Below are 144,179 nucleotides of genomic sequence, written 5' to 3' on the forward strand. Positions count from 1 at the left end.
CCTAAAGAAGGAAGTGAAGAGAAAAGCCATGATGATATAAGCTACAATATGGTGAGCACGTGTGATGACTTCATAGATTCTGATTTTGAGGAACCTCAAAATGATGTTACCAATCAGAGAATTGCTTATCATTTACATCATCAGCAAGTGCTTATAGATGATGAAGGTTATGATATAGATAAGGTATGTGTTACATCTTCTGATGTAGGTCACACAAGCTTAAGAATGCCCTCCAAAGAGGAGATTGATAGAATCAAGTCCATAGTAACTACAATTTGAGAAATAGAATAGTGAATAATGATGCAGGAAAGCAGTCTAGTGTATTCATCAAAGATATCACCCATAAGATGAATGATCAAAATAAGAAAGTAAATGTAGATGTGCCTAAGATCAATGAAAACAAGGTAAGAAGTGGGAACCAAAAAAGAAGGTTCAATTTCAAATAAATGAAACAACAAAAGCAGTTGTACAACCAAAGAAATCAGAACCTGATACTATCAAGCAAACAGTGGGGTTTGTTGTTCAAAAGACTTCAACTCTAGGTACTCTTGTTGAACCTATTGATATGATATCTATGTTGTCCCAAATAACTATAAAAGTACCTTTGTCTAAACTTCTTAGAATTAAAGAACATAAGAGCAAGGCTTTATCATGGTTGGGAGGGATAGGAAACAATAATATTGTTGTAGAACAAACTATTGCCCAACAAACCCCATTAGTAGTAGAGGAAAGTGGTATCATATCCCAAATTCCCCAAATTTTTTTAGATGATTCCTTAGTGTCATTTATAGAAGATATTGACCCTTTTTTCCTCAGTCTAATCATAAAAGGGAAAACCCTAAAAAATTGTATAATAGACTCAGGGGCTTCTAACACCATAATTCCTTTCAAAGTGATGGAAGCTTTAGGATTAAAAGTTGACACCAAGCAGGGAAGATGCAGAGGAATGGATGCTAGGGAAGTCCTAGTCATAGGCACCATAAATGCTTTACCATTCAAGTTAGTTTCATATCTTGAAGTTGAGTTAACCATGTTTGTCCTTGTAGTGGATATACCTCGACATTATGGAATGTTACTCTCCAGAAAATGGAGTGTTGCCATGGGGGGAAGCTTGCAATGTGATTTGACCTATGTTACTTTCCACATAGGGGATAAAGTAGTCAAGGTAAATAGAGAGCCTAGGGTCAGTCACACTTTAGGGGAAGAAATTGATAGAGACTCCACTTATTTCTTAGATACTGTGTAAATGCCTTTAGAGCTAAATTGATTATTCAAGACGTAGAAAATTTGCCTACTATCATTGAACGTGAAGTTGAATGTTGCACAAATTCACTAGTATTATGGACAATGGATTTTGATGGGGAAAGTTCAAAAGAAGGTTCCAAGGTAGGGGTAGTTTTTGTCTCCCCTATGAAAAATACTTTCAGATATTCATTCACTTTGAAGTTTTCTTGCACAAATAATATTGCAGAATATGAGGCATTGTTGCTAGGATTGAAAGTTACCATACATCATGGAATTAAGAAACTACATGTCATAGGGGATTTTAAATTAGTTATCTCCTAGATAAAATAAACTTATGCATCCAAGAATACGAGATTAAAGAAGTATAGATATGCAATTTGGGATCAGATAGAATCTTTTAATGGATTTGGTAACTCATGGAGAGATAGGACTCAAAATAAGATGAGTAATTTGTTAGCGAATGTAGCAATCAAGCCTAAGGAGATATCATTTGTAGGGATATCTCAAATTGAGGTACACAATAGACCTTCCATACCTGATAACATTGGAAATTGGCAAGTCTTTGAAGATGACAAAGACATTATAATTTTTTTTTTAAATAAAGACAAGTACCATGGTCAGGAAATGGATTGCAGTGATTTAATTGAAACCATAGATGGTAAGGGAACCAATTTTGGCTAGGAGATTATGCAATTGAAAACCAATAAGGTGCCTAAGGGGTTAGTTGTTTTGGAAAGTGTTTTTGATAACCAAGATAGAGTAAAACCAGGAGTTAAGGACCCTAAGCCTCAGTAATTAGAAGAGATAAACTTGGGTACTATTGAAGCTCTCAAAAAAGTTTATATTGGCCAAAACCTACATACTAAAATTAGAAAAACATTGATTGACTTGCTTAGGAAGCATAAACATGTTGTTGCATGGTCATATGATGACCTTAAGGCTTACAATGAAGATTTTTTCCAGCATGTCATACCATTAAAAGATAATGTAAAACCTTTCAAAAAAAAGTAAAGACCAGTAAACCCTACCCTAGCTCCCAAAATGCAAGAAGAGTTGATGAAACTAAGAGATGGGGGATAATCAATCCAATTAGGCATTCCATCTGGGTTTCAAATTTGGTACCTGTCAGAAAGAAGAATGCAGATATAAGATTATGTGTGGATTTTAGGAATTTCAACATTGCATCTTTGAAGGACAATTATGGATTACCCAATATGGAAGCCATGTTGCAACAAGTGACTGGGTCTGAGCTAATGTCAATGATGGACAATTTCTCTGGATACAATCAAGTTTTGGTAAAGGAAAGTGAACAATTTATGATAACCTTCACTACCCCATGGGGAACATATGTATATGTAAGGATGCCATTTGGCCTGATTAATGCAGGAGCTACTTTCCAAAGAGCCATGGATGTGGCATTCATGATTATATTGACAAATTTATGGTTATATACTAGGATGATCTTACATCATATTCTAAGAAGGCTAAGGATCACTGCAAGCATTTGGAGAAAATCTTTATCAAAGCTCTAAAATATGGAGTATCCTTGAACCCAAAGAAATGCACATTTGGGGTGATAGAAGGAAAATTAATCAAACATATAGTGTCCAAAGATGGGGTGAAAATAGACCTTGAGAGAGTAGCAACTATTGATAAAGTCCCCTAGCCAAAGAATGTAAAAGGAATTCAATCCTTCTTTGGCCAAGTTAATTTTCTTACAAGGTTTGTTACCAATTTTGCTAAAATCAGTAGACCTATCTCAAAGATGCTCAAGAAGGGAGATACTATAGATTGGAATGGTGACCTTCACAAGCATTTTAGGATATTAAAATTGCAATAAAAAATGCTCCAGTACTAAGAACTCTAGATTATTCAAAGCCTATGCATATTTTTTGTTTTGCATCCTTTCACACTGTAGCTACAGTCTTGTTGCAGAAAAATGAAGAAGAATATGAATAGCCCATTGCCTTTTTTAGTAAGTCACTGAAGCCTGTTGAATTCAAATATGAGATAAATGAAAAATAGGCATATGCTTTAGTGAAGGCTATAAAGGCTTTTAAATGCTACCTAGTAGGTGCTACTATCATTGCCTTTGTACCTAGTGCTACAATGAAAGATATATTTTCTCAATAGGAAGTATCAGGTAGAAGGTGTAGATGGATCAATAGAATCCAAGAATTTAATATTGAAATGACGATAACTAAATTGGTAAGAGGTCAAGTTTTGGCTAAACTCATGGTTGAATCTAATTTAGATACCAATTAGATAAATGTGGTAGTTGATGACCTCAGAACTGACTTATGTGACATGGATCATTGTGATTGGTACACCAATGTCATATATTACCTACAACACATGGAAGCTCCTCCCCATTTTCCTAAAATGAAAACAGGAGTACTAAATTACAAGTCATTAGATACATAATTGTCCAAGGCAGTTTGTGGTGGAGGAATTTTGAGGGATTGTTGCTGAAATGTATTGATCAAGAAAAGGCAAGAGAAGTCTTAAATGAAATGCATGCTGGAGTATGTGGAGGACACTATGGAAAAGACCACTACACATAAAGTGATGAGGGCTAGATTTTGGTGGCCTTCCCTTTTCAATGATGCCTAAAATATGATTAGGAAATGTGACCTTTGTCAGAGATTTGCTGGAAAACTGAAGTTTTGAGATAATACTCCATTGAAGCTAGTAGAGGTTCAAGCACCCTTTCAACAATGGGGTATGGATTTCATAGGAGAGATTTCCCCCAAGTCTAGCACTGGCTATTCTTGGATTCTAGTGGCTATTGACTACTTTACAAAGTGGGTAGAGGCTATTCCCACAAGAAATGCAACAAGTGAAGTTGTCAATAATTTTCTACTAAATAATATTATATCTAGATTTGGCTGCCCTCAGAAAATTGTAACAAACAATGCAATGTGCTTTAGGTATGACGAATTCATTAAATTTTGTGATAAATATGGAATAACAAGGTGATCATCTTCTCCTTATCATCCAAAAGGAAATGGACAAGCTGAATCCACAAATAAAAGCCTATTAAAGGTTATTAAGAGGACCTTGGATGATAACAAGAAAGCATGGGATTCCAAGTTATAGTTAGCAATATGGGCTGACAGGGTAACTATGAAGAAAGCCATTGGTATAGCTCCATTTGACATGGTGCATGGAATCCAAACAAGAATGCCTCAAAAAAACTTGGTGGGCTTGTACAATTACATTCAAATGTATGACGAGGATATCATTGATGATATGCATGAAAGATTGGATGAATTGGTAGGAATGACAGAAACCAGAAGAGAATCATCTCTTAAAAACCAAAACTTACAACTGCAAGTTAAGACACTCTATGATAGAAAAATGGTAACCTGAAAGTTTGAAGATGGAGATCTAGTCTTAATGTGGAATGCTAGAATTGAGGATAAAGGAAAACATGGAAAATTTGATCCTATCTGGTTAGGCCCTTATTTGATTGAAACTAATTGGGGTGAGGATTCTTATGTACTCAAAGATCTATCAAACAATATTCTTGAATTGCCAGTTCATGGACAATTCTTGAAGAGGTATTTTTCTTAAAAAGTACTTATTTTCTCCATGAATAGTAGTTTAGAGTTTTCTTGTACATATTTGTAAATCCTTTTGTCTGTGTGTAGTTTTTTGTGCATAGTTTTCATGTGTGTGTTGTTCTCTTAGTAAGTGGTTGATCTATTGGGAGTTTGTGTATGGTCTACTTCTCCTAGAAATTTTGAGCCCTCATTTGAATCTAGAGAATTCAATGTCCCTAAATAGAGCCACTATTGCTCTAAATTTTCTTATGATAAAAGTTCTTTGTCCAAGAATAGAAATTTTAGATTGTGTCCATAAATGGATAATAGGGTTTCTAGCTAGGTCATCCTTTTGTTAGCCTTTGAAAAATTTTGGGAGAACCCTACGTTTTTGTCCATTCATAAGTTTTCAAGCATGAAATGTTTGAATTTTCAAATTGGGAAAATGTTCTATTCCCTTTATATCTTCCACACCTCAAGCTACTTTTCTTCTCAAATTCCCCAACTGTTCGATCTAATTAGATCAACCATTGTCATTTCCTCACTATGAAAACATGGGCACTCTTTATGTATAGGGAGGTAGCGAGTGCCAGAAAGTTATAAAATAGGACCACAAAATGAAGACACAACAGTCAAATAATTGTTTTCTAGCTGATTATTCAGTCACATACACCTTGCAAGTACTATTAGTACCGAAAAAGGGACCTAGTGAAAAAAGTCACAAGTTGGCACCAAAATGATGGTTTTCTTGATGTCTCGCTACCTCGCTATCAAAAAAAGTTTACATCTCACCATTAGCCAAGTAGTGAGGTGTCACAAAATTAAAAGCACAATGCCCTTGAAATTTATCGGTAACCATGATTTGTCTAGGTGGAATGATCAGTAATAACTTCTGTTGTTAGAAGTAGTTGGTAGGAGCAATAACAATTTGATGGGTCCTTGTATTTCATGACACCAAGATTTATTAAGGTTTTTGGAGCTCGCTACCTCACTATCAAAAAAATTTGACATCTCACCATTAACGAAGTAGCAACGTGCCATGAAAAAAACATCTAGTGGGACTTCAAGTGACGTGGATGGTGACTAAGATTAAAGTAAAGACTTTGTTGGGTGCCAGCAGTGCAGAATCTCCTATGTCTTCAATACTCTGGACCCATGCCCCATTGATCAAGTGTACAAGAGATCTTGATCGTTAGAACAAAGTAGAATCAATAGTCCTCACTATCTCACTTTGGAAAGTTGCAAGTTGTTTAAGCTATGCAACATAGCAAGTATGGGGCCCACCACCTTTATGGAAACTTCGTATAGTTTCTCCACCTTTGATTTGATCTCAAATCAATGGCTGTCACTATCTCACCCTAAAGAGTTGTCTAAATGATATGTATAGTGAGGTAGCAAATGAGGGCCCACCACTATCTTTCTAAGCACTACAGTAACATATCATCTGCAAGATCAAAGATCAAATCGATGGCTGTCGCTACTTTGCTATGGCAAGGTGCTCATTCTTTATGTATAGTGAAGTAGTGACCTATTGACATGTGTCATCAGTCACTAGTGGGTCCAGATAGAAGTGCCATCAAGGAAAGAGTTGTGTATGCGGGAAATTTTCATTGGATCAATTGACCAACTTGTCAAGTGCAATGCCTAGTTGTCTTTCTCCATATCAAATGATTGTAGAATTTTTTAAGATCGACAATGTAGATTTAAATGTAGAATATGGTGCCACTCTGTGTATTAATTAGACATGAAAGCTTCGCATGTGATGAAAAAATAGAGTATAATACAAAAGATTTTATCAATTTCACCTTATGCAAGCAAGGATTTTAAGTTATTCCTGAGCAGAAGCAATTATTGAAGAAAATCGTGCTGAAGTTTGCCAAGCTTGTGAAGCAATTTGTTCGTGGAAAAAAAATTTGCACGAATACAAAGGAAAACAAGGACAAAATTCAAGTCAGTAAATCTATTGTAATCTTTATAGGTGTTTCATTTCTATAAAGCATAATCAAAGATGCCTCCAAAGAAGGGATTTTTAGGTCAAGTAAATTATTTGGATAGAAATGTATATGATGACTTGCTGGAGTTGTTGCCTAAGTCTACTGTAGAAATAGTGAAATTAAATGGTTGACCTCATTAAACTCTAGGTTCAAAATAGCTGATGGATTGTATGACAACAGTAACTGGGTCTAGGATGCTCAAACCTCACAAATTGGTTTGAATTTGTTCAAGAAATGGTTTGCAAAAAGGAAATTGTATGCCCCACATGCCAATATATGGAATTTCAACTTGGGAAAGCTAGTTGTTCCCAGTGTGTTTATGGATTATGACCTCCTTGAGGCCGTGGCGAAGAGTTATGATCAAGCCACTAGGGTAGTGAGAAGAGTAGATGGCGAAGTTTTAATCACCATCAGTTTAGAAGAGATTAGGGAAGTTTTTCATTTGGGATCTCTCACTAGGTATCATGTGCTAATTCATTTGATAGAATTAGAAAAAGAATATATGTCAAAGAAGGATGTAGTTAGACAAAGTGCACTTAAGGCCCACATTGGCAGAATTAGAACCCTACCAGCAATAACATCATCCTCTAAAGAACCTTTGAAGAAATCATGCTTCAATTCCAGGGCAGTAGAAATATATAGGACCATGTGTAGAGTTTTTGGAGAGGATGAAGAAGACTTTATCCCTATGAGTTTTATGTATATAATCACTCAAATCTCCTCATTTGGTGTAGAAATATTTTTTTATTTTGCTTCCCACCTAGCTAATGAGATTCACAGTGGATTGGTGGAGATTGCAAAGGGCAAGGTGGAGAAGGTTTGGGGCCAATACTCCCTGTTAATGCATATGTTCTTGTTTAAGGGTGTTACATACTTTTGTAAAGAAATGGTTCTAAATAGAGAACAAGAGGGAGAAGCACTGCCATCTCAATTATGGAGTGCAGATATGACTGGGGAGGCAAAAAATGCTAGTTTTGTTAGATTTGATAGGCACTTTGCCTCCAAACTAAGATGCCTCATACTGAGTTACAATCCCAAAATTCCTAAGGCACTAATTCACCTTGTTAGGCCTATGGACAAACCCCATAGTCTGAAGGTTTCACATAATTGGGGAGATATCATCCCATATTCAGTTTCAACTATCATTAGTGTTTATGGATTCAAAGGGACACCCCATGTACTAACTTACCAAGAGCCCTTAAAGGTAGGGGCAGCTGAATTTTTGTGGCAGTTGGGAAGAGTGGAAGAAGCCTTTTTACACAAAAGGTGAACATGATCAAATTTTCCCACTTGCACAGTAGCCCACCAATTTGTGATAACCAAGGAAGGGTGGGTCTTCCTCTAGAAATTTTTGGATCAGTATAAAATGGTAGTATCTCACTCTCATTTTTGTGATGCAGAAGATTTCTTTAATTCTGCTCTTAGGCATAGAATCAAGCTTCGTCTAGTTCAACATGAATTTTACTTACTTGAAGATGTAATAAGGAATGAGTACTCTCTGCAGGAGCAAGAAACAAAGAAAACAAAATGGAGAGTCTATTCAAAAGTTTTGGATTTCATTAATTGTTTTGATAAAGATTACAACCCTCTTAGTAATGTTGTGACTATTGTAGATAGGATAAATAAGCTTATGAGTAAATTCCTCGAAATAATGGAGGTAATGAATGAGAAGAAGCAACATTTCATTGATTCTTTTCTAGATAAAGCCAAGGAAATGATGAGAAGATTGGGTTTCACTCCCAATATAGGGGCAAGCCCACTGGTTGTGCAAAGGAGGATAGGAGATACTATCATTTAGGATCAAAGGCCCATTATGAATAAAAGAAAATAGATAGTTGAATTTACTAGTTTTGTTTTTGAATAAAGGCCACTTGAATCCTCTCCTAAGAGAAAAAAGATAATAAGGGAAGAGAAACCACATGATGAAAGTTACTCACCTTCCCAAAGCCCTATGAGAATTGAGGAGGACCAGCTGACTGATGAGAAAATTGAACAAATTGGATCACAAGGGGGAGTCTTTGTCACCCAGGCAGAGATTGGTGAAGGGAACCTCTAGGAGCCTACTATGCCATGTTTTGAGTTAACTATAGTAGATTTCAGGGGAAGGGAATTAGACCCTATTTTAGAAAAAGCCAGTGATCAATTATTGTCTGATGATAGTTTTGTAAAATCTACGGCTTTCCATCAGTTTGCTTGGAGGGAAAACATGCACAATTTTGAGGAAAGATGTAAAAATATGAAAGTAGGACATCTAGAAATGGATGAAGCCTCCATTTAGGATCAAATAAAGGAACAAATGATACAAGAGTTCTAGAATATAACCCGTAAAGAGGGGAGACAAATGGTAAAGGCTGCAAATATTTTATTATAGCCCAATTGGGACATTGCAGATGCCTTAATTTTTAATTCTGTGTTAAATAATTTGAGATTGCAAGATCCAGATAAAAGAGAGTTCTTGGGAACTATAGCTACTCTTGTTATGTGGTCATTAAGAAGAGGATCCTAGGCTACTCCATCATAGCCTGATGATTCAGGACTAATAGGGAGTATCATTGTGAGGAGAGTTGTTGATACTTCACATGTATAGGCAACTCACGTGAATGTGGATTATTCTCAATTTGCCTTGGCTACTGCAGAAAGGGAAGAAAAAGAAATGATTGAGCTATAGAGCAAGCATGAAATTGTGGTGGATGCCTACAATAAAGAGGTAAAAAAGAGAATTGAGCTTGAGAACAAGCTATTTGGAAGATCCACTAGGTTAAGAATAACATAGCCTCACCCCCAGTTTAACCCTTCAAATCCACCCCCCCTCATAGAAATACCAGATACACCCCAAAAAGCCACAATACTACATTGCTAAGTATTTTCAAGAAGAAAAAGTCAAACTCTGGGCCTTACATGTAGAATTGGAATCCAAATATGAAGATAAACTAAGAAAATATTTCACATATTTGGGGGAAAAAGTTGAATGGCCGCTAATTTATGATCAGTTGGCTAGGGTGATCAGTATCTGGGAGGATTTGAAAGCCAAGGATGAGGCTGTAATGCCTATTTGTGAATAAATGGGTAAGAAGGGAGAAAGAAATAACATTTTTATGTTTCTCTGTTATAGATGATTCTTTTGATCAAATTGAAAAAACATTTGATATTGTTTCTGATCTTGCTGATTTTGGTAATAAAAGGATTCATTTACAAAAAATAGTAGTAGGCTACTTGAACAAGTACAAGAGCCAGAAATTTAGTTTGTTTCCTCATGCCCTAGATAAAAAGAATAATTTGAAAAGAAAAGATGAATGGGCAAAGGAACTTGCTGATTTATTCTATTTAAGAATGAATCAAGTCATTAATGAATCAGGGCATGCATGGTGGGCTATCACAATAGAAGAAATGGTGAAGGCCCAAATATTCTTTGATTCTTTAAAACAAGAATTTGTTGCCATTAATAATGAAGCTAAATACATGCTGGAAATATAGAGGGATATTTTACAATTCAATTGGCCAGATGATACATTATTTGACAAGTGGATGGTAGAAATGGCTCCTAGTGAACAATTTAATGAAGATGAAACTGACAGTAATGAGGTGCAAGGTGAAGAAATCCAAATCATTGACACTGTCACTACACAAGCCCAACTAGAAGAAGAAAACAAAAATAAACAGTCACCTTCAGTTGCAGGCCCGAGCCCACAGGATGCTAATACGACTAAAAAAGAGAAAAAGGTAGACATCACTTCCACCATACAAGATCAAGGTGATGAAGACCCATAGATGGAGGTTAATTTTCCATTATTAGAACCAACTTCATCATTGACTAATCTCACACTATCTAAGTGAGATTCTAGGGCTAGAGCAAGGGTCTGAATTCTATTTTTCTAAGTGATACTTAGTATGTTTTTGGTCCATTTTTGGTCCATTTTTGTTTTGAGTAAGTTTGTGATGTATTTTATCTATTAGATCTTGAGAATACATGAATATAGAATGATCTGTGTTTCTTCTGAAGGTCATTCTGAGTCTATTGTAAATCGTATACAATTTTCAAAGAAAAGTGAATACAAATTATGAACTATCCCCATATCAGTTCTTTCTAAACTTTGTCTCCTTTTGATTACTTGGTTATCTTGATGTTATATAAGTAAAGGCTTATGTAATTGAATGCAATCCAGTTAGGTTGTATATCTGTTTACCACTGCACTTAATTCAATGGACTAAGTAAAAGCTTTGATGAATGTGATAAGGTTGTTGTAGTAGTGGAAAGAATTTTGAATGATGAATTCTAATAAGAATTTTTGATAAAATTTGTTGTAAGGCAACAAATTAGATCTAAGAATTTGCTGTGGACTCTGAACCCCAATGGATTAGGGATTGATCAGATTTGATCCAGCTAAAAGAGAAATGTGTCACAAATGGTTGTCAAAAATGTTGAATTATAATCAATTTTACTTTTATTTCTTGAATATTTTCAAAGTTGGCCTATACTTATCTGCATGCAATGTTTTAGCCTTAGTTAGCCACTATTCCTGAGAACATCTGCAAAACTATAGAAGATTTTTGGCCATATCTATTATATGGGATGTGTTTATCAAATTATCAAGAATTGTACACTTATTTAAGGATTTGAGATGGGAATCAAAATGAAACTAAAATAATCCTCAGACAGTGTCTCCCAGTCTTGAATCATCCCTGGATATACCCACCATAGTTTTGTAGAGCTAGAAGAGTAGAAAACCACCCTTTGTTTTGTTGAAGTTGGGCCCAAGAACATACAATTTTTAGTAGGAATTGGTTATTCTTTAGGTTGTGTGAGTAATGTCATTTTGGTATTAAGCATTTTGTTGTTGAGCAGTTTTAAAAACTCCAACACATAGTATTATGGAGAGTCCTTCTCGATCATTGATCTTGTGCAAATCAACAATTAGGGCTTTCCCGCAATATGGAAGTGCAAGAAAATTAAACATTGCGAGGAAGCACCTAAACGACACTTGTCCTAGTGGGCCTGGTGGAGGCAGTAATAGTTAGAAGTGCTAGCAATTAATGTGACCATTGCAATTAGAGTTTGAGGAGTTGGCGCAGTTAGTAAAGAAGGACATGGTCAAACTCAGGAAGACTCTACTGAGTGGAAAAAGGAAAAGAGATCATTAGTCCACGTGGCTCATCTTGATGCCAAAATCTAGTTGACTATTTGACCTTGCTGATTCACAAGCCAGAAATAGGGGAAATCAATTTTTTTTGCACAATCTGATCCTTGTGATGATTTCCAACCACCCTCGAATGAATGTTGAATATAGGAAAACACTCCACCACCTCTGATCCTATCTATCTACCTAATCAAAACTATTTAATAGCACAATTTATGTCTTCTCAGGGCCCTGTTTCAACCAGTATCAGATATCATTGCATCTGGATCTGTACCTAGATAAAATTTTCTCCATGATTGTTCCCTGTAGGGCTTCAATGCAGTGGTTGTAGAGTAATTATAGTTAGAGGACATCTTATTCATGCTTGAACTATAAAGGCAATTTTTGTAAATTTTCAAAGGATCAAACCTTCTCTAATTTCTTTGATATTGTTTTGAAAATCTTCAGTGTAAAATTCCCTTTGCTGCAGAACTGAATGACATCTCTCTTATCTCCTTCAGCCATTGGTGTGAAAGTGCCAGAATTCCTTTTCCTTTCATTGATGTTTTTTAGAAATCTATGATCTATATGATTGTATCTCTTTGACCTATGAATGATATATAAGTGAATCTCTCTTTCCTTATGTTATTCATTCTAGTTTTTTGATCTGCATGTGGATGCTAGGTTAAAACTAGTCTAAATGTGTATATCTTTGGTGTCATGATGGTTCAATAGTGCATATATGGGTAGATATTGGTTTGAACACTCTATTTTGGTGCATTAACTCCTTAGATTAGAATAGGTAGTTTTTCTTCCATGCTCTCCTTCTCCCTTTTCCTCTCAAAGAATAGTTCGATGTGCCCTGATAGTACGAGGAAGTAAGAGGAAGCGAGACTTCTCCAGAGATTCAACCTCATAGTTCAAGTCCCACAGTTTGGAGGTTGTTTCCATGTTTCACAAGGTTTCCTTAGGTAAGACTTTGGACAAGGGTGCAAACCTCTATGACAACAGATATACTTAGATTGAGTGATATAGATACCATTTATGTTCTACTATATCCACAATCCAACAAAGAATTTTATTTCACCAAACATGGATATTTCAAATTCTTTACTCATTTGTTCTAAAAATGCTTTTCATACGTCATCAGTTCTTGTGAATAGAGCATCATCCTCAACTATTTCTACTAACACAATCTTCCTATTTGGTCCTTCCTTGATGTAAAAACTACTGTTATCATTTGTTCTTTGAAAACCAATATGTATCAAATAGTTATGTTGTCTTTCATACCAAGTTTTATGAGCTTGTTTTAGACCATGTCCCTTTTGTCTAGATCAATAAAAACTTTTGGCTATTCAATGTAGACTTCCTCATCAAGAATTTCATTTAAGAATGTAGATTTAACATCCATTTGATATATTTTGAATCCTCTATGAGCTGCATAAGCTAGTTAAATCCTAGCACCTTCTAATCTTGCAATAGGGGCAAAAGTTTCACTGTAGAATATCCTTTACATAACAACCTTTCTTTGTTTCTTGACACTTTTCCATCTTCATTCAGCTTATTTCTAAATACCCATTTTTTACCAGTCACATTTTTATCTTTGGGCATAGGTACAAGAGTCAACATTTTATTCTTTTCTATTTTTTCTATTTCTTCATTCATATCATTAATCCAACTTTCATTTTCTAGTGCATCTTTAACACTTCTAGGTTCAAATTTAGCAAGTAAACATGTACCTTTTAGTTTGCTTCTTGTTATTATTCCATTTGATTTGTCTCCAATGATCTGATTAGGTGCATGATGCCTTCTAACATATTTAGCCATTATAGGTTCTTTGATTTTTGAATGAATTGTACTATCTTCATTCTAAATCTCAACTTTAGGCTTGGGTCCTTCTATCTATGGCTTGGGTTCTATAGACTCAATATGCACTAACTCGGTAGCCTTTGAATGTGACTTGGGTCCCTGTGACTCAGTTTGCACTTCCTTCAAATCAGTAACTGATCAAGACTTCGAGAGCTTAGGAGATGAAGTCTCCTTTTATTCAAATTTGTTTGGAAATGTATCAAGTTCATAGTAGACAAATATTTGGTAATCTTCTGGTTCCTTTTTTCTTTCTTTACTCTTTTTTGCAAACTCCTCCATTCTCACATGTGCACTTTCTATTATTTTGTGAGTGGACAAATTCATACATTTGTATGCTTTACTTCTATAAGAATATCCTAGAGATATATCTTCATCACCTTTTACATCAAATTTTTAATTTCTAGATTCTTTAAAGATATAACATTTATTGCTAAATACTTTCATGTAACTTACATTAGGTTTGTAGCCATACCATAGTTCATAGGGAGTTTTGTTCGAGTCCTTCTTTAACTAAACCCAATTTAGAGTATGAACTATAGTGATGATAGCTTCCTTTTAGTATTTGATAGCAACATTCTTCTCAATCATTAATGTCCCTGCATAATCCATGATGGATCTATTTCTTCTTTCAGCTATTCCATTTTTCTCAAGAGTACTAGGGGCTAATACTTGTCTTTCAATTCCTCTTTGAATGTAGAAACTATTGAATTCATTTGAGATGAATTCACCATCTCTATCTAATCTTAAGCATTTCAATCTTTTTCTAGTTTCTTTTTCTACTGTAGCTAGATACCATTTGAATTTCTCAAAAGTTTCTAATGTTTCTTTCAAATACATAACAATCATCATTCTAGAATAATCATCAACAAAAGGAAGGGAAAAAATTTCTCCACTATAAGTTTCTACACCAATGGGTCCACATAAATTAGTATGCAGAATTTCCAAGACATCTTCTGACTGATAGTTTTTTCTCTTAAAACTACTCTTTCTCATTTTTCCAATTTGGCAATTTTTGCATAATCCAACATCAAGTTTCTTTGAACTAGGAAGACCTCTTACTCTTATGAGTTTTCTTATCTTGACCATATTATCAAAGTTTACATGTCATAGTCTTTTGTACCATAGCCAACTTTCTTCTACTTGAGCAATAAAGCATGAACAATCACTAAGATCAAGATAAACTAGGTTACTTTTTGTTTGCCTACCTGATCCAATCAAATTTCCTTGGTTATTTAGTAATCTTGCCTTGTCATTCATAAATTCTACCTTGAATCCAATGTTGTTCAACTATGCCACACTTAGTATTAAATTATGTTGTAGTCCTTCAACCCAATAGGCATTGTCACATACAAGTTCATTGGTTAATGAGATATGACCTTTTCATTTTATGCAACAAGTTTCATTGTTTCCAAACCTTACACTACATCCATCATAGTATTCAAAATGTTCAAAGTTAGTTTTGTCTCTAGTCATATGGTGAGAACATACACTATATATGACCCATGTATCATTTTTGCTAACATGAGAGACAAGTGCCATCTTATCTTCTTCTTCATCATATTCATCTTTTACAATAATATACAATATTTCATCTTCATTGTTATCAAAATCTTTAGCCATAAAATAAGTGTTCTTACCTTTGTTCTTGTAGGATTTGTGACCTTTGTACTTGTGGCTTTTCTTCTCTTCCTTGCTATCTTTGTTTGGAAACTTAGCAACAATTTGACCAATTTTTTCACAAGAAAAATAGATTAGAGAGATTTTACCTTTGTACTTTTCTCTACTCCTAGAATATTTCTTTGCAAGTAGAGCTTCAACAATTTTAAGATCACTATGAGGACTCTCTTCAGTTTCTTCCTCACTTTTTGATTGATTATCTTTTCTTTTCTTTCCCTTTTATTTGAGTGAGATTTTATCTTCAAATGCAAACTCGATATTTTTTGAAGCATAAACATAGTTGTCAAAGTTGTATAGTTCAAAAGCTATCAATCTTCCTACTAGGGCATCCAAGACTAGCTTGTTATTTGGATCACATCTCTTTTCTTAAATAGCTGATACTCTAATTGCATAGATGGGAAGAAATTTTTTGAATATTTTAATCACAATAATTTCTTCTTTAATTTCTCCTCCAAATGATTTGATTGCACTAACACTGGCCTTGATTCTTTACACATATTTTGCAACATTTTTATCTTCTCTCATTCTCATTTGATCAAATTGTCCTCTAAGGCTTTCTACTTTGGCTCTTCTTACATTTTCATCTCCTCCATAGATTTCTCTCTATTTTTTCCACATATCAAAAGCAATTTTATAGTCTTTGACCTCATCAAATTCATCATAACTAAGAGCATATGCAATATCAATCATCATGATCTAATAGTTCTTCTTCTCAGAAATATCTTCAACTAATAATTTTCCAGTGGGATTTTTATGTTCTTCATCGATATATTTGCATCTTGAATCACTAATGGTAGCTAGATGAAGCATCATAAGTCTGTTCCATGCTACAAAGTTGTCTCTATTTAGCTTTAGAATCTCTCTCTCTTGTAAGACATTCTAATCTATAGCTTACATCCTTAAAACCTTCCCTGTAAGCACCAAAAGATCTAATAAGAATTGTTGGAAATATAAGAGGAGGAAATGGGAGAGGAGGGGTGAATCAGTTACTACTAAAATAAATCATAGATCCCTTGGATGTCAAATAAAATTCATACTAATAAAGTTGATTACTAGATTACTATTGATACTCAATAAGAATACAAAAATTGTTGTAACTTGGTATATGCAAAGTGTGTATTACTTTAGTAGATCTCAAAACATTTTTAGTAATTACTTGCAAGTGTGAAAGAAATAACTTGAACACATAAGACACTAGGATTTAACATGGAAACTCAATTTGAGAAAAACCATCAAATGTAACTAGTTAATATTTTTCACTCTTCTAAAGTGTGTTTGAAATATGATTTAAAAGATCATTGTTGAAGATCAAAGAGGGAGATTGTTGTTAAAAGAATGTTTTTAATCATTGTTTTGTCATTGATGTCAAACCTTCTATTTGTAGGAATGAAAATTTCTTATAAGATCTAAGTACTATAACTTAGTTGATTAATGAAGAGGATTTGATCAACAAGATGTAACAAAAGCACCTAAGGGAAAGGTTGAGTTATGGTTTTGTAATGAAGTACAAGGAATAGTTAAGACAATGGTTAAATGATGTATTGGTAACATATTCAAAGACACTGAGGTGGGCCACACTTAGAAATATTAGAAGTATAAGTTGTAACAAGGTTGACTACAAAGCTTAAACTAAGTTCATTAGTGGGTGCTAAGCAAGCTACTTGAAGCCAAGCGAATTCTCAGTTGGAGCTGAGTAGATGCAAAATCTAGTGTGTGTGGAGTGAAGTTCAAGTGTCAAAAAAAAGTAATAGGTGCCAACCATCAAAAAATATTAGTAGGTGCCAAGTGAACTTCAAGTGTCACATCAGTAAAACATAGTTGGTGTTGAGTAACACAGTGTGTGCCAAGCACCAAAATTTCAATATTGCCAAGTTACTGCATTATTGGAAATGATAAAGATTTTCCAAATTTGAGCTGACAAATTTGTTACCTTGAATCTTGTGAACCAATTGGAATATAAGGATGATGATCTGGTGGTACATATTTTTATGTAAATTGTTTTTGAGTGAATTCAAGAGGATTCTTTATGATGTTTCTAGAAGAACCATAATATGGGTTAGATTCAATGAATCCTACCTAATCCATATGAATTAAAATTAAAAGAGGGAAGAATTGAGTAAAAAAGGAACTCCAAGACTTTTATTTAAGGAGTTATAGACCAAGAAGCAAGAGTTGTTGGTGTGCCAAATTGCAAAGTGGTTAGAAGGGTGTTAAGGAGAAGGCATCTAGGAGGGTACACTAAGCATGAAGACTCATGAAGACTAAGATTGAAAGGAGCGCAAGTTGTCAAGAGTTGTAGAGATTAAAAGCTAGGCAATGATATGACCTAAGAAGTGATCTAAGATCTACAAGTTGAGTTGTATTTTGTAATCAAGTCTAAATCCCTTATTATTGCTCTCTAGAAATTGTATTAGTTAGGGTAGAAGAAAATCCTATGAACTTTGGTCTAAGAGCCATTTGTAAATCCTTTAACAAGGTGGCATTTCAAGTGAATATTGTAAAGTCCTCTAACTAGGCCCACTTCTAATAGGGTGGTTAAATCCTTTAACTAGGTCACATTTAATAGTGTGTTGTAAGACTTTAACAGGGAAAGCCTTTCATAGGGCATCCCTTTAGAAGAGTGAAAATTGAGTAGCATGTTACTAGTGGTTTTTACCAAATTGTGTTTCCACATAAATCACTGTGTTATGTGTTGATTTTCTTATGTGTTATGCTTGCATATTGATTTACAGTAACTTGCCAAGTAGGAAAGTTAAAGCTTGGATGAATAAATAGTTCAATGGGTACACTTGATGAAAAGTTTGAACTGGACATGTTGGACCTTGAATAACTGATTCACCCCCCCCCCCCCCCCCCCCGCTCTCAATTATTCTAAAACATTTCTAATAATTGGTATCAAAGCTAGCTGCTGATACAGTTTCAAGGTACTAGAAGTAGGAAGATCAAGATGTCAAAGAGAGAAGTTCCCAAGCTCAACAAAGACAACTTTGTTGCATGGCAGAGTCTAATGAGTCTATTGATTATGAAAAAACTTAAATTAGAATAGAACATGTAGACCTAGTTGGACCTCTTACTATACATGATTTGAACAAAAGTTAGGAGCATAATTAGGCAATGTTGGAGATTGCCTCTACACTCAATTATGCTAAATTTGATGATATCAAAGAATGTAACACTGCATTCAAGATGTGGAAAGCCCTATTAGATATCTATGGAGGAGATTAGAATGTTCAGAGAGAAAAGAGAGAAAGTCTTAGAGGAAAGTTTGCTGACATGAAAATGGAGGAAGGTGAAAATGTTAATCAATATGGATCCAAAATGAAAGAAGTGGTATGTGTAATAAGAAGTCTAGGAGGTCAATTAGAAGAAGAGACTGTCAATAGAAAATACTTGAGAACCCTGATCCCTATCTATGCTATTAGAGTTTCAGCCATCCAAGAGCTAAGGTGTGTACATGGAAACATACTAACCTTTGAAGGAATTGTAGGAAGACTTTCTACATTTGAATTGTCAAACTTTCACAACTACAAACTAGAGAACCTTGAATTTTCTTTCAAGGCCAAGCTAACATTAAAAGACACTAAGGAGGTGACATCAAATAAGAAGAGAAGGAAAGGAAAACATGCATCCAATGATAGGAGCACAGATGAGGAAGATGGGGAATAGTTGGAAGCCCTACTAGCTAGAAGATTCTATAGAGGCAAAGGTAAATTCAAGGGTAAGTTGTCTATCATTTGTTTTAATTCCAATGAGGTAGGTCATATTGTTGCAAGATGTACACAGAAGAAGAGTTACAAAGAAGGAAATAAGTACAAGAATAAGAGAGAAGTTGATAGTAGATATTACAAGGAAAAAGTCAAAAGATGCTACATTATTGAAGAAGATTCTAATTATAATGATGATGAAGTAGTCTATGTGGCCATGTAAGATGAATCAGATGAAGATGAGGCTATAGAACTAGTGACTTGTGTGAACAAGAATGACAAGTGGATCATAGACAATGGATGTTCACATCACATGATAGGAGACAAAAGTAAGTTCATTACCTTTACTCAATATGATAGAAATAGTGTTAGATTTGGTAATGATGCTCCATGTCAAATCAAAGGAAAAGGCTCAATTAAACTTACAGAGAAAATTTCATGCGATAATGCATATTATGTTGAAGGACTAAACTACAATTTGTTGAGTGTATCATAGTTAGCCAATGTAGGTTGCAAAGCAGATTTTGGAAACAAAACTACCAAAATCTATGACACTGATGGAAATCTCATAGGAAAAGGTGAACAAACTAGGAGTAATCTATTTTATCTAGATCTAGAGGATGTAACTTGTCTTTTTGTTAGGCCCGATGATGTGTGGTTATGGCATAAAAGGGTGTGTCATGTTAACTTTGACAATCTGATTAGCATTAGAGAAAGGAAGAAAGTCAAAGGTCTTCCTAAACTTAAGACGCTTGAAAACATAATGTGAAAACAATGTCAACTAGGGAAGATGACTAAATCTACTTTCAAAAGGAAAGCATACACTTCCAAAGAAGTACTAGAGCTAGTTCATATAGACTTATGTGGTCCAATAGAAGTGCAAAGTTAGCTAGGAGATATATACATAATGCTATTTGTAGATGAAAATTCCAAGATGATGATTGCTATGTTCTTGAAGCAAAAATCTGATGCATTTCAAATGTTCAAGTTGTATTTGGCTAGATCTGAGAAAGAAACAGGTAAGAGTTTGAAATGCCTAAGATTGGATAGATGAGAGTTTTCATCAAAAGAATTTGAGACATTCTGCAATGACAAAGGTGTCAAAAGACAAACATTAGCACCAAGAACTCCAACTTAGAATGGTATTTTTGAAAGAAGGAATAGATCAATAATAGACTGTGCTAGAACCTTGATGATGGAGAAAAATGTTGCTCTAAGGTATTGGAGAGAAGCTATAAGCACTGTTGTTTATGCCCCAAATAGAGTTCAAGTCAAGAAAGGTACAAATGCAACACCTTTTGAAGTATGTTATAGACATGCACCAAATGTAAAACATTTTAAAGTCTTTGGTTGTAAATGTTATATTCTTAAAGATACTAGAAATGGAAAGTTTGATGCAAAAAGTGATAAAGGCATATTCCTTGGATACTCCACTAGAAGAAAAGCATATAAGTGTTTGAATACTAACACTAACAAGATTGTGGAGAGTGCAAATGTGAATTTTGATGAGCATGCAAATGTCTTTGTTGATGAGTCCAAGAAATCAAAGGATTGTAGATCCTTTGTATACTTCTATGAAGGAATGACTATTGAAAATAATAGTGCCAATCAAGTTGGGAATCAACAACAAATTTTAGTATCAATTGAATCAGCCAATGAATACCAAGTTGTATTCAGAAACTGAGTTGTAGAATGAAGAAAATGCACATTCTAACTCTAAAAATAGTATACATGAAAGAAATGATGAAGAACTAGATGAAAAAGAAAAAAATGACTCTAAAGCTAGAGGATCAAATGTAGAAATAAGGATAGAACAAAGATTAGCCAAGTATGTAAGAAGACATCACCCTACAGATCAAATCATTGGTGACAAGGATGCAAGACCAATGATAAGGAATAGAATAAGAAATGAATCATGTCTACTAAGCAAGGTTGAGCCCAAAATAGTGAAAGATGCACTACAAAATAATGACTGGTATAAAGCTATGGAAGAAGAGATATATTAGATTGAGAAGAACAAAACCTAGACCCTAGTTCCTAGACTGGCTAAGAAGAATGTGATTGCTACCAAATAGGTGTTTAGGAACAAACTTTATGAGAATTATTAGATAACAAGAAATAAAGCCAGACTAGTTTTCAAAGGCTATGCACAAGAAGGACTAGATTATGGGGAAACTTTTGCCCCTATTGCAAGAATGGAAGGAGTAAGAATATTACTTGCATATGCCACTTACAAAGGTTTCAAATTCTACCAAATGCATGTAAATTTTACTTTTTTGAATGGTATAGTAGAAGAGGAAATTTACATTGAATAGCCTGAGGGATTTTTTGATGACAACAACAAGGATATGGTTTACAAAATACATAAGGAACTTTATTGTTTAATGCAAACAACTAGAGCATGGTATGAGAGGCTACAAAAATATCTTGTATAGATAGGATTTGAGAGAATAGTTGACAATAATAACTTGATACATCAAAGAAAAAAAAGGTAAAGATATTTTAATATTTGAAATCTTTGTTGATGATATAATATTTGGGGGAAAAATGTTCTATGCAAAGATTTTGCTGATCAAATGAAGCATGAGTTTGAAATGTCAATGTGGAGAAATAAAATTCTTTATTGGATTGCAAGTACATCAATTGAAGCATGGCATATCAAGGAGATACTCAAAACATTTAGATTGGAAGACTCAAAACAAGTTAGCACACCAATGGCAACAGGACATAAGTTACCAAAGAATGATGAATTGGCTAAACTGAATCAAACAATGTATAGATCAATGATTGGAAAGTTGCACTATGTTGTACATAGTAGACCAGACATTGCATTAGCTATTGAAATAGTGGCAAGATTTTCTACAAATCCAAGAGAAAATCATATGATGGTAGTATAGAGAATACTAAGGTACCTAAAAAAAACTAATGACCTTGGTTTGTAGTACAAAAGAAGTGAAAAGTTTGAACTAAGAGCCTACATTGATGCAGATTGGGGAGGTAATATTGATGATACAAAAAGCACCAATGGAGGAACACTTTTCTTGGGAAAAAGATTGATTATGTGGACTAGAAAAAAGAATAGTTGTACCTCATAGTCCACTGTAAAAGCTAAATATGTTGTAGCTGCTATCAATTGCGCCAATATTGTATCGATCAAACATTTTTTGCAAGGCATGAAGGAAGAAGTGAATAAGCCTGTGATACTTTATTTTGAAAATACAAGTGCTATCAATATATCAAAGAACCTTATAATGCATGCTAAGACCAAGCATATTGCAATCAAGTATGACTATGTAAGAGAATAGGTGGAAGACAAACAAGTGAAGATGGAATATGTTAGCTCAAAGGAACAGATTGTTAATATTTTCACAAAATCATTACCTAAAGATGCTTTTGAGTATCTTAGAGGTAAGTTAGGGGAGATACCCCTAGCCAAGGCTACTTAAGATAAAGCAAGATTGCCCTGCATCAAATGAACTAATTGTTGAAATATTACACATTGATGCAGAGGATATTTACTTTAGGACTCATGCCTAAAGTAATTGAAGTGATAGAATTCCAAATCAGTCACAAGCTAGGTGACAGAGGGAGAAAGTGAAAGAACCTACAAAAGCTACACTTACAAATTAAGATGCTGAAATAGTTTGTCTTTGGCATTATTGTCAAAGAGGGAGAAATAGTAGAAAACTTATTAACAAGTGATTAGAAGATAAAGAATGAAGAAAGAGGGAGAAAATGCATAAACTGATCAAATGAAATATTGAGGGAGAAATGTCAAGAAACTAATCAACAACATTTGATCAATAGTATGAGGGAGAAGTAGATAGAAGCTGATCAGAACCAAGAAATAAGTAGAAGATGAGTGAATGCAAGAAGGAAGAAAGGAAAGAGAAAGGATATAGTAGCTAAGATGGAGAAGCAAAAATGAAGCAATCAGGATAATAGATCAAGAGAGGAAGAAATTTTGTATTCCAATTTTCTTTCTAGCATTTGACTTACTGTTCTAACCTAGTTAGAATGTTGATAACTTGGTTAAATATTTTAGTGTGATGGTTGATGAGTTTTGTTTGCCATCAATGCCAAAGAGGGAGATTGTTGGAAATCTAATTGAAAAGATCATTTTTGAAGATCAAAGAGGGAGATTTTTGTTAAAAGAATGTTTTCAATCATTGTTTTTTCATTGATGTCAAACCTTTTATTTTTAGGAATGAAAATTGCTTATAAGATCCAAGTACTATCACTTAGTTGATTGATGAAGAGGATTTGATCAACAAGATGTAACAAAGGCACCTAACGAGAAGGTTGAGTTATGGTTTTTTAATGAAGTGCAAGGATCAGTTAAGACAATGGTTAAATGATGTATTGGTAACATATTCGAAGACACTGAGGTTGGCCACACTTAGAAACATTAGAAGTATAAGTTGTAACAAGATTGACTGCAAAGCTTAAACTAAGTTGATCAGTGAGTGCCAAGCAAGCTAGTTGAAGCTAAGAAAATTCTCAATTGGAGATGAGCAAGTGCAAAATCTAGTGTGTGTCGAGTGAAGTTCAAGTGTTGAGAAAAGTAACAAGTGCCAAGCACCAGAAAATTTTAGTAGTTCCCAAGTGAACTTTAGGTGCTGAGCATCAGTAAAACATAGTTAGTGTTGAGTAACACAGTATGTGTCGAGCACTAGAATTCCAATAGTGTTGAGATATTGCATTATTGGAAATGACAAAGATTCACCAAATTTGAGCCAACAAAGTTGTTACCTTGAATTTTGTGAACAAGTTGGAGGATAAGGATGATGAGCTAGTGGCACAAAATTTTACATAAACTATTTTTGAGTGAATTCAAGAGGATTCTTCATGATGTTTCTAGAAGAAACATAATATGGGTTAGATTCAATGAATCCTACCTAATCTATATGAATTAAAATTAAGAGGGAAGAATCGAGTGGGAAAAGAACTCCAAGACTTCTATTTAAGGATTCATAGACCAAGAAGCAAGAGTTGCTGGTGTGTCAAATTGCAAAGTGGTTAGAAGGGTGTTAAGGAGAACGCATCTAGGAGAAGTAAGAACAGAGTACAGAGACTCTGCTTCGACAAGTGGTTAGAGAGAGATGATTGCATTGGTACATTGAGCATGAAGACTCATGAAGACTAAGCTTGAAAGGAGGGATAGTTGTCAAGAGTTGTAGACTAAAAGCCAGGAAATGATATGAGCTGAAAAGAGATCTAAGATCTGCAAGTTGAGTTGTATTCAGTAATTAGGTCTAAATCTCTTATTGTTACTCTTTAGCAATTGTATCAGTTAAGGTAGAAGAAAATCCTATGGACTTACATTGGTTTCATAGCCATTTGTAAATATTTTAATAGGTTGGCATTCCAAGTGAATGTTTTAAAGTCCTCTAACCAGACCCACTTCTAATAGGGTGGTTAAATGCTTTACCCAAATCACATTTAATAGTGTGTTGTAAGCCTTTAATAGGGTAGGATTTTTAGAAGGCATCACTTCAGAAGAGTGAGAATTGAGTAGCATGTTACTAGTGGTTTTTCCCAAATTGGGTTTCCATGTAAATCACTGTGGTATGTGTTGATTTGTGTATATGTTATGCTTGCATGTTTATTTATAGTAACTTACTAAATAGGAAAGGTAAAGCTTGGATGAATGAATAGTTTGATGGGCACACTTTACTTGATGAAAAGTTTGAATTGGACATGTTGGACCTTGAATAACTGATTCCTACCCCCCTGCCCCCCACCCCCCACCCCCCACTCAGTTATTCTAAAATATTTCTAACAAAGTGAGCCCTATTAGGAGCTAGCGTTGTTAAAGGTTACAAAACACACTATTAGGTGTGACCCTATTAAAGGATTTAATCACCCTATTAGGAGTGGCCTTGCAAGAGGTCTTGAAACAATTCAATGGAATTGCCACCTTGTTAGAGAATTTACAAATAGTTTTTAAACCAACTCTATTAAGAGATTTTAGTTCATTGATATAATCATTAGAGAGTAATAATGAAATGACCTAATTGTGATGCAACTAAATTGCTAATTACATATCTCTATTCTAGTTCATACTTGATCCTTCCTCATCGAATAACACTTTTCTGCTCCACAAGGATACCTGCTAATCCTTCAAGTTTGCTTTTGCTCTTCTTATCACTTTCAACTCATTTAACTTACATATCACACTCTTTAAAAATCACAACTTGACCTTTTACTTATATGTTCCAGATTATCAAGTCGACTCAAATACAAATTAGGATAACCAATATTCATTACCATAGTTGGCTAGAATCAATAGGTAAAATAATTAAACTTTACATGTCAAAATAAGAAAATCCTTTGATAGCTAATCCAGCTTGGTAGAAATTGATTCTTAAGTGATTTCCTATGTTAGCCAATAGAAGCTTCGTTAACATTGTGAACATACAAAATCCCTTTGGTAATCAAGTGTACTTGGTTAATACTAGCCATTTTCAACTTTCTCTTTATTAATTGAGTGAGCTCTATTAACACTCTTTTCTGCATAACTTCCTTCAATGCCCAAGTGAGCTTGGTAGATACTACCTTCTATATAGAGTAAACTTAGGGGCACATAGACTAGGAAAACTGCCTTCACTGACAAAGTGAGATTGGCATGTACAGACTATCAAACTGATATGACATTTGTGTAACGTCAAAGACAACACATAATTAATCAATTGTATCTAACAGGTGACAACATCCCTACTAGTGCTCAATCCTTGATAGAATATGACAAGGTTAGAAGTTTGCAAAAAGGATTTAATAATGATGAACACAAAATTTAGGAATAATTATGATTTGGGTAGGAATGGGGAGTTGTGGACTATGATTAGTTTTGAAGGGACTATTCATTCATTTCCACATAGATTGTAAGTCTTTATGCATAACAAAAATCTTTGTTTTGATATCGACATTGAGTTTTCCTTATTGTCTATTTATATTACAACTGAGAGAATTTGTTGCCATATGATGAAAAAGGGAGGTAGGAGAAGGAGGGTTGAGCTAATAAGCTACAAGTAATGGAAGAGGAAGATAAATATTTGAGATATTTTTGAATAGGGTCATTTTACAGGCTTCATGGAGAAGTTAAATGGTAGAGATCCTTCCATTACTCGCCAATTTATTAAGACCTAGAAGGATGGTAGTATTCTAGTGGAAAGCCAAAGAATGGATGTCACTAAGGAAATGATAGTTGAAGCTATTGGTCTAAATACGAAGGGTATCAACTTATATAGGGATAGGAAGCTATTAGATTGTGTTGTTGGAGAGTTCATGGAGATGACTATGGAGCATAACAAGTTAGTTAGAATTTCCAATCTCTATTTTATCCCTAGCTCCATTTCTTGTCCTTGAGGGTTTATCATGTTCATGGTGATTGAAAACCTAACCCTAAATAGTCACTTTACTAAGGTTTTTGGGCATTATTTTATGTTGGTTCACCATTTTAGGCATAGTTATAAACTTAATCTCCCCTTATACCTTAGGTTGTCATTAGGTAACATGATTTTGGCTATACAAAACAATCTAGAGGTTGACCACACTTGACATGAAGGCTTGATGGTTCTGATTATGAATCTTCTTAAAGAAAAGAAAGTGGAAAAGCCCCATTTTAGTAAGATAAATTTGGACCATGAAACTAAGATGAGTGAATAGGATGAAGATACGAAGGAGAAAGATAATGAAATTTGAGATGAAGGTTAAGAAGAGGGAAACTCTTGCTATTGGGAGATCATCTATGAAGAAAAGGAAGATCACTAAGGAGGTGGATTCTGAGATGGACACGGAATCTAAAGAGGAGCAAGAGGAGGGTATAGGTAAGAAAAACACTATTAATTCTTATATTGGTACTAGAAATAAGGGGAAGAAAACTGGTAGGGTTTTAAAAATTCCCTCTAATGATGAACCTCTGATCAAGAGGATGGAGTAGAAAGCTAGGAAAATTCTTTCTCAAGGGAGGTGTTGGTCTGATTTTTCACATTGCAAAAATTATGAAAAATTTAGTGAAAAAAAATGAGTCTTTAAATATTGCAGATTAGGGTTTTGTTCCTTGTATTTTTAAAACCCTTAGATTACCTTAGTTTTGGAAAGTCCTCAAAGTATTTTTAGAAAAATATTTTTAATGATATACCATTTAACCTAAGGAAGGGCTTATGCAAGCATGAGTTCATTTAATTTTGTTTAAACCTTACGTGGTCATGCTTGGTTTGAAAATTGCTTAATCATTCTATTAGGAAATACCTTTGATGACACAAAGTCTTTATAATCATTGATCTTGCTCAGATCAATGGGTATCGCATTCCGACATTTTTGAGATGCAAGGTTTTTAAATAATGTAGGCATGTGACTTGGTGACACATGGCCCTTACTTTTCTAAATTCCAATGAGCCATAAAAGGAGTCATAAGTTGTTAGAAACTTTTTGCAAGTTTGTTAGTACTTTTGTGCATGTTCTAGATTTCTTGCGATATCATTGGTTGAGTTACAACCAGAAGATATGCCTTTACCACCAAGAAGCATCAAACATTGATTTCATTTGAATCAAGGGCTGGCACTTTCCCACAAGAAGGAGATTCTCATTAGATAAATAATGTGCTGAAGTGAAAATTGGACAAGTGGCAAGGTCTGACAAGATGGGCCCACCATTATCAAGAATGGATGTCATCCGTGGAAAGTGTTTGAAAAGTTGGAATGGTTGCAAATTTTTATTTGTCACTTTGGCCAATGTGATGATAAGGATACCCGATTCTATAACCGTTGCTCTGTCAAGGATCAAAGGCCAACATATGCCCACAATTTGAAAATGCATGAGAGATCAATAATGTGGGCAAGTGATTTTTTGACATGTGGCAAGGTGGGGTAAGATAGTTTTAATTGTATGCTGCAGTATGCCACATTGTAAAATGATTGCTAACGTTTACTACTAGATGTGCCATTGAAGAAGTTTGACTGGTGATGGAAGTGAAATCTTATCAGCCATAGATCTTTCAAAGATCTATGGTTAATGCAATCCCGCATTATGAAGCTGCAAGTCAGATAAGAAAAGCAGGTATGTGCCTTTGTGATGCATGTCACAGTGGGGCCAAATTATTAAAGAATGTTGAGTCACGCCATGTGGCTTGCCACTTATGCTTAGCTCGAAATACTTATGATGTGGGTGCAGAAAATGTTAGAAATTAATGCAATAGTCAGATGAGTCACAACACGTGGATTGAAAGCAATCATTTCATTGGCCCAAGTGGATGATGTGAGTGTAGGATGCAGACTTGTTTCTAACTTTTTATCTTATCCTGATCAACGAAAGGTGCTTGCCCACAATTTAAACTTTAGTGAAGTTTAAACAAAGCAAGAATGCACCATGCAAACATGTGTCTATGGTGACATCTAAAGTTTTAACTCAAAAGCATTGCAGGGTAAAATTAGTATCACCGTCGATCTTTTGAAGATCGACAACTAGCACAAGCTCGCAATTTAAAAATGTTGGTTAGATAAAAAAAAGCAAGAATGCACTAGCATGACATGTGGACTGAATGATGTCAAGTACCTGCTCACTCAAAAGAAGAAATGGGATTTGCTAGCATGGAATGTTGTGAGAAGGCGTGAACTCATATGGAGGTTTCCTATTGGTCAGTATAGTTGACTGGATTTTATTAGAATGTGAATTAACTTTATCATTGATCTTGTCTTGATCAACAAATTGTGCTTCCCTGCAATTCTAAGGTGCAAGGAATACAAATAATGCAGGTGAGCACTATTGTGACATGTAGCCTTGTTTTTAAAAGCCATAAAGTTTGTTTCTTTTTAAATTAGTGCCATTTGATCTGGTGAAAATTGACGGATAGTATTCAAATTTGATTGCAATTTGGACTTAACGGTTACTAAGAGTAAATATGATTAAGATTTCATGCGTACAATTTTAATGTATGAAAAGAACCCATAATCTCACCATTAATGAATCACCAAAGCATAGAATGAACATCAAGGCATACAAAATTTTTAGAGCCAGGGCATAGAAATTGTTAGCTAGCACTCTAGTAATTTGAAGAAAAATTGAGGAAAGGTATCATGTATTTAATAGACAGGATAGAATGGCCCACATTTTTTGATCAATTATCAAAGATTTCAGCAATCAGGGATGAATTGAAGCAAAATGAAGCTATATTCAAACCCATTGTACAGAAGTGGACAGAGAGAAGTTCAGATATCATTTCTCTGTGTATATCTATTATTCATCTAAAATATCATCAGATAGAAGGAATTTTTGAATTACTAAATAAGTTGCAAGGTTTTGATGATAAGCAAGATTCCTTCTATAGAAGATTAACTAATTGTTTTTCCAAGTATTTTGCCAAAAATTTTGATTTATTCCCTCGTGATCTAAAGTTAGTTGATAAAATAAAGGAAAAATAAGAATGGAAGAGGGAGCTAGATGAAGCCTCCTGTGAGAGAATAAATAAGGTTATAAATGTAGTGGACCACCTATTGTGGGCAATGACAAATGAGGAGTTGGTAAAAGTACAATTATTCTATAATATCATCAAAAAAGATTTTGTTGATTTAGAGGAAAATTCAAATTCTTTAGTAACTGTACAAAGAGAAATTCTAAATTTTGATTGGCCAGAGGACACTATTTACAGTAAATGGAAGGAAGAATTTATGTCTACAAAATAGACAGAAGGAGATGATGAGGTGGAAGATGATAACAAAGAAGAGGATACAAGAGTAGAAGCCACCTCTATTACTAATGATAAAGACAAGGAGGACCCTTAGGTAGTAGGAGGTGACTCATCATTGTCACATTTGATGGCCACCTATCCCAAGGAACCAGAACACTAAAGGAATCTGATCAAAGAATTCTTGCCTTTCCAAAGGAAATAATAGAAGTAGACTCACAAAGGAAAGTTTGATGTATCAAATTTTTTGTTATTCACATTTTTGTCCTTTTGTTACAGATGTATGTAAAAATCTTTCTAAAGGACACGTCTCGGTCACATTTTCCCTTTGCTTGTTGCAAATCATGCCTATATAAATGAGTTTTCAAGGTAATGTGATGGTCCAAAACTTGTAGAATTTTTGTGTTTCTCAAAAAAAAAAATTTTGTCAGTCCAATAGTATGCAGGTGTTTTGAGTTTACCTCCAATTTTAATCTCTGATAATGTACTCAAATGGTAGAAAAGGAAATCATTTATGGGTTTTCAATTGGTTTCTATTGGTCATTGTATTAGTCATCTGAAAGGATAATACAAAGGGGTATTTACAGTATATTTGTGTCATCAATTTCCATCTCCTTTTTATGGGTTTGTCTACTTTGAAGTCATTTTAAATAAGGTTTAATTTGGCTGAGTGTAATTTGGAGGGGTTGTATACTGATATCACAATTGCTTTTAATTCAAGGAATTATATAAATTCTTCAATGAGTCAGTAGGGTTTTTGATCTCATAAGAATGGAAATGGGTGATTACAACTAATGAATTCAGTTACAAGTTATTTGAATTAGATCTCCCATTGATAGTCAATTTTTTGCCCAATGGATAAGGCATTGGTCATATAAGTCAAAAGTGAACAAGGATAAATTCTGTTGCTACATATCAAAACAATTTTAAAATCAAAATCATTTTTCATTCAATTTTGTTCAAAGTTATAAATGATGGTCAATAGTTATTTATATCTATTCTCTGAATCTTAGGTAGCTACTATTATCAGGAATATTTTTAAATTCAAGTAGAAAGACGGCCAGATTTGCTAATAAGGGATGCATACAAGTTTGAGAACATTAAAAGAAGTGAAGTAAACTACTCATGTGTTAGTGGGTAATAGATGAGAATCATAATGAAACTAAAAGAATCTTTACAAAGCAATTTACATTAGAATCATCCCTAGGTATACCCACCTTGGTTCTACAAAGAATAAAGAGTAGGAAACCACCAATGGTTTTGTTGAAGATTGGGTCCAAATGGCTTACTTATGTAGCTAATAATAGGAATTAGCTGATCCTTAGGTTATATGAGTGTTATCATTCTGGTATTGAACATTTTGTTGTTCAGTACTTTGAAACACCAACAAAATAGTGACTCTGCTGGGGAGTTTACACTTAGTGTTTTCATAAATAATGAATTATTAGAGATCTATGTCCCCTTGGGTAGAGTTGTAGATTTTTATGCTGAAGTTTCCTGTGGATTTGGAATTTGTATACATTTTTCCCAAGATTGTCACTAAAGGATTTATTAGTTGTTTAGTTCTTTTCCCATTCTGATAGAGTGGGTGGCGACTCAAAAGGTCAAAATTAAGAAAATTGTTGTCCCCAATTATGGAAAATAAGAGAAACACATGAGAAAATGTGAGGAAAAATCTAGCCATCAAACTACAAACTGATCTCCCTCCTAGAGGAAGACAGAATTCAGCTATGAAGGGAAACCAGATGCAGAAAGGAAGCTATTCATAGGACCAAGTAGTAGGTAAAGATAATGCACACCATTCTAATGTTGAAAAAGTGCCTTTTTCCAAAGGTCTGAGATCTCATCCAGTTTTTTCTGCTGACAATTTCTATAATACCCCAGAAATAATATACCAGGAGAAGATTGTGCAACCACATGTTTTTAGTCTTGAGGGTAGGACTAGTAACAATCTTTTCTAGCATAGCACAAACCCTTTCATGTTAGATTATTCCCCTAAAGAGGTTAGACCTAGACACTTAGAACCTAAAAGTTTTAATGATGAGAAAATGTTTGGGTCTAAGTTCAGTATCCCTAATCCTGATGGGAATGAAATTTTGAAAGCACAACTTGCTGAGCAAGAGGCTATTAATAGGAGATTTCAAAAGGAAAGGGAAGAAGTGATTACAAAGAACTATGAATAAAAACAAGAATTACTAAGATAAATTGATGCTCTAAAGAAGAAAAATGAGATAGTAGCTAGTGCATGGCAGCCTAAGATTGTGGGACAAGTTGAACAACTTAGGAGGCAAGAGAAAAAGTTGTGGAAAACTCAGAAAATGAATCTAGAGAGACCTATGATACAACAAGTTAAAACCTATACTATTCTAGAAGTTGATAACAATAGAGTAAAGAATGTGGAAACTATTGTATGGGCTAAGGAAAAAGGAAAACAAAACGAGATTGGTGTTAGGATCAATGAGCCAGTAAAGATAGTTTAGATCCATGATTCTATATCACTTTTCAATATTGAATTGGAAAAAAGAAGGAAAGAAAGGATGCTTTGGCCAAGAAATTGAAAATTGCAGAAAATGAGGCTTCTATAGTTGAAATAAACAATGAGATCAAATTCTTGGAAAATACCAAGAAGTAGTCTACAGCTCTACCTAAAGATAATGAAGGATTTAATGATGCAAATTAGAATATTACTAAGGTGCCTTTTTCTTTCTTATCTTCATCTTCACGGAAAGTAGATCTCAACAAATCTATTGGTGATGCTAGCACTAGTAACACTATGAGTAATAATAAGAAAGATAGTGCTAATTAGCTTAAGATTGATGTACAAAGGAGACCTGTCCACTTTGAAGGTTATAGGAAAATATGTTATGATGGGATCCCTAGTTTTCCTAATCCTATACCACAAGAAATGAAGAAAACATTTCCTAAATTTGATGGAAATAATGATATCTCTTATGAGGACCACTTGAGGATTTTTCTTGACATGATGAGTGATTATGAGTTTGAAGTTGAAGATTTCATTATGAAGTTGTTTGTTCAGTCACTAACTGAAGATGCTAGAGAATGGTTCAAGAGACTCCCTAAATTATCTATTATTGATTGGAAGGATATTAAATATTGTTTCAAAGAGCAATATGGTGACAAGAAAAATCAGAGTTATATTTTGAGTGAATTCAATAATATTAAGAGGTTGCCTAATGAATCTGTCACTGAATTTAATACTAGATTCCAGAAAGGATGTACAAGCTAATGCAAGCCATGTGAATTGATGATAAGGTATGTCTGATTACTTATCTAAATGCTTTTGATGTTAAAATGGCATACCAGCTTAGGGATAAGGAGCCTAGGACTTTAAGAGATACTTTCAGGATTGCTATCAATATAGAAAATAACTTAAGGATTCTAGGAAGGTTATAAAGAAAAAGAGATGATCCTAGGTTATTTGGGAATAAGGGAAATAAAAGGGAAGAACAAAAAGCTACTAGAGGGAAAAACCAAGAGTCTAATGAAATAAGTCAAATTCTAAATGCTATAAAAGGTTTGAATCTTCCTTAGGTAAAGAATGATAGGAACCCCACTGAAAGTAGGGTCCCTTACCAATCAAATTTCAATAGACAAAATAGATTGCAAAATTTCCCTTATAACACTACTTGGAAGGATGGTTAGCCTAATGTTCCTCCCCCCAAAAACACCAATAAAAAAGTGACCCCTGATCCTTTATCCAAAAACTCTGTAAATTTGGTAGATGGTCCTAAATTCACTGCTAAACCTACATGGTGTTCTGCTTGTCAATTACCTCATGCTCCTGAATATTGTGCGGTAGCCTTGTCATTTCTTAGAAATCAAAATATAGTGGAAAAATGTTAGGAACAAGAGGAAACCAATGATGATGTAGGATGTAACATGATTGATTCACATTTTTCTGATAATGAAGGTTGTGACAGAGATGTAAATGATCAAAGATATTTTCATGGTGTCAATCAGCAACAAGTATTTTTTGATGAAAGTGATGTTGAGGATAATGGATGTCACATGGTAGGTTAAAAGGAAGAAGTGACCCTAAGACAACCCTCTAGAGAAGAAATTGACCAAATTACTGCTAATATGGTGGCTCAAGTTCAATCTAGAAGTATGGCTCAAGGAAATGAGGGGAATAAGGTGGCTAGTATTTTTATAAAGGGAACCAACCATAATAAAGGGGAAATTGTAAAACCTAAAGAGTCCCCTACTATAAAGGGTAAATTTGCAAATAAAAAATGGGAACAAAGGAAAGAGGGAAACATTGAGGATATAGAGTGCTCAGATAATATCTCCAAGAAAAGAGATGGGATGATATTACAGAATGTCACTGAGCAAGATAAGAGTCATCATAATCCCTTAAACACTTTGAGTAAGCATGATAAGAAAGGGATTGTGAGTAATGATAGCCTTTCTGATTCTTCTATTGATATGTTTGTTGTTTTGTCTCAGATTAATATTAAGGTTCCTCTATCTGAGTTTTTAAGAATTCCAGAGCACCAAGATAAAGCCATAGCATGGTTGGGGAATACTAATGTAAAGAAAAGTCAAGAATGTAATGAAAATCATGTTCCCAAAAGAGTGAAAAATGAAAAGGTGAAGGAGCAGGATACTGAAGTGGTTGTATCTCAGATTCCTCAAATTTTTTTTGATACCTCTATCAATGAATGTTTTGGAAATGTTGAACCATTTTTCTTAAGCGTCTTAGTGAATGGTAAGACATTAAAGAACTGTATGATTGATTTTGGTGCTTCTATTACTATTATGCCTTTTGAGATAATGAAAGAATTATGTCTAAAGGTTGAGACTACTCAAGGAAGATGTTGTGCCATGGATAAGAGGGAAGTTATAGTCATAGGCACTATTAGTGCCTTGCCCTATATATTGATAGCCTATCCAAATAAGGGACTCACTATGAGCGTACTGGTTGTTGACATACCACCTCAATATGGCATGTTATTATCTAGAAAATGGAGTGCTACCATGGGAGGAAGTTTAGAATGTGACCTATCATTTGCTACTTTTAATTATTGATGGAAATTTTGTAAAGATCAATAGAGAACCAAAAAGTATATATATGATAGTAGAGGAAGTTGAGGATGATATGACAAATTTTTTGGATATAGATGTTAATGCATTCAGAGCTGAGGTCCTAACTCTGAAGAAAAGAAAACAAAAATCTCAAATAGAAATGGAAGTCAATAAAAAGTAAGATAAAGGTGACTTATGGGCCATGTTCTTTGAAGGTGCTTATTGCAAAGATGGAGTAGGTGCAGGTATTTTACTAATTTCTCCTGCTAGGGTAACTTACAAGTTTTCTTTCACATTGAATTTCCCCTATACTAATAACATAGCAGAATATGAGGCCCTATTGTTAGGACTTAAACTAGCTCATAAGCATAGGATAAAATGTATACATGTAATAGAGGATTCTAAGTTAATTATATCCCAGGTGAGAAATGTTTATGTGTCAAAGAATAAAAGGTTAAAATAGTATAGATATGCAATATGGGACATGATTGAGTGCTTTGATGCATTTGGGATAATTTGGAAGGATAGATCTAACAACAAGATGGCTGATTTGCTAGCAAATATAGTAATAAAGCTTGAGGACATTACATTTGCTAGTATATCTAAAGTGGAAATCCAAGCTAGACCCTCTATTCTTGACAATGTCCAAAATTGGCAAGTATTTGAGGATGATAAAGATATTTTAAGGTTTTTGAATTGTGAGTATATGTTATCAGGACAAGAAATTGATTGTGTAGCATATGTAGAAAACATAGATGGAAAATATACTATTTTTGGGCAAGAAGTTGTGCAATTGAAAACAAACAAGATACCAAAAGGTTTAGTTGTCTTGGAAAATATTTTTGACAATCATGATAGATCTCAACTAGATACTAGTGAATATATTGCTAAGGATTTGGAGGAGATAAATTTGAGAATTAAAGAAACCCCTAAGAAGGTGTATATTGGTAAAAAATTGTCTCCTAAGATAAGATAGGGTTTTATAGGTCTGCTAAGGAAATATAGACATGTGTTTACATGGTCGTATGGTAATCTAAAGGCTTATAGGGAAGATCTATTTCAACATGAAATCCCTTTGAAACAAGATGCTTAGCCTTTCAGAGAAAAACAAAGGCCAATAAATCCAACCTTGGCTCCCAAAATGCAAGAAGAGTTGATCAAGTTAAGAGATGTTGGGATTATAAAGCCTATTAGACATTGTTCTTGGGTATCCAATCAAGTACCAATAAGAAAGAAAAATGGAGATATAAGGTTATGTGTTGATTTCAGGAATCTCAACATATCTTCATTAAAAGATAATTATGGTTTACCCAATATGGAAGCCATGTTGCAAAGGGTCACTGGTTCAGAATTGATGTCCATGATGGATGGGTTTTCAGGATATAATCAAGTGGTTGTTAAAGAATTAGAATAGTTTAAGACTGCTTTCACCACTCCATGGGGTGCATATGTTTATGTCAGGATGCCTTTTGGGCTTACTAATGCTGGAGCTACTTTCCAAAGGGCCATGGATGTGGCTTTTGTTGATATTATTAACAAATTTTTGGCTATGTATTAGGATGACCTTACTGCTTACTCCAAATATGAAAATGATCATTGCGTCGACTTAGAAAAGATATTTACTAGAGCCCTTAAATATAGAATATCTTTAAATCGAAGGAAATGTAACTTTGGTGTCACTGAAGGAAAATTGTTATGACATCTAGTTGGCAAGCATGGAGTGAGGATTGACCCTGAAAGGGTAGAAGCAATAGATAAGATTCAGAAACCCAAGAGTGTCAAAGGCATCCAGTCAGTCATTTTTTGGACAAATCAATTTTCTTAGGAGGTTTGTGACAAATTTTGTAGAAATTAATAGGCCAATATCAAGAATGTTGAAGAAATGATCTAAGATAAAGTGGGATGGTGAACCTAGTATTGCATTTCAAAAAATTAAGAAAGCTATTAAAGATGCTCGTGTTCTTAGAGCTCCTAATTATGATAAGCCAATGCACATATTTTCTTTTCCTTCATTTCACACTGTTGCTGTAGTATTGTTACAAAAAAATGAAGAAGGTTATGAACAACCAATTGCATTCTTTAGCAAGTCTTTGCACGTAGCAGAGCTTAAGTATGACATAAATGAAAAATAGGCATATGCACTAGTAAAAGGGGTGAAAGATTTTAGGTGTTACTTGATGGGAGCTTTAGGTATTGCTTTTGTCCCTACTACTACTGTGAAAGACATCTTCTCACAACAAGAGGTTTCTGGCAGGGGGTGTAGGTGGATCAATAGAATACAAGAATTCAATATTGACATCTAGATTACTAAATTGGTCAGAGATCAAGTTTTGGGAAAGTTGATGATAGAAGAAAATCTAGAGGCAAACCAAATTAATCAATTGGATGATAATTTCAAAGAAGACCTCTGTGATATGGACAACTCTAATTGGTACAAGGATGTGATTTATTATTTGCAGAATATGGAGTCCCCACCAGAATTAACAGATAATCAAAAAAGATCCTTAAAGTTGTGGGCTATAAGGTATATTATAGTGCAAGAACAGTTATGGTGGAGAGACATGGAAGGAGTACTTTTGAAATGTGTAGGTGAGACTGAGGTTGTGAAAATTTTAAAAGATATGCATGAATGTGTGTGTGGAGGTCACTACATGGCTAAAACCATAGCCCACAAAGTCCTTAGATCTAGTTTTTGGTGGCCAACACTTTTCAAGGATGCTTATGAAATGGTTAAGACCTGTGATACTTGTCAAAGATTCAATGGAAAGTTGAAATTTTTTGGGAATTTACCATTAAGACTTGTAGAAGTACAAGCACCATTTCAGTAGTGGGGAATTGATTTCATAGGTGAAATCTCAAACAAATCTAGTGGTGGACATTCTTGGATTCTGGTGGCAATTGATTACTTCACTAAATGGGTTGAAGCTATCCCTACAAAGAATGCTATGAGCAAAGTGGTGATCAATTTTATCTTAAACAATATTATAACTAGATTTGGTTGCCCATAGAAGATAATAATTGAAAATGCCATGTGTTTTAGATCTAATGAATATAAAGAGTTTTGCAAAAAATATGGCATTACAGAATATACATCTTCACCTTATCATCCTCAAGGGAATGGTCAGGTAGAATCTAGCAATAAGAGTACACTAAAGATTATTAAGAGGATTTTGGGGGAAAATTAGAAGGCATGGGATCCAAAATTTCCATCATCCCTATGGGTTGACAGGGTTACTATAAAAAAGGCCATTGGTTGTGCCCCATTTGACTTGGTTATGTTATACAAGCTAGACTTCCCCAGAATAATCTAAGGGAGATGTATAAATTCATTCAATTATATGAAGATGATATTATGGATGAGATGCAACTCAGAATGGATGAAATTAAATGGCTAAAAGAGACAAGAAGATATTCCTCTATTCTAAATGCTAAGCTCCAATCACAGATGAAGCACTTATATGATAAAAAGACCATTGAGAGAAAGTTTGAAATAGGAGACATGGTACTGATGTGGAATGCTAGATTGGAAGATAAAGGAAAGCATGGTAAATTTGACCCAATTTGGCGTGGTCCATATAAAATTTGTGATAGAAATAGAGAAGATTCATATTTTCTAAAGGATTTAACTAGAGGTATTCTTGAATTGCCAGTTCATGGACAATTCTTGAAGAGGTACTTTTTTGAAGTATCTATTTTCCATGAACAATAGTTTTAGGGTTTTTGGTATTTTTTGTATATTCTATATATTTTGTAAATCCTTGTAAATAGTCTCTCTGTATAGTGTGGTTTCTCATTTCTTGTTTCTATGCATTGCTTTGTGCTGTCTGAAAAAGTTGTCATCCCTATACCAAGTATGTCGTCTGCTCTCCCAAAAATTCAGAATTCTTGCATAGACTCAGGTAGTCTATCATCCCCAGACAGAGCCACTATTGGTCTAATTTTTCACATTGTAGAAATTATAAAAAATTTAGTGAAAAATCATAAGAGTCTTTAAATATTGTAGATTAGGGTTTTGTTCCTTGTATTTTTCAAATCGTTAGATTACCCTAGTTTTGGAAAGCCCTCAAAGTATCTTCAGAAAAATGTTTTTAATGATATACCATTTAACCTAAGCAAGGGCTTGTGCAAGCATGAGTTCATTTTAATTTTTTTTAAACCTTACATGGCCATGCTTGGCTTGCAAATTGCTTAATCATTATGTTAGGCAATAACTCTAATGGCACAAAGTCTTTATAATCATTGATCTTGTTCAGGTCAATGAGTATCGCATTCCCACATTTTCAAGATGCAAGGTTTCTAAATAATGCAGGCGTGTGACTTGGTGACATGTGGTCCTTAATTTTCTAAATTCTAGTGAACCATAAAAGGAGTCATAAGTTGTGAGAAACTTTTGCAGGTTTGTCAGTACTTTTTTGCATGTTCTGGATTTCTCGTGATATCATTGGTTGAGTTAGCAACAGAAGATATGCCTTTATCACCAAGAAGCATCAACCATTGATTTCATTTCAATTAAGGGCTAGTGCTTGCTCACAAGAAGGAGATGCTCATCAGATAAATAATGTAGGGAAGCAAAAATTGGACAAGTGGCAAGGTCTAACAAGATGGGCCCACCATTCTCAAGGATGGATGTCTTTCATGGCAAGTGTCAGACAAGTTGGAATGGTTGCATATTTTTATTCATCACTTTGGCCAACGTGGTGATAAGGATACCTATTTCTATAACTGTTGATCTATCAAGGATCAAAGGCCAACACATGCTTGCAATTTGAAGTTGCACGAGAGATAAATAATTTGGGCAAGCGATTTTTTGACATGTGGCAAGGTGGGGTCAAATAGTTTTAATTGTATGCTATAGTGTGCCACACTATAAAATGATTGCTAACATGTATTGCTAGATGTGCCATTGAAGAAGTTTGACTATTGAATGGAAGTGAAGTCTTATCAGCCATAGATCTTTTAAAGATCTATGGTTAATGCAATCTTGCATTATGAAGCTGCAAGTCAGATAAGAAAAGTGGGTATGCACCTTTGTGATGCATGTCACATTGGGGCAAAATTATGGAAGAATGCTAAGTCACACCATGTGGTTTTCCACTTGTGCTTACCTAGAAATACTTATGATGTGCGCGCAGAAAATGTCAAAAATTAATGCAATAGTCAAATGAGTTAGAACACACGGATTGAAAGTAGTCATTTCATTAGCCCAAGTGGATGATGTGAGTGTAGGATGTAGAGTTGTTTCTGATCGTTGATCTTATCCTAATCAACAAAGGGTGCTTGCCCACAATTTGAACTTGAGTGAAGTTTAAACAAAGCGGGAATGTGCCATGCAAACATGTGTCTATGCAGAGTAAAATGAATGTCACCATTGATCTTTTGAAGATCGATGACTGGCACAAGCCTACAATTTGAAAATGCTCATTAGATAAGAAAAGTGGGAATGCGCTAGCATGACATGTGGACTAAATGATATCAAGTACCTTCTCACTCAGAATAAGATACGGGATCTAATGGCATGGAATATTGTCAGAAGGTGCGAACTCATATGGAGGTTTCCTATTTGTCAATATAGCTAACTAGATTTTATTAGAATGTGAACTAACTTGATCGTTGATCTTGTCTTGATCAACGAATGGCACTTCCCGCAATTCTGAAGTGCAAGGAATTTACATAATGTCGAAAGGTGCTATTGTAACATGTAGCCTTGTTTTTAAAAGCCATAAAGCTTGTTGCTTTTTAAATTAGAGCCATCCAATTTGGTGAAAATCTACAAATAGGATTCAAATTTGATTGCAATTTGGAGGTAACGGTTATTGAGATTAAATATGACTCAAATTTCATGTGTGCGATTTCAATGTATGAAAGGAACCCACAATCTCACCATAAATGAATCACCAAAGCATAGAAAGAACATGAAGGCATACAAAATTTTGAGAACCAGGGCTCAGAAGTTCTTTGCTAGCACTCCAGTAAAATTGGAGAAGATATCACATAGTGTAGAAGTGCGAGTTTTAGCGAGTAAGTACTCTATGACTTTTTAAGAAATTCAAGTATCTGCTGTTAGAAAATTTCTAGGGTTTTATTCAAAAAGCCTCCCCATAAAGAATTTACTAGGAAAATAGATTATTTGAAATGTTCTATGCATGATGACTTTCTTGAATAATTCCTCTTATTGGTACATGAACTAACTAAGGGGAGGGAACTCATTCCAAAACATCAAAGATTAGTTGTAGCAGAAGGTTTTTACGACAAAGCTAATTGGGTGAGATAAGCCCAAGTTTCGATGGGGGGTCTGGAGTTGTTTAAGAAATGGTTTTAAAAGTGAAAATTGGACACTCCTATGAGTAATGTCTGGGAGTTCGATATTAGTAAATTAACAGTCCCCACAGTTTTCTTAGATAGTGATTTATTGATGGATCTAGAAAAGAAATATGATCCAATTACAAGGTGGGTAAAAAACCATGCTGGAGTGAATCTGTTTAGGGTTTGCCTTGAATTATTTAGTGAGGTTTTCAACCTCAATTCTAACCATGTTGTACATGAAACTATTGACATAGATGACATTCAAGGAAGGTATGATGCACAAAGAATTTACCTGAGAACAGGGCCACTGCAAGAGCATGCTGCTAAAATTGGCATTTTGCCTGTAATTATAGCTAGTACCATAGAGCCATTTTTGTGAAGACATTTTAACCTGAGAGCTCAAGCACTGTATTTTTCTCTTTGAAATATTTTTGGAATAGATGAAGGTGATCAAATTCCAGGCTCTGTTGTCCTTATCAAGGCTCAAACTTTTCAATTTGGGATGAGCACTATTCTAGATTTTGCTACTTTTCTTGCAAAAGAAATTCACAATGGCCTGGTGGGGATAGCGAGGGGAAAGGTGGAAAAACCATTCTATTGGTATTCATTTCTTATGCATGTATGCTTGTACAAGGGGTTCACTTTTTTCTCCAAGGGTATGGAGCTAGAAACAACAAGAGATGGAGAGAGGAATCTAGTGTAGCTGTGGAGTGTAGATATGACTTCAGAATCTACAGATGCTAGCTAGGTGAGATTTTATAGATACTTTTCTTTAAAGCTTAGGTTGCTCTTGAAAGGTGACAACCCCAGAATTCCACAAGCATTGTTGGAATTGGTTAGACCCAAGGACCATGCACAAGGACTATTGGTTAGTCATAATTGGGGGATATAATCCCTTATAATGTTTCAACTATAATTAGATTATATGGTTTTGTGGGAAAGCCACATGTGTTTCCCTTTCATGTGCTCTTGAAGATAGGGATCTCTGAGCTCTTATGGAAGATAGGCACTCTAGATGAGAGGGAGTTGTCTAAGAAGGGTACCTTTTTTCCAATTTTTATTGTAGTGCATGATTTTTTCTTTGTCAAGAAAGGGTGGAAGCACCTTAATTTTTTTTTGGATAGATATAACATGGCAGGGTCTCATGCAAGATTCATTGATCCTAAAGGATTCTATGATCTCTTAAGAGAGATGATGAAAGCTTCTCATATGGTACACCAAGCTTATTATCTAGAGGATATAATTAGAAATGTTTTCACATTGCAAGAACAAGAATTAAGGAAAGAAAAATGGATAGTATTTAGTAAGACCCTAGAATTTATTAATGCTTTTGACTCCCACTATGACCCATTGAAAGACAAAAAATATTGGGGAGCCAAAATGCAAGCATTAATGAATAATTTTGATGTGATCATCCTGACCATGAATGAGAAGAAAGCCATAAATGTTGAGACACATCCAAACAAGGTTGCAGAGGTACTAAGAAGGATAAGCAACAAAAATATGGTGGCTCTTGGCTAATATACATTGCAAAGAAGGGTAGGTTATGTCATGATTCAAAATGTGCAACAGGCACCCCGTCATCAGAAGCCAAGGTCAAGAATTCCATCTACAACCAGCTCTCCAAAAAAGAAAAAATTAGAGCTGGGGTCTTCTTCTTCTGAAAAGGAACAATACTCCCCAAGCCAGTCCCCAATCCAGATAGATGATGAAGCATCTCTCAGGGAGCAACCTAGACAAATGAGTGGAGAAGGGGATGTGATTGTTACTTCTACAGATTTGGATGTTGGAGAGCCACAAGAACCTCCTACACCTTCCTTGGACCTAACCATTGTTGATTACCAAGGTAAGGAAATTGATCTGATAGTTTCCCAAGCTTCTAAAAGGTTTATTAATGATGAGAATTTTGTAAACTCTAGGGCTTTTGTTCAATTTTTGTGGAGGTTAAACATGAGCAATTTTGAGAAAACCTGTGAGAAGATAAAAGAAGAACAACTAGACAAACATGATTCAGATATTAAGGAAGAGGTGAAATCTAATTTTTTGAATGATTTTTCCTAGTTTACTCTTGAATCTAGGAGACAAATAGTTAGACAGTCAGGAGTCCTCCTTCTACCGGAATGGGATATAGTAAATGCCATTATTTTTTATTCAGTAAGAAAATAGAGGGATGTTCAACTCAAGACTATTGAAGAAATACTATAGGCTCATAGAGGAGTCAAATTTAGTAACGACCACCAAGCCCTTGTTATATGGTCCATGGAAAAAAGGGAAAATACCAGAATTCATGAGATTCCCACTACAGAGCATACTGGTGGATTGAGAGTGTTCAGGGCTAGTGAGTCAGGTAGCAAATAGATAATTGGAATGGCATCAAAGATGCTAAAATTTGGTAGCACAGTGTCTGGCCAAGAGGAAGATAAATTTTCCCAACTCAATGCTAGGTTTGAAGAAGTTTTGAAAGCATATGAGGAAAGGGGTATGCAGATATAGTCACTGGAAAACAAAGTATCTCAAATGGAGAAGGTCCTTGGGGAAATAAAAAGGAGAATCTAGCAGACCCAGCATTGTATACCCTCCTAGGCCACCTATTGAACCTTTCAAGTCCACTACAAGTATTGAGATACTTGATACTACAAAAAGGCCTTAGTTCTATACTGTAGAGGATTTTGAAAAGGAGAAGAATAAGTTGTATGCAATGCATGTAGAGCTTAACAATCAACATGAAGAAAAATTGAGGCAAGGTATCATGTATTTAATAGATAGGATAGAATGGCCCACATTTTTTGATCAATTATTAAGGATTTCAGCAATTAGGGATGAATTGAACCAAAATGAAGCTATATTTAGACCCATTATACAGAAGTGGACAGAGAGAAGTTAAGATATCACTGCTGTGTGTATATCTGTTATTCATCTAACATATCATCAGATAGAAGGAATTTTTGATTTACTAAATAAGTTGCAAGGTTTTGATGATAAGCAAGATTCCTTCTATAGAAGATAACTAATTGTTTTTCCAAGTATTTTGTGGAAAATTTTGATTTTTTCCCTTGTGTTCTAAAGTCAATTGATAAAATAAAGGAAAAGGAAGAATAGAAGAGGGAGCTAGATGAAGCCTTCTATGAGAGAATAAATAATGTTATAAATGAAGTAGGCCATCTATTGTGGGTAGTGACAAATGAGGAGTTGGGAAAAGTAAAATTATTCTATAATATCATCAAAAAAGATTTTGTTGATTTAGAAGAAAATGTAAATTCTTTAGTAACTATACAAAGAGAAATTCTAAATTTTGATTGGCTGAAGGACACTATTTACAATAAATGGAAGGAAGAATTTATGTCTACATAATAGATAGAATGAGATGATGAGGTGGAAGATGATGAAAAAGAAGGGGATACAAGAGTAGAAGCCACCTCTGTTACTAATGATAAAGACAAAGAGGACCCTCAGGTAGTAGGAGGTAACTCATCACTATCACATTTGATGGCCACCTATCCCAAGGAACTAGAACACTAAAGGAATTTGATCAAAGTATTCTTGCCTTTCCAAAGGAAATAACAGAAGTGAACCCACAAAGGAAAGTTTGATGTATCAATTTTTCTATTATTCATAGTTTTATCCTTTTTTTATAGATGTATGTAAAAATCTTTCTGAAGGACACATGTCAATCACATTTTCCCTTTGCTTGTTGCAACTCATGCCTATATAACTGAGTTTTCAAGGCAATGTGATCGTCCAAAACTTGTAGAATTTTGGTGTTTCTCAAAAAATAAAAACATTCATTTGGTCCAATAGTATGAAGGTATTTTGAGTTTACCTCCAATTGTGCTCTCTGATAACATACTAAAATGATAGAAAAGGCAATCATTTATGGGTTTTCAATTGGTTTCTATTGGTCATTGTATTAGTCATTTTCAAGGATAATACAAAGGGGTATTTACAGTATATTTGTGTCATCAATTTTGGTCTCCTTTTTATGGGTTTGTCTACTTTGAAGTCATTTTAAATAAGGTTTAATTTGGCTGAATGTAATCTGGATGGGTTGTATACCAATATCATAGTGCCTTTTAATTCAAGGAATTATATAAATGCTTCAACGAGTCAGTAGGGTTTTTGAGTTTATAGAAAGGATATCTCATAAGAATGAAAATGGGTGATTACAACTAATTGATTCATTTACAAGTTATTTGAATTAGATCTCCCACTGATAGTCAATTTTCTGCCCAATGGATAAGGCACTGGTCATATAAGTCAGAAGTGAACAAGGATAAATTTTGTTGTTGCATATCAAAACAATTTTAAAATCAAAATCATTTTTCATTCAATTTTGTTAAAAGTTATAAATGCTGATCAATATTTTTTTATATCTACTCTTTGAATCTTAGGTAGCTACTATTATCAGGAATATTTGTAAATTCAAGGAGAAAGATGACCAGATCTACTAATAAGTCATGCATACAAGTTTGAGAACATTAAAAGAAGTGAAATAAACTACTCATGTGTTAGTGGGTAATAGATGAGATCAGAATGAAACTAAAAGAATCTTTACATGGTAGTTTACATTAGAATCATCCCTAGGTATACCCACCTTGGTTCTGCAGAGCCTAAGGAGTAGAAAACCACCAATGGTTTTGTTGAAGATTGGGTCTAAATGGTTTACTTATGTAGCTGATAATAGGAATTAGTTGATCCTTACGTTATATGAGTGTTATCATTCTGGTATTGAACATTTTATTGTTCAGTAGTTTGAAACACCAACAAGAGGGCTAATGAAAAAGGTATTAATGAGGAGGATGTTTAAGGAGACAATATGGAAACAAATGAAGATTACTTGCCCCATAACAAGGACTATGAGGAATAGTGATATTGGAAGGTTATGGTTGGTAATCTTAGATTGATGAAAAGGGATATTAGTAGAATGCAGGAGTAGATGCAAGACATTAGGAGAGATTTTGATCAGTTAAGTAGGACCACTAGAGGTGAGAGAAGTCTCAATCAACATCTTGATAGACTTTCTAAAGTGACTAGTAATGTAGAAGATGTTAAGAATCTTATGAAGAGAATTCTACCTGTGGAAGCTAATAATAGAGCTATGGAACAAACGATGATGGATTTGCAGAAAAGGCTAGATGGAAAGGATAATACAGTGGTGAAATCTAAGAAGACAATTAAGAAACTTGTTGATCAGAGTTGCTCCATATTGAAGACTATGGTAGACAAAATTAACATGTTGTTAGACAATCTAGAATAGGGGAGAGTTCAAGGCTTAAAGGAATTGAAAGAGGAACATGGACCCAACAAACAAACTAGGGCTAACTCTAAGAAGATTGAGGTTATGGAAGCCAAAGAAATGGATGATTTGAAGGCCTTTTTGGTTAACATGAATATCCTTGTAGATCAAGCTATTGATGTTCTAAAGAGCCTATAGTTATCTTTTTCCTATTTTTTCATGTTGGTTGTATTAAAACTCATAGTCTTAGTGAGTTCTTTTTAGTGCTGATGCACAATACTTCTGGGCTTCTTTTATCTTGTTGTTTGCTACTTTGAAAAAGGTTTTGGGTCCTTTAAAACCTATTTTTATTTAATCAAAACTACAATGGATAATAATTATAATTATTAGTGCATAATATCTCTAATAACATTATCAAACTATGAATTTAGAGATCAAGATAGACAAAGACAAAGAGAGTGCATATTCCATTTCATTAAATAAGTTGAATCAAACATTCATTATGATGTGTACATGTGAATAAATCATTCATTTTTTGAGAATGTGAACTAAAATTCATTTTCATAGTAGTCTACATTGATTGGTAATTCCTAATATTAAATTGGAAAATGCCTTATTTTTTAATATGCATCGGCATGCCCAAGGATGACACTATACTATTTTCCATGGGACAATTCTCTACTACTAGTTGAGGATTCATAACTTGTTAGATTTATCGACATTACCTATATTTTTTAACCTTTCATATTTATATGAATTATCTTGTAAAATTACAAATACTGAACTCATTACTAGGTTCAAACCAATGTTCTTTTAAGGAATAACCTATTGATTTTTTACCTAAAATGATTTTGTACATCAATAAAATACGAACACACATTATATTTATTGTTTAGCTATTAGAAGTTATAATGAATGATGCCATTTTTATTTGATCAGGCACATAATAAGTCTACTCATATTATACAGGAGTTTGTATACAAACAATACCAAAGAAAATACTATATCGTAAAAACTATGAAAAATGTCACTTTTTTGCTAACATAAGGAGGATGAAGGATTCATGATTTGCATTGTGAAGATAATCAAATACCAAAAATTGGTATTAAATAAGTATCTTTTATCCTTCGCTAAGTTTACCTAGTGCATGAGGGATGGTTTTATCTAGTGATTAGCCAAAACACTAAAATTTTGATCATGTGGGATGACTTGGTGAACTGTAATTGTAGGAAATAATGTATTAGTCAAGCTATAATTTTTGAGATTTTTTTGTTTTTGGATCAAATTTTTAAGATGAGTCAATTTTCTAGAACTCGTCTCCATTTATTTCATCATCAACACACAAGGAAACAAATTAGGATTTACGTAGTTGTAAATATTTAGGATTTATTAGTATGAAGAGTACAATAAGTGTAAAAAATAGGCATTTTGAGAACAAAGCTTTGAACTCTACATTTTTTCTTGTTTTAAGATTCTATGAATTATTTTTGCCTCTAGGAGTAGTTGTCAAAAGATAAATATTATTGTATTTGAGGGCCCTATATGGTTTTGAAAAGGAGGCTATTGTAAAGTCGAGGCCCTTTTAGTTGGCATATAATGGTAGTCAAGAAAGGTTTTGTTGAGTGTGTCATGTTGCCTTCTTTATTTGAAATACATCTCCAAATTGTCCTTTTCTAAAAATCATTCAAATAAATTAGAAATAGTGCTCTATAAATATTTAGGAGATTTTTCTTTGGTGGGGGGATATAATTTATTTTGTTCAAGAGGAAAATTAAACCTTTTATTGCTCCTTTCATTTCTTAATGTATTGTTGAAAAGAGAATGTTGGTTATATAAGGATGCATTGTATGTTTTTAATTCATGGAGATTGTTGTGCTAGTGTAGCTTTGTCAATTGATGCTAAATTATGGGAGAGCTAAGCTCTTTCAGTGTGTGTTGTCACCTTTTTCATAAGTCATATCCTATTTCCCTACATTGATATTGAATAAATTAAATAAAAAATCTTTATTTTACAATTTTTTTGGAGACATTTAAGTGTAAACAATCTTGACCTCTTTTTCTGTACACATAATGTAGATCTTCATTGCTTCCCTTCTTTTAATTTTTTATATTATTTTTGGAAGATAAAATTTAGTAGTTAATTAGTAGTAATAACTATTAGGTAATAAAAAAGAAAACTATACAAGCTTGTTAGTATGAATATTACTAAAGTGGTTTTCTAAACCCATGCTATGTTTTCTAAGGGAAAATTTAGGTAATTGGTTTTCTTTGGGGATGTGTTTTATTAATAATGTACCATTTTAAATGCTTCATGAGAAACTTATGATGGTTCTATCCCAAGGAATTCTACTAATGTGAATATAAAATATGTTGCAAAGGTAGTGACTTGTCATTTATGTTTGCCCATATTAGTTATGATCCAATCACCATAGAAATGTAAAATACTACCTTAATTTTATAGGTTTGTAATCTCCATTAAACATTTAGATATAATTTGAAAAGAAAATAGACATGTTTTCTCTTGAGAAGGAAAGAATATCTTGGTTACCTCATTTTCTTGTTTTCTATGATGTGGCGTAGAGAAAATAAAATGTAGTAGTGTATTAATGGTAGTAACTAATAGTTTCTAAAGGAGGGAATGTTATTTGTTTATTTGTAGGAGAAATGTGTAAGTTCATCATACCTAAATTAGCAATTTTGAAACTAATAGTAGCAAATATTTTCCTTATTTACCTTATACTGTTTATAAATTATATTTTTCTTCTGAGCTTTGGAGATAATAATGAGGATGTGTATCCTTGAATGCTTTTTATGTTTTCTCACCAAGACATTCAATGAGATGTAGTCAAGGTTCTTTAAGTGTATTTTATTCTAGTTTTAATGCTACTTGTCTATATATTTTTGTGTATTGAAATTCAATGAAAATATTAGTAATTACTTATTGAAAAACATTTATTAGACACTAATGTGTAAAGTAAGTAAACTAATTTTTTTCAACAAAAGTAAATCTTCATTGTATCCTTTTTTGAAATTGGACCTATAGATGATAAAATGCACTCATTCACCACTATTAGTAACCATTAGTCCTTAAAGGAGAAAATAATATAGTTTTATTGGTGTGCAAAAGCTTGAATGAGTGTGGCAGTTATGGCTAAGTAGAATGACTCAAAAGAGTGCTACACAACTAAGTTAGAGTTAGTTGGGTGGCACTTGACCAAGTCCATGCTAGTCCCATTTGGGGCATTCCAAGGGTCACTTGATGAAGTGGTACTTAGTTAGTCCCACTTGACTAAGTACACCTTGGCCTTAAAAATATTGACATATTCCATTCAGTTCTTCATTTGTGAATTGAGGGGCTAAATGAGTAGTTGGAAGAGGGAGAAGAGTGTCACTAGGCTATGTAGGAGGTGTTCCATTTTTTGAAAAGTTGTTTTTGTTTGTTTTATTAATGTAATAGTTTAAAATAGTTTTTCAATCTATACATAATTAAATATGTTAATTTTTCATTGTACTTGGTAGGAAATAATTAAAATATTATTTTTACTTTTTAGGTAATTAAGAGTGTTAATTTTTTTAATTATGTTAGGTAGGAAAAATATTAATTTTTAATAGTTCAAATTTTTCAAAAATTGGGAGAGCTTTAAATTTTAAACTCAAACTTAGAGAACAATATGTGTAAACTTAGATACACCTCTATACACAAAAATACTTAAACCTAGTTGAACTACATGCTTAAAAACATTATAGCTTAAGTTAAACCATGAAAAGCCTAAACATTTATAACATTAGACCTTTCATTTTTCACTTGAACTAGATCTCCTTGTGCTCTCCTAAGAATTTTTTTCCTAATAATTGCTCTCTCTCTCTCTCTCTCTCTCTCTCTCTCTCTCTCTCTCTCTCTCTCTCTCTCTCTCTCTCTCTCTCTCTCTCTCTCTCTCTCTCTCTCTCTCTCTCTCTCTCTCTCTCTCTCTCCTCACTCACTCTCCTTATGTTTTGTATCTCCCTTTTGTCTCTCCTCATTTTTTCTTTCCTTACGATTTCTCTACTAACTTTACTCTCTCCTAACTTAGTTTTAGGGGTCTCTCCTCACTCACTCTCCTCGCTATATGTCTCCTTGAAATTTTTCTCTCTCATCACTTAATTTCCTCAAGCCCTCCTAACTCAATATCCTCAAGTTTTTGGTATCCTCATTCTCACTCCTCAATTTCTCTCTCATAGCTCTCTCCTCACCATCTCTTTCCTTGAAATTTTTATCTCCCAAAATACTTTCCTCTCTATTCTAACTCTTTGTCCTCAATTTTCCTCTTCTTTTTTTGTCTCTCCACACTCTCTTTCCAAACTCTCTCTACTCACTCTCTCTCACTACTTTCTCCTAACCAAGTATAATTGATCTCTACAATTACTCTCTCTCTCTCTCTCTCTCTCTCTCTCTCTCTCTCTCTCTCTCTCTCTCTCTCTCTCTCTCTCTCTCTACCATTTCTCTCTCCTTGAATTCTCTCTACCGACTCCACCCCCTCACTTTTCCTCTCCTCACACTTACCTCACTATTATTTTAGTTAAGTATTTATAACATTAATATAAATATTGATTTTAAATTATTGTCTTAAGATGATATCTACATCTAATTTACATGTTAAATTAAAATTAAAATTTTGATTTAACTTGAGGGGATATGTAGATAATATAATTAGTTAACATGTTTCTAATGTTTAATTTTTTGTTTTGTTTAATTGAAGATTATAATTTTTAATTTTAGATGATTTGAATGTATTTAGTTCAAGAATTTAATGTGCAAATTATCTATAAATTAATGTATTATATTTAAGAATTTTAAGTTTGAATTTTTATATCTATTGACATGGCCACACTTGCAATGTTTATCTAACGTAATTTTATATGTGTTGCATCCTACATATACCATAACATTGTGTGCTTTAGATCCTAATGTTGAGGTTTTTAGTGTTCAATTATCACTTGCTTTATTTGGGGATACTCCCTAAAGTAAGGAGAGCCATAGACAACATTTTCTCATGGAATTGTACACTACTCTAGCTAAGTTGGAGCTAATATTGAAAATAAGCATTGTCCTCCCTAATAGGGAGAGACTATCTTCTATTGATAAACATATTTTGATTATCATTAAGAAGGATAAATCATACAAATTTTGTGATCAATAAGTTAAGGAAAGGGACTTTAAACAATTTTGAACTTCCATGAAATATATTTAGAATGATTTAGAGTTGTTCATAGGTTCATATTTGAAAGCATGACTCGTTATTTTACAGACATGTTTACATTGTTTGAACTAGTTTCAACAAGTTTAGAGAGCTTCAAGCTAGTTCAAAATAGGATTATAAAGGTTTAATGATATTTTTACAGGTATATTTTTCTTTGTTATACATCAGCAAGGTATGATAGGTTTAGCCATGTTCATTGAGGTTTATACAAGCTTGATGGTTCAACATTTCAAAATGACAATTTAAAAGGGGAATATTTTAGTGCTTTAGAATCATGTGGCTCATAATGTTGTGAACCGATATGCCTTAATTTGAAATCTTGGTTTTTTTTTGGTAAGATAAAGATAAATTCAAGAATCCATGTAAATTGCCTAACTACATGACAAATTTTGCATTAAAAGTTATATCTAATAAATCTTGTACAAAAAATATGTATGAAGAATGGACCATTATTTATGGATATAGCTTGATACTCCATTTGAAGGATGCAAGGATAATATAAACCATGACTTCATCAAAGTACTCTTAATCCATAAATGCTACAATGAAATGAGAAAAGATATATGTTAGCAATCTAATAAAGAGGAAGTTTAAACAACTTTTATTTGATGAAATTTTTTTAGACCTTCACATAGGAAAAAGTTAGTTTTGACTCGGTCATAATTTCAAAAATCACAATATTCAGAATGAAGGAAACTAAGATTGCAAATACATAATTAAAAATTGGCAACATCCAATTGTGGGATGAAAAGTTATGCCCCAGGTACTGAGACTCAATTTGATAGTCATAAAATTTTTAGTCCACCCAACATAAAAGAAATTATAATTTTAGTTTAATACATTCAAATTTTCATTAGATTTTTTGGAAATTTATAGAGTTATCTTTCCAAGTTATTAACTTCAAATGTTTGTAAAGGGTGTGAAGTATAAGTGAATTTTTTTTATTGGAGATAATGAAAAGATATAAAGAAATTTAAATGATTTATATTTTCAAGAATTGGATAAAATCAACAAAATATCAAGAATCATATTTATTATAATTACAGAGGCATGAAAGGTGGGGGCCTTCTTTCTAGAAGTCTTTGTGCAACAAAAAAGTTGGTATTTTATTTTTTCTAATAAAAGGAGGTTCTTTATTCATTTTTAGGGCATTTCTACCTTGGGAAGGGGGATATTATTTAGATTTATTAAGTAAACTAGAGTACATGATTGTCTTTTTATTGACATCTTGATGATGGATAACATACTATGATCCAAAATGTAGATCATATGGTTTTCTTACATAATACAATGGAGAAAACATAATAGCAATGTATATTTTATTTTAAATGTTGAAATAATGAAGGAGTTATTGGTGAGGTTTTGAGTTCATCTTTACCTTCTATAGATTTCTTTATGTTTGGTCTAATAGGGACCACTTTTAACATTATGTTTATTAATCCAACTATGGGTTTATTACATTATAGAACCTTTTCTACCTTATCCATTAGAGGCTTATGAATAAAAAATATATGTAGCATCTTGCCCAAAACCTGCTTCTCTTTGTTAACCCTCTAGCATATGTCACTCCAAAAGTCTCCAATCTCCTTGGAAAGCCATAAGAAATTCAAGAAAACCATTGGTCAGGAAGTTAAAATTGACCCTAAGGTTAAAATCAACCTCATAGAGTCATGTTCGAATACTAGAAATGGTACACAAAGCATTAGGAGAACGAGTAAATGTTGGAAATATTCAAGATATGACAAGTTATTGAGAGGGGAGGGGTGAATCAGTAACTTTTAAAATTTCAAACAATAAAATTGCATACTGATATATTCACCATTCATCCAAGTAACCTACTGTAAGCATGAAACAAAATCATTTGCAACACTTGAACACACAGATTTCCAAAAACCTTCCAAATAGAAAGTAAAACTGGGGTGGGGATGAAACCCACATAGCTTCGTTACTGCAGTATGAAGTTGACCGGTTAAGGCTTACAATGACCACTTATGGTGATCTGCCCTGTTAGGAGCACAAAGGATTGCTAGATCCACCTTGTTAGAGGATTTACAAACATACAATAAAGTATGCACTCTGTTAGGAGATTTACAAAAGACTGTTAAGTCTACCATGTTAAAGGATTTACAAAAATTGATTCACCTGTTAGAATGAAACAGTGGATCTGATTACAACTGATTGCTGATAAGATCCGCTATGCTCTGATTCACCTTGATGTGATAGATAAAACTTTTCTACTCCAAAAATTGACCTTGCTGAATACCTTCACAACTCAGCACACATACTTTCGCACGCATGTATTTCTTTCACACTTTCACATTTTCATTCATTACCATTACATTTGAATGATACAATACATTGCATATATATACCATCCAAATAATCAATGCATGCAAGGTCGGCCAAAACAACAAGTGCAAATCTCTATACAAAGTCAGCCCAAGTTAAAAACTCGAGTTCACTGAACTGACTCGGTGTCCTTCTGATACTCGGCGTCCACTGCGTTACTCGGCATCGTCATGCACTCAGTAGAAGTGAAGGCATGGTCCATACTAAAAACTTCAAGTAGTTCTGAACTCTGTAACCATTGGAGACTCGGTAGAAGAGATGTCACTCGATGAACACTTCTATCTGAACTGTAGCTCGGTGATCAAAGGAAACACTCGATAGAACCTTGTGACTCGGTGATAGTTAGTTTCCTTGATAACCTCAGGAGCTCGGTTATCATGAAGTTCTCGATCAATACTAAGTACATCTTCACTCGGTCAAAACTGATTCCTTTCTTTACCTTGAACACTCGATAAACACTGAGAACTAGGTAAAGCTTGGCTTACAAAGGAATGTCCGGTGAGAGCTCAGTAAGCATTCAGAATCCAATAAGTGTTGTAACTAATGACAAAAATGTATCATAATGCCAACAGTAAATGCCTCCAATTAGAAAAATTTAAGTTCCCCCCACAATCATGATTCTACCTCTAATTCTTCTATTAGTGATGTCAAACTTGTGAGAAAGAAAAGACTACCTTAGGACAACAAGCTTGCCCCCAGCCCTCTTAGCCCTACCCACATCTTTGATACCCTAGAGGCTACCCTGGCTAGAAGTTGGGGAAGGATATCACTTCCCCTAGGAAAGAAACCACCAAATATTTTGGGAACAAAGGGAAACATAGCTATAGTAAGGCCAAACTAGAAAGGTTGGAGCAATTATGAAGGACCTAGCTAATAATCAAACTAGTATCTACTATAGATTTGAAACTTTGGTTAACTTTTCCACCAAGGCCATGAACTTTGCAGCCCTAACCTTATACTTCTTGTAGGTCAATAAGGAGGAGAAGGAGCTAGGAAAAGCTACCAAGACAACCCAATCCATCTATGGGTTTCTGATAGAGAACTAGCTAAAGACCATCCTAGATAAATTGGTTAAGGTGGAAGGGGAGGAAGCAAACAAGAATGCACATGAGGAAAAGAAGGAGGGAAAGAATGGGCAAGAAGAGGATAGCTAGCCCTAATTCTAGTGTTTTTTGTGTTGTTTTAATGCTCATAACTATGAACTTGGTACCTCATGGGGTTTTAGTTTTTATTCTTATGTTAACTAATAGTAGTATTTTGTTTAGGTGGCGTTCATCTATTTTATATTATTTTTTGTATATTATCTCAAGGTCTAACAGTAGCATCAATTATTCTATATATATCTTTTTTTTTTGAAGTTTAAAGATGGCATAGGGTAGATAATTAGGAGGTAACCTCTGACTAATTCTTCAACCTTTTTGTTCTTTAGGTCAGCCCCCCATCTTTATTGGCTGCTATCTAATACTCCAAAAACTTTTCCTCAACCACCTAAATGCCTTTAAAAACTTAGAGAAAGAAGCATTAATGATCACAATAAAAGGATGGAGATTAGTTGATAAATGAGATGGATACACTGACTATGAAACCATATAGCCTTCAAGAAATTTAAGCAAAAATACCAGTCCACCCTATGGAAGTCCACAAGTTTCATGAGAAAACCTTATTTCAAACATTTTTCTAAAGAATGCACATTCTCATGCACAATAATGAAGGAATCCAATCTGTTCCTCCTAGTGAGGAAAACTATTATGTTCAACTCAGATCAAAGCTGGGAGAATCTTCAATATTTGAGAAGTAAGAACTTTTGAAATTATCTTATATAAAGTGTTACAAGTATTATTTGGTCTAAATTTATTGTTAGAGTTAGTACCTATCTTATTAGCAATAAAGACAAGTAGAATTAATTTCTTTACTAGTGTTCTAGAATAAAAGAACTCCTTAAAAACATTATATATATCCTCATCAATGATGTGATTGATTGTTTAAAAAATAAACATGGGAAAACCATATGGGTTCAAGGATTTATCTCCTTTGAAAGAGATGATAACATGTTTAATTTCAAAGGATGAAGAAATTTCAAGAAGGGCCTTAAATTTGATGTTAGAAATGAGTCCTTTAATAACAAAGAGAGATTTCCCATGGTCTTTCTTATTGAGATATTTCTCAACACTATGAAGAGAAGAAAATCGATTCCAAATTTCCATACTTATCTTCTACTTAATTATTATTTTACCTCTAGTATTGATCTATCAAAGCTAATTGAAAACCCTATTTCTGAGAGTGATAATATAAAATTCTTGGTACTTTTATCCCATTCAAACAACCAAATAGATCTTAATCTTTATTTGTAAAACATGTATTAATTTACAATAATATCAAGATTTTTAACAAGGACATCATTTTCTATATGATAAAGTTGATTAGCATTCTTACATCCATTTACCCAAATCTTGTCCTAGCAATATTTTGGTTTAGTTTGTAAATCATTCATGGGAGAAAAAATATCCCTAATACTTATTTCTTTCAAATTCTAAAACACTTATTAAAATGCATATGAAGGGGTTTTACTTTTAATATCTTTAAAATATTTTCAAATACAATTACTAACAATGATCTTGGACAAGAGAAGAATGTAAGTACCATTACCATCACCAAACATAATACAAAAAGAAATTGGTTGATTCCAAAATCATATTGATGTAGTGAAAAGTAGGAGAATCCTCAGTGGAGACGTCCTAACCCCCAGAAAATAAGCACAAAGTATAATATAAATAATAAAACAAGATTTGATACCAATTCACAACTCTTTATTCATAAAAACAACTAACTACAGTCAATGTGTCAGGCTATAAGGCCTTACTAGTTATGGCCAAATACAAAGCAATTAAAATATATTGGAAAGATCCCACAAGATCTAACTCGAATCCTAGCTATCCTAGATCTATAACTCAAGAACAATCTGGTAGAAATCTCCAAGATCTCAACTTGTGCTTGCCAACCATCAAGCAACCTCCTTGTTTCTAAACTGCAACCACTAGCTCTTCTCGAAATACCTTATCTTAGATAATCTTCTATTGATTATATTAAATCCTCAAAATCATGAACCACAATAATACCATAATGATTTCTACATTAGCACAAGCTCCTTATATAGCCAACTAAGTCACAAGTTGGCTAGTCAAGCATTAAATTACAATATAAGTCCACCTTGGAAGAGTAAACCAAGACTAGAACAAATATGAACAAAACTAAATGAAAATTTATATTTAGGTTCACACATGGGTGGTTTTTTGCAATCAATTATGAGGAAATAGTAGGTTTATTTTTCTCTATTCATTTCTAACTCTCGGAGGTCCATTTCAGTCACAGAGTGAAGAGCACATGAGTAAGAGGGTGTGCAGTGTATCGAAATGGTAGGCAAGAGATGTATAAAGGAGCCAGTGGGGGATTTTGAGAAATGGAGAAGTAGGCCAAAAGTGTGGGAAAAGCTTGAAGAGGGTGGGGTTACCAATTATATCATGAAGCTGCATGGCTTCGATTAGAAGGTGGCCAAAAGTACAGTGGGGTCCTGGAAGGATGGCAAGTTGAAGGTGACTGGTGTCTACTTCTAGATAATGGAGGAGGTGATTATGACTATCACCAAAATCCCTATCGAGGTTTCCAAATTATTCAGGGATAAGAAGCTCTCAACCAATGCAGTTAGGGACTTTGTGGAGAGTGAGAAGGAATTGAAGGCGCTGAAAAAAATTAACACCTACTATGTCCCTGACTCCATGAAGAAGTGGTGGAGGTATGTTCTGAAAGCTATTATCAAGTACATTACTTTGGATCCTAGGTTTGATAGAGCTTATACCCACCACTTTTTTATATTGAATCATTTCTAGAATAATGCCAAATTTCCTTTCCTTATTATCTATTAACCTCTATGAGCAAGGCAGTGGATAGCTTCAAAAAGAAGCACACCGCAAACCTAGCTCTGCACGAGGGGCTACTGCTGCTTATCCACAAGCACTTCAAGGCTTAGACTATAAGAATCTCTCCCCTTTAGGTAGAGAATGTGGAGTGTGGTAGTTCTAGTTACTCCTCTGACTTGAATGAAATACAAACCCTCAACTCTGAGAAAGGAGGGATCTCTTCTTCGAGGAAAGCTGTGACTTACCAAGAAAAAAAATACCCTCCCCCATAACCCCTAGCAGAAAAAGCCCTAGGGATCTTGGGTAGAAGCCTCCTAAGAAGACTGAGGAGGGAGATAATGATGATGAGGAGGAGCTGGAGTCTGAAGAGGTGGTTAAGGTGATGCAGCAGGAAATTAAGGAGGAAAGTGGAAGGAAGAAATGCAAGAGGGAGAGTTTGGAGGAAGTGTACTCTCAGTTTAAGGATGCATCTATGTTGCCCCTTTCTCCTGTCCATCTCCAACCTGAGGAGCAGAATGAGGAGAAAGCTAGGTATGTGGAAGGGGAAGTGTAGATCAATGATAGGAGGAAAGCTTGGATAAACTTCAATGTCAAGACTTCGAAGATGGGCATCTTTAGGGAGGCCATGAATCCCCAAATCCTCATGGAAAATCAAGACGAACAGTGGCTAGAAGAACTCATTGACCTAATGATTGTGGCTATTTGAGACAAATCTAGGGAGATAGGGATGAACCTCCTAAATAATTCTCATAATTTTATGATTGACAATTTTAGATCAATCAAATGGCTTTTCAATGAGCTGGAGGAGGTCAAAGATCAGGTGAAACATACTGAGACAACAAGGAAAGGGATGTATACTAACAGGAGGATGAATTTGGCTGACAAGCTCAGTCTGACAGAGAAAAGGATTCATAACTTGGAGAACTACAATCACAACCTAGAAAATTAGATGTTCTCCTTGTTAAGAACCATTAAAAACAACATCATCTCTCTTATGGGCTGGATCAAAGATAGAGAAATGTAGGAGGATGAGGAAGGAAAAGACAAGGTTAAAACTAGAACAGAGGATGACTCTACAAAGGACAACACCATTCCTAATTAGGACTAGTAGCACCAAAGAGAGCAACAGTTGGAAGTGGAGGAGAATCAACTAGCCTTCGAGGCTGGTCAAGTTATGCAAGAGCTAGAGCAAAAGAACAAGGAATAACTCTCACCTGTTCTTTTGTTTCTCATTGTCTTTTGACTTTTTGTTCTGGCTTTTGGCCATGGTCTTGCTTGTCTTTTTTCCTGATCTTTTCTCAAAACTCTACTTTTTGGTTGGGCTTTATGCTTATTATCAACCTATGAACTTATGCATTTTTGGCTGGGCTTTCACGCTTATTATCAGCCTTTTATGTAGTAACTATTGGGTTTCAGAATCCCTGTAAAATTTGTTTATCTAATCAAAAACATGTCATTATCTTAACAAGAACCCATTTCATCATATGAAAATGCACAAGACAAAAACTCCACACGTTACACATGGAAATTGCCCAAAAATTGATACCCCAGAAAAATCACAATATCTCCTCACTCTGATTAAATCAAGACTTTTTCTATTAATTTATGGTATTATTTTAGATCCTCTACAAACCCTCAAGTTCACAAAGGCTGATTTTTCCAAGATAACTATGCATTCATCCCAAAAGTCACGTACAAAATCTTGTCACAAAAATTGGCCAAAAATTGATGCATTAGAAAAATGACCATATCTCCCAACTCATAATGAATTAGGACTTGAGCCTTTGATAGAAGGAATTGTAGGCTCTCTTCAATCCCTAAAATTTTCAGCCTTAGAATGATTGTGCAAAATTATCTACATGACCCACAACATGCATGTAGAAACCAAAAAATACAACTCTAGTAGCTAGGTAAAATGGCTCTAACTTCAGCATGATAACTCCAATCTCTACAAAATCATGAGGAAAGGTTCCTGAATGTGTCTCAAATATATCCATAACCATGAAAGTCATAACTCCACCAAAATCCAAGCTCAATTCTCTTGCATCATACTACCTACGAAAATAGAAAAGTATGTCATGTACTTTGATGCCCAAAGAAAGATCTTCAACCAACTTCATCTTTACCAAAGGCTTACACTCCATCAAAGTCAATAGAAAAAATATGAAAATAAAACATGTATGCTTCATCCAATGAAACATTAGAATCAAATAAATTTTTGCAACCTAATCAGCATGCTTACTCCTAAGAACAAACTGAACATAATGCTTCACCAAGAATCTCTACATTTGATCACACCCAACAACAACAATATCCTCAAACATGTAACTCAAAAACTAAGTTAGAAAAATGTAAGTTCAAATCCCCAATATTAACAACATGTAAATCCTCATCCATTTCAACCATAGGAAAATTAGGAACATACAAATCCACAACATCATGTAAATCCAAATCCACAACATCATGTAAATCCAAAACCACATCAGCAACTAGTGAATCCACACTAGCAACATCAAACTCCACATCAATAGAAACATCTATACCCTCAATTAACTTATAAACAACATATGAATCCAAATCCATATAAAAAAACGTATGAAAATCCTCATCTATATGAAAATCACTAGCAATCTCATTGCTCACAACAAGATATTCTGCAACATGAACTCATCACCAAAAGCAACCTGATTATCCACAACCAAGTGCTTTACAATATCCATGTCAAACCCAACCAACTGATCATGAAAACAAAACTTAATCATAGCATCAACAAGGTTAGGAATATCCTCAACAATAGCCTCAATTTTCTCTATAGGTTCTATATCAAACTCCACAAATTGATCAATAAAACCAACTTCTTCCACCTTGACCTTGGTATGCCATCTTCTCTCTCAAACAAGTCTTCTAACTAGCTAGACAACTCTCTTCTAGATTACTAGAATCTAGCTCCAGTAGCATATAACTTCCTTCTTCTTTTTCTCAACTCTTTTAGAAAAAGTAGCATCCACAACAAAATCCACCTAAGCTATTGCCTTATTAATCCTTCTCTCCACTATATTATAGATATTCACAATCATTTTAGGGTCCAATCCTCTTAGAGCCATCTCCCAATATATTTCCAAACCCTTAGCAACAATTTCTTCCCATGCTCCTTGTGAAAAGCTTGAATTTTTTATAAGTCAGATTGTAACTTGCCACCTCGCATGAACATTTAGGAACAAATTACAAGTCCAGGAACACAAATCTACAATCCAAAAATGCTCTGTGATCATGCCTCACAAAGATTGACCTTCTATCTTTCCATCCATCGATCCATTAGGAAGTCCTTTGCAATTACAAATCTGAACTACAATCTTCCACCTCACAACTTAGGACTCCAAAAGGAACACTCCACCACAAGATCAATTTTTATCAGATCAACTTCTCTCAATGCAAGATCCTAGTGCAAACTATCTTAGCTTTAGAAAACTATCTACACACTCAAAAACAACTTTCTCTTTGATAAGATCAACCAACCAGATAGATCAACCCTCACTCTAATATTCTTTGACAAACTAGATCAATCCTTTCTCTAATAAGATCAATGAACTAGCTAGATCTAAATTTCACTCTAATACCACTTGATGCAATGCAAGACAGGAGAATCCCCAATGGAGATGTCCTAACCCTTAGAAAATAACCACAAAGTAGAATGTAAACAATAAAAAAAGATGTAATACCAATTAACAACTCCTTATATATAAAAATAACTAACTACATTCAATGTGTCATGCTATAAGCCCTTCCCAGTTATGACCAAATAAAAAGAAATTACAATCTATTAGAAAGATCCCTCAAGATCCAATTCAAATCCTTGCTAGCCCAAATCTTTAACACAACAACAATCTAGTAGAAACCTTCAAGATCTCAACATGTGCTCACAATCAACCAAGCAACCTCCTTGTTTCTAAACTACAACTACTAGCTCTTCTCCAAATTCACTATCTTAGATACTCCTCTACTGATGATATTGAATCTTAAAAATCATGATCCACAATAATCCCATAATGATTTATAGATCAACACAAGCTCCTTATATAGCTAGCTAAACCACAAGTTGGCTAATCAAGCATTTAATTGCAATATAGGTCCACCTTGGAAGAGTCAACCAAAACTATAACAAACATGAATAAAACTAAATGAAAAGTTATATTTATTTCCACACATGACCCAATAGCATGTCCCTATATTAAAAAGATTAAATTTCATAATACAAAATTGCACAAGATAAAAACTCCACACATCTCATGCAGAAACTGCTTCAAAATGGATACTTGAGAAAAATCATGATATTTCCTTACTCTAATTGAATCAAGAGTTGTTCTCTTAAATAAACGTATTATTTTAGGTCCTCTACAACCCCCTAAGTTTAAAAAGGATGATTCTTCAAGGATAACTATGAATCCATCTCAAAATTCATGCATAGAACCCTGTCATGACAATTGGTAGAAAATCGATGCACTAGAAAAATGACCATATCTCCAACTTCAACATGATAACTCCAACCTCTATGCAATCATGATGAAAGGTTTCTCAATGTTTCTCCAACACATCCCTAACCCTGAAAATCATAACTCTACCAAAATCCAAGATCAATGCTCCTGCATCACATGTAAAGGATAAAAATTTGGTCACAAAAACAAGAAGCATATAACAAATTCCTTTGAAATACCATAATTGGATGTTCACTTTGAATGGCAGAAAAGAGAATAGTGGTTCAAGAGTTTTAGATGAAACTAATGGTGACTGTGAGGAAACTAATGATGATGATGATGAAAAAAGATTACTTCTTTCTCTTGGAAAATCGAACCTTGATGGTATTGGGAAGATCTTTGATGAGGAGATTTGTGTTTGGAATTTGGTCCTTCACTATGTTGGGCATATCTATGTTGGAGATTTCAACCTTCACTACTCTTGAAGGATCTTTGTTGGAAAAATTTGTGTTGGGAAAATTTGCAATGGAAAATATGGTTTGGGGATTTGGATCATAATTATATTGGGGTGATCTATGATGGGAGAATTTGTGATTGGTATTGGAGTTTTTATCATTTCCTTATTAAGGGGTACATTGTTTCCCTTGTGTGTTTATTAAGATTGTAGGGTATTAATTTCTAGAGATTTTTTTATTTGGAGGATTTCGTCGTTAGGTTTTATCATCATGGATTTGAATGAAGACACTTTGTGCCATGGCTAATGGTAGTGGGATTTGGGTGCAATGGAAGGGAGATCGATGTATTTTTTCCTCTAGCCAACACCTTTTTTTCTATGAGTTTTATAGAAGTAGGTATTGTGGGAATCATTCCCTTATTGTTGGTATGTGTTTTTCTTTGCTAAAAACACCTCTTGTACTTTCTCTATGTATCTTCCTACTCCTCTCAAGTATTGGTTAGGGTCTCTTGATGTCTCCATTGATGATTGGGTTTTTTCTTCTCTCTTTGATTGTGTTAGGGATTTTGGGTCCATTTTTTCATTAATCCTTCCCATGATGTAGTGGATTATTTTTCTCCCTTCTCTCAAGGTCAACCTTTTAGATTTTTCTTTTTCAAGAGAGGGTTTATGGCTCTTTCTAGAAATAGGTGTTTGGAGTGTATTGCTTGCAGTTTGAAGAGGGAATCCAAAGGCCCCTATTTTGTTTAGTGGGGTTCATTTAAGTCATAGTAGGGGTTGGGGATGGTGTGGGTGTGGGGGGGGGAGGGGGGGGAAGGTGGGGGGTGCACAGTTATGCTATGGTGGTATAGGAGACACTTAACTTTAGGGTTGTTGAGTGGAGGGGATTTTACTCTCTATTTATGTAGGGGCTTCTTCTCCTAAATGTTTCAAAGGTGAATCTCTTTGCCTTGCTCCAGTTTTTTATTACCATAATTTTTTAAGTGTTCTTTTGCTAGAATTCATTTTTCATTGGTGATATGTTTACTAGAGTTAATTCATTAAGGGTAGCTTTTAATATGGGAATGTTGTATTATAAAGATGATGGATTCAATAATTTGAAAATCTATGCTTCTACCTTCAATATTTGTGGCATCTCTAAGTCATTTTTTTTTAATTACTATGTTATGTAAGTGATAGAATATCCTAACCCTTCAATCGAGTTTGTATTTTCTTTTGAGACAGGCTTGGTGGGTTTCTATTTCTCTAGACTAGAGGATTTTAAATCTAGGATTTTGTTGTGTAAAGGTTCAGGCTGGAACCTAAAAACCTCTCTAGTTTTCATTTAGTAGAGCTTGTTTCTTGTTAGTGCTAGTATTTTATGTTGGTTTTCTTTAGTAAGCTAGTTTTTTCTTGTTTAATTTTTTGTTGGATATAGATTTTTTGCACCTTTTAGGCTGCTAGATATTGTATTATTTTATCTATGATAGAGGTCTCTTTGGGGAAGTCTTAAATTCGCATTAAAATATTTTTTGTAAGGGGTTTCAAGACCCGTCAAAACCCTCTTTAAACCTTAATCAAACACATTGTAGAGCCTTTTCTCCACCTTGAACATGGTAGTACTATCAAGCTTGATATCCTAGAAATATTATAAAATATATATATAAATTATATAAGCCATCCATATTTTCTCAAATCTAAAAGAGACGTTCTTCCTACTAGAGATCTAATCAAGAAAAAAAAATAGGGAAGGGATCATAACCAATCTTGGAGAAAGAGGAGAGAGAGAAATAATACCTCTAAATTTAGTCATGATAAATTGAGGCTCTATCTAACATCATTTGAATAAGGTCCTCTCCCATCCTTCTATTAGATGAAGTATGTTATCTGTGTCTAAGATCAATGTCTAGTAAAGTTTCATGGGAGATTAAATTCAACAAGTCTAATCTATCATCTTAAAGATTAACAATATTTTCAAAATGTTTCCCATTATTATAGGGGGTATTAAATTCTCCAATTAAAAAATAGCAAGAATTTTAAAAGGATTTCCTTTTATCAGCAATCATTTTTCAAAAAATATTTATTGGGTATTTCTTATTGCAAGCATTTATGTGTCATATAACCAAAGAGAAGTTGTCTCTGATATGATGACATTTTAGTTTAATGATGTTATGATCAAAGGATAGAGGATTACATGAAATAATATTCTAGTTCTAGAAGATAACAATGTACACAAAGGAATTTTTAGGGTTGTTTCCCAAAACACCTCCTTTCTCAAAGATTATAATTTTCTTCACCCACTCCTTGTCCATATTAGTTTCTTGCAAAGCCACCATGTCTTTTTTATGATCTCTAACTATACTTCTCATTACATTGTGTTTATTAGAGTTGCAAATCCCTCTTATATCCCATGAAAATATTTTTATTATTTTGGGGTAGAGCTTAGAATGGTGGGTTGTGTACTATCCACTATATTTTATACACTCTACATTTCTCCCGTTTGCCTCACTTTCACTCTATATATAAGTTTTTTTTGTGGATTTGATATCCACGCTATCCTTCCAATAGGTTGACATCTCTAATGAGAAGGATGAAGAATCTTTCACCACTTTATTTCTTGATCTTTGAGAGATATTCTCCAAGATAACATTCTCCATGTTGTTATCCTTCCTATTGTTAGAATAGGAGATGCCATATAGAATAGATGATTTGATAAAATTGACATCTTCTAGATCAATAGAAAATTTTATATCCATTTTTTCTAATATAGGTCATTGTTGAGAATCTTGATAAGAAGACAAAGGAGTTTAGATATACTTAAGAAGAAAATCCTCCACTCTTGATTGCTAGCCATCTTGAATCTCTTTAATCTCTCCCTCCTCTAGAGAAATATGGAAAGAAGAATTTTCAGGTGGTGTTTTCACCCCTGAGTCACTATCAAAATTGTCTTCCTTGTCCTCCTTTTCATTGATCATTACCTTTTAAAGGAAAACCCCATATTTTCCTTTAGTTTATCTCTCTCCTCAACAATTTGTTCCCCATAATTCCCAACCTTGAGAGATGGCATATTTTTGAGTTCCTAGTGAATCTTGTTAGACCCATTTCACATATTAGAATCCTCAACATCATTTTGGACATTTTGGGCCTCCCCTTGTTTATGACATCAAGAAAAGAATCACCCTTTGTATGATCATTCTCTTTAGATTCCTTTTTCCTCCAAATCATCCTGTCCTCTTTCTTCTTTTTGGAATCCATCACTTCAGTCTCTTTACTCTCTTTCTTTTTCTTTTTTAGGCATTTATTTGCCCAATGTCTAAGTTTTATGAAATTGAATCTCATGAGAGGTAAGTATTAATAAACCATTGATTATGTCCATTTACCCAACTTAAAAAATATATCAATATTTTCTAGAAAAAAATTCAACTACTAAACATTTACACAAACCCTAGAAAATACCAATCTAGATCCTATAGTAGTCATGTGGTTAATTAACAATAGTTCTTCAAAAGCTAAAGTTAATCCTCAAAAAATGTCTTGATGAAAATATTACAAAGAAAGACTTGGGAATGTACCCCAAATGGGAGAAGAGTGGAAGAAAGAGCTCTTACCATAGGGTTCCCATTGGTTTTATATATATGGTAAATTGTGAGCCTCTTATTGGAGAGGACTTGGGTTGGACTAATAACAATTAATCACATCACATAAATTTAATAATAAATATTTTCTTCAACCTCTTACTGATCTATATATATATATAGGGTTCCCATATTTTGAGAGCCCAAGAGTTCTTACCAAATATCCAAGGGTAACAAATGATAGAAACTATATTTCTTCCGTCTTAGTGAATATAAAGGATTGAAACACCTATGAGAGAGCAACAATATCCACCTTTTATCATTGTGTGCACCGCTTCAATATTTTGTCTTGGTCACATAAATTTACCCACTAACATGAATCCCATTAGAGATATGGAATAATTAGCCAGCACATTTGGAACTTTCCATTTTGATCATTCACTATGCATGTGACCAGAAAAAAAAAATTATAGTTACCTTTCAATTTGACCCAAAAAAGAGAAGACCACTTTAGGGTCTAGGCTAGGATTGATTGGAAGAATATGAGTAAATCTATGAATTAATATTCAATCTATATAATTAAGAATTAATCAATAATATGCTACTAATTAATATATGTAAAATAATTCATATTTTTAATCAATCTTAGTCAATACATATATTATTAAAAATATAATTAATTATATTAATATCACTAATTAATATTAATACCAACATCAAATTACTATGTATAATATCAATATCATTAATTAAATTAAAATAATAAAAATAAAAATACTATTTAAACCAACTCTCATTAGTTTTGGTCAAAATAATACATATACTAATCAATTCAACACAAAGTAAACTCTCTACATTGACATTGATGCATCATAGGTCACCACCCATGAATTAGAATATTGACTCATTATCCATGAAAAATGTAAAGTGTGGTTATAAATTAAGAAATAAATAAGAGAGCAATAGGCAATACTTTAGAGATGAATCATTGGAAATATTATAATGGATGAAAGTGAATAATAAGATTTAGACAAGATAAAATAAGCCACTATATTGCCACATTATTACAACTAAAGTGAACATAGAAGGTATATAAGGGGTAAGAGTATGTGGAGTATGATCTGAAACAATACAAACTATATTATCCTTGATAACAAAGAAACAAACAAACAAACACAATCACACACACACACACACACACACACACACACACACACAGTGATACAAGAATCCACTAATTTGACTATAAAGGTATGCATATCCAGTTTTCTGAAAATATATTTTAATAATTAAATACATATTATAACATGGTTCATCATTGATTATTATCACTAATACCTAATATTAATATAATTAATCATGATTAAATAATTATTTTTGAAATTTGGTGAAATCTCCAACTAATAGATCTTATCTAAATGGAGGGTAGGGGTTAGCATTTTGTAAGTCTTTGTAAAATTGACATGGATGTATAAACTATGAGGGACTTGTCCAATTTCATAACTAAAACAACTTTTAAGAACATTACAATAGTATCTATAATAGCTTAACCAAAAAAGAGATATTATAGGAAACTAAAAAGATTTTAAATGATAGATTGAAAGATTTGAGATATAATGAAAAAAGAAAACTTGTTGAAAGAGGGTGTACATATCATAATTATTTCTTCAACATCATCAAGAAGAAACATAAAAGGGAGAGGATTGGTTTAAATGATTGTACCACTAATAACCTTGATGAAATTGGCAAATCTATGTTAATGTTCTACAATATAAACTTTACCTTAAAACACAAGAAGGAAAATATGGATCTAATTTGTGTTGGAAAATAATGAATCCACTCGAAATTGTGGTAAGGGACTAAGAACCTCTTATATATTCTATAAAATTTGTGGTTATATAAAGAATTGATAGGTTGATATTGTTGTTTAATAACAACCACAATTGTACAAAATAGTCTTAGAGCTTGGTAACACATTCAAATACCATCAAGGATAATTTGGAGGGAGATATAATTTGTGAAATAGCTAGCACATCTATCAGGATTTCTGACTAGTGACTAAATTCCTAATGTTAATTCTATATGTCTAGTGCTTGCTTTCATCATTGAGAGGTCTTTTTTATTTTTTTGTAAAATGAAAGCCACACTTGTAACAAGAAGAAGTAGAGCCTAATGTTAACCCTAAAAAAAGATTATGCTAGAATGTAATAAGATTTTGTAAGGGCATTTCTATATTTAAAATTCTTGATATTATAAATTCATTGGCTAATGGTAAATTTATGAGTTTTGATGAGTTTCCTATAGACTTTTACATGGAAAACATAACATAAATGGATGATAAATTGTTGGAGATATATAATGAGGATTTTTTTGAAAGGATTCCTTGCCTATAATATTAACTAAGGAACAATGAAAATTATCCTTAAGGGGTGGTGAAAACAAAATAGTTACAAATTTGAGGCCAATAACACAACTAGTGAGTCTTTCTTATAATATTACAAGAAAGACCCTCGCTTGAAGAAATAGAAGGATGTTTGAAAAGATTAGATTTGTCACACAAACTAGTTTCATTAAAGGTAGATATATTTTATATATTTATCGTAATAGTGAAAAAGGTATATATTCAGGTAAGGAGGGTGCAAAAAATGTTGCATAACAATCCTAGGCTTTTAAACAACTATTACAAAGATGAAGTGTCCTTTCGTGCTTTGTATTACAAAACCATTTTTTTGAACTTGGATTTTTAGATGGATTTAAATATTAATCAGAGTCTCCTCCACTATTATTAAATACTATATCTTTGGAGGGTAAAACTATGTCCTATTATCAATAGATTTAATTTACTTTATCATAATACATTATTTAGTGCCAAATTTGCAAATTAGGATTATGTATTCTCTAAACATAATCAATGTAAATTTGATTATCTTTACTATGTTATTTTTTCTCCATTGACAAGTATGGCTTAGCATAGCTTGATAATTGTTGGATAGATTGAACAACCACTAACATATGTTAGAAACTATGGGCAAGCTTGGGATATGCCCTCTAAGATACTCATGTACTTGGAGACCTCATTTTCTATTATTTCTTCTTCGATGAAGATGTTGGACTAGATCTTTCCTAATTTTTTTAAAAAAATCAAAAGTGGTAGACTCATGTCTCATTTTTCATTGAGATGGTATAGGTTGTTCAAAATCTAATGACCTCTCACTCTATCGATAACTCTTATACATAGATTTTCTCTGCCTAACATGTCAATAAGATGGAATAAATATTGATATATTTTCTCTAGTTAAATGGGTCAAGTATAAAGAAAAGACCTAATGTTTCCTAGCACTAATGCTTTAGTCCTTAAGAAGTTGGGGGCCATGGACTCTAGAACTTCACAATACCTGAAATTTGTCTCAGAGATTCAATTTTTATCAAAGTTGAGCAAGTTTTTAACCTCTAGAAGGTGCTAATAATAAAACATATGTGTTAGGCTATGACCAAAAGACATAGAAACTAGAGTTCTCTAATGTTCAATGATAGTATTCTTGAGAATTTCAAAGTTAAAAGATTTTAGTTTGTTATCATTTCCTAATATGGAAGTTTTGAACTTAGGTAAGGGGTATCCTATGTGATAGTGATTCTACTATGCATTCTCCATTTTATTTTTTTTTGGACAAATTTTATGTTGGGGATTTATGCTAAATAGGTCTCACTTGCACTGTTAAAGATATATTTTTCAAGGATTTGAAATTGTTTGGGTGCCTCATTAGTCGATGATCTTTTGGTACATGACCACCTTGGTTTACTAGAGGAAGTCTACTCCAAGTTTAATATATCCCTATTGCACAAAATAAAACACATACTCTAATCTAGAAAGAAGAGAGAACCTTCTTTACTTTCAAAATTATATCATCCAATTAGTTTCTTAGAACAATTAAAATGATAAGTTATCTATTTTTAAATAGATATATTTAATAATAAAAAATATTCAAAGATTATATATTAGATCAGCTTGTCATGGGATTGCAAATGGAATCTGTCCAAGTGAAATATTGCTCTCAACTAATTTTGGCATAACCTGGTAAAGGATCGTGATATTACCAGTAACAACTTTGAAGATTTCCACTTGCTCGTAGGGCATACTAAGGGTCATTGGCGATCTTCCTTGACTTTTCCTATACTCTCCTCTGCATCTCATCAAAGTTAACCATATTTTTCTTTGTATTTTAGGAAATTGACTTGCTTTAATCTAGAAACGATGTTTAAGTCTTAAAACTATATTATAATTTCCTAAGTGGTCGACAACAATTCTGATCCCTCCACAAGACTACTATTTATTGACTATTATTCTGCTTTCATAAATGCTTATTAATAAAAGGTGGTGTGAACACATGCAAGCCTTCTAAGAAAAGATCCTCTAAATTTCTTAGCTTTAAAGAAGCAGAGTACCTCTTCTAAATGATACCAATTCATATTGATTATTTATTAGTTCTTGCCAAGACAAGAATACTTATGCATTGAATGTCAATCCAAATATGACATTAACACTAACCAATCAAATCCAAGAATTTAAAAGATTATATGAGATTTTCAATGTTTATATCTTTTTCTAATTTTTCATTATTTTATAAATCACATTTTTCATCCATTCTATTGGTCCATACTATTTTTGGTGGGGGACAAGAATAATTTTCTTCAAGAAAAAATACAAACATTTTCTAACAACTTCATCTTACATTAATGAATGCATTAATTATAACTTTATCTTTTCCACATTTGTGATAAGTTGATAATATTTTATAATTTGATAATAGTGTTTTTAATATGTATAATTGATAAGTGTTACAATTTTTAAATTATATTATTTATTATTATTATTTTTTATTTAAAAAATTTATCATTTAGTTTAAATACATTTAAAACTTAAATATATATTTTAATATTAAATTAGTAATTATATTTTATATCAAAAAACATACTAAAGAAATAACCACAAAATAGGAATAATTCAATTCTAAAAAATATATAAATTATTATTAAGTTTTTATAAAATATGTATTAAAATTAAATAGTTATATTTTATTCCTTATTTATTACATCATATTTATTCATCAACATCAAATTTATATGTATTACATCTATTTATTATTTACAAATGTATATATTAAATTATATAGATATTATTTCCATAATTAAAAATTACTTAATTTTATGAAAATTTTGAAAATACAAAACATTAAATCGTAAATCTTCTCTAATGGTGTAAAATTAAACAATTAGTTTTACTTATAAAATATTTTTATATATCAATACATTTCATTTTTTCTTATAGAAATGTGAGTTTTAATATAAAAATTATTTTTTTAGTTTCATTAATTAAAATATAATATATTTTAATTTTTTATTATAACCATGATTTTATTTTGACCTTTTTTATTAAGAAAAATAATTATATTCAATTCTCTCTCTCTCATACACACAACTTATGTTTTAGACTAAGGTAAAAACATGTTTTGAAGGGGTCTCGAAACCCTATACAAAAAATAGAAAGATAAACCATTAAGCACACCTAGGTTTAAGAGGACCTGAAACCAGCAAAATAGGTAAACCAAGTTTTACAGGGACCTAAGACCAATAGATGTGACCAAAAAAATCAACCATAAGAACATTGGATTTCGGAAAGTCAACAGACTGAAACAAAGCAACCTGACAAACCTCCCAAACCAGTTTCCAACAAACCAGAAACTCGACCAGTTCACCATCACTAAAAAACTAGTCAACATAAGGGAAAAAAATATTTTCCTTTTGATTTAAAGTTGTCCTTATGCAACCGAAGGATCATATCTAAAGGGGCAGCAGAAGACTTAGTCTTCTTCCTTTTAACCGTAATCCAACCATCCTCAAACTTTGTTGCCTTAGCAACCTAATCCTCAGAAGATAAAGACCCGAGGAATCCAAGGGAAACAGAAGCTAGATCAAACTCCCTGAGAGAAATAGACTCCCTAGGAGGATCATCTGAAGCTAGGGAAGAGACCAAAGCATCCTCCTCAACCACTGGCATGGAAAGAACACAATCCATAGACACAACATTCGCAGGACCATCCAGGGAATTCACCACAACATCCACCTCAACGACTGGCTTAGAATGGATGCTAGCCTCAGCCTCAGAATCCACAGGAGCACCCCAGGATTGTTTCACCTGTAGTGCTCAGAGAAGGCCCTAGACCACCAAGAAGGTGGTTGTCTAGACTTGGATTTCCTAGTAGCACAATGGGCAGCAATGTGCCCCGTCAAGTGTTAGTTCCTGCAACGAAAAGGGATACCCTCGAAATCCAACATTTGTGTCCAAGAGCCCCTCAAGGAATCCAACAAAATCACCTCAAGAAGGCCCTTAGAAACATTCAAGTCTACAAGAAAGCGCATAGAGATCGAATGGAGAATATTTGATGTGTCAGTATCCACATTTAAGAAATCACCAATAGCATTACCAATAGTTTCAAAAACTAAATCTTGCCAAAGATGAATCAAAAGATTAGGAAGTTGAACCAAGATAGGGAACTTATTAAAGGATTTTGACAGTGGATCAAAATTCATGTGCCAAGGTTTGGCCATAACAGGAAATCTGCCCTGCCAAGAAAAATTATTGTGACACAAAATAATCTTCATGTCATCAGAACTTTGAAAGTTAGCTATAAAAAAACCTTTTGCACACAGGAAGATGTCGACATTATTTTCTATAAGTGACATCCACTTCTTGGAGATTCAAACATGTAGATTAGTAAGAGAGGGCCAGTAACCTCATAATTAAAAAATCATAGCAAGAGAGGAAAGCTCTTCTGCTGTATGAAAAATTTCTTCAATAGATTTAGGATCAAGAGAAACCTTAATGGGAATTAAAGCTCTTATAGGTGACACAAGAGGGGGCCTAGATGAAGCTGCATGAGGGAGAGCACCATGTAAGCCAGCACAAGGGAGACAACCATGTAAGCTAGCTTTAAAGGCAGCCACATCTGCAAAAGTCCTTCCTCCCGAACAAGGAGGAGACCCAGGAGCCGAGCGAGGGGTAAAATCCCTAACCCCACCCATAGAAGAGGCTGAATGAAGCCCATCATCACTAGTAATAACAGCAACTCCATCTATGCGACTAGTAGGAGGGCGAAATGTAGAAGGAGGGGTGCCATGAGTAGAAGGTCCAAGTTTTTGAATAGGAGCAGGAGCAGACGAACTAGGTTTACGAATGGGAACAGAAGCCATTTCAAGCTCTAAAGAGCCCCATCCCCAATCGCACACCATCCTCCAAAAATTGCTCCACCACCCCAACAACCAGCAAGAGCAAAGACCTCAGTGTAACCAAATGCTAAAGAAGCAGAAGCTCCAAGAGTGGGAGAGCCAGATACTCGAGCAGGAGATACAAGTTTTCAAGTGGGAATAGGATTGGGAGACATTTCAAAAAATTAGAACACAGTAGATGTTATTCTATGTGATGGGTACCCACACACAACTTATGTTGGTATCACTCTATCTTACTATTTTATCTCTCTTCCTCTTCCTCCTCTATACTATCTATCTTTTTTCCTCTACATATATGTTTATATTGTTATTTTTTGTATACTGCTATTTATCTCTATCTTATCTCTATCCTAGTTTTTGTCCAGTGCTAATGATTAAAAATAGTGTGAGTTCCATTTGATAATCAAGATGAGAATAATACATAGTTGGGGGAGTTATTCCAACTAGTTATGGTTGTCTAGTAGCATGCATGGTATGCTTAAACATATAATGTGATACTCTAAATGCTTCATTACTTCTTCAAGTTCTATAATTCAAATATTGTTATGGATATCGTTCCTCATTGCACATAATTTAAGTTGTTAATGTAGAAGGTGCAAATTTGTTTAAAGCATAGGTATTAATCATAGTATGATATTAAGTACTTAATGCCATATTGGAGACTTTAACCTCTTATTTTTGGGCTTAAATGCCCAAAGATATTATAATATAGCACGAGAACTTAACAACAAAATATGAGCCATCCTATCAAATCACAAGCACATTTCTAAGATGAGAATTTAACAAGATATGAACAATCCTATCAGATCATAAGTGCATTTCTAGGAAAAAATTAATGCATTCATAATGTTAATTTAGATTCTCACTCATCTACACCTCTACAACCATTATGCATTAGGCAGGAACTATGACGCATTGTGTCTCTTGTTTCCTGAAAAGTTATTACAATGTAATGTGAAATATGAGTAGGAAAATCTACTCCTACGTTAGTATGCCATTGGAATCAAACAAATAATACAAATAATACAAATAATAATTATTCATCCTATTAATTTAAACCATATAGAATACTAAGTTTTTAAAATGTTTGATTAAAAGAGACGAGTTTCTACATCTATTATTATGCTTGTCAATTAATTCATATCCTTAAAAATAATAATATTGCGTAGAATTTGATATAAATAATAGGAAATTAAAATCTTCAATGTTTACTATCACTTCTTATAAAAATTCAATATGTTTCGAAGATATGAATTTTATTAATTTAAAATTAAAATTAAGTATTTAAATGTATGTTTTGCATAATATTTATAGTATTTATATTGTTTTAACAATATATTAGAAAATAGTATTCTTGCAATATCAAGAGTTTAAATGAGTCCCTTCTAGGTGTCTATTATTTGAACTTGCAAATAAATAAAAAGTATTCAATTTTTTCTAAAACATGTATTTATTTTAAACATACATTTATATATGAATTTTAAGAGAATTCGAAATTAATTTTGTTTAGCTCATAATTATTATAATTAATGACTAGAAAACTATACGAAAAATTCTACAACTTAAAAAATATAAATTATTAAAATATCATTTTTAGTGAGTACGAAGTTTGAATAAAATAAGACAAATAATAAGAATAATAATAAAATTCCTCCAACTCAAATAAAAAATAAGTTTATTCTAAAATCTATAATATAAATTGATAGAGTATATAATAATTAACTTTTTAACATTTAAAATATTAGAGTAATTGCAATATATTTCTAATTTAATTAATAAAAATATGGTTGAATTTAGTGAATTCTATTGTTTAGACTTTAAAATAAAATATAGTATTTATCTAAATATTTAATAAATTTATTATTTTTTAATAATTGAAGAAAACTTAAATTGTTAAGAGATAAAAATGAAGCAAATCGACACAAATTGAGAACAAAGTCCACCATTGAATAAGGCTTGCAAGACAATTAAAAGTAGGTGTTTCCACCAAATGAAGGATAGACTTCTTAAACATCTTGCTCACATGTTATTTAAAATGCTATCTCCCTCTACCATTAGTTAAAATTTAAATTAATTTATTTGTCTTCATTTGAATACATTTAGGTAAAATGCTACGTGAACCTGTTTATATGAATTGAATAAATATTACATATTAATTTCACTTTGTCTTGTTCCTATATTATTTAAAATGCTACATCGCTCTATCATTACTTGAAAATTAAATTTATTCATTTATTCTCATTTAAATACAATTAACTAAAATATAAAATGAACTTGTTTATATGAATTTAATAAATATTACATACTAATTTTAGTTTGCAAAGTAATGTTGTTGAAAGTTATAGGAAATATTAGAGCACATAAAAAAAAAGTAAGAAAAAAAAAGAATATTTTATTTTTCAATAAGTATGATGTTTGGATCAAAGAACATGACTAATAATAATAATAATAGAAGTCTTCTAATAAAAATGAAAAAATATTTTTATTTTAGATTGTGTCATGCAGTTATTCTTTTTATACATTATGTTTATCATGCGTTAAGTTTGAGTAGACTCAAACATAAGACTTTCAATGCCAACTCGAACTTCAAACTTCTCTAATACTTTTTTTACCATCTCACCTATAGTAGTCAAGTTATAGAGATAAAAAAAATTGAAATTAGCACAATGCACCAATTTATCTACAAAGTCCTATTAGGTGGTCTTCATATGTTCCTGGTTGACTTCTTCATCATCCTTTCTCACATGACAATTAGTGTGTAGCTCTGAAAAATACCCAACAAAATTTTATTTCATCTTCTTTTCCAACTCATATATCTATTTCAATTCTCATTCTTTACCATGCTCTCTCGTTTGAATTTGAGAAATCATATCGAATGAAATAGGGGTTCATCATTTTTTTCAAGGATGCCCATACTGATCATGTTCTCAATATTTAGGCTCATTAATTCATTGAATAAAGACATTGAGTCTTTATGATATGAGAGATTTAAGATTGGTGAACATAATCACCTTCACTTTTACAACCCTTATTTAGAAAACCCTGATCTTCATATCCTTAAACCACCCCTGCCTAATTTGGCCAAAATGCCTTTCTATGTGAAGCTTGGAAAGTAGAGATCTATTCTATTATATAGATTGATCAATGATTTTAAACTAGAGGAATCTCTAACATGAGAGGAGAGAGGAGCGAACAACTATTTGAGGAACTTTGATAATTTCTTATTTGATGATTTCAGTTGAACCTTAGATATCTTCTTATCCTCCATCTCCTTGTCCACTTGTTGATATAGGAACCTCCACATTCTTACTTTAGTAGCATGTCTCAAAGACCCCATATCATATTAATAAATGTTAAATTCCATTGGAGTGAGATCAACTACCCTCAATTTGAACCTGATCAATCTCCATAATGAAGTTTCCTTAGTTGAGGCCTTTACCTAAGTCGCTAATGTAGGAGCTTTCTTGGCCTTATTAGTAGTGCACCAGTATTACAGTGTTGAAATAGTTAAGTCCTTTGGGGGCATCAGTTTATCTATTCTAGAAGTTTTCTTTTCACTTCAAGTGTATTCTTAAGCCATTATTTTATATTGACCACATTAAGGAAAGACTTGAGAGATGTTGCACCAAAACATTTCCTCTCCATAGGAAGAGTGCTTCTTTTTCAGGTGGAGAAAGAAAAAATGATTGTCCAAGAAGCAGTATTGGGAATATAACCTTGGCTACCCAATTCTTTAGGTATCTCCTATGGTGGTGGTCCTCCATTAAATCCATCATCTTGTTAAGACAAATCCCAACTATCTAGCTTGATTATTGTGACTAAAGAGTATTTATCTTTAATGCAATTTGATGCCACTTCTTCTTTTTCTTTATCCTTCATAATGTCCAACTAATCCCCCCTATGTAAGTAGTAGAAATAGGGATATTATTCTCTAGAGGTTGGTCTCTTTTGCCTCATCCAAATATTTGAGAGGTCCCTACAAACATTGATCTAGTAGATGTGATGGTACTGGTAGAAGTTGTGGTGGATGACTGTATAAGGTAGAATCTTACTAGAAAATCACCATTTCTTATTATTCTACCTTCGTCCATTCTACCAAGTTATCAGTCCATTTGATTACCCCATCTATCAAATCCTCTAGATTACCAATGGTATCACCCTAGGTGGGACTAAATCATTTGAGTGCCTTTGATTTTCTTCATATATGTGGAGGACAACATATATAGGCCTTCATCATTGATTCCTTCCACATCCAGAAACACTTTATACTATTTCACTTGTTGTACCATCATTGTGCAAAAGAAATTTTCTCTACTCTCAAGCTCATTTGCATTATTTTTCAAGTAGTCCTCTAATGTGGGGTCATGCCTAAAAGTTGTACCCAACCAAAAAATATTCTTAATGTAATCTATGTGATTAAATTATAACTCAATTACCTTGTACAAGTGTGGCTTATAATTCTCTTCAAAATCCTTCAATGTGTTCGTGGCACTTATATGTGAGGCACAAGAATATGCTCCTATAATAATTGGAAAAGTAGTATCTTCCTTTCAAACATCTAGACACAATTTATTCACCTCCAAGCTTTGAAAAGATCTCTTAACCATAATAATCTAATCATCAAGATACCTGAGGAGCTTCTAGAAAAATCATCAAAACATGTGACCCTGATGTAGGAGAATATCGATAACTAGATAAAATAACTTCCAAATTAGGTAACAACATACACATCCTTGGATATTCAATGTTGGAGAATGTTGAGAGTTGAATATCTAGACATCCCTCCAAAATTAGGTATAGCCTCATTATGAAGGCATCATTTACCTCCATGAAATATACATAACCATGGTATAGTTGGAAAAAGGGGTAAAAATAAAACACCTTAATATCTTCATCAAATTATTCAACATGTGGAAGTGCAATTCAAAACTAGATGGTAGAAAGGGCACAGATTAGATATGAAGACATGAAAAATTTCTTATAAGATTATATAATCAGAAGCCACTTGGTTAGGTTGTCACTTATTATCTTAGCCTGGACCATTTACCCTATCTTAAACTTGATATTAATAATTCTCTAAAAAGCTGAGAGAATCTTGATTCCCTTTTATCCTTTTGAAGAGTATGTAGTTATGAAAAATCTTATTCTTTAGTTTAGTGCCATTGAGGGTTCTAAGAACTTTTCTTTTATTTCCCAGAGGAGTTTGGAACTAGGTGACCATCATGTCACCCTTGCTAGCTGATTTCTTCTCATTCTAGAGTGTAACTTAATTAAATTCACCATAGAACTCCCTTATAAGAAAATATAAATAGTTTCACAAAATAGCTTGATCGAGGGTGAACAAAACTTCATTAAATGGAGTCTTCATCTAGTGGTTATCCAGGTCATAATTGGTATTGTATTCAAAGATAAATTTTGGTGCATGCATCACAACTAAAAAACTTGCCACATCTATTAAACCACTTTCTTTTAGTCTCTTGGTAATGGGATTGATTGAGTCTACCTTCCATCTCTTATATAAATCACCTAGATAAGAGAAATGTAGTTGGATACTACTCAGACTCTTCAGTGTACAATCAAATCTCTTCATGTTATTACATCCAATAAACTTGGAAGTCATGGTAAAAAAGTTTTAACCATAATAGTAATTAAGTTGAATGTGGAAATTGAAAATACCCATTGAATATGAGATGATGAAAGTATGTAAAAGAGTCATACTTTATAGATCTTTAAATTTAGGATTGTTGGTTGGAAATCTTGTGCTATAGAAGCAAGAGAATTGACATTATATTCAATGAAACATTTTGAGAATTAACAATCGGGTTCAAAAAAGGTGATGTCTACCACGTCTTAATAGTACAATTCCATCCTTATCAAGTAGATATTTTATCAAATCTTGTCATTTTAAGTGAAGGAAGTAAGAACTTTAATCATTCAGCTCTAATTTAAGACTAAGGAAAGTGGTAGCCCCTTTCAGACTCAAAATCTAATTCTATGTGCAGATTCACTAGAGTCATAGTCTTTCTTTTCTACAGTACTCAAGATTTCACATCCTTTTCTTTCATTAGTTGAATCATTGAAAAGATATTCTCTATAGATGCAACTTGAAAATATCTATGGAGGAATATTTCTTCATCTTTGTGGATAAATCTCACTTTATGGTTAGGTACCAGTTTTGTGGAATCACACCACAACGACCTCTCTTTCAACTATTAATGAAGCAAAAGAGGGGAGAAAAAAAACTTTTCTTCATGTTGTAAGAACATTGAACATGAATTTCACTTCATGTTAGAGTAGAACCTACAACTCTTTTAAGGGAAATAATACCTAATTTAAACAATAATTTCTTTGTGCACCCAAATCAAGCATTTTACACAAGAATAAAGATGGAGAGAAGAAAAAACATTAAAACATGAAAAATCACAAAAAGGAGTAAAGATAACCTCATGTGAAGAAATTTGGACCAGAACCTAAAATTGGACTTGGACATATTTATGAAACATGCACTTGATAAGTCTAAGACAATGAAGAAGAGGAAAGACTCAAGGAAGGTGGGACTAAAAAATAGGGCAATAATTGGTACTAACTAGGGACTTAGACACTCAACTGTTTAAGAAAGGTACATAGACATCTTTGGTTTCACAAAATGGCAAGGCTTCAAAACATGACAAACACATAACAAGGAAACACACACAAGAAATCAAAGAAAAATAGGAAAGAAATAACTAACCTACTATAGTACATTGCATGAGTTACCTACTTCTCTGATATATGGTAGAGCTTATGGTCTTGGGAACTATATACTAGTGGTATGCCTTCTCTAGTTTGGTATGCTAACTTTAAGAAATTGTGTATTTTCACTTGGTGTATCTTAAATGGACTCTTCATAGGCTTTCAAATTTAGAGTGCATCCCCTTTGGTTTTGTTATTTTATCCCATAGCAAAACCACATCCCCTTCCATGAAATTTTGAGGGCTTGCCCCCTGTCAAAAAAATTATTCACTCGTAGCCAGTTCTATGTAATATTACCCACCATTTCTTCCCTTTCTTCTTTTATCCAGGTAAAATGCATGATCCTATTTTTAAGTAAACCTTTGAATTTTCTATCTTCCACCACATCTTGTAACAATTTGAAATGGAGAGGAACATGTGCCTTTGTCTTGTACACCAACTAAAAATGGGATATTTTAATGGCCCTCTTAGGAGTAACCCTTTCTCACTACAAATCTTCATGTACCTTTTTGTGACAACTACTTTTATTATCATTGATGAACTATCTCATCTTTCTGGTTACCTTATTGGAAATAATTAGATGAATTACTCTAATGAATTTCATAATCATACAAAAATTTGATAATCTCTATCAAGGATAAGTATGTACCATTATCCATAAACATTTTTAATGTGACAATAGATTTCACTAGTATATTTTATGTCAAGAGTTCTCATACTATGTTTAGGGTCATTTTCTTGGCAAGCTTTTCTCTGACCCATGTTTGAATTAGTCAGTTGTGATTATGGTATGAGTGTGACTTGAGCTAGAAGATTGGATGATTGGTCCTATGAAATCTACTCCTCACTATTGGAAATGACATTCAATCATTATGGGTTTTAATGGCAAGGCATCTAGCTGGGGCTTTCTCACAAACATCTTGCACTTCTCCCACTATGAAACCCACTTGTAAGCATCTTTGAACATTCTAGTCTATTATTATAGTTGCCCCAACATCTTAAAGGTCATGATGAAAGAGGACAAGTTTCTTCCACATGCTTTATCAAGAAATTTTTGGAGTAGCTTCTCATATTTTTAGTTTTCTACACATCTAAGGAGTTTATCATCAATTGATTTCTTGTAGAGCTAGTCTTCCCAAATCACATATTTTATGCCTTCATTATAAGGTCCCTCTTCTTCTTGGGAGAAATACCATCTAGGTATTCTCCATATGTAAGAGATTATTCTATGTTAGAGTTCCATGGATCCTGGAGACATCCCATAAAGATTAAGGCTCACTTTCCTCCTCTTATTTCACACAATAGTTCATAATTTCTTGGGACAAACCATTTCCATATAAATGTTTGGTTAGCTAATGTACATTTGCCACCCATACACCTTGATCATTGCATCCTATGACTTGTTGTGTGAGGACACATTTTACTACTGACTTGGGAACATATACAATAGCATAAGTATGAATTATATAGAACCTTATGTTTGATAGCATAAGTATGAATATAGAACCTTATTTTTCTAAGGCTTGCACCATTGTGTATGCATGTTTTTCTACTTTTGAGTACTTGAATTCATGATCTATGAGAGGAATGCTCATAAAATTAATAGGAAATTTTACTCCTCAATTTTATTACATGAGTAATGTTCATAGAGTATGCTTTGCAGCATAGAAGAAAATGACAAATTCCTTAATATAATTAAGGTGGACAAAGATAGGGGATGTTAAAATAGAACTTTTGATGCTATTAAGTGCTTGTTTTCTAAAATTATTCCATGTAAAGTTATGACTCCATTTTGGCATATCTATTACGCACTTGATGATTTCATTTAAATTTGGAACAAATCTTCTTAGGAAGTTGACTTATTCAAATAAAATTTTAATCCCTATTTTTCTAGATGGAAGAGTCAATTATTGGATAGTATGAACTCTTTTGGGCTCTATCTGAATTCTCTCCCCTAATACTATATGCCTAAGAAATTTTCCCTATGTGACACAAAAGACAAACTTCTTTGGGTTTAATGAGATACTATTTTTCGACATCTCTATAGAACCTTACTAAAATATTTCAAATGATCATTTAATTTTCTTAGAGAATATAGTAAAATCATCCTAATATATAACAATGATATTATCTTTTAAGTCCTTAAATGTCTCATCCATTGCTCTTTAGAAATTGACACCTATGTTGATCAACCCAAATGACATCCTATTATGCACCAACACTCCCTACAAGGTAGTAGAAGTAGTTTTATGTTAGTTTCTCTCTTATAACCCAATTTGATTATAACTAGAAATACCATCCAACATGGATATCATCTCAGAGCTAGCTACCATTTGAAATAGATGATCCATATTAGGTAGGACATAGTTGCCTTTGAGAGATGCCTTATTGAGATTTTGAAAATCAACACAAATTCTTATCCCTCTAGGTAAAAACACAAACACATGCATAATCCTCTAAGGAAAAGGAAAACACTAAAAAGGTATAAATGTTCAAATTCAATAACATAAAAATCTAATATTATTTAGAAGTTGAAAATAAAGTTAACTGAGAAAAAATGTAGAAATGGATGATGTTTAAGATAATTATTTTTAAATATTATTTGGAATAAGAATTGATATATTTTTCTAATGTTTAAGAATGATTTTTTAATTTATAAGAAGTGTTAAAATTTAGGGTTCTAGTTCCTAGCACAAAACTATATGGAAATAAACCCTTTTTCCTTTGATCTTAGATTATGCTATAGATGACATATATATCTAGATCAATCAAAACTAAAATTGCCTTCTGACCTATATTTTTTTCTTTTATAACAACTCATATTTCATGTCAACTAAAATCGACAGCTTTCATCTCCCACCACATTTTTCAAAAAAAATCTATTCTAACTAAAAGAAAAATTATTCATTTTGGAATATGACTCTATCCTCTATAACATCACATGCTCTTTAAATTTGTAATATATGATTTATTTATTTTCCCCAAAATCAACATCTTGTCAAGTCTTAAAATATGTACTTAGAATGTATTTTAATTACATCATACTATATCTAATTAAAATGTTCTAAACTCTATACGAGACTATGCTTAAGTTTGAGCTCTATGAAATGGTTGTTATATACTATTTAAAAAATTTCATTAAAAAGAGTAAGAGTTATTCAAATGTCAGTTATATATAATTTAGCTAAAATGGACTATACTAGATCATATGTTTGAACAAAATTAATTTTTAGATACAAATACTCAAATTCAATCATTCTGATAAGTCATCCCAAAAGCTGATATAGATTTGTACTTTTACCCCTCTTTTGTAATCATTCTATTGATAATGTTTGCAACCTATGGAGAATGATGGATAGGGTAAATGATTAAAGCCTTGAGAATCTTATCTACTTCTTTGAAAATTTCATCAGCTGCTATGGTGTTATAGTTCCTCTATTTGCCATGGTGTTATAGTTTCTCTATTTCTTGCGGAAAGGTGATGCTCTTAGTTTAAGAGGAATATTATACTTCAACTCTCCATCTATAAAGTTTTTCAAGATTTCATATCCCTAGGAAAACGCTCCCTAATACATTAAGAGAAACTCCTTATGCTTTTCTCTTTTCTCCTTTGTATATTACTTCCCAATATTGATGACCTTTACGTTGAGCTCATTTTTTATATTTAAGCCATCATATTCCTCAGTGCTCCAATATTTCTCATTTATATTATTTCATATATTAGCATCTTGTCTAATAAAAATCCTTTCAAGGAAAATTAGGTGACAAGGAACTTTGTTTCCTTTGAACTAAAAGACGCTCTATTTTAGGTCCTTCTTGTTATCTATGAAAACCTCATAGTCTATACTTTTTCTTCCTTCAAAATACTTCTTGATGAACACTTCAACATTTTCCAATAATAGATGGATTTTTTGATCATCTTCAAACTCCTACCATGAATTCATATTTTTGACGAATGCTAGGATCAAATAGCACTTTCCATTCATAATTCTTCTCCTTAAAATCAGGGTCCTGAAGGAGAAATGAGGTCAATATAGCTAAAGAGTGTGCTCTTTAATTGTGGTCTATAGGAATGGATTTGTTGTAGAAAGATTCCAATTCTTCAATGTTGTCTTGTACGTGGTTTCTATATTTTATTAGCTTATGGTTCTTGACTATGAGTAGGCCCCAATCGCTTATCTATGAGTTTTGCATTTCCAAAAGCTCTAAAAAAAATCTACTTTTTCCTTGGTTTCCCCTATGCCTAATAAAAATGCCCCCTATTTTTTTTTTTAAATCTAACTTTAAATCAAGATTACTCATTTCTCTCCCAAAGAAAATCATCATGGATCCATTTCTACAACTAGTTGTTGCACAACTACCATCAATTTCAAGCATCGATATGCACAAATCATCAAGTGGTTTTTTTCTTCTTTGAAAACTAGTGAGCCACTAAACAGCATGTAGTCCCCAAAATCAACTTCTTGATATAAGATTTGAGCTTTTGAGTCATTTGACTTCACCCCTGTGTACTTTTTTTTACCTTCAAGCTCAAATCTGATTTTTTTGTTCCAAATTGTAATGACCACATACGACCAATCTAATTTGATTTAATCACCAATATCTCTACAAAAAATTCTTCTCAAAAACATGACATAACTAGCCATGATGTTTTCCACTAATATGATGAGTTTTAATCTTTTGGTCTGATGATCTTCTAGAGCCACTTGAGTCCTTTATCTAGTAAGCCAATGAGAGAGGGTTTTTGAAAGCTATGAAACCTTGTGATCTTATGATGGGTTTTGGTTACCTTCATAGTTTGAGCTTAAATGTGAAAACCTTAATCTTCCATGGCTACCACAATTTAGTCTACAACAAGGGATTGTTGGAAGACTCTAAGAAGCTGGTGGTTGATCTTGGTGGAGAAATGCGTGCTAGTGACTATATTTAACTAGTGAAGATTGAGGATTATATCTAAAAGAGCAGGGTTGTATGGGTTTAACTATGGGAATGAGATTTTTTGTCATTCATGGAAGGCATGGAAGAGAATTATGAGCACATATCCATGCAATTCATCAACTCATGGAATGACAAGAAGGTAAAAATTAATGGGATGGAATTTCAAATAATAGAGAACCTCATCACTAGGCTTGGAGAGTTATATTTGAGGGCAATAATTGGTACAAGAAAGCTAGGGTATCTAATGAAACAAGTCTAAGTAAGTTCTTTCTACCTAAAGAGTAGCCAGTCTGCATGAGAAGTGGGTAGTCTAGAGATGATCTATTGAAGCCCTAAGATGTTCTTTGTTACCTTACTATGCAGTATATTTCTCTTGAAAATTAATTCTAGCTATTGTACCACTACCACTTCCCCATTCTCAACCACTTCAAGAACCATGATTTGATTTCCTTTCCACACCTTATTCTAAATTTCGTGGAAGATTTTTTTTAATAGAAAGAGAGAGGAAAACCCATCTATATCATCCATTAGGACTTCATGAACAAACTTTACAAACACTAACTTGCCATAAACCCACTACTTCTTATAAATCTATTGGCTACTATTACTCCCCAAGTCTACGCATACCCTAGCTTTGGCTTAGGCTATAAAAATAAATAAATAAACCCCTGGTTCTAAGGTGTAAATAGGTTTCATTGAGTCTGACACAGACATGAGGAGGAGCAAGCAACTACTAGGAGAGCTAATAAACGACTCCAAATGGAAAAATTCAAAACCCCCCCAAATAGGATTTTAGTTTAGAGTCCATTGAAAGTGAGAAAAATCCCACTAAAAGGAAGAGGTGACACCTAGATACTAGGAAGAAGGTGGTGCCTAGCCCCTCACATATCTCAGACATCCTGGATGTCATCCCATCCTCAAATAGAAGTAGGCGGGAGGAAATCACCTCCTCCATGAAATAAAATCTCAAAGGTGGGGGGAAGAAAGTGATACACAGTCACAGACAGAGCCAAAGAAAAGCATCACGAATTCACCACATAATATACTTAGTATAAAAATAGAACAAGTTTATAAAACAATATACTTTTTATATTTGTCACTCACTAAAATTTTATACATTAAATTTGATCATGATATTGATCTAAAATAATTCAAATGTTTGATATTTTAATAACCACTTATTAAATTTCTATTTTATAGGTCATTAAATATAAAGAAATAATATTTTTAATTTTTATTTTATTAACATTTAAGTTTTTTTTTTTTTTTACTCTTTTAATGCCCCAGGTAAACTTTTTAACATGACCGGTAGTGCTAGCGCAACATGCCACTTATTAACATTTAAGTTAAATCAAACAAAAAGTAACAATTTAATTCGACTTATCCTTATGACTAATTAAAATATAAACAAATTACAATATTTCTAATATTCATTAACATATTTTAGCTATAAAATTATTTATTTATATTATAAGTTTTAAAATTGAAATATGTTTTTCATTTGATGAACATTGATCATTATTCTGAATATTTTATTTTATTTTATTCAAATATGATATGATTAAAAAATAATATTCTAATAATTTATCTTTTTTAAGATTCTATTGTTCTTTTACATTCTCACAGCATTAATTATGTTGCAGGTAGACTTACTCAAATTTGTATCTAGTATTCTTTATCATTTTTGTCTTTATAAGATATATAATTATTAAAAAAATCATAAAAATTTAATTTAATTGTAAAAGAAATTAAATTTTAAAAATGACAATAAAAAATAAATAAAAATTATACACATAATATTTAACATAGTACTCAATTAATCATATGACTACTATGAAAAAAAACAATTAAATCATATTGGCTAGAGAAAATGCTTTCTGATTCATCTAGTTTTTAACTAATACAATTTATATCCTTCAAATATATCAGTTTGTTAAAAAACAGAATAAACAACTTTTGAACTTTTTAGTATTTGACATGGGCGTTTTTCTTCTCACTATAAAAAGAAAAACATTAAAATGTGACAGTGCTAATAATTAACATAGAAGATTGTCACCTTTATTATAATATGTGGAATTTTTTTTATTAAAAAATTATGTTTTATGATTAATAAATAAATATTATTCCCGTTATTTGTATTGTTTGATTCAAATGCCATACCAACTAAAGTAAGAATTTTCTACTCATATTTCACATATCCATCTAACATACGCATGATACTTTTCAAACTTAATAAATTTAGAGGATATTTACTCATTAAGCGTGGATGAAAGCAGGATAATAGCCCATTCAACAGAATTCCTGGACAGCAATCAGAATTGTGGTCCACTGCTTTGGAATTTATAGTTTAAGACATAGACGGCGTTGCGGATTAGAGTCAGTCAACTTCCTCAAATAAGAAGAAAAAAATGGTTAACTATGTCGAGATGCAGAGGGAAGAAATCATGGGAGATCTTTACGAGTGAGCGGAAAACTTCAAAGTTGTTTTCCGTAATATCACGATGATTTAGGTGGAAGTAGAAAAATTCAAAATCGTTCCTAGTTATATCACAGCATTTGAGTGTACACACTTTCATATCATGACACTAATTCTCATCACATCTTCTATATTCCTGATGGTTGAGAGAACATTGCAGGATGAATTAGGACACGGCTACAATGGTGAAGATTTTGATTGCTGCAACGGTATCCCATTAAGTTATTCCATACATTTAGAAGGAAAAATGCCAGATTTGGATTCATGTCTGACTGAATCGTTTCTTGGGAGAGATGCACTTGTTGAAGAGAGGGAATCATTAGTGTCCGGAATTCATTTCTTCGATGGAAAGCTCACAACATCTAAAGAGATTCCAAATACGAACCAACAGAAGCCAGGAGATCTAGCGATTCAGGACAATGGCTCCGTAGAAGTATTTGAATTGTCTTCAATAGATGAGGACTTATTGGATTGAAAAGAGGGCGATTCAGTGTAGCCATGAGGATTCGTCAGATAACACGGGTTTTTAAGTTTTCCATCTTTTAACAGCATGCTCTGAAGCCATGTCAGATGGCTCTCACGATCTTGCTGAGATTCTGTTTCGTAGATTGCGACAATTGGTATCTGCAAGAGGTTCCACCGTGCAGAGGGTTGCGTTCTACTTGTCTCGTGCACTGCACCAGATTCATCATCTCAATTCGGTCGGTGATCCTACCGAATTGAAGCCACTGCATTCTAATGATCTGAGTGCTTTGTGTTTACTTAATCAAAGCTTCCCATTCATGAGAATGGCTCATTTCACGGCGAACCGGAGCATTATGGAAGCAATCAAGGGCGAAGGAAAAACACTCCATATAATGGACTTCGACATCATGGAAGGGATGCAGTGGCCACCGTTGATGGAAGCCTTGAAAAGTGGAGATTACAAAATTGGGCACCTCAAAATAACTGCCCTCAAATGGGATTGTTGCGAGTACCAACATGTTGCTGCTGATTCAGTGCCCATGTCTTCATACACGGGCAAAATGCTCTCTTTATATCCTGACTCACTTGGCATTGCATTTTCATTCGAGGAAGCGGATCTGGAAAATATGAAGAGCAAAGAGGATGAAATTGTAGCTGTGAATTGCATGTGGGAATTGCCGCATCTCTGTGAGAGAAGCAGAAGTATGCTGATCGATTTTATTCATTCAGCGCGGCAGCTTAACCCGGTTATTCTGACGATTGGAACGGGTCCTCCTGACGAACCCCATGAAAAGCTCTACTTTTTAGAGAGTTTTGGCGAATGCTTGAGAAATCTCTGTGCAGTTATCGATTGTTCCGAAGCAGCGTTGCCTGATCGCTATGCGCTTGCTCGAGCAACGGTCGAGAATTTGTTTTTGGTTCCAATGGTATGCAGGCTATTAAATTATTTTCCTTTTAAAGATGGGCTTTTGGGCCCGCTAGTTCTTGAGATCCCACCCAAATGCGGCTTTGTCCCAGGTGAACTAAGCAAGAAGAACATTATGCATGCGAATCAGATGCTCTTGATCTCAGGCTTCCCAATACAGTACAGATTCAAATTTGTAGGTACTCACCAACTATTTCTTCAGTGGCATTCAACTATTTTGTCTCGGATCTCCGTATGGAAACCGATTGACTGACTGTTCTTGCCAATAAAATTCTAGTGATTATTATCTTTCTATATCGATAATCACAGGTCAGTGAAGCACGAGCATAGTTTGTATGCAGATTTTAATCTAGCACTTGCACCTTTGAAGGTGTAATGGTTCACCTATAGTCTTATAGTCTTATATATGCAATAAAGTTCCGGTGATTATATTATCTTTGTATATCTATAATGACAGGTCAGTGAAGCACGAGCAAAATTTGTATGCATATTTTAGATAAATATCTTAGAATTGCAGAGAATAAAACAAAAAATTAAATTGTTAAAGGTGTGTGCAGACTGTCTTACCTTCCATTAATTTTAGAATTTTTAAATTTATTAAAATATCAATGTTAATTATGATTCAAAAACTAACAGATACAAATTATATGGGATTCAATTTGGAAGCTCTTTTTTCCTCATATAGACTCGGAAAATACTGTGTATTATGAATAAGAATGTTTTAAAATATATAATTATAAGAAATTCAGCTTTAGTAGATTTCAATAACTATAAATTTATTTATGAGAGTATTTTATAATAGAAGTAGTGTGCAGAAACAATATCATAATAATTTGTCTATTAGTGTTATATCAATGTTATGACTTTATTTGATATAATCAATGTTATTTCAATAAAAACATAAATTATGTTGTCAAAGAAAGTTACAGTGATTAGCGAGAATATGATGATAAAGTTCATTAGATAAGATATGTTAATATTTCAAACGGAGTCATAATATATCTCATGACCCTATAATATTTTTGCTCTCTTTAGCTTTGTTGGTTACATATCTCCCTAGAGGGGGGTCAATGTCTCAATCAGGTATTGGCCTCCCATTGAGGAGCATCTAGATAGTTAGGAACTTTGTTCTATCCTTTATGTCTTCATTAGATATATTATTGTCCTACATAAACTCCTCATTAACTTAAAGCTTTTCTTGGTTAAGCATATATTTATAAGCATTGAAAAGGTCAGTAGATTTGATATAACACCTATAAGTCAATGACATTGCTTCCCAAATTAGGATCATAGACCGGCTCTTTGGTATCTCCAATAAGAGACCTCCAACATTATATAAGGTGAGTTTAATGGTAGAATTAGTGAGGTATACTTCAAGGACATCCATTTTACTCTTCAACCATAGAAACCAAACAACACCAAAAAATAAAGAATCCATAATGTTTTAAGATATTCATCAAACCAATCAACAAAATTGTTAGAATTTGACCATAGATCACATAGAAAAGAACACAAGACACCAAGATTTAACGCGGTTCATGCCCAATCCTTGGGCTACATCCACCAATCAGCAAGTCCAATATTATTATGATCCAATTATTACAACTTGATTACAATCCGTAGTCCCTTATAGCTCAATACCACCACAAAAACTAGTTTTCACATCATGTCTTATCAAACAATTGCTAACCCTAAGCCCTTTTATACAAGTATTTGTGCCACTTTAGTGTTAAAACTAGTTACAACATGCCTGCCATAAATTGGCAAATATAAGCAATAGCCAATTGGCAAATAGTAGCCCAAAATTTTGTGCCATTGGTGAATAGTAGCCCAAAAACTAACAATCTCCCACTTGGAGATTGATCAGACTTCACATTAGACATCAATCTCCCACTTGAAGACTGATCCTGTAGTAATACCACTACCACATGGGGCTTCCATTGGATCAAACCACCCTAGACTTTGTCATTCTTTTATTCCTTTTTAGTCTATAAGACCAAATGAAGCTAAAGAGGAAGTCAACTTCTCCCTTATCACTATCTTTGTAAACATATCCGCTAGATTGTCATCTATATGTATCTTTCCCAGTTTTAACTATCTATCATCCAAAACTGACCAAATGAAATGGTACTGCAACTGAATGTGTTTTGTCTTTAAATGTAGAGCTAAATTCTTTGCAAGATGAATGGCACTCTAACTGTCTGTAAACAAATAATTATCCCTCTAAGGGTGTCCCAATTCTTACAAGAAAAACTAAAGCCATATCATCTCCTCGGTTGCCTCTATGGAAGCAACATACTCTACCTCTACAGTGGATAAAACATTAACCTTCTGTAACCTAAAAACCCAACTCACGGCTGCCCCACCAATAGTAAATACATAACCCGTAGTACTTTGCGTAGATCCATATCCCCTACCAAATATGAGTCAACATTGTCCTATAAGTCAGTAGTAGAACCCCCTAAGTGTAAACACTTACTAGATGTTCCTCTCAAATATTTGAGAATTCATTTGATTGCATTCCAATGCTCAATTCTTCGATGACTCATATACCTCCTAACGATTCCCACTACATGTGCAATATCTGGCCTTGTATATACCATTGCATACATCAAGCTTCCTATAGATGAATCATAGGATACCTTGGACATCTTATCCTCCTCTTCTTGTGTCTTGGGACACATCTCCTTAGTCAACTTCAAATGACCAGGTAAAGGTGTGCTGACAACTTTAGCATTCTCCATAGAGAAACATTGCAACAACTTCTCAACATAATTAGCTTGAGATAGTGTCAATTTCTTTTTCTTCCTATCTCTACAAAACTTCATACTAAGGATTTTTTTGTTGCCCCCAAATGTTTCATTGCAAATGCATGTGCTAACTGGCATTATATGTTGGTAATATTATTCATGTTAGACCTAGCTATAAGCATATTATCAACATATAAACATAAAATAATGTAGCTATCATCATCCAACCTCTTCAAATAAACACAATGATCTAAATGAAACCTACTATATCCATGCTCATGCATAAAATTATCAAATTTTAGATACCATTGCCAAAGTGCTTGCTTCAAGCCATATAAACTTTTCTTCAATCTACACACTAAGTTCTCCTTACCTTTGACCTCAAAATCCTGTGGTTGAGCCATACATCAAGCTTCCTATAGATGAATCATAGGATACCTTGGACATCTTATCCTCCTCTTCTTGTGTCTTGGGACACATCTCCTTAGTCAACTTCAAATGACTAGGTAAAGGTGTGCTGACAACTTTAGCATTCTCCATAGAGAAACATTGCAACAACTTCTCAACATAATCAGCTTGAGATAGTGTCAATTTCTTGTTCTTCCTATCTCTACAAAACTTCATACTAAGGATTTTTTTTGTTGCCCCCAAATGTTTCATTGCAAATGCATGTGCTAACTGGCATTATATGTTGATAATATGATTTATGTTAGACCTAGCTATAAGCATATTATCAACATATAGACATAAAATAATGTAGCTATCATCATCCAACCTCTTCAAATAAACACAATGATCTAAATGAAACTTACTATATCCATGCTCATGCATAAAATTATCAAATTTTAGATACCATTGCCAAAGTTCTTGCTTCAAGCCATATAAACTTTTCTTCAATCTACACACTAAGTTCTCTTTACCTTTGACCTCAAAATCCTATGGTTGTATATATATATATATATATATATATATATATATATATATATATATATATATATATATTTATATATATATATATATATATATATATATATATATATATATATATCTTCATTCAAATCACCATGAAGAAAGGTTGTTTTAATATCAAGCTATTCCAAATGTAAATCTTTAGTAGCCATAACACTTAAAACAGTATGGATAGAAGTCATTTTAACAATAGGAGAGAATATCTCATCAAAATCAATTCTTTTTTTGTACAAATCCTTTTACCATTAACTTGACTTTAAATTTTATTTTTTACCTTCATCCTCTTCTTTTAACCTATAAACCCACTTATTCTATAAATCCCTTTTACCTACAGGAAACTTGCATAAATCCCATGTCTTGTTTCAGCAAAGAGTCCATTTTGTCTTTCATTGTAGACTCCCACTAAATCTTATTATCCACCTGCACAACTTCATCATAACATTTAGGTTCACCAGCATCTTTTAGTAAAATAGAATACAAAGAGGGAGAAAATCTTTCCAAAGGTTTAGTTAGTCTTATTGATCGTCTAACATTCACTGGTGTGTGTGGTATTTGTTACTACAATTGTTGCACATCATGAGGAATTTCTAGAACATCATCTTTTGGAGTATCATCTAGCACTACATAATCATCTTCTTTCTTCTCATGTTGCTGCAACAAATCTTGGTACAACACATTCTCATTGAATATGACATCCTTGCTTCTTACAATTTTACGATTTTCAAAATCCTAAATCCTATAACCAAATTCACTAATGCCATATCCAACAAATACACATTTCTTTGACTTAGTTTTTAGCTTGGTTCTATTTTCAGAATCTATATGAGCAAATGCTTCATAACTGAAGGTTTTGAGGAAATAATAACTCTCTTTCTTACCAGTCCATGCTTCCTCTAGAGTACCACAAGCTAAAGAGTAGTGGGACCTCTATTAATCAAATATTCAGTAGTATTAATAACCTCTACCAACATGTGTAAGGGAAACCCAACATGCAACCTCATGCTCCTTGCATGCTTCATTATAGTCCTGCTCATGTGTTCAGCCACACCATTTTCCTTTGGAGTCCTTGGAACATTTTTCTCTGTACAAATACCATTAGTGGAGAAACAATCTTCAAACTCATGATTGCAATACTCACCATCATTATCATTTTTGAGACATTTTAATTTCTTACCAATCTCATTTTCAACCAAGCATTTTGATTTCTTAAAAGTTTGAGATATATCAGGTTAATGTCTAACAAAATAAACCCACACTTTTCTAGTTGCATAATCAATAAATGTAACATAATAATGAGAGGCACTGAGGAAAGATAACTGAGCTGGTCCACATACATCGATATGTACAAGTTCTAATTTTTCCCTTTTATTTTCCTTTCCAGTCTTCACAAAACTTACTCTTTTTAATTTTCGATATACACAACTTTCACAGAAATCTATATTAACACATTTCAAACCTAGTAAAAATTTCTTTGAATGAAGTACTTTCATATCTTTCTCAATTATGTGCCCAAGTCTGTAGTTCCATAGCACTATATTAGAATATACAATAGCTATTTGTTCTCCCTACTCAATTGCAACAACTATTCCTGAACATTCATTTTTCTTTGAAAAAATTAAAGTAGAAGGAACAATATGACCTATGGAAAGATATAAGGTGCCTACTTTCACACCTTTCACTATTACAAGGGAACCTTTTGAAACCTTCTAATTTTTATCATTAAAAGTAACTATCATGTAGTAGCTAATGATTCTCATTCTGCAACATAATCCTAACTTTTCCCTTTCCAACAGTCTAATAGGGTTCATTACCCTCCAAATAAACAAGTCCAAAATCCCCTTAGACATAATCAGTGAAATAACCTCTATGAGGTGTAGCATGAAATGAAGCACCAGAATCTAAAACTCATAAATCATCAACACTTTCTAAAGATAGAAGCAAAGCATTCTCTTTAGATTTGTTACTTACCACATTTGCCTCATTTTCTCCATCTTGCTTTTCTCCTTCATTTTTCTTTCGATTCCAACAATATTTTTTATTATGACCTATTTTACCATAGTACCAATAGTTGTTTGGTCCTCTCGATGGAGACATCCTCCCCTTTGACTTTCCTCTTGATTTCCCACAATTTTCAGAATTATTTCCTCTTTCAATTGTTCTACAGCTACTTTGTGCATTCAAAGCACTTCCTGATGTAGATCCACTTGAGGATTTCCTACAAGTTTCCTCACTCAAAATAACATTGCTCACATCATCATATTTTAGGAAACTAGATCTAGAAACAAAATTACTCATAGTCATTACCAAGCCATTCCAACTTTTAGGCAAAGAACACAAAATCAGGAGAGCCCTAATTTCTTCATCAAAATTGATATCCATAGAAGATAACTTACTAGTAATAGTAATGAACTCATTTAAATGATTTGCAACAAATCCACCTTACACCATTTTCATATTAAATAAATGCTTCATGAGAAATACCTTATTTGAAGCAGAGGGTTTTTCATACAATTTTGCTAGGGTTTCCATCAAATCTTCTATCATCTTTACTTGTGTAATATTAAATGCCACCAATAGTGCCAAGCATAATTGAATGCTTACAAATGCCTTTCTATCTAAAACATCCCAGTCACCATTTTACATAGATCCCTAATTCTTGGTTTTGGCTTGCAATGACTTCCATAAATCCTTCTAATAAAGATATTCTTCCATTTGCATCTTCCATAATTGAAGGTTCTGCCTATTAAACTTGTCCACCCTTAGCTTACCCTCGTTTGCCATCACTCCCACTCAACTATGAGACTCCAACTCAACTGTGAGACTTTCCTACAGAGGATAACTAAAAAATAACTTCACTCCAATACCACTTGTTAGGATGTAACCATAGACAAAAATAAAAATTACATGCAAATATAAACAATATTAAAAAATAATAGATCACACAGAAAATAACACAAGACACCAAGATTTAATGTGGTTCACCCAATCCCTAGGCTATGTCCACCAAACAGCAAGTCCAATATTATTATGATCTAGTGATTACAACCTAATTACAATCCATAATCTCTTATAGCTCAATACTGCCACAAGAACCAATCTTTGCATCACATCTTATCAAACAATCCCTAACCCTAATCCCTTATATACAATTATTTGTGTCACTTTAGGATTAAAACTAGTTATAACATGTCAGCCATAAATTGGTAAATATAAGCAATAGCTAATGGGTGAATAGTAAATTAAAATTTTGTACCATTGGCAAATAACAAATAGTAACCCAAAATTTTTAAATAATTTGTGAAGTATGTATAGTACTTTCCTAATCAATCACCGCAAACTAACAAAAATCAACAAGCATTAAAAACCACAATAGACCAAGTTCTGAGTTCCATGCCAAAAGAGAACCAATAAACAATGACAACACCATTTTAGCAAATTGACATTAAAAAAAAAGTGATCAATAGACTTAGTAGCCAAACAGACAAAACTCACCATATAAGGGAGACCAATAGAAGAAAGCACATCCTAAATAGCTACTTTTTAAAGTAGGACTCACTAAAGGAAATATTTCTTTTTAGATTTACTAGGGTTATGATAAAAATTGATGAGACAAAATTCATTTGGATTCAGTCAATTGACAATCCTATGACTAATTAATCTACTATGTAATATCTAAATCTTTTATACACATTTAAAAAATCTATTTAGTTGACATGCTATTAAATATATCATTTTTCCATTTCAAACATTCTAAAAACAAATTGGATGATACAATTTTCGTAGGAAAGAAGGGCATTGTTTCTTTGTAGATCAAAGTATGTGTTTTATTGTGTATGATAGGGATAAGCAAAGCTTGAGTGGAGTTCCTCTAGTAAATCAAGGTGGTTACACACTAGAAGATCACCAATGAAGGAGATACCCAAAGAATTCTAAATCCTATAAAAAATAAGATTTTGCAAAGAAAGTGGAATCTATTTATTGTAATTACCCACCACAAAAAAATTTCCACAACTGAGTGATGAAAAATCATTAATACAAGTGTTTTAATGAGTTTAAGAAATTTTATGATTTAATTTTTATTAAATTATCAAATTTAAATATCAGTTTAAATTTGTGCTTTAAGAAATGCATATTGAGTTGAAACTATCGAACAATTGTTGACCTTTTTCATAGGAATTGCATGTCTTCCACATGTTTTTAAACATGTACTCTATATGGGAGCTGAAAATTATGTGTTTCACAAAACCAAATATAAGTGTGCAACTCATTTACGGCTAGCAAAATCAATGGGATATGTGAAAAGAAGTGAGGTTCTAAAATAATATTTGTATACCATATTTCAGAATCTATGTATTTTAATTACATAGTTTGATCAATCAACCATGGAAGATAATTTGAGAGGGAGATAATTTTATTTTACTCCACATTGTTTAGGAAAAGAGTAGTGAACTGATAGGGATAGAATATGTATGGAGGCTTTGATTCATTAGTTCTACAGGCCTTGAAAGAGATGATAGGTGTTTTAGAATAATCCATGATTTGTTGCTTTAATAGAGTGTTGGGTTTGTGCTTTATTGAAAGGTTGTCAGTAGGGTGATAGTTTATTCATCCTCTATTATCTTGATGTTAATAATTTTTTTCTGAAAATTAAGGCCATCTTGATAGATTGTAGACTACAATTGAGATTAATATTAAGAAACTTGTTATGAAATTGAATGAGTAGCCACCAAAAATTTACCATATAGGTGAGAGACTAGTTAATAAAATGAGTCAAAGTTAGAAGAAGTGCTTTACACCAATTTTTGAGGATTGGTTTGACACACTATCTATTCCATGATTGGAACCTAATTTTTTTTATATAAATTCTAGGAATTCTAGAAAAATGAACAATAATATTTTTTTCCTCTTCCTTTTTGTGTCTCAGAAAAGAACTTCAATAAATATGTTCTCATTTTTCAAGTTCTTAAATGAAGGTAAGTTCATTTTCATGAGCACTATAGTTAAACATATTATTGTCCATAGATTTAATTTCATAGCTAAAGTTAATGAGAGGTAGATTTCCAATCTGGTTATAGGGGGTTTTGTGAGAGTTTTATCTTTCATTAATGGATTGAATGGGAGGTAATGAGTTCTTTTCATTGTTAGTGTACTAATAAAACTAAAACCATTGACAAAAAAAGGTTGACCAATCCATGTCAATACAATGGTAGATATGTGGCTGAGTAGATGTAATGATTCATCCTCAATGTTTCTTGCTAAACACCCAAACTCAGAGCACAAATTGGTCATAAGTTGGTATTTAGGTGATCGTACAATTGTAGCAAGTAGAAAATTTGGTCGTATGTCCTAGGACTAAGGCAAGTGATGGTTGTATGACTAGTTGGAGGTCATACAGTATGAAGCATAGATGGTCATATGATACGAAGCCTAGATGGTCATACAACTTGTTGGAGGTTGTATGCTAGGGAGTGCATATGGCCATACAAAATGTGTTTGGTCATATAGTATGTATCTAGTTATACGTCTAAGATTATTGAGGCATCTATATGTTATGAAAGTTTATTTTGTATTATGGAGTTTGGAGTTATATGGATGGGTATAGAAGTGAGTGTCATCGGGGTGAGGGAGGAGGATGTTTGAGCATTGCTTCACTATGGATTGAGTCATACTCTGAGCTGCTAGTACAAGTTCATTATATTTTCTAGCAACACCAAATAATTCCAATACAAGTATTGAAAACTAATCAAAGATATATATATATATATATGTGTGTGTGTGTGTGTATTTTCAAACAAAAATGGTTTATGGTATTGCCAAATCCAAGAAATTAATATAGAAACAAAATATCATGAGGGTTGAATCCCATGGAAATTAGACTAGACAAATAAGGAAGATATTTCACTTTCGAAATGGAGAATGATATATAATCCCAACTAGAATTTTTAGTATAAGAAAATATAATCCAAATCGCATACCAACTACTACCTACATGTCTTGCTTAAATACCATTTAAAGGAACTTCTTGAAGGTTTACAAATATAGCCGATGGCCACAACTATGAAAACAATAAAATAAAAATGGGTCTGAGATATACTAAACCAATTATCTCATAAACAAAAGGTTTGACTAATTAATTATTTTATGATGGGAACATTACAGTCCTTTCATCCAAAATTTTCTTGTCCTCAATCAAATGCAATGCCATATGTTGTAGAATGTGTTCACCTTCCCAAGTCATGTCATCCAATGGAAAGTGTTTCCAACATACCAAGTATTCCCTCAAGGTATACTTCCACAATGTCTTCTCATGTACATCGATGATCTCAACCAATTCTAATATGAGCTTCCCTTCTTCATTGAGTGATGGAAGATATATAGTTAGTATGATGTTCTAGCCCATAGCTTTCTTTAGGAAAGAAAAATGGAAGATGTTATGGATGTAGCTCCCTTCTACAAGTTCGAATTCATAGGAAACTTCACCGATGTGGTGAGCTACATAATAAGGACCATAGAAACATCACTTCAATTTTTCTTTCCCATTTTCCTTCAATTAGGATTGTTTGTATAGTTAGATTCTAAGATAGACCAAATATCCCACTTCAAAAATTCTCAACCACCAAAAAGATACAATCCTTCTCATTTACCATCAAAAGTCTGGTGATGAAGGCCATAGAGATACTTTCCCACTTCTATTCTAGTATAGGAAAAGGTTTCTAGTAACCTAGCAGGTAAAGTGTGTTTGGATTTGTCTTGCTAACAGACTACACATTCTTGAATCTACTGTAGCACCTATCATTCAAGTCCTTTCCATGAAACCTCTCCCTAAGCTATAAGCTATCTATAGATTTTAATAAAACCCAAGTGTCCAACCAAGGGTGAGGCATTTATTTCCTTCATTATTTTCTACTTCAATTCGGATTCAGGCACCAAGTATATTCAATCCTTATAGTAATGTCATCCACTACCTTATATCAGTCATATTGAGTGTTCCCATCCATTAGCTTACATGCAAATGCATTTTTGGAATATTCTACCAATAAGCGTATCTTCGAGTCTGTTGAAATTTGAGATAGCAAACATATGGTAGGTTTTCTTGATAGGGCATCTGCAACCATGTTATACTTTCCTTTCACATATTCAATGGCCAAATCAAAATCTTGAATCTTACTTACCCATTTTTGTTGACTCTTCTTCAGATCTTGTTGCTCCAAAAAATATTTTGAAATATTATGATCGGTAAAAACAAAAAACTTGACACCTACTAGATATTGTCAGAACTTTATCTGTTCATACACAATGGCAACACTTTGTCATAAATGTAATATAGATGTTTTTCTTGTGTAAGCTTCTTACTTTCATAGGCTATAGCATGTCTATCTTACATTAATTTTACACCAATGCCTTCTCTAGATGGATCACATTCTAGAATGAATGGTTGAATTAAATCAGGTAAGGTGAGAACCAAACAAGTTCTCATTGCTTCTTTTAATTTATCAAAGGTGCATTGCACTCTTTTAATCCACATTAAAGAGCCTTTCTTAGTTAGAGTTGTTAATGGTGCACTGAGTTGAGAGAAACTATTTATGATCTTCGATAATAACTACACAATCCAAAGAACTCTTGCAACTCTAAGAGCAATTATGGTGGGGGCCAATGAAGGATAGCTTGAATCTTCTCCTTATCAATCTGCACCCCTCATATATTGAAAATGTGTCCTAGGTACAATATTTATGTCATCATAAATTCACACTTGGATTTCTTGGCAAAGAAAGACTAAGCTTTCATGATCCCAAGGAGTTAATCAAGATGCCTCAGGTGTTCTTCCCAAGCTTTATTGTAAATAAGGATATCATCAAAGAATACCAACAAGTACTTACACAATTTTTTGTTGAAGATGTGATTCATGCAAGATTGGAAATTAGTTGATGCATTCATTAATCAGACCAGCATCACCAAGAACTCATAATTCCTTTAGTGACAATGAAAAGTCATCTTCTCCACATCTTCTTCCTTCATGTGAATGTAATGGTATCCAAAACAGAGATCTATTTTAGAAAAATAAACCACACCATGCAATTCATCCAACAATTCAATGATCCTAAGAATAGGGTATCTATTTTTTTCTTATTTTTTATTTAATACACGGTAATCCAAACACATTTGTATCATTTTGTTCTTCTTTTTAACTAATGCTATTGATGATGCAAAGGTGCTAGAGCTAGGATAGATCCATCCTTTCTCAAGTAGTTTCTAAATCATCTTCTAAACCTCATCTTTGAATTTATTTGGATCTCAGTATGGAGTGGTGATAACTTGCTTCACTCCTATTTCTACTTCAATGGTATCCTCAAAACCTCAATGGGGTGGTACACCTAATGGAATGTCAGAAAAAAATAGCTCATAATTATCCAAAATGGTTTGAAGTTTATTATATGGATAGTACACTTGTTGACCCTTGTTTGATTCTATAGATGTGAAGCACTGTGCGACCCACTCAATGTTGTCATATCAAAAAATAGATTTTATTTTCTGTGCATATACTTCCTTCAAACCTTCATTCATCATCCTTCTCAGGACCACGTTTTTGTGATCAACCACAAAAGTGAAATCCATTTTCTTGAAACTTTGTGTGCACTCATCCAAAGACTCCATCCATTATATGCCTAAAATAACTTCCATATCTGCCAACACTATTACAAAGATGTCTTATTTTATTGTGTGGTTACCCATGGTGATGCTTAACTAGGAAACAAGGTGTGTGCATGGTAACAATAACCCTATGAAAACTTTGAGTTGGAACCATATGTGAGCTTCTATGGGAAATTCCCTTCACTTCATCAGTGATGAGTTTATAAAATTCAAGGTAGCTCTATTGTCTGGCATTACAATCACCCTTTGACCATGGAGGGTTCCTTGTACCTTAAAAACTATATATCTTGGGCTGTCAAAAAGGGTGATGGTTCCTCCATGTTTCACTAATGCTTCTACTCTCTCCGTGTAGTTAAGACCAATGTCTTCAGGGGCTTCCTATTGGTGTTCATTTTCGGTAGAAGAGTCCTCTTGCTTGTCATCTGGCATGACCTCAATGTAATGTACCATCCATTTTCCAAAGCATATGTGTCCATTCTCCTATGGTTCTTTGCAACTAAAACATAATTTCTTCCTTCATTGATCATTCCTAGTGGCTTCATCCATCAAGGGCTTCCTTGGTAGAGGTTAACTTTCTTTTGGTACTAATGGAGGCTTGGAATGAATGTTTCTTTAGATTGAAGAAGATGACAAAAGTTCCATGTTTCGAGACCTTTTGATTGTTTCCAAAAGGATGGCTGGGTTTAACCCTTTAACCCATCTCTTTAATAGTTCCATCAATCCATCTATGAATAGTACTACCTGACATGGTTCTAATATATTAGTGGCCACTACAAAAAGTTTCTTGAATTTAGTGATGTATTGATCCATCAATTGTGTTCACCTGAAGTATGCTAACTCCTTGAAATTGAGTTATGGATCTTCGTTAACAAACGTCTCTATTAATCTTTTAGTAAATTCCATATACATGCTGATTTGGTCATGACCCAGTGTGATTATATTGTGTTTCGACCACTCGTGTGCTATCCCTTCTTAATGGAGAGTAGAAAAGATAATTTATTTTTCTTCTAGCATCAGATTGAGATGGAAGTAAGTGTCTTCCCTCATTACCCTGGCTTTTGCACTCGTAGATCCCAACCCATCGAATGATGATAAGTTTACTTTACTCAACTTCCTTTTGAGATCATTATTAAAGTATCCTCTATTTCTAGTTCTAGAATAATTCATTCTTATTTTTGTGTAATCTTTATACAAAATATCTCATTACAAATTAGCATTCCTCCAATCCTCTCTAAGTGGTTCTTTTATTTCTACAAACTTTGGTTGATTTTCTCTTTGTAACACCTCTGTTCATGGAGGGAAGGTTGAGAACATGTTTGATTAGGGGTTGTATTACCTAACACTAGGTTTGTGCTATGACCATTTTGTTCACTAGATATCTTATTGTCTACCAATTTCCTAAGATTTTCTTCTATGACTCGATGAGTATCATTGATTTGAGCCTTATTCCTTGAAAGATCCTTTAATAGCCCTATGAGTTCAACAAGAGTGGATTCTTGATCTACCATTCTTTCAATTGAATGGGATCTCCTTCTTTTTTGCATATAAACTTTTGTTCACTATCCACAAGATGGAAAAATCAATAGCACTATAATGATCTATTCCCAATGGCACTTGTTAAATTCCCAAACTCAAATCATAACTTGGATATATGTTGGTATTTCAATCACTGTATAGTTGGAGTAGGTACACAAGTTGGTCGTATGACCTAGAAGTGAGGGAAGTGAGTTGTATGACTAGTTAGAATTCATACAGTAGGAAGCCCAAATGATCATACAACTAGTTGGAGTTTGTATGGTAGGGATTCTAGATGGTCGTACAGCTAGTTGGAGGTCATACTGTAGGGAGTCCCAATGGCCATATGGAATTTTCCTAGCCATATGGTATGTATTTTTCCATATGTCTAAGATTATTGAGGTATTCATACAGTACGAGTGTATTCTGTATGGTGGAGTTTGGAGTTGTATGCATGGGTAAGGAAGTGAGTGCCATCAAGGTGAGGGAGGAGGATGTTTGCAGGTTGTTTTGTCATAGATTGTTTTGTACTTTGAGTTTCCAATAAAAGTTGATCATATTCACCAAAAACACCAAATAATGCTAGTACAAGTATTGAAAACTAATCAAAGATAGATATAGATAGATATATTTCCAAAAAAAGATTGTGCATGAAATTTCTAGATCCAAGAAAGTAATGTAGAAATAGAATAGAGTGAGGGTTGAAGCCCACCAAAACTAGACTAGCCAAATAAGGAAGATCTTTCACTTCTATAATTGTCAACAATGGAGAATCCTAATTCGAATTTACAGTATAAGAAAATATAATCCAAATTGCATACCAATTGCTACCTATATGCCATGTTTAAATACCCTTTAGAGGAACTTCCCAAGGGTTTACAAATATATCCAATGGCCACACCTATGGAAACAATAAAATGAAAATGGGTGCAAGATATACTAAATCAATTGTCCCATGAATAAATTTTTTGATTAATTAATTATTTAATGATGTGAACATTACAATAGATTGATATATCATTTTCTACTCATAGAAATGATATAATTATCCTCCAATCATGTATTGAGATTTTTCTTATTTAAACTAGGAAATTCATGAAAAAAAAATTATTCAAGAAATTGGGTCCCCAAATAGGGTACCTCAGCCATGAATTTGTAGTATAAACACAACATAGCAAAAATCAAAACCCATAGAATGTAATTATCAGAGAGATTTAAACAATTTGTGGGAAAATTAAAGCAAAATTCGATAAAGACTAACATAGAAGTAGCAATTTGCCTACAAAAAAACACTTATGTAGGGTAGACTACAAACCATTTCAAAATTAATATTTAAGTCACTTCCATAGTGTAAAATTCAAAGCCCCAACCATGAGAATTTGTAATTAGACTTGAGATCACACTTTTGCAGTGTATGTTTAATTTTGTGTTCAATTACTTTAATAATGGAGTGCACAAGTTTTAGAGAGTGATTGTCAATTATTCCTCCACTATAAATATAGGAATAAGTATCAAGAATCAAATCCAAATTACTTAGAGCCCAATACTGAGGGTGATAGTAGATGTAAAAGAGAATAAGACAATTGTAACTAGGGATGTCAATCATGTGTCTTTGAAATCAAATCTTAGGAAATTTAGACATATAGAGCTTTATTACATGGTATTCTTCATATTTCATGGTTTGAAATATTGTAAGTATTTTTATTTTTATAATACAAATTTCACAAGGATTAGTAAATATTTTCCTTTTCTTCAATTCACTATATATATAATTCATAAACTATAAAACCAAATTAGAAGTTTTGTGGTAAATATTTTGTCCCTCACCTTAAATTGGCTTTACCTTGACTCCTTGTGCCAAAGATTCTGAGAAGCAAGCTATCACTAACAGATTGGATTACAACAATCTGATATAACTAATACCTAAATTGAAGGTTACTACTCCTTTATATGCAAGATGTGCCATAAATTCTATTTTCAATTGATCAAAGGGTGGGGTTATGCTCTTAACCTGAGAGGAGATGAGGATTTAACCAAGTTACTCATAACTATAAGTAACTCAAGCGAGTTTAGGGTTAATTGCTAACATAACTCCTACTCCTAAATGCATCTAAAACTACATAATGAAAAGGGGATGTAAAGGAAATTGAGAATTCATGGCTCTAAGTGGATCTTAGAATAATCAAGGGTGCCCAACAACAACTTTCCAACTCACTTCAACTTTGGCTTCACACTACACATGAAGAATGCAATGCAGCCCAAGAAAAGAGTGGAAATGCATATGATATTAACACTTAGATTGCTTGAGCTGTTAACACTTACTCTCTAATTAGTTAGCCATTAACTATTTCACGTGCAGTTGTTCCACAATTCCTTGAAACTAATCTACATGCAAAGTTAGCTCAGAAAACAAGAGACAATGAAAGGAAAATAGATAAGTAGACATCATCAGATCCCTCCCTACAACCTTTTAGTTCTCACTCAATAGTTGTTTCTATAGGGGAAAGAATCTAGAAAAAATTTCTAATCATTTCTATTAACTTACAAAATAACATATATAGGCCCCTTCTTAGGGTTCTTGGTGAGTTATAGATTCATCAGTTACATGAATAGAGCACTTGAATCACTCAGGAAACAATAGTCATCCATTACAATTCCAAATTTCAAAGCTAGAGGGAAAAATTCTATCAAATTTCCATTTGCAAGCACTAATAATTATTTTAATCATATCTTGGGCAATTAGTTTTAACATCTTGATGTTCCTATGGACACCTGGCATCTACCCCTACCTCGGTGATCTATGGTTACCATGGAATTTTGTAAGGAAACATCTCATATTCCTTTCTAACTTTGCACAATACCTTTAACATCATTCCTACAACTACCTGATCTTTAAATGTTGAGTATCAATTTGGCTCATATCAAATAAATAGTCAAGATTAAAATATCATTTTTTAACTAGCACGTGCATTGTCTTTTCTCTTATGAAGAATGGATGGTCAAGATTTAATCTTTAGATGTAACGACCACCATTGATATTCCTATCTCTATGTTAATGAAATCAATATTCATCACTTATTCATGGCTTTTAACTTTCGACATGCAGAGCCTCCTATATAGTCACTTGCGAGAAAGCGTAACTCTGGGAAGCTTCAAATTTGATTGTGGAATTTAACTGCAACTCTTCACTATTGCTGAGAACTTCATTGCTTCCTTTGCATTTAATTGAATTGAAATTTCTTCCAATCTACTCCCATGATAGAGACATGTTCTCTATCTTCAGGTTGGATGCTCTTTACTACCACTAGCTCTGATTATTATGTGATCTTTTCTTTCAAATACAACCTATCTTTAGATAAAGGTCACTTTGACCATAGAATTTAGGAATAGGAAAGATAGAATAGCTCCTTTTTCATCTAAGAAATGTAGGAAACCTACTCTCCAAAGCCTACATCACCTAGCATGATTGAATGCAATTGAATTTCTTGATTTCCTATATAGGAGAACATAGAGAGATAGATGAGAGAAGAAGATTCCTAATGGCAAGCTAGACTACGACATAGACCTTGACATTGACTTGGAAAAAAAATAGGAGCTTAAAACTAGGAGACTAAAAGTGTACCAATAGTTGGCTCTGACTTGGGTACTTAGGAAATCTAGTGCTTAAGTAGGAACCTAGATATCTCGTGGTTTTGTAAAATAAAAAAGATAATAGCAAAAACACAAAACAATACACCACCTCACTTCCTTTATTACAGAAGACCACAAATAGTAGAGATTAGATCCTAGTCCATTGGGTTGCAAATTCTTAAATAGAACATGGAGATGCTATGAATTTGGGTGATGGGGAAGTATGGTTGTCAGACCCAAGGACAACAAACACACAAAACAAGAAAGAACTAATCTAAGAAATTAGGGAGACACACAAGATAAACTAAAGAACAAGACCTAACAACTAACTATATATAGAGGTAAGATGAATCTCAAATTAGAAACTAGTAGCAAAGATACTTACGTGAAACCATTGAGTAGTTGAGAGAAATAGGAGCCCTTCCTTGATAACTACTTTTGTCCTCTTGACATAGCTCCTATGAATAGTAGTAACATGAATCCAATCATCTTCTTGATTGTATGTAAGATTTTTTTATGTATCCAGTCATGTCCAAATAACCACACTTCATCATAAATCATGTCATCTTCATTGAGACTTTTATAAATGCCTCTCTAATGATGGTCTTCAATGCTAGAAGAAAGATACTCATGACTACCTTCAAGAGAAGTGACCTATCTCCCATGGTCAGAAATATGTTGGCCCTTATTCTACTCATGGTGGACCTCAAATTCATAGTTTAGGGAAAAGAATGACATCTCTTCAAGCCTAGGGTCAGCTATTGGATGGTTATTAACCACACTATTTTGGACAAAAGGTCATCCTCATATACACTATTATTTTTATCATTTCTAGCCTCTAGGGTATCATCATTTTTTTCAGAATTTAAACCAATCACATAACACATAGAAAGATATTCATAAACTAACAAAACTTCTTTAGATTTTAGTTTCATACCTAGGTCATTGTGAAAGGACTCATCCACTCTAAGGGATGACAAGAATCCACTAGACAATCTCTTCTTCCTCATCACAAATAAGGGTTGTGTCCACTCTTAGAGTTGATTCTTCCATAGGCTAACAAATAGCTTGAGGACACCTTTCTTTAATGAAAACTTGAACATGAAAGAGGTACTTATGAGGGAATGGGTTACATTTTCTTCTTGAAGCTCTTCCTCACACTGATAGAATTATTTCATGGGTTTCTCCTCTTTGCTTACCTTCTTGACTACATTGATGTCTCGCCTCCTAGATAGAATGGATGGTTCATAATAGAGTGATAACTATCCTTTTCTGAACTGAGATTTTCTTCATCAAATGAATCTAATGAAGACTTATTATCTCCTTCTTCCACATCATGAGGGTTCACATATTCACTAATAATTGAGATAGAAATAGGTGACTTCACCAGAAGTTCTTCATGCTCAACTATTGTTGGTTTCTTTGGCCTCAACAACTTACTCTCGTACTCTTGCAAGTCTTTTAATTTATTGAAATGATTGCAAAGGTGATTCCATATCTTCCTTGCTCTAGGCATGAGAAATCCACTCTACTAGGACTCTCCACAAAATTGAACAAGATCTTTTAAAACACCTTGTCATCTTTTGTATAGAGTTCTTTGAGGGTAGGCTTAGGCCTTAGCCTTTTATTTTTTTCACATTAGGTATGATCATTTCTTCATTTGGTTTGGTCTACACTAACACTTCTCCTTCTGGGTGCACAATAGAATACGCATCATCATTTTCACAAAGAGGTGTAGGATTTCCTTCTTCTATAAGAGCACAGGTACACAGAAGTAGAGGGGCATGAACTCTAGCTGCCAATTCTCTCTTTATTTCCTCTATCTCTTGCATCAAATCTTGTATCTTGGACTCAGTACAATCTTCTATCTCATGGTGTCTTGCACAAACTTGGTGCCAAAGTCTTTGACTATCAATATAAAATTTGTAATTTTGATATTTATTATAAAGATGATGAATCAAAGGGTCACTCCCTCAAAAGAGTTCTTCAAGGGTAGGGTCAGATCTATACCTATCCATCTTCTTACCACTAGGCATGTCATTATGCAGAGTTGCCAATCTTGAACATAAAGTATAATTTAAAACAAAAGGGAACTATTATTCTTGAGATACCAAAGAGCCTATTAGGATTTCTCCTTAGCAAAATGATTTGACAACCAGAGATTCATAAAGATCCTCCCTAGTAGAGTCACGAAAAATGTTGGTTAATAGTATGTCCTTATCTTGAATTAGTTTTACCTTTACTCCTTGTGCCCAAGATTGTGATAAACAAGCTATCACTAATAGATTGGATTGGTTCAATATGATGTCACTAATCTCAATGTTGAAGGGTACAACTCCCCTATATGAAATATGTACAATGAATTATATTTGTAAGTGATAAAAGGGTGAGGCTATGCTCTTAACTTGAGAGAAGAAGAGGATATAACCAAGTTACTCATAATTATAAGTAACTCAGGCAAGTTTAGGGTTAACTAATAACACTACTCCAACTCCTAAATGCATCCAAAACTAAAAAATGCAAAAGGAATATGATAGAAATTGATCATTCATGGTGCTAAGTGGCTCTTAGACCAACTAAGGTTGCTGAACAATAGCCTTCCAACTCACTTCAACTTTCACTTCACAATACACATCTAGGATGTAATGCACCCCAAGAAAAGAGTAGAAATGTATATGATAACAACATTAAAATTGCTTGAAATTTTAACACTTACTAACTTTGTATTTAGGTAGCCACTAAAAAATTCACATGCACTTGTTGTGTAATTTTTGGAAACTAATCTACATGCAAAGTTAGCTTGGAAAACAAGAGGCAATGAAAGGAAAAAAGATAACTAGACATCATCAAATCCCTCCCTAGAACCTTTCAATTCCCACTAAATTGTGTCACCTATAGGGGGAATGATCACTGAATAAATTGACAATCCTTTCTATTAACTTAGAGAAACACATATATAGACCCCCACTTAGGGTTCTTGGATAATTATAGATTCATCAGTTACATTAATAGAGCACTTGAATCATTGAAGAATCAATAGTCATCCATTACAATTACAAATTTCAGAGATAGAGGGAGAATGATAGTCAAATTTGAATTTGTAGGCACCAATAATCATTTTAATAATGTCCTAGGTGTTTAGTATTAACATCTTGATGTTCCTATAGACACTTGGCATCTACACTAGCCTCTATGATCTCTAGTTACCATGGAATTTTTTCATAAAATAGCTCATATTCCTCTCTATCTTTGCAAAAGGCCTTTTGTGCCATGTCTAGCTTTTTATATTCCAAAGGATACTTAATCTTTAAATTTTGAGTATCAATATGGTTCATATCAAATCAATGGTCTAGATTAAAATATCTTATTTTAACTAACCCCACGTGTTGCCTTTTCTCTTATGAAGAATGGATGGTCAAGACTTAATCTTTAGATGCAATGACCACCATTGATATTCCCATCTCTACCTTAATGAAATCAATGATTGTCACTTATTCATGTCTTTTAAATTTTGACACATGGAGCCTCCTATACAATCACTTAGGAGAAAAGTGTAACTCTGGGAAGCTTTAGATTTGAGTGTGGAAAGGTGTCATTATTCCAGAGACTTTCTCCCAACCCTTTTGTCCTTCAAAATTTAGTGCTGAAACATGACTAGGGCCATTCAATATTTGTTGATTGAATGGTGTTTAACTATACTTGGATGGGCCCATCCTTTGTGAACAAATGAGATCAAGGGTTGCCTACTATAATAGATGTTTTCTCAAGTATGTCACATGTCCTCTTTTAGGAGACTTTGTTAATACAAGATGAGGGTTCCCCAAAATCAGCTTGAAATGCATTTGAAATAATTGATCTGAGTTGATCGAATGGTGGTTGGCTTGATGATCTGGTCCCATAACTTCATGGTTAAATTGATATCAATGGCTCCTATGACGGTATGATAAATAAAGATCATGCATCAATTTCTTTTGGTGAAATGTGAACTGTCAGATGCATTTTGAACATAACCCACTTTCTTTTGCAAGCAAATAAGAAATTAAAATATCATCCATCAATTTGAGCTCCATCCAACGGTCCAAATCTATCTTCAAGCTAATTGACTTTTCCACCTTAATACATGGGCATGTAGATTTAATATAGGCCATTGATTCATTTTCCATGCTCATTATGCCAACTTTGACTACATTGCTTCACCATTGCTTGGAACTTAACTACTTCCTCTACATACAAATGAATTGAACTCACTTCCAATCTACTCCCATGATAGAAATGTGTTCTCTATCTTTGATTTTGATGCTCTTTACTATGATTAGCTTTGAATATTGTGTGGTCTTTCCTTTCAAATGCAATCTGTCTTCAAATAAAGGTTACTTTGACCATAGATTTTAGGAATCTCATAACTATAATAGCTCCTCCCTCATCTGGGAAATGCAAGAAAATTACCCTCCCAAACCTTTATCACCTAGCATGACTAAATGAAAATGAATTGATTTATTTCCTACATAAATAGAGGGATAGATGAGAAAAGAAGCTTACTAATGGAAAGCTAGACTACGACATAGACTTTGAACATTGCCATGGCAACAAAATAGGGGTTCAAAACTAGGAGACTGAAAGTGCATGAACAATGTTTTAAAAACAATCAAATATGATTGGTTGATTTAATACATTGGATGCATTCAAAGGGAGGAACAAATAATTCAACATGCTATTCGTTTTACCTGACATCATTTGTGTACTCTATCTACATATACATTTAGTGGATTTTATCACCACAAATAAATGAGCTAATAAAAAACTAATAGAGATGCTCCAATAGATGCTAATGATATATTTTAATGCACAATTCCATTTCTAATGCAATTATTCATAGTGTATTCCTGATGCATATGTGATGATCTTCTGTGTTAGAATACACACTTTGATTGGAATGTCTCTTAGCTAACCAACTAGAATATCCTTGTATTTATTTCATTACATTAAACATCTTTCTATATGATGTGGTTTCTACCTTCAAACTATATTAAAATTCTTGATTAGATAAGAAAGGGAAATTATGGATATTATCTGCATAGTGAGAATATTGCACATTGAGTGATAGTTTCTAACCCACCTAGATAAACAAACCATTATTATTACACAATAATCTTACAAGTTGGCACTAACATTTAAAGGTTGAACAATAGTGTTATTATCCATTTGATTATATTTTTGAGGTACATTTTGGCTCTCAAATAAAATGAAAGAAAATAGATTTCCATTTGATATCTTTTGATTATCATTACATTACATTGAGTAAGAGTATCTTTATAAGCTATACAAAACCCATTAATAACATCCTATGGGAATAACTACAATAAATAACTCATTTTTTAATTAACATTTATTTTAACTAAGCAAAACTCAAAACTTGTTGACGGAAAGGTAACTTGCTAGCTACTAATATATTTTATCAAACAAAAAAAATCTAAAAATAATTTAATTTATGTAATATTCCAAAAGATGTTATGAAAAAATCTTACCAATGAATTGGAAGACACCAAAAATGTGTTAGACTTGGTCAATAGAAAGAGACTTTCTAAGGAAGGAGTAGTTAAGTTGAAATAGAATCACAAGGTTTCTTTCAAGATCATTGAGGACTTAATTATATCCTATAAAAATTATGATATGAATATAAACACTACCATTAATGTCTTTCATCAATATTTGCATAGGAAATCTTCAACTCCATAATATCTTACATCACTTTTTTGCAAAACTACAGTATTCATTTTTTGGAGACTTTTTCATCTATTCTCCTTTTATATTTTAGTTACTGATAATTATTATCTTGAAGAGGTTCCTTTTAAACATGAAGTGGAGTTTCATAATAAGGAATTGAAAGCCATTAAGGGTGTAAGACCTTCAAATTATCCTTAGTTTTATATTGGTTTCAATGATTCTCCCTTATTTTATAATGTTTCTAATTATATATTTTAGTTTTAATTAAAATTTTAATTTTTTAAATATCATTTCTTTTGATATGTGCATCCCTTCCTTAATTAATATTTTGCACATGAGACCAAAACCTTAATAAACTTGTTTAATCAAAATTTATTGCATCCTAAAACAAATTATCTATTTAGTTGCTTATTTGAAATAGTCATATTCCTTGAAATCATTAGCCTAATGCAAATTCCTAAATCTTGTTGTGATGTGGAGCCTAATCAAACCCAAAAGTTTATTTGGCATGGTTTTCTCCTCATATTATTTCTAAAGGGGTTTGGGGGCAACACCCCCAAGAGGATGTCAAGGGGCAGGGCACCTGCATGGTCCTGGGGTAGTGCCCTTGGTGTGAAAAATGCTCTTATATTGTAAAAGGCATCAATTTCTATTTTTCCTATTGGATGACTTATTCTAGCCCTAATTTTGTAAGTGACAAAAGCTTGTATAAAAAGCCTTAGGTTTAGGGATTTTCATAATGTGTGATACGAAAATTGATTCTTGTGGCAGTATTGAGTTGTAAGGGATTAGAGATTGTAATCAAGTTGTAATCACTGGATAATAATAATTTTGGACTTGTTGTTGGTGGATGTAACCCAAGGATTGTGTGAACCGCATTAAATCTTAGTGTCTTGTGTCCTCTTTTATGCAATCTACTATTTTCTAGTATTGGTTATATTTACATGTAACTGTTATTTCTATCTAAGCTTAATCCCAACAAGTGGTATTAGAGCCAGAATGTTGTCATTTTTTGTTTAGCCAAACCATTGTCAAAACTTTTTTTTAGCGATCCTATGGATGAAGGTCTCGCAGTTGAGAAGGAGTCTCATTATTGAGTGGGAGTGATGGTAAACGAGGGTAAGTTGAGGGTTGACAAGTTTAATGGGTAGAACTTTCAGTTATGGAAAATGCAAATGGAGGACTATCTTTATTAGAAGGATTTATAGAAGCCGTTGGAAGGAAAAACTAAAAACTAGGGAATTATTAGAAATGAGGAATGGGAGATTTTAGACTGAAAAGCACTTGGAAACATTCGATTATGCTTGGCAATTCTTATTAATTAATAGTCGATATAATGACATGGGCACAACTATTATAACGAGCTCTTGAATACAAAAAATAAAGGGAGAATGAACAATCATATGATCATTAGACTTCATATCACAACAAATAAATCAATAATATTTATATTCACTAAATTTATACTTCCACCGAATCATATCCACCATAGTACTCTGTAGGTTGTAGTCCACTAAACTGATACTTCCATTCAATCTCATCCAAGTACTATGAAATGGCATCCAATCGTCTGAAATATCTTCATCATAAGCAGATGAAGAGGAACTGAGCATTATTTTATGCAAACTAGTTGTCTGCAGTTTTTCTTGGTGAGAATGTTTCCCGTACATGAAAATAATTTCTATGGATAGATAGTCATTGACAAACGAATATTATGTTGTCCAGCCAATGTATCTATATCGTCCTGATGGATTGATATCGTCCTTTTTATTCTTCTTCCACTAGACGGACATCCTCAATATCGTCAAACTATGCCACGGGTTGTTTGTGTAAATAGTACGAAGTAGAGAATGAATTTTAAACAAATCAAAATGTTGGCTTCTGAACTCGTCAAAGAGCATGGAAATAGATATGTTATCGGATAAGACTTTTGAAGATGCTTCTCGAATCCTTCTCAGTCAGCTTTTCTTTTGCGGAGAATTTATATCGATATGTTTCCAATCGCACTGATTAAAGTCGACGAAAAAGATAAAGACGACACAAGGTAATACACGTGTAATTTTGAAAGAAAACTTTTTGTTGTTTATAAGATAGCCTATATATGATGGGCTCACAATATTGGCTTCAATCCCATTTGTGATCCTCCTTCATATGAAATGGGCTCAAAATATTCATGAGGAGTCTCACACTAGAGGCTGAGCACACGGTTACACAGCCAAGAATGACTTGCCCATATTGTATCATGTTATAAGTAGACCAAGTATTATGGGCAAGTCATTCTTGGCAAAGCATCCGTTTTGCTTCTCGTGCTAGACCCTCCATGATTGATTATCGATATTGATTTCAAAGCATTCTAGTTCTGCAGATGGCAAGGTATGTACAAATTCCCGCAATTGTGTGATCAGCCTGCACTTTCATGTTTAAAGGCTAGTTGTAATGTATGTACAAAGAGACAGATAACCATATTAATACAAAAGATCCTACTATTTGATATTGATTGTTGTAAATATATTTTTCAAGTGGTCCTCGGAACGGTCATTTTTTCTGCCAAAAACACAAAACCTCCATAATTACAGAAAAGCGATAATTTGTGTCCATATTATAATTATTAATAATTTAAACAAATTTATATTGTACAGAAGGCAATCTTGTCGCTCAATTCTGCTTAAAGGCCGGGTTTTTTTTTTTCAAAAAAAGGAGAGTATTATTAAATTATTAGACAATAAAAAAGACTACTATAACAACCATAGAATCATTGCTAGATCAATAATTGTGTAGGGTTAAAATCAATTGAGAATAAAGGGTAGTCTTCTAGAAAATTGAGTTCATATGTTTTGCTAGAATTATTGTCACGAGATTTTCAACTAGTATAAATATACGTACACTTGACCTTTACAATGTATTCATTAGCCAACATCAATTAGCTTCACAATATCTGTAATATAAGTCAGTAGATATGAGGCAATATATGCACCCCTCCCAAGTGTTAAATAGTGGAAGTCTTTTATACTTCCATTGAATGTTGGTGCATATATGTTGCCCCATAGACAGCATTGTAATATATAGATATATGCATCATTATGAACTCCAAGGATAAATTCTATGTATGTTACATACTGAGAAGTTGCAACATAGTTGTGTAAACAAGAAGTGTTAGTTCCAGGTTCTATACTACTATAGTTAATTCAAATGGGAATTCTTTTAGTAGAAAATAGTCCTCAACAATTTTTACTCCAATGAACAATAGAATCTTGAACGATTAATAGAAAGAGAGCTTAGAGAACAAAGCAACAATAAAATCTTATTTACATTCATATAAAATCAAATTCTTTGTGCAATATACATAATAATAATCTATAACTGAATTACAATAAATCACATGCAATCAATGAAAGATTGTTACACTAAACTAACTATTGTTGGAAAGAATTTAATTGTAGATGAGCAATAGAAAACCTTTCTATAGTTATAAAATGTTTCAAATATTATTTAAAATTCAAAAAAGAAACTTTGATATTTTATAATATTTTTGTAGTATAGTAAATGAAAAAATATATACTTTAGAAATTAATTTTTTTAATGTCAAATAAGAAATGCATTTATTATATTTTAATAATATTTATTGTATTTTGGTATAGGGTGTCTGACATTTTTCAATAATATTGTATGGAGCTATGATTTTGATGGTGTACAAAGTGTATGAATAAAATGTGTTTCTTATATCTAAAAACTATCAAATTGTATTACACTACAGCAAACACCAACTAAACATAGTTTAGTGCAAAGCTATTAATCCAATTCATTTTTCTATGGGGTTATTTTTGTGCCTCAACAAAATCAATGCCGATTTCATATTGTAGTTCAAACAAACAATATTCTTACTAAGTAAATTATTCTCCATAGTTTAAAGCAAATATACTCAACTACTAGGTCTTCGATCCCAAAAATTTATGTGATAGTTAAAATTTATAAAAATATTTTATCCTTGTTAGGCACACCCACCATACCTAAGAAATTAATTGCATTGTCTAATTAAAAATTTAATGTAATAAAAAAGCTTTTAGGATAAGTAAGTGCATGGTACAAAATATTCAATATTGAAGATTAGGTGTTAGATAACTCAATGCTGAGACTCTATATGACTTTTTTTTAACAAGACATTGAAAAGGAGTTTCCTACATAACTTTGCAAATAATTAATAAATGAAATGTTCAAATATATAATTTCTCTATTCAAAATAAAATAAAATATAAATATTTAAATATTAAATTAGAGTATTTTAGATTATTCGAGCATTGTAGATGAATTGGACTTTATATGAAATCTAGTTATTTAAATATTCTAGAAAGATATTGTAGTGTGTTGCATATTAGAGAGTATTCTATTATTTTGAACTTCTCTCTACATATATAAGATGCATATGTAAATGTTTTTGAACAATAAATTAAAGTAATTTTGATATAGTATCATAATTATTATTATTTTAAAATTATGCTTTTATGATTGCAATGACCTTGTATCATATAGGCATAATCAATAGATAATTGAAGATGTAACTATAGTTGAAGCTACAAATTATATGGGATAAAAGGATGAAGAAGGTTATTAAAAGAAGTTTGTTTAACAAAAATTTCAAATTTTCAAAATGAAATAATTCACTATTTTTTTTGTGAACAAGGATAGGTGTAAAATTAAGGTTTTATAATGATAGATTGGAAGATGTCAAGAAGAGTCATTTATTGGAAGCAATTGAAGAGGCCATTGTTGACTACACCAAAAAATGTTGAGGTTTACACTTGACAACTTGTTGTTAAGATAATTTGCCAAAGAAGTTGTTGTGTAGTGAAGATGAAAAATAATGTTGAACGAATAAAACCACAAATGACAATAGGAGTTGATAGATGATAGAAAGTTTGACATTTTGTAACCAAGTGCTAAATAAGAACAAGGTAAAAAGAAAATTATATATTTTAATTAAATTATAAGGAGATTGTGATTTGTATAAGGTTTTCCATCTATTTAGGAAGTTTCCATGTTTGGTCATGATAGTTCTATGGGAACCTAGTTTATTTTTATTAATAAAAGACTTTAAGAAAATAATCTTATGGAGTCTTTGTCCATCTTTTTTTTCATTGAGTGTAGTTGTATTCTTGATTGTAGATGGATCATTTGATTTTGATTCATAGAGACTATTTTCTTTAGTTGATAAAAATAGTTGGTTGATGTTGGATGGCACTCAAAGCTAATTATTAAATGTATCATTTAGTTATATAGTTCTCTAGGTTTATGTTTTTTTAAGGCATATTCCTAAATAATGGGATTGACTTGCTAATTATTTAGCAAATTAAGATTCCCATCAAAGGTATTCTTGGGATGTTGGAAATAAAGGGTTATTACCTCCTTGAAGAGATAGTCTGTTATATCTTTTGGTGGATAGCAACATGTCTCTTTATAAACCTTGACATTTTTCTCTCTGTCTTCTTTGTTCTTGAATATACCATTTTAGAAAATTTAAAAAGTTACAAAGTTAATATAATAATAGAGTCCAGATGCTTTTTGGGGATGCCTCTACTTGCATCTCCATTAATGGCTGTCAATCTCAAGCTTTTGGGCTTTATCATTCAAATTGATATGGATGCCCACTGGTGCCCTCTTTATATGTGCTGGCAGCAAAAGGTTTTGGGTATTTGCTCACAAATGCCATCTCACAAAGGAGGGTTCAAGGTATTTCCCTCCTAGATTTCCATGATCATTTTATGAATGGTCATTTCGCAAATGACTCCTTCCTCATTCTCATAGATGATGGAGAGGATGTTGCCTCTAGTTTGCAATGTCTTGACACATTTTGTCTTGCTCTAGGGTCTTCTATTCAATAACACAAAACATTTTTCTATAGGTAGTCTTCCCTTCCTCATCCTCCTTGGCTTAAGCAATATCAATGAAATGGGTTCAGCATGGAGAAGTCTTTCATTTTCAGAGCATCCCTTTTGCCTTCCAAGCCTCGACTATTGAGCTCTAGAATGCAGTTCTTACCAGAATAGAGAAGAAGCTAGAGTATTGGATCACTAATCCTCTCTCCCTTGTGGGAAAATTCTAGATTTTCTCCAAAGTGTTTTCCGCCACCCATGTATACTATTCTTTTTGTTGGGCTCTGTCAAAAGCCTCTTACCTCAAACTCAAGTGCCTATTATGTGACTTCCTTTAGGCATTAGACGCATCTCATCAGGGTTTTCATAGAGTTTCCTAGGATTTTTGTTGTCTTCCTAAAGAGTCTAGTGGACTAGGCATGTTGTTCACCCAGAAACAATGTATTTCTTTATGTGCAAATGGGTGATTCGAGCTCTTTCTAGCAATGAAGCATGGAAGGATTTGTTAAGACATTGCATTTCTTCAGGCTTTCTAGGGATTGGGTTTTAGACCCTTCTTATCACCACTAAACCTATCCAAATTCAGGGTACTTTTGTTGCCAAGAGTATTTGGAAAGCTTGGGAAGTAGTTGAACCCTGGCTTGCTAGGTTGGTAATGGGTTTAGAGATGGGCTCTCCAAACCAGCACAATCACTAGTGGTCACCATTATTTGCTATCTAGGGTGTTCCCCTAGTTAAGGTGCACAGGGCTTGTGCTCTCCATTTTTTTAAACATGGCATAAAGACCCCTAAAGATCTTTCCTCCAAATTTACTATGAGCTTACAATCATGGAAGGAAATGAAAGTACAATTCCTACTCACTCATCCAGATTGGCAGACTTTTGATCTTCTAGTTTCTATGGTGCCTCCATATTTGTTACATAAAGTGAGCATTCAGTCCTCTCACCCTTGGTGGAAAGACTAGAAGTGGTATCAAAACACCTCGATAACCAGTTATAAGCCTAGGTTGGACTATCGATGGTTGGTTCCTCACATACCCATGATTGATGTTCTCAACCAAAGGTGGCATTTGCAATCTTCTCACCATACTTGGAGTCAGAGGTTCTCCACTATGTGGCATGCTATTACTAAACCCAAAATTGTGCATTTTGCCTAGTGTATTCTTTTATAGGGCTTGCATTTGGGCCCCCAGCTATGGTACTTGGCAGTTCTTGACCCTTGTTGCCCCTTTTGTGGTCAACCAGAGACTTTTTTGCACATTTTTTGGTTATGTAGATAGGCTCAATGTTACTAGTGATGGACCCATGATCTCTTTCACCCCTTCTGCTCAAAACCTTTTTCTTGGCATATGGTTGTTCTGGGTGATAATACTCAAATACCCTTCATGTATTCCCAGATATGACATGCTTTTAGATTGGAGATCTTATTTACCATTTGGAAAGATCACAATGCAATTATTTATGCTAACAACACACTTCACATTAATGTGGCTATGTATGCTAAAGAATGTATTTATAACAATGTAATGTTGCAAATTCAAGTACAAACGGATCAAGTGGCTCACTTACAGGAGCTTTTGGCTCATTGGGGAAATGCCCCTATATGGTAGCTCATGTTCTACCAAATTTAGCCTCTGACAACCATACTCCTTGTGGTTGTCATCGAGGACATAGTAGTTCTACTCACTACTTGTACATGCCTCGCTCTCAGTCACACCACTCTCCCACAAGTTATTCTTTTGGTTGGTGCCACTCTTCTGGAGGATCTGATGGTCATCACTACTCTTCCTTGCCGTCCTAGAGATCTAGTTCAAGGTTGTCCCCAATGGCTCCTTCTGCTGCTCCTACTACCAGTTGGGCCTTTGTGCACTTAGAGCCCAAGTGGGTGTTTCCCCAACTAGACTTAGCCATTTCTCCTGCCAAGCTTGAGGGAGAGAAAGATGAAGATAATGTTGTTGTTGCTAATGGTGGATGGCCTCCCACTAAGTTGTCTACTCACCCCACCCTTGGGTGGGGCTTTGATGATAAGGATCCTCATCCCTCGGTTGGCGGTGCACTAGCATCTTGAGGATTTCTATGTTTTCTAATGTTTTCTAAATTTTTTTTTGATGAATAGTTGATTTCTAACCTATGGCCATATGAACTCGAAGGGTGATCTTATTTCCCCTGACGCCCTTTTTTCTAAATATGTAACTTTATTGTATTTTTTCTAGTATAAGGAAGGGACTATTCATCAAAAATAATAATAGACCTAATAATACTAGTTTAGTATTCCTAAAAAAGATTTTTATAGTTTTACTAAAATAACACATATTTTTTCAAGAAGATGTCCTCTAAATGAATAAATTTTTTCCCTAACTACTATATCCCACCCAAGAAGTAGTGATTATTGTTAGATGTGAAGTTTCCAAATGACATCAGTAAAGGAAAATAAATAGAAGTTTGTTAACAATAAATTAAATGGTGTTTGGTTCACTAACAATTGAGAGGAGGTGTGTTTGAGAGAAAATTGTCTTGAGAGATGAAAAGCCAATTAAAATAATGGAAGGAGTAGACCATAGATTTGGAGAACACAAAGACTGGAAAGAAGAGCTCATCAACCTATGGTAGATATTGAAAAGTTGATATAGGACTTGTGATAAGAGAGAAACTCCTATTTCTATCAATTTCAACATATTGTTATCTCCTAAAAGAAAAATAAGTTTACTGTTACATATTTATACCAAGTTTGATAGGACGTTAAATAGAAAGAGATTGCCACTCAACAATTGGAGTATTTAGTTTTCACCACTACAATGATGTTACAATTAAAACATTACTAGTAGTTCTTTACATTTTTTGTATGGTCAACAATGAGGTAATAAGAGTTTTGATTTTCAATAAAGTGATGTGTTTTGTAAAATTAAAAATAAATTATTTATCACATCGACTAAGTATTATGAAAATTATTTTGGAAAAAGTATTATGTACAATTCTAGTTTATAAATGATGTCCACATTGTTAGATTTATGCCAAGTTTTAAAGTAATTAAAACTCTTAAATATTATTATCTCTAATGAGTCCATTCATAAAAAGTTAGATTATTGAAAATATGTTAACATCGAAAGAAATCAAAATTACTAAAGATTAAAGTGTATACTAAATTAGTTCTAAGAAAAATCAAGATTAAATTTTTATTTCTAAAAATTTCCACTGATTGGAAAGAAGCTTAAATCTAGATTGACAAAAAAATTAAATGAAATGAATAGAGAATTAAGCAAAAATCATATGAAGGAAATATTAATATACAAGTTACAACCCAGTTACTGCAAAATGCAAAATCACTAGTTTGTAATAATAAAAAATTATTCATTATTCTCCCCTTGCTCAGTGGCCACTGAAACAATTTATACCAAATCACTAGGGTGGTTTGTGCCACTCTATAATAAATGGCACCATATTTCACCAATATTATTAAAAAAATATTCAAAGATTCATTATGGTTGTTATTAGCCATATTTTCCCTCCTATCAAAGTATGAGTTTTGCATGTCAAACATGTCCAACAGTCATTTTTTTTATTCAAAATATTAAAATGATCATCTCCACCAAGATTGTTGATCAAGAAGATGATATCAATAGATAATTACCAAGAAAGAGGGAGAGAAATATTAATGGATCTTAGAGGGAGAGATTGATTATCAAGAGATTTACTAAAGAGGGAGAAATCCTAACATCTACCTAGTAAGAGGGTGTTATGACTTAAAAAAAATTTGTAACCTATTCAAAAGTTGGAAGTTGCTGATAGAGGGAGAGATTTCAATACAAGGAATTATTTTTCTTTTTGGTATTGTCTTACTATTTTAACCTAGTCAGTTTGGTTGATCAGTTTGGTTTGCCATCAATGCCAAAGAAGGAGACTATTGATAGATTGAAGAAGATTACAAAAGAGGGAGATTGTTGATAGATTGAAGAATATTATCAAAGAGGGAGATTGTTGAGAATAGATTGATACAAGTATATTCAGTATGCTTTAATCATTGTTTTGTCACTAATGTCAAACCTTCTATTTACTTGTAAGACAACTTCTTATATGATTCAAGTACTATTACTTAGTTTATTGATGAAGAGGATTTTATCAATAGATGTAACAATAGCACCTAGAGGAAAGGTTGAGTTATGATTATGTAATGAAGCACAAGAATCAGTTAAGATAGTGATAACATGATGCACTGGTAATCTACTTAAGGTTACAAAGGTTGGTTACACTAAGAAAGTGTAGAAGAAAAAATTGCACAAATTTTTTCTACAAAGCCTAATCGAATGGATAGTAGTTGCCGAGAAAAGTCAATGCAAGCTGAGTAGAAAATCAGTTGACACTGAGTAAAAGTTTATTCTAGTGTATACTAAGCAAAATAGTGGATGCCAAGTAAGGTTTAGTTGGTTTCAAGCACTAGTAAACTTTAGTTTGTGCCGAGTGATTTCATAGAGGATGCCAAGAAATGTAGTATATGCCAAGGATCAGAAGTCAAATAATGTTGAGTGGTTGCATTATTTAAAAGATCATGAATTTTATGGATCTAAGCTGACAAGTTTATTTTCTTCGAATTTTTGAACTAGGTGGAAGATAAGATTGATGAGTTGGTGGCACAAAATTTGAGGTAATTTTTTTATAGGCGAATTCAAAGAGGATTCAAGTAGAATTTTCTAGAAGAAATACAGAATGAGGGATAGATTCATTGTATCCTACCTAATCTATCCTAGCCCTAAATTGGACAATGGAAAATGAGCAAGAAAAAGACCTTAATTTCTTATTTATAGGAATGATTGGTTAGAAATAAAAGAGGTTATGTGTGAGAAGTTAAGGAAGACAAGGAGTCAAGGGTTTTTCTTCATCAAGTGACCTAAGAGAAGAGACTGCATTCGCATGTTAAGTAAGAAGGCTTAAGGATATGAATGCTTGAAGGGTGAACAAGCTATCAAAGCTAAAAAGTATGAAGGCAAAGCAGAATGAGGACTAAAATAGTCATATAATCTATAAATGAAGTTGTAAGTTGTTATTAGATCAAGCCTTATTGTTACTCTCTAACAATTGTTTTAGTCTAGGGTAAATCCTTTGGATTAAGGTTGGCCTAACAGTCATTTTTAAATCCTTGAACTGGGCAACATTCCAAGTGAATCATCTAAAGTCCTCTAACAAGGGTCACTCCTAATAGGGTGATTGAAATCCTTTAATAGGGGGACCATTTAACAGTCTAAATTGTAACCTTTAATAGGGTTGGCCTTTCATAGGGCATCACTTTAGAAAAGTTAAAAAGAGTAATATGTTACTGGTGGTTTTTCCCAAATTGGGTTTCCACACAAATAATTGTGTCAAGTGTGTTGATGAATCAGTTAAGTTTCATGTTTACATTTCTATAAGTTCATTTGACAGTAACCTACAAGTTTTAAATGATTGCATATTCTTATGGATGCATGCATGAAATTAAATGTTTTGTGGGTTCATTAAGCTATGATAAGTTGTTTTTTATACATCTGGACCTTGGATAACTAACTCACCCCCCACTCTCAGTTATTCTAAAAGTATTCCAACAATGATTAATAAGGATTTATTTAAAACCTTGGTCTTATTCATTTTATTCTAAGTCTTCAAGCCTTTTTATGTTATTCTTCTAAGATTTTAGGTCATGACCCCATGACTACCCTCGATAGCCTAGTCACACACATTTATGGCTTAATCATCAACTTCACTATGAAGGCATGAAATAGTTAAAGGTTGGTGTGATCATCATTTCACAACACTTTATCCCTGCATTCAGTTTCTAGTGGCAACCCAGCAAAAATCCATATCTCTAGTGTTTTCATGGTTGCATGAGTTAGTAAACAACTCAGGATTAGTCTTGTGACCATGTGAATGATCAAAGAACATAGCTATTTTAATGGTCATTTGGTCATAGAGGGTTAGGATTTTATTAGAGTTAAAGTCATGATAGGGCAATTGAATCATATGTAGTCAGGTTCACATCAGTCATGTGATCACAAACATTTTATCTTAAGTTAGTTTTTGGGATGCGATAATGTAAAGGGGTTCAATTCATGAGGTTGCAAGGTTACAATGGTTAAAGGAATAATGTGATGCTAGGGTGTGACTTGGTAATTGGCAGATAATTTTATATGAATAGTTAATATAGCTAAAGATGGAAAAGCTAAGAACAAAGAGAAGCACAGGTCAATGTAAAAGTTTGAAAGATTGGCAAGGTGGCAAAACCATTAGATTGTATTTGGCAACATGGCATACATTGAGATTGACCCCAATTGATCGATGCCCTAGCTAACTTGGCATACCAAAGCTAACTTAGCTAGATACTTTGATATGAATAGTTAATATAGCTAAAGATGGAAAAGCTAAGAACAAAGAGAAGCACAGGTCAATGTAAAAGTTTGAAAGATTGGCAAGGTGGCAAAACCATTAGATTGTATTTGGCAACATGGCATACATTGAGATTGACCCCAATTGATCGATGCCCTAGCTAACTTGGTATACCAATAATAGAAGAAATAGCTCTTTGATGTTGGACCTAGTCTTTTCAATCTCCTTCAACCACTTTTCATCATTTCACAGGTCTGATAAATGCAAAAGAGCACTCCATCACCACCTATTGATGCATCTATTCAGTCAGAAGTTAATCACCATTTTTCTCGACCTCTCAAAGTCTTTTTTGGTGGACAAATGAATTTTCAACTTCTAGATTTTTACCCTAATTAGATATTTTCTAGATTTGTAGTAGTGATTGAGTGTAGTGGTTATGGAAAAACTAAAAAAGAAAAGTTGTGATTCTTTGTAAGGGTTGACTCTTCTTTGTTTCTCTAATATTTCTCTTCAAGTTCACTATAAATTCCCTTTGTCTTTAGACCTAATGACATTCTACCTTATCTCTTTCAGCCATTGATTCACTCTGCAAAATTTATTTGCCCCTCTTCAATGTTTTGTAGCTATCTACACTCTGCATGATTTTATCTCTTTTGACCTATGAATGATATATAAGTGAAAGTCTCTTCTTCCTTGTGTTATTCAATTTGGTTGTTAGATTTGCATGTGATTATTGGGTTTAAGCAAGTTTGAATTTGTATATCATTGATGTAATAATAGTTCAATGGTGCATATATGGGTAGAAATTAGTTTGAATAGTCTATTTTGGTACATCACCTCTTTAGGATTGATTAGGTTAATGATTATATGCATGACTTATTGTGTTTCTTTGTTCAAGAATAGTTAGGTGCATCCTTATAATAAAGTAAGTCGGCCTTCTCTAAAGACTCAACCTCATTGTTCAAGTCCCAAAATATGAAGGTTGTTTCCATGTTTCACAAGGTCGTCCTTAGGTAATAACTTTGGACAAGGGTGAAAGCTTTTGTGAAAATAATTTTTGGCATGCCTGGTGGGACAAACATATCAAAAGATTTCAATTCTACTGGTGTCAAAAGAAAAGAATTTCAAGTTGATATTGAGAAGATAGTGTCGCTCTCAATGTTTCAAGCCTTCAAGAGGCTTATTTTCAAGTACTTGCTTACTCTACTCCACTCCACATCTAGTTTTAGACCAAAGTTGTTTTGATTCATGCCCAAAGATGAAATAAGGGCATCTTCTAGAGGTAAGTTTCAATACCAAGAGCTTTAATTTTCCAATCCTAGAAGAAGAAAGACTAGGATATCTCTATCACCAGTTAAGAGTGTAGCAGTAACACATACCCCTGCAAGATCCATCTCCACTCCTCCTATTGTTAGTACTCAACCTAGAATACCATCTACTCATATCAATAGATCACTTGCCTATATGGATAGAGCTCATGTTTTTTCCACCTTTAATGGGGGAAGTCCTCTCCTATTGGATCAAAGACACAATATACTAGTATTGGCTCTTAAAAGTATACCTAAGTTTACTGGTAAAACTTCCTACTCTCCCTTAGAATACATATAAGAGGTTGCAAATGTTTGTAATTTACATGGAATATCCAAGGATGATATTTTAGTTAGGCTTCTAGCCTCATCCCTAAAGGGGAAAGTATTGTACTGGTATAGAGGGTTGACTCATAGCTCTATAACTAATTGGGATGGATTAGGAGAAGCCCTATGCAAATACTTTGAAGATAAGAGTGATTATCTTTCACAATTAGAGTAGCTAACTGCTATGAAAATAGCCCCTCATGAATGTATGACTGATTTTAATTATAGATTTCAAAAGACATGGGACATAATACCTACTATAGTAAAGCCTACGTTTGGTAATGCATTCTTGTACTATCTCAAAGCCTTCAATAGTGATATTGCTACCACTCTACAATCTATGGGAGGGGATAGCTTGTCAAATGCTTATGAAATAGCAATAAAGGTAGAGAACATCTTGATACAAGGAGGTAAGTTATCTCCAAGGCCTCCTATGCCTTTCTTCCCTAATATCCCAAGTCACCAACCAATGGTATCCCCTATTCACACACCTTCCACACGACAACTCCTTGCTCTAGCCTGAAAAGCTTCCACATCTTCAAATGGAATGGATGCAATCAAGGAGATGATGTAGTATATGATGCTAAATATAGACAAGAGATTATAGGGTCAAGAGAATAAGTTAGAGGATGGTCTCTAAATGATGCAGAAAGTGGGCAATAAGGTGGTGACCCTGGAAAGGTAGCAAGCTCAAAATAATAAGCCTCCCCAAATTTAATATCAGGGTCCCATACATAATAGACCCCCAAACCAAAGTCATGGCCCCTATAATCAGAGTAGACCTATCGATAGTCCCCATCCTACGAATACCAACCTAAATAGGGCTTTGGTACCTCAGAATAATCTTGCGCAAGATCAATATTTTTGCCCTTCTTGCAACTATTCATATGGATGTTACATGTTTCAAAGGGCAGAGTCTTACTTGGCACTAACTACATAATGTATCACCTAATATCTAGTAGTGTAAATTGAATACTAATCTAAGAAGAGCATTAACAAAACTAAACAAAGCTAACACTTAAGATAGGACTCAATGGCTATCACCACAAAAGGAAACAAACCAAGAATGGTAGGCTCCTTATGGTATAATCCATGATGAAGTGGATTTGTCCCTGATAAGTAGAGATGTGTGCTCATGATTGTGCTCAAGCTTCAAGTGGATGGATGGTGTGCATGGAGGATGGTTTCAAAAATGGAGGTATGGAGGGATTTCAACATTATAATGGTATTTTGGTAATTTTCAAGCTCTCAAAATAGCATTATAACATTGAATGAAAATTTGGATGATATTTGTGAAGGGAGAGGGTTCTATTTATAGGCTAAGGGGAAGAGAGATGGATGGTCAAGATGCAAAGATGACAAGATGGTGAGGGAGGGTCAAGATGCACTCAAAAGGGAGCACATGGATTGTGCTTTTTTAGGGCCAATAGGAAAGTGGCACTTGTCAAAAGGAGGATGAGTGTGAGAGGATACGATAAGGGTTGGTCAAAGGAGTAATGAGGGAGGTTGAGTATGTAAGAGGCATGTAAGAGTCATAAAGGGGGATGTTAGAGTCATCACTATTGGAGGGTGAGGGGAGGAGATACTTTGACTTTAGCTTGGGTTAGCAAGTATTAACCTTGCTTAAAGTTGTGCACATGTTTAGAAGGGGGATTACAATTCGCTTAGAAAGGGGGTTAGGAGGGCAAGTAGCTTAGCTTTGATGGGATGGGTTAGTTAGGTGGCTAAGTGAGGTTAGTATGGGTGAATGGATTGGATTAGGTGTTAGGATAGGATTTAGGAATGCTTTTGGGATTTTAGATATTTTATTAAATGATTTATTTAATAAAATGGGGTTATGGCATTAAATTAAATAGATTTGAGGATTTATTTAATTTAATAAAGGAATAGGGATTTAATTGATAAATAGATTTTGGGTTATCATTTGATTTTATCAATTCGACTATAGTTAATTAAATTAATTAATTAACTTAGGGGATAATGATTAATTAATTAAATAGTAAATATTTAATCAATAATGTCCTAGGGGATGACTAAATACTATTACCTAGTGATGTAATCAGATTTAGGTGTCTACACATAATAGCAAGTGTTAGGTCTATAACATAGTACTAATCAATTTGTTGATGCTTCTTAATAGGGTGGTTGTCCTTTCATGAATCATCAAGTGGGAGAGCATTGTAATGTAAACCAAGATTCTTGTAATGTAAACCAAGATTCCTATAATGTAAACTAGGGTTCATGTGCTCACAATACTCGGAGCAAAAGAAGAGCTATTGAAGATGCTACCCCTCCTCCTAATCAGGCTTCAACATTAAATGCAATACCTCATGTACAAGTAGTAAATGATCAAAAAATTTCTCCTTAGCAAAAAGGATAGAATAATGGCAAAAGAGCTATGAATAATCTTCAAGTTATTGCATCTCAACCTTGTACAGATGTAGCTCCCAAAGTTTCCACCAAAGCACCTAATGCATCATTTAGTGTGGTGGAACAAATGAAGAAAATAAATGTTAATATCTCTATGTGGGATGTTTTTGCTACTATACCCATGCAAAAGAAATTACTATAGGAAGAATTGGAGAGAACTGAACCAAAAGATCATCCATGAAGAGAAGAAAGTGCCACAAGCCTGGTGCAACCAATCAAAGAAGGAGAAACAAGTAAGAAAATCATACCTCCTCCTTTCTATGTCTTAGAAATGAAATATGAGCCCATTGTTAGGGATGTATTTCAGTTGGATGGTAGTACAATCAAGACTATAGGAATCCTTAGGAATGTTGAGATGGCCCTACATGTGTAGCCTAGTTGTACCATAACCCAAGATATATCAGTTACCAAATTCAAGCCACACTTTTCCATCTATCTTTCAAGAGATTTCACTACCCAAATAGGTGGCTACATATCTTCTAATTGGTCATACATGTTTTTTAGAACAAGATATGGGACTAAAGCTTCAATTAGAGTATAGCCCTTAGCCCTCCATCATATTGAGCCCTACACTCCTAACCTCATCAATATGAATTGTACCATCCATGAAATAGAAGATAAAGACATAGAAATGAATCCTACTAATCAACTAGCAGAGGTTTCTAATTTTCTTTTGGATGAGTGGGCTAATGTATATCAGTTTGATCCTATAGTAGAAGCTCTAGAAATAGGCCTTGGTACTTATTGCATATCAAAAAAGGGTACTCTTGTTCCCAGTCTTATGAAGACCAAAGAAGATACAAGTGGAATATGAATTATGTATTTTGATGGGTCTAGTAATAAGAATAGATTAGGGGCTAGTATGTTGGTTTCTCCTACATTAGAAAGGTACTACTTCTTATTTAGGCTTTAATGCAATTGTACTAGTAACATAGTGGAGTATGACGCATTGATTCAAGGTCTCCTACTTGCTCAAAAAGGGGGAATTCAAGCCTTAACTATATATGGAGATAGTAAGTTGATTGTCAACTAGGTGAGAAAACATAGTCACTAAGAATGGTTTACTCAATTCTTATAAACATAGAGTATGAGATTTTCTTGAAATTTTCAATTCATTTAATATTCAAAGTATACATAGGAAAGAAAATAGACATGCTAATAGACTTGCAGTAGTTGGTGCATCTTATGATGTGCCAAGAAGCCGTGAAGATGAGAAGAATCAGAAGATCAAAATGGTGGTTAGGCTTGTTATCCCTAATAATAATGTCAATTGGAAAGTCTTTGAATTTAATGCACAAATTGTAAGTTTCTTGTAGAATGAAGCAAAATTACCAGAGAGAAATTAGTTAGGACTGCATGTTTGGTATGGTAATTAGATCACCAATCTTATTTCTAAAAAATTTCCTAAGGGTCTTGTTAACTTAGAGAGAATCTTCAATCCTAATGACCAAGCAAGAGATAGAGGCATGAACCTTGCTACAAGCAAGGATGGTCACATACCAATTGTAGTTACTGATGGAAAGACTCTAAAACCATGGGGAAGCTATCTCTGAAACTAAAGAAGAAAGTTTTTCATCTATGTCAAGAATTTAATGATGTATTTGATTGGACATATGATGATTTAAAGGGTTTTTTACCCAAGTTTATTTCAACATACCATAGATTTAGTTGATAATGTCAAATTTGTTAGGCAAAAAAAGAAGCCAAAACATCCCAAGATTGAGCCATTAATGAGAAAAGAACTATCCAAATTGATTGATGCTAATATCATTTTCACTATCAAGCATTCCTCTTGGGTATCTAACCTTGTCCCTATTAGGAAGAAGAGTGGAGAAATTAGACTATGTGTAGACTTTAGGGATCTTAACCAAGCCTCCCTTAAGGATCATCATCCTCTCCCTTCCATTGAAAAAATATTGTCTAAGGTTAGTGGTTCAGAGAGGTTTTCATTCCTTGATGGATTCTCAAGTTACAATCAAGTGTTATTGAATGAGTCTGATAGATATGAGACTGTATCCACAAAAAAGTGGGGCACCTATGCCTCTAGTAAAATGCATTTTTGACTAACAATGTAGGTGCCACATTTCAAAATGTAATGGAGATGGCATTCAAGAACATAATTAAAAGGTTTGTGCTAGTCTACCTTGATGATATCATAGTTTACTCAATGAATGTAGTAGATCATTTTGGCCATCACAGAAAGGTATTCATCAAATGTAGAGAGAATGGAGTATCCCTAAATCTAAGAAAGTCTGTCTTTGCCACCAATCAAGGAAAATTGTTAGGACACATTGTATCCAAGAATGGTTTGACCATTGATCTAGAAAGAACAAAAGCAATACATTCTCTCTCTCTTCCTAACCATAAGAAAGGGCTGAAAAGTTTTCTTGGTAGAATAAATTTTGTGAGGAGATTCATTCCTAATTTAGCTACCATGTAAAACCTCTTATAGATATGCTAGAAAAGAATATGGTCTTTTCATGGACCAAAGAAGGGAAAGAAATTTTTGAAGAGATCAACACAACCATAGCCTTAACCCTTACTCTGATCAATCTAAATTTTGAGAAAGATTTCATTCTTTACACCTTAGGAGGCGAGTCAAGTATCTCTGCTATTTTGACTCAATCAAATGACAAGAATGAAGAGAATTTCAAAGCCTTCTTTACTAAAGGGCTTAAAGAATATGAAGACAAGTACAATTAGCCCTTACAGCTATAAGAGCTAAAAAGAAGTATAGACATCTTCTGTCTCACAATAAGATCCATTTCCTAGTACTCCATGCAAGTGTGAAGGACTTTCTTTTTAGAAAATATATTAGTGAGAAAAGAGCTAGTTGGATCACCTAGGTGATGGAATATGACATGGACCATCTAGATCACCAAGTTGGTAAGAGGGAAGGGACTGTGTAAGTAGATGGTCTCATCTCAAGTATTTTATGAAGAAGTTACTTTGGTGTTGAAAGAATAGCAAGAAGTAAGAGATGAGAATCCAAGAAGTTGGATAGATGATATGATTGTCTTCTTATTAGGAAAAGGATATCCTTAGGGATTCAATAGGGTTAAAAGAAGACAATATAGATTGTAGTCCGTTGCCTACGTCATTATCAATGGTGTTCTTTTTATGAAGGACTTCAATAGAACCTTGTTAAGATGTCTTCATATAGATGAGGCTGATATAATGATTAAGGAGTTTCATGATGGTCTTCATTGTGACTACTTTTCATCATGAACCACTACCATGAAGATAACAAGGATAGGATATTACTGGTCATCGTTATTCAATGATTTCCATAGGTATGTTAGAAAATGTGAAAAAGGTGATTTGTTTTCATGTAAGAAAAGGCTTGCAACACTTCCACTTCATCCTATTCAAGTTGATCAACCTTTTCTCAATGGGGATTAGATTTCATAGGTCCCATTATTCCTCCTTCTATCTCTGGTCATAAAAGGATTCTCACTGCTATTGATTACTTTACTAGGTGGACAGGGGCAATTGCATTAAAAGATGTTACTAATAATTCAGTTGTTGAATTCTTAGGTGGACTTGTTACAAGGTTTGGTGCCCCTTCTACCGTAATTTTAGATAGTGCAAAATCATTTGCAAGAGCTCAGATTTGTGCATGGGCAATAGATCATGCCATATACTTGAGCACTTCTTCCAATTACTACTCCCAAGGTAATGGCTTGGATGATTCCTCTAATAAGAATTTGATCAGAATCATTAAGAGGACTATTGAAGATAATCAAAGGTGTTGGAACTATAAATTGAGAACTGCCCATTGGGCTAACAAAATAACACCTAAAAGGGATATTGGAAACTCACCTTTAATGTTGGTGTATGGCAGGGAAGAAAGGCTTCCTATCTCATTGGATTTTCCATCCCTAGAATTAGCCCATCTATTAGAACTAATTGAAAATGATGCTATGTTTGTAAGAATAGCAAAGTTGATGGAGCTAGAGGGAAAAAGGAATCAAGCCATACAGACCTTGGAAGCACACCAATAACAAATGAAGAAGAGCTTTGATAAGAAGGATAAGTTTGGAACTTTCAGAGAAGGTTAACTTGTGTTAAAATGAGATGCAGACAAAGCAAAACTAGGGAGACACTCAAATTTTGAGGCACTATGCAATGGTTCCTATGTGATTATCAGTTGCAAGCAGTCTAATGTTTTCTAATTAAAAATTTCTAATGGTGAAATCTTTGTTATTCTAGTCAATCGAATATAACTCAAGCCCTATTTCTAATAGAAATGAATGTTTCATGTATATAGTTATTTTTTTAATTTCCTATTCTTTCTTGTTTTCCAAGAAGTGCACGAGAATATGTTTTTTTGTAGAGGATTGTGGTTTCTATTTTACAGATTGCAAAGAGAAATTTTGAGTTTTTTTTGGATAGATTTTAGTGATTTCTATGACTCTATTTCCCAATGGATGCACAAGATATTGGTCCATACATAATAGGTTTGCATCCCCTCTGAGTGGCAAAATTATTAGCCATAATTTCCCTCTTGCCAAAATTTGAGTTTTGGCCCGTCAAACATGTCCAACGGTCATATCTTTTCAGATATTCAAATTATCAAATGATTATATAAGGATTTATTTAAAATCTTGATCTTATTCATTTTATCCTAAGTCTTCAAGCATTTTTATGTTATCCTTCAAAGATTTTAGATCATGACCTCTTCACTACCCTCCACGCCTAGTCGCACATGTTTATGACTTAATCATCAACTTCATTGCAAAGATGCAAAATGGTTAAAGTCCATTGTGATCATCATTTCATAGCATTTTATACCCACATTTAGTCTCTAGTAAGGACCCTGCAAAAATCCATATCTCTAGTGTTTGCATAGTCACATGAGTTAGTAAAAAACTTAGGATTAGGCTAGCAACCATGCGAATGATAAAAACACAACTATTTTAATGGTCTCTTGGTAGTAGAGGGTTAGGATTTAATCAGAGTTAAAGTTGTGACAATGCAATTGAATCATATTTAGTTAGGTTTACATCAGTCATGTGATCATGAATATTTTATGTTAAGTTAGCTTTTGGGTTGTGATGTTGCGAAGGGATTAAAGTCATGAGGTTGTAACATCACAATAGTTAAAGGAATAATGTGATTCTAGGGTGCAACTTGGAAATTGGCAGTTAATTTGATAGCATCATGGCTTCACAGGATTTAAACAATTAATAAAGCTAAAGATGGCAAATCTATGAACATAGAGAAGCATTGATCAATGTAAAAGTTTGAAAGATTGGAAAGGTGGTGAAATGATTAGATTGTATTGGGCCACATGGCACACATTGAGAGGTTGACTCTAGTTGACCAATGACCTAGCATACAGGTAAGTGCACCAAGTTGTGGTGCCAAAAGAGGGGTATAAGTGGACACCTTTTTTCTAAAATCATTAATTTTTGAACATCAACAAGAATTTGAAGATAGTTATGCTCAAATTTTTAAGATATGACGAGAGAAAAAGTAGTAGTCCTTTCAATCTAGTTTCTAAACTACTAATTATTTTTCAAAATGGTTTAGTTTTAGATCCTCAAAAAAGGAGGCCATAGAAAGTGGTACTATTTATTCAAAAAAAACATAACACGGTACAAAGAGTGGGCCCCCTAAAATTTTCACTCTTTTTTTCAAATTCTTTAATTGCTATGGTCAAAAGTTACCTAACACTGTGTAGTTTATCCTAGATTTTTTGGGTAATTTTATAATGTGTATTTTTTTATGAATTTTTTAATTGGATACATCCGAAAAATGTGAAATATATGTGTGCTCCCCCTATAAATGATTGGAAACTAATCTAAAATCTAAACTTCTTTTTTTAAAAGTGTGTAGAATGAAGTTTAGTTTCTAAAAAAGTAAGTTGTTGCAAAATTTGATGAACGATCTAAAATCTATAGCCCAATTAGTACATGTTAGTTTTTGACAAAAAATGGACATACATTCAAAAGAAATTATAGTTGAAAGGCTTGAAATAGTTCAAATAAAAAATCAATTATATGGTTAAATAGCTAACACAAAGATCTATAATGTCATGTAACTTGATTGTATCGATGTTGAACCACAAGGAAACTTGAAGGAGAGCACACAAGAAAAATCAATCATTTTTTGTATGTTTGTAGCAAAACATATCTTAGACTAGTTTAAAGACTCCAAACCTTTGGATTGGATCCCCAAGGAAAAACCAAGCCTTAGGCTTGGTTGAATGGAAATCTTTACATAGCACATGCATTCTATAGTGTACACACACTAGTTAAAGGTTTTTAAATTTCAGTCTTAATAGCACATGTGCACTTTACTGCATATGCACTTTAGTGTGCACACACTATTAAGACATAAATTTGGAAGGAGAGAGGTAGAGTGAGAGAGAGAGAGAGAGAGAGAGAGAGAGAGAGAGAGAGAGGAGAGGAGAGGAGATGATGGGAGTGAGAGAGAGAGAGAGTAGGGAATGGGAGAGGGGAGAGAGAGTAGGCAATGGGAGAGAGAGGAAGTGTGAGAGAAAGAGTATGGGGTGATAGAGAGAGAGAGTAGAGGATGGGAGAGAGTAGAGAGGAAGAGAGAGAGTGAGAGAAAGTAGGCAGTGGGAGAGGGAGTGGGAGAGGGGTAGAGAGATAGAGAGAGGGGCATTGGAGTGTGTTGAGAGAGAGAGGGGGGATGGGAGTGAGTGTGTGTGAAAGAGAGAGAATAGGGGATGGGAGAGAGAGAGAGTAAGTAGTGGGAGAGGGAGTGGGAGAGGGAGAGAGAGAGGGGGGGGGAGTGGGTGTAAGAGAGAGCAGGGGATGGGAGAGAGTTTGAGAGTGTGAGAGAGAGTAGGGGGTGGCATGAGAGAGAGAGTAGGGGGTGGCAGAGAGATTGAGAGTAGGGGATGGGAGTGAGAGAGAGAGGAGGATGGGAGTGTGTGTGTGTGTGTGAGAGAGAGAGAGAGAGAGAGAGAGAGTAGGGGATGAAAGAGGAGAGAGAGAAAGATAGGGGGGATGGGTTTGTGTGTGTGTGTGTGTAAGAGAGAGAGAGAGAGAGAGAGAGAGAGTAGGGGATGGGAGAAAGAATAGGTGGTGGGAGAGTGGAAGAGGGAGAGAGAGGGGGGATGGGAGTGTGTAATAGAGAGTAGGGGATGAGAGAGAGAGAGAGAGTGAGAGTGTGAGAGAGAGTAGGGGTGACAGAGAGATTAGGGGATGGGAGAGAGAGACTAGAGAGGGAGAGCGAGAGAGAGAGAGAGAGAGAGAGAGAGAGAGTAGATAGTGGGAGAGGGAGAGGGGGGGATGCAGTGTGTGACAGATCTAAAGAGTAGGGGATGGGAGTCCCTATCTATGAAAGAAAAAGAGTAGAGAATGGGAGGGAGGGAGGGAGAGAGAGAGAGAGAGAGAGAGAGAGAGAGAGAGAGAGAGAGAGAGAGAGTAGGGGATGGGAGAGACAGTGAGAGAGAGAGTAGGTGGTGGGAGAGGGAGTGGGAGAGGGGGAGAGAGAAAGAGGGGGGATGGGAGTGTGTGTGTGAGATCTAGAGAGTAGGGGATGGGAGAGGAGAGAGGGGGGATGGGAGTGTATGGATATGAAAGAGAGAGAGTAGGAGATGGGAGAGGGAAGAGAGAGAGTAAGGGATGGAAGAGAGAGAGTGTGAGAGAGAGTAGGTGGTGGGAGAGGGAGCGAGAGAGAGAGAGAGGGGGGGGATGGGAGTGTGTGTAAGAGAGAGAATAGGGGATGGGAGAGAGTGTGAGACTATGAAAGAGAGAATGGGAGTGGCAGAGAGAGAGTATGGGATGGGAGAGAGAGTAGGTGGTGGGAGAGGGAGAGCAAGAGAGAGAGAGGAGGATGAGAGTGTGTGAGTGAGAGAGAGAGAGTAGGGAATGGGAGAGAGAGAGGGAGAGTAGGTCGTGGGATAGGGACTGGGAGAGGGGGGGAAGGAGGGAGGGAGGGGGAGAGAGAGAGAGAGAGAGAGAGAGGGGGGGGGGGAAGATGAGAGTGAGAGAGAGAGAGAGAGTAGGGGATGGAAGAGGAGAGAGAGAGGAGGGAGGATGGGTGTGGGTGTGTGTGAAAGAGAGAGTAGGCAATGGGAGAGGGGAGAGAGAGAGAGAGATTAGGTAGTGGGAGAGGGAGAGAGAGGGGGATGGGAGTGTGTATGAGAGAGAGTAGGATATGGGAGATAGTGTGAGAGTGTGAGAGAGAGTAAGGGCTGGGAAAGAGAGAGAGTATAAGATGGGGGAGAGAGTGAGAGTAGGGGATGGGATAGAGAGAGAGTAGAGAGGGATAGAGTGAGAGTGAGAGAGAGAGTGTGAGAGAGAGAGAGTAGGGGATGGGAGAGATAGAGTGAGTGAGAGACTAGGCAGTTGGAGAGGAAGTGGGAGAGGGAGATCGAGTGAGAGATAGAGTAGGTGGAGAGAGCGAGAGAGAGAGAGAGAGTAGGGGATGGGAGAGAGAGATTGAAAGAGAGAGTAGGCAATGGGAGAGGGAGAGCAAGAGAGAGAGTAGGGTATTGGAGAGAGAGTAGGTGATGGTAGAGGGAGTGGGAGAGGGAGATAGATAGAGAGAGAAGTGGTGGGAGAGGGAGTGGGAGAGGGAGAGTGAGAGAGAGGGGGGGATGGGAGTGTGTGTAAGAGAGATAGAGTAGGGGATGGGAGAGAGAGAGTGAGAGAGAGGGTGGTGGGGAAGGAGTGGGAGAGGGAGAGTGAGAGAGAGATAAGGGATGAAAGTGTGTATAAGAGAGAGTGTGTGTGTGTGTGAGAGAGAGAGAGTAGGAGATGGAAGAGAGAGAGAGTGAGAGAGAGTAGGCAGTGGGAGAGGGAGTGGGAGAGGGAGAGTGTGAGAGAGAGTAGGCGATGGGAGAGAGTAGGTGATGGGAGAGGGAGAGAAATAGAGAGAGAGAAAATAGTAGTTGGAAAGGGAGTGTGAGAGGGAGAGAGATAGAGAGAGAAAGCAGTAGTAGGAAAGGGAGTGTGAGAGGGAGAGTGGGAGAGAGAGGGGGGATGGAAGTGTGTGTAAGAGAGAGAGTGAGAGAGAGATTAGGGGATAATAGAGAGAGAGAGAGAGAGTGAGTGAGAGAGTAGGCAGTGGGAGATGGCGTGGGAGAGGGAGATAGAGAGAGTAGCCCAAGAGGGAGAGAGAGAGAGAGAGAGAGAGAGAGAGTACAGGATGGGAGAGGAGAGAAAGCAAGAGATAATAAGGGATGGGCAAGGAGAGAGTGAGAGAGAGTAGGAGATGGGAGAGGAGAGAGTGAAAGAGAGTAGTGGATGGGAGAGGATTGAGAGAGAGAGAGAGAAAAAGGGTAGGGAGAGAGAGAGTAGGGGATGGGGGATGATGGGATAGGGAGAGATTATTCTTCACATAGTGCATATGCGCTATAGTGCATATGAGCTATAGTGCGTATGCACTATATTAGAATACCCAAAAATGGTCATAACGTAAGTTTGGGTCCTTGTTGATCCATATTCTACTTTTTGTCTTTGTACATTTTGTAGTTCCGATAGAAAACATGGGTTTCAAGTTGTTGGAAGTTGGCAAACACTATTTGAAGGCTTTTTTAATATTCTTTCATTCTATTTGAAGCTAGCAAACACCAAATTCAATCATTAGATACACTATTTGAAGGCTTTTTTAATATTATTTTTATAGAAAAGGTTAGCGCAATCCTTTTTAAATATTCTTTGTTGTTATATAGAGACAAATTTGATTATAATTTGACATATTTAATATATAGTGAATTCATTGAAATTTGTATGTTTGAATGAATTGTTATTTGAAAATGGTTAGAAATTTGACAAGTTTAATATATATTGTGTATTCATTGAAATAATTGTAATTTTATATGTATTTGAATGATTTATAATTTACAAATTGTAAGTAATTCAGATGTTTGAATAATTTGACATATAGAAATCATCATCATGGCAAGGAAGAAACCAAAAACTCAAACAATAGAAGAGAGGGAGAGAGATTCGAAAATTAAAAGACATAAAATGAAACTACTATATGAACAAAGAAAATTGCAAAGCAATAATGAAGAATTGACTTTTGAAGAGGAACAAGAACCACCAATACAAAGAAACAAAGAGGAAGAATTGGAAAGACAAAGAGAATGAATGAGACTATTATGCTCAAGAAGACAATTGAATTGTGAAGCTACACCATCTTCCAATGTTGGAGTCATATCATCATCTCATGTTGAAGAGATACTAATTTGTAGATCTAATGATGTACACACTCCATCATGTCATGTTGAAGGCACAACATCAACATATCAAGTAGGTGATATTTCATCTTTTACATCTTATTGCCAAGGCACATCATCTTTGGTTCAAGGTACACAAAGCACTCAACCTTATGTTGATGTTCAAATTGTAGAGGCAATGGAAGAGATTATAAAACCTTCTAAAAAAAATTTTAGAAGATCAAAATATTTGATTGATATTAATACTAACATTTTGAAATCAATGCCTAACAAGATTAGCAAGTGAACTTGTCAAAGAAAAGTTAATTGTATGTGGAGATTTATTTTTGAAGAATTAAATAATTACAGGTCAATGCCAATTATTTATTGAAATGATGAGGAATTTGAACTTTAGGCCTATCATGAAGATTCTTGGGCTAAGCACGATGGATGATTCAAATGAAAAAGCATTGTAAAGAATCTAATAAGTGTTTATGACAAAGTGGGTTCTAAATCACACACCTAAGATAGTAATATCACAAGATGGGTACTTACACCAACAATAGTAAGTACCCAAATGAAGAAAGCTCAACTCGTGAGAAAGACAAGAAAAATGTTGAAAATTGGTAGAGGCACTCTAAGGAGAGTCATACTAAGGTGTGAGAGATTGGAAGATCCAACAAAAAATGAGTTATGGACATTTAGTGGTAGACTACCATGAAAGGATATAAAAATTAGTGAAGCTTTGAAATCATTGATTGAAGATTTTTGGAAAAATAATACACGTGTTCCCCTAATCAAAGAGATGTTGTAAGGAGGATTGGTAGCCAAAATCATGACACACATGTGAAACATTTTTTGGACTCAACTCAAACACAATTTTTTGAAAAATTTATTGGTATGTATCCTCAAATTTGAATAAGTCAAAAAAATTTTGAGACATGTAAACATTTTTATGTGAAGATAAATCATGCATGCACAACTTGTTACTATAGGAAACATGTTGAATTTTCTAACCGTTTTGATGTTTTTAAGCATATATGTGTGTTTTTGTATTCTAAGTTTGTTTTGTAAGATTGTGACATGAATGAGCCACCAATATCTTCAAGGGAATTCACATCCAACATTTTATGTGAAATAGGGGATGGCCAAAATTTTTACAAAACATCATTCTTGGATGGTACATGCTTATTTTGTGGTTCTTTGCAACTTTTATCAACTTGTGAACATATGGATATTACACATGCAATTGGAAATGAAATAGTAGATTACAAAAAATATAAGATAGTGACATATGCTCTAAAATATGGGAAATATGGTAAAAGATGTGATTTGTTCATTGAAAATATTCCAATGTATGAGTTCATGAAGATTCTTCATGAAAAGATTATTTATGAGTATGCAAGACATACACATAGAGCTCGATGGTTGGATTTGCAATTCAAGTTGTGGAAGGATACATTTTCACTAGATACCATTTTTTTAGTTGTAGACTTCATAGAGAACTACACACTACAACCACAAAAATGAGGTGCAAGAAAAGTATTTTACTTCTCAACAGGTTTCCATATTTGTTATCATAACATTCATGCATTCACCTACAAGTATAGAGGATTACAAAAAGATTTTGAGGGGGTATCATTTTTACATCACTGATGATTGATAAAATTCTACAAAGTTTGTACATGGTTTTTGTCAACTATTTTATGAAAATTTGGCTAATAGGGGCATACCATATCATTAGCACATTATTTAGTTAGACAATTGCACATCTCAATTTAAGAATACATGGATGTTCTATTGGTTGAGCAAGATGCACAGGTTGTCTAGAATTTAATATATGTGGAATTTCATAGAGATCAATCATGGAAAGGGAGAGCACGATGTTGCAAGCACATGCATCAAAAGAGTGTTAGCTCATGAAGAACTAAAGTACAAAGATGGAGTAATATTGATAGATGCAAAATCTATCATCCAGTGGTGTAATGCTACAATGGGTCCAAGTATGGAAGGTGAGTCTATGGTTCATAGATTTTTTTGGTTGATAGATAATATTAACATTGTACCATATGAGGATTGTTGAACACTAATAGGATCAAGTGAGTTACACTCTTTTAGAAGCTCTGATGCTAGTTCATGGAGTATCCACACATAAAAAATGGCATGCTATTGTCCATCACATGTAGAGAAAAATTGGGATGACTGTGAGATGACCGAATGGGTGGACAAATGGTATATATGAGTTTTGGACCCAATTAACACCTATCATCCCCCACAAGCAATAGAAATGGTAAAGATGGATTCGTCCATTGACTTTGACTACTTTTCTAATCTAGTGAAACCTAGTATTATATATATTTATATATCTTTGTCATTTCAATATGTAACTTTATAACTTTTACTTAAGTATTTTCTAAATTAATGACCACATTTTGTACATTTATCACTGTAGGCCATTTTTTTTGCTATTATTGCACCTGAAGACAATGAAGAAGGGATAGATTATTATTTGTGTCATTATGTCCAAGCCAAACAAAAATTGGATCACTTAGTTATAGATGGTGAAGGTTTAGAGTACCATATCGATGTAGTGTTTGTAACCAGTACATGGCTTAAATGATATTCTATGAAGAACTCTAACTTGTGGTTATTCGAGGATTGGCAAATAGAGGGAAAGATTCTTCATTATTCAAACTTTGTTGTCACATCAAATGTCCACTTGATAAAATATGGTGGAAAACTACATAATAAGACTCTTTGGAAAGTTCATGAGTCAGACCACAAGGCAATACCTGAGACATTAAAATGTAGAGAAAATCCAATTGGTTCATTAGATTGAATAGGGAAAGAGTGAGGGAGGGAGAGAGGGAGAGATGTATAGATTGGTACAGATTTTGGTACATGTGCCAGTGACCCCAGGAGTTAAAGGGGTGAGTTACCTTTCATTTGCATTTTGTTTCATGTTTTGATCCTTTGTTGTTTGCAAGTTATTCACTTATTTTTTTACCTGCTTAGGCTAGAATAAAAAAACCTTGGATGAGAAGTCCATGGTTGTCAAAGAAAGACACCATTTTGTATGCTTAAGGCACTTTATGTAGTTTATAAGCAAAAATTGCTCATTAGAAAAATTAAAGATTTTTAATGTTTTTTGTTGAGAAATCCTAAGATTAGTTCTTTTTAGTTTGTTTTAGTTAATTTGGAACCTTTTCCACATTCTAGAAGTGGAATAAAGTGAAAAATGTAAAAATTGCACTTTTTGTGCAAAGTTGCATTGTTGAAAGTTGTAAAAGTTGCTCAAATTTGCAACTTAGTGGGAAAATGGTTATAACTATTAAAATATTGGTTATAACCATTAAAATATGCATAGGAGATATATATATACCTCATTTATGAGATCTGGAGGGCATTAATTTATGGATTGGAAGAAGTTGCAAAGAAAGAAATTCAGTTTTGGAGCCATTTTTACTGTTTTTTGCATGTTGCACAAACTATATTGATTTTTAGACTAGATGTGATAGATTTTTGAGATAGATCTTTGAATCAGCTTTCTTTTTCTTCTGCTTTCATGATTCTACACATTTTCTAACTCAAGTTATTGCATTTTTAGTGAAACTAGGTTTTTAGGACAGCATTTTGGTGTACATAGCAAAAATGGGCCTTTAACTACAATTTCCTTGGTTTAAATTTCATGGCCACCTGGTAAATGGTAGTTAGTAGGGTCCTTTTGATGATTTTAGTGTTTCAATACTAGAGGATGTGCATTGTGATTTTTTCAATCAAGCCCTAAGTCAAGTACCATGAAGGATTTGACCTTTTGTAGCCTGTTGATTTGTGAATGGTAGGAGTATGGGAATTGGTAAAGGGATGCCAAACCTTTTTGAGCATTGAGTTCATTTCCACAACCCTATTTCCTATTGGTTTCTTTGTCAAACAAGCCTAACTTGATCACTTAGGTCTGTGTTGCTTTTTGAAGGAAAGGGAATGCTCTAGTTGGGCTAGAATTTGATGCTTTGGGGTTTGAAGTAACGTTGAAAAGGGTACACAAAACCTTAATTTTTTTGGGTCTTGTTTGAGACTTTGTGAAGTTGGATCCCAAAAACCATTTTAGTAAGGCTAAAAGGGGCTCACAAGGCTACTAGGCCAAATTAGGGTTTGAGGCTTTATGCAAGTGTATGGTTCAAACCAGTGGTGTAGTCTATGGTAACCTCTTCGAACCCTTGGGAAAAACTTCTAGGGTGTTTTCCTTGTAGTAACCTAGTTGTGGGAGATTGGTGCAAAACCCATAAAGTGGGCAAGTTTGGTTCTTTGTCCTTGGATTCTTGGTGAAGTTGGAGAGTGTGTTTCTTTTATCCATTAGAGGATTGGAGTGTATTGAAACCTTGTAATAAGGTTAAAGATTTGATAGGAAATTGGTTGATTTGAAGAGTGGGAAGCCCATTTGAAGTTTCTTAGTTGTGCTCTCTGCATTAGTTCCTTTATTAGGCTTTTGGAAAATTCTTGTGTTTTGGTGCTTTTGAACTTAGGAAAACCTAGTGATTAGGTTCCATGCCTTGTTTGGGTGGTGACAACCTATGATAAGTTCATTATTGATGCTTATGATAAGTGTCCTAGCAATAAACCCTCTTTTTCAAAAATTTGAAGGATTCCAACCTTGTCTAGTTGCCTAGTGGCTTGCCTTTTAGAAGCTTCCAATGTGCACTATTGCATCAGAGCCTATCCTAAGTGAACTATCTAGGATCTGTAGATGCCTTCTTTCATGAGTCTAGAATGGGTGCTCCTTCACTAGTCATTTACTTGACTGAGACATGTTTGGGAACTAACAATCTCCATTTAAACTCATCTCTATTTAAAGGTGGAAATGATCTTTTTGTTGTTATGTTAAGATCATTAATATATTTTGATTAGAACATTGAGGGATCATGCCTAGCTTGATTATCCTAGCTTCCCAAGTCCTATAAATGCAAGGTCATTGATGAATAGGCATTTATAATTGAAACTTCTATGGTGTTGGAATGAAGTGCATGACTAGATTCTTTTCCTACTAATGAGCCAATTTGAGGCTTCACATCACATTGCTCTGTGGACAATTCTATAACACTTGTTACTTCTCTATCTAAAAGAAATTTGTAGCTACTTATTCATTTTCTTTCAATATTCATGGAAAACTAAGGTTTTTGGTTACCTAATAGGTCCTAGGAATATTAACTAAGGTCCTAGAATAGTCCTAGATAAACCCATTTGACCTAAATATGTAAATAGCAAAAATTGTTCAAAAGTTGCTTGAGCAACTTTTGCAATTTTTCCAA

The 144,179-nt window shown here is 33.7% G+C and overlaps 1 protein-coding gene across 1 annotated transcript; it reads left to right on the forward strand.

The window, feature by feature from the left end:
• Nucleotides 1-88,387: 88,387 nt before the first annotated feature.
• Nucleotides 88,388-89,467, forward strand: LOC149547546 (protein NODULATION SIGNALING PATHWAY 2-like). Its single transcript, XM_089794145.1, has one exon. The coding sequence runs from the start codon at nucleotides 88,388-88,390 to the stop codon at nucleotides 89,465-89,467; it is 1,080 nt and encodes a 359-aa protein (XP_089650271.1).
• Nucleotides 89,468-144,179: the final 54,712 nt, after the last annotated feature.

The sequence above is a fragment of the Cupressus sempervirens genome, chromosome 7 (genome assembly GCF_028749045.1).
Source record: "Cupressus sempervirens isolate cs-2001-9-10 chromosome 7, ASM2874904v1, whole genome shotgun sequence".
In the NCBI taxonomy this organism is placed as follows: domain Eukaryota; kingdom Viridiplantae; phylum Streptophyta; class Pinopsida; order Cupressales; family Cupressaceae; genus Cupressus; species Cupressus sempervirens.

Excerpts from the sequence above, each read along its gene's own strand:
- LOC149547546 (XM_089794145.1), top strand. The coding sequence starts at position 88,388 with ATGTCAGATGGCTCTCACGATCTTGCTGAGATTCTGTTTCGTAGATTG.